General features: G+C 43.0%; 3 protein-coding genes across 12 annotated transcripts; 2 read left to right on the top strand and 1 right to left on the bottom strand.

Annotated features, from left to right (window-relative positions):
* Positions 1-9,458: 9,458 nt before the first annotated feature.
* On the top strand, positions 9,459-13,569 carry kcnj1a.1 (potassium inwardly rectifying channel subfamily J member 1a, tandem duplicate 1). Its single transcript, XM_034605517.1, has 4 exons — positions 9,459-9,532; positions 9,564-9,604; positions 11,951-13,217; positions 13,265-13,569. The coding sequence occupies exon 3, from the start codon at positions 11,969-11,971 to the stop codon at positions 13,088-13,090; it is 1,122 nt and encodes a 373-aa protein (XP_034461408.1). The 5' UTR covers positions 9,459-9,532; positions 9,564-9,604; positions 11,951-11,968; the 3' UTR covers positions 13,091-13,217; positions 13,265-13,569.
* Positions 13,570-16,094: 2,525 nt separating this feature from the next.
* On the bottom strand, positions 16,095-46,628 carry fli1 (Fli-1 proto-oncogene, ETS transcription factor). 8 transcript variants are annotated; one of them, XM_034605502.1, is made up of 10 exons: positions 46,407-46,628; positions 44,648-44,762; positions 35,470-35,681; positions 35,082-35,233; positions 34,377-34,580; positions 27,185-27,253; positions 20,389-20,448; positions 19,888-19,947; positions 19,708-19,755; positions 16,095-19,455 (listed from the first exon to the last, which is right to left on the bottom strand). In XM_034605502.1, the coding sequence occupies exons 2-10, from the start codon at positions 44,714-44,716 to the stop codon at positions 18,926-18,928; spliced, it is 1,404 nt and encodes a 467-aa protein (XP_034461393.1). In that variant the 5' UTR covers positions 44,717-44,762; positions 46,407-46,628; the 3' UTR covers positions 16,095-18,925. The 8 variants fall into 8 exon arrangements, with proteins under 8 accessions (XP_034461393.1, XP_034461392.1, XP_034461396.1 ...); XM_034605501.1 differs by having other exon boundaries at positions 35,082-35,236; positions 46,407-46,627; XM_034605505.1 differs by having other exon boundaries at positions 44,678-44,762; positions 46,407-46,627.
* A 13,205-nt stretch (positions 46,629-59,833) lies between these two features.
* ets1 (v-ets avian erythroblastosis virus E26 oncogene homolog 1) lies at positions 59,834-95,324 on the top strand. 3 transcript variants are annotated; one of them, XM_034605497.1, is made up of 10 exons: positions 59,834-59,928; positions 61,266-61,367; positions 65,843-65,990; positions 86,082-86,201; positions 86,974-87,174; positions 87,493-87,570; positions 87,984-88,229; positions 89,576-89,836; positions 94,617-94,735; positions 95,109-95,324. In XM_034605497.1, the coding sequence occupies exons 2-10, from the start codon at positions 61,299-61,301 to the stop codon at positions 95,322-95,324; spliced, it is 1,458 nt and encodes a 485-aa protein (XP_034461388.1). In that variant the 5' UTR covers positions 59,834-59,928; positions 61,266-61,298. The 3 variants fall into 3 exon arrangements, with proteins under 3 accessions (XP_034461388.1, XP_034461389.1, XP_034461390.1); XM_034605498.1 differs by having other exon boundaries at positions 59,857-59,932; XM_034605499.1 differs by lacking the exons at positions 59,834-59,928; positions 61,266-61,367; positions 65,843-65,990 and adding an exon at positions 74,333-74,691.
* Positions 95,325-123,898: the final 28,574 nt, after the last annotated feature.

The raw sequence follows: 123,898 nt of genomic DNA, 5'->3' as shown, positions 1-123,898 counted from the left end.
GAGGGGGGGGGGGGGGGCGATGCCGCAATAACGAGAAGCTTGGGATTTGGCTGAGGGATACGACCTCTGGGCCGCGCTCGCTCCAGGTGTACAGGTGCTAATCTCAGCAGCGCTGGTGAAGTGCCCGTTACTACATAGCCCCCAGTGGTTCAGATCCAGGCCATGTGTAATTATTTCCCCTTCTGGCGTTACCCTTTTATTGATCAGAGATCAGCCCCCCCTTCCACCTTATTGCCTCCACCGTTCACCCTGCCGAGAAATCCACTCAGATGACTGCACTGGCTCACATTAATCACGCATTAATAAAGCTTCTTGGCACATCCATTATTACCAGAGCTCGCTGGAAACTTGTGTATGTTGTGGAACCATTTGCATAAAGATAAAGGGATGCAGGTAACACAACAGAGCAGGCTTTTCATTGGCACTTTAATAGACGTTCCATTAGCCGTATCAAACTGTGGATTATGTCGCTAAAATGAACTGCAGGATGAAGAGACCCAACACAAATAACACAGTGTCATGCATGTCCGGAGTCTGATTTAATGTTCTTCAATGTAGGCATTTCCATATGAAATAAAGTGAGCTGTATCTCCTCCACGTTCAGTATGTGCTATTCCTGGTCTCCTTCCTGCAGACTGGTAAACAATCGACGTTGCACGCAGCATGTAAACGGAGGCTTAATTCTGCATGAAATTGTCGAGATTTTTAAAAGTCATCAACGTCATGTAAATATTTGATTTGCCCATTCTGCTGAGACAGCTCTGAAGGGATCGTGGCATATCGTGGGTCAGTGTGGTCTCTGGCCTGTCCACAGAAGCCCCACAGCCAGAAAGTGCGTCAGGCCATCGGGTGGAGAAACGATTATTTCAGAGGCCATAGCTGAGGGAAGAGGAATTAGTTCTTCCCCTGTGTGGAGTGAAGAGGCGTCGTCGTTTTTTCTTAATCCTCTCTCTGCTCCATTGGCTCTAGTATTCTTTGTCCTCCAGCAAACCCCTGCACCCCCCACCCCACCCCCCCCACACTCTCCCATTCACTGCCCTATGGCTCCATCCCTCCTCGATTTCTCTCACCTCCTCCCAGGCTTCATTAGCTCTGATTGATCCTCTTGTCGGGGTTTATGGCACCGCGATGAACTGCATTGTTATTAGTGTCCCTGAACAAAAAAAAAGGACTAACACAACAAACATATGACTGCAAGGGCATGAATGGACAGAGAATTGAGTCTGAGATATTCCTGCAAAGATTTGTCACGCGGGAGTAACATAGACTGTATATAAAGATGGCCGACATGGCAACCCCCCAAAAGTAAATTCAAAGCATCTCAATCACCATCTAGTGGCTGGTTGCAGTGTAGGTCATATATCCCACCTCCTCCATGTTAGTGGATGGGACATGGACCAAACAAAAAAGTCAAAGTATACATCAAATACATTTTAGCTACTTCTTATCACACTGATGTTTTGGTGAGTTTGGTTTTATTAGTTATTTGATGCTATTAAATCAGATGAAAAGTCATGATTGACACCTGAGACTGACTCATGATTGGTCGAACGCGTGTCTCGACAGGACCTCGCTGCTGCGGCTCCTTTCCCCAATCGCTACTCCGCAGACTCTGGCTCCAAATGTGCAAGATTGCGGCGTTCGTATCCAGAATATTTTTGTTTAAATGTCTGGATTGTACAGAAGGAGACGCAATGTCCATCTTTATAAAGACTCTATGGTTAGGACTGAGTAAATGAGAAGTTGTAGTTAAAGCTGCTCTTGCATATGGTAATATCTTAAATATTTAACTGTTCAACCAAATGCAAATGTTTTACACAAAGAGCAGAGATGAAGGCCAGACTTTAACAGAAGAACCGGGGAATGCATGAAGCGGCAAGGTATGTTTGCAATGGAAAATGTGTAAATTATTAAACAATCCATCTGAGCAAGCTGGTGTAGCTTTAACTGTAACAAATTCATCAGTGTCAATATGTTGGTACAATAAATCATTTTATATGTATATTTATAAAAACACTGTTTAGGAGCTTCCATACTCCTTATCTATACGGTACCTTTTAAATGGAAGCTTAACTTTAGGGAATGAGTACATCTAATAGTATTTAAATTATGAATAATGTGAGTGTGAAGATCTATAGCGCAGCACCATGCTTGTTATATGGGAATACATTATTTAGAGACACTGTAGCGTGTTTTTATCTTGTGCAGAGAATGCTCAAGTATCCACAGAGGAGGTCCTATGCAATTCTATATCCGATGACCACTACACTTTTGTCGGAAACAACAACATTCAGATTTTGCTTCATACTGAAATAGAAGGTCTAAACTGTTTCGCACAGGCTCATTGGAGTAGAGTGCCGAGAACCGAGGGTGATTATTTTATTACATGGATAGAAAGATGAGAGATCTTCACAGATGCATCTTTATATGTGTGTTAATACAATAGTCCTAATATGACACATGTGTATTTCCTTAGCTTTTCTTGATGAGGAAGATTTACCCTCAAATTGTAAACACTATAAATGAGTATTGTGCTATGCAGAGATCACTGTTCGCAATTAGCCATCAATGATCTGCAGCTCTTTTATGTTTAGCAATGAGTGAACAGAATGAGACTGATCCTGGTCTGAGCGCCACTATCCATGCACAGTGACACACTGTGGACGAAAGAGGTATAGAAGAGAGCAGCGGTTTGACTAGGACGGTGGGGGGGGGGGGGGGGGGGGGGTTGGGTTCCTTTAATCCTTGTATGGAATTAGGGCTAAACTCCTGTATATCCCATATCTGAGACATTTTAGAAGTTTTATCAAATTCATAAGAGCTGTAACAGATGAAACCGTGGATTGATATTGATTGCTTGTCATAATCCATCAGAGACGGACAGTCTGAAGCAGGGCGAAGCTGCAGCTCTGATGGGCACATTTGGGTGCATTCGGACTTGTACTTAGCGCTGAACACTTGTGGATGGATGATAATACCTGTTCTGAACAGGCTGCCTGTGTGCTCTTTTTCTGCAAGAGCGACATGAATTAAGAAGTTGATAGAAATGGTGGACAGATTTTCCGCTCGCAACCTTCCATGACATCAAGAGCGCAATTCAAACTAAACTACAGGTTTAAGTTCTTGTTAATGTCCCTCCAAATACCGCAAGGGGGACTTAAAGTATTTTCTATTTAAACTTTGTTATTATTATTATTATTATTATTAATATTTGGAGAATCATTCAAAGACCTGATAGATATAAGTCTTTAGAAGTGAATCCCAATTTATTTACCAAAATAGTCATTGTCCAATGTTTCAGACCGCTATTCAGTCCCTGTAGCCTTTGCCATATTTCAGTCCAAGGCCATCACTGACAGAAAGGTTTGGCATCCATGCTTTACAAAAGTCTACTCCTCTATTGGTTGTGTGTTGAAGAAGTACTTTATTCTTCTAGGAACTACTGTCATGCTGAGCTCTTACTGAGTGGCAAAGGCTCTTGAGCATTCCTGCAGGCGGGGGGGTTGTTGAGATCTCTGGCACCTTCCTGCTTCACAACATATACCTGGAGGGGTTAATAGACAAGTTATAGAGACACCTTCTCTTCCAACAGGGCTGTGTCTCAATACACAGGGAAGCGCTGGCAGACTGTCATTATAACCACTGCAAAGCAGAGATTAGTGTTTGTAACCACAGGCTCGTATTAGAGAATATCGAAAGAGCCTTTGAGATACCCAAAAAAGAATCATAATAAAATTAAAGTCACCATGAAAGAAGAATAAAGGACTGTGAAAATATATGACATGTAATACAGTGGCTGTGTAGTGGTATCCACAACTGAGAAAAGGTATAATCCTTCAAATGGAACAATAGGTCATTGTTCTCATGTGGATTTTGTCGCCAGGTGTCACATTACATCGTACAGTTGAATTGAATTCATGCTCTTTACCCACATGCCATGACTGGCCGTGCCTCCGATGAGAAGTGTGTGTGTGTGTGTGTGTGTGTGTGTGTGTGTGTGTGTGTGTGTGTGTGTGTGTGTGTGGTGGGGGCAGTGAATTTCCTATTTCCTTTCACTTTCGCTGACTTACTTGTTCAGGCTATGTGGCTTCCTAATCAGCCTTTGAGTGGTGGGCATACGACGGGAAGGCAGGGTTTTAATGAGGATATTGAGTGTTGGATGAAAATGATGTGAGCTCCCTGTGACCCCCCCCCCCCCATCCCCTGTGGCCCCTGTGGCCTCTGGGACCTCCAAACTGCTGTTTTATTCAGCAGGCGAAGAGGAACTCCCCAAAGACCCTTTACAATATTGTACAAACCAGAAAACTGCAGTAGCTATATCCCAACATAAGTGGGAATAATTAAAAGAACATACATCTATACAACTATGCACAATCTCTGTCCACTCGAGCGTTTTGGTTCTGTATCAGTTTTAATCCCTCTCCAATACTAACTTGTCTAAAAACTGATAGCTGGAATAACACCTCATCTCCTACACATGTAAGCAGTATTGTATAAACAGCTGTGAGCAAAGACAACACGGTCAGCAACGCTTGTGATTGATTATCCCTGTTGTGTTCGCTGGAAGTCGAGGCGGATGCCAGTTGTTTTCTTCTGGAAGGGGGTCAGTTGATAGGAGCCTGACGAATCAGCAAAGGCAACGTCATGACAGAAAAATAAGAGTGGTTGTGATTGTCTACAACATCGTTTCCAAATATCTCTGTTTCTGCTCGTTCAGACTAAAATGCAGCCCCGGAATTTTCAAACTAAAACCTGGCCGGCAGCTTTTACAAATTTTTAACGGCTCTGAAATTCTGGATGGCAGGTGTATCAGAGTTTATGTGAACCACAGAGCAATTCAGGAGATGATGTATTATAACAACATAGGTGATTCCATTAGTTTTTGATGAAGCCCAGTGGGTTTTTTTGTGTATTTGGTGGACAATCAATCAACATCTTACTCCTGTGGTGGAAAATCCCCAAAAGCCCTGTTGGCCAAGCTTCTCCTCTGTGTTGTCATTCAGCCTTGACAGTCAAAGCCCTCGTCTGCAGGCTCCTATTGATATGCACATTGCACCCAAAGGCAACAATTCTGTTTGCATAGATCCTAAGATCATTACAATCTCAACAGCTTGCTGTTTTACTGCATGCCTAAATCTCTGAATTCCACAAACAAGATGGACAGGCTTGTATGTTCACAAGCAGCAATTGCTTTTTAAGCAAAAAATTACACAGCTTGTGTCTGCAAAGCTTGGCATTTAACACTTTGCCATTTTTACTCTGAGAAAGATGGATGCGGAATAAGAATGCTCACTGACATGCTGACCCAGCAAAATGGCTGCCATACATGTACAGTCCCCCCCACCCCCCCACCCCTGGTATTGTTTCCATTCACACAAACACACTGACGCCCACACACACTCATGCACAACCTCAGTCAAATAGATCTTAAAATATGAAGCTACATAATGAATGCTTTAACTATTTGTGTGTGTTGCCAAAGCACGTCTGTATCACAAATCAAAAAGGAGAAAAGCACAAAGGCTTCATTTCTAGTCACAAGAACACTAATTAAAAGATTTTATTAATTATTTTCTGACTGCAATAGATTTTTTTCCCTGATTCCCAACTGAAAAGATTTATCAAAAATGTTAAAAGTATCATGAGCACTGGGTTGAAACCCAAGTCAAACCCTTAAAAGTCCAGTCAGCAGGATGTAGGGGGATCTATTGGTAGAATTGTAACATATCAATAGGATACAATTACCTGAAACTAACAATCGATGTTGTCTTGTTTACTTAAGCTGCTTTTAAACATGCACTGAACTCCGTAGTTCCTCCATATTTTCATCCTGGAGAACTTGCCTGTGTGACCACAAATTTCTGAGTGACACGCGTCGCAGTTTCTGCTGAATTTCTCCGCCTGGCCTCCTAGAAAAATGCCCGTAAAAAAATCCAGGAGTTCCGATGTGTGAACACAGCAGGGGATCCCCCGCTGGATTCACCACGAGCGAGTTGGGGGGTTGATGACGCTTGTGAACGTGCGACCGATGCAACAATGAAGAAAACAAATACCTCCGGTGTCATACAAAATTTGTGTCATACACAAAGAAGGCACCGACGAAGATGTTAAAAGAGTTTGTGGAGATAAGAGCTGACGTCCATGTGTTGTCAAGAAAATCACGTGATCTCCACAGCTGATTTAATACTTTACCTCCGGCCTCTGTCTGCTGCACCCGGCTGCTCCACCTCTCGCCTGAATAATGCGAAGGATTTGATGCTGTTGTGAACACGTTGGAAGGATTCTACACACAGGTCACGTCTGAAAAAGGTTTTAGAATCATCCCTTTATATTCAGCCACGCATTTCACATATAAAGAACGCTGCAGAATGTTGTACAGGTCAGACAACAACAGGAACATTAAGGCGAGGGGTGGCGTTTGGGTAAAGCATGCAGGAGACAGGACATGCCAAGTAAATTCCGCTGTGTCAAGCAGCCAAAAGCTCTTGAATCTCATCTCGTGTCTTTTCAAGTTGACATTTTTGGTTGTGGTCCTCTACATGTATGGCTCCTTTATCTTATCCAGAGATATTCGTTTTCTTCCAATTGCTTGACATTTAGCTCAGGTGCTCGCAGGAAAAGGTCGGGCAAATAGGTCGGAAACAATTGACTTGGATGTTTGCGTTCTCACAAACAGCCCCTTTGGTAAGTTTCAGGAAAATATCTCAACTTCAGGGCATGTCTGAAAACAGCTGTTATTATCGAAGCAGAAGGTACTTTCCCACAGAGCCTGTTTTGTGTTTACACTGACCTGGAACAGACACTCTGAATGCTGAGGGCCTTTTGCATTTTAACATCGTGTTTGTTGCCATATGCAACGTCACCACTAGAAGCCACTGAATCCTACAGACTGGTCCCTTAAAGGAGATGCCGCTCACTGTCAAATGCTTACTTCGTAACACATGCATTTACAACCCTGAACTTGATTGGAGGAGCTGTATATGTGAATGTAAATGTCTGAATGATTTAGATTGGACATTCAACAGACTTTACCCTGCCAGATCCCAAATATAACATCTGAGTAATGTCCGATTGAGCACATGTGTGAACAGAGCCAGTTATTGTCCAGAAAACTCAGCAGCAAGTGAATGGGCATTTTTAAATTCCTTAATTCTTAAACTGATTCTACAGACATTGGGAAAAAGAGCTCAGGTTAAGCAAAGTGATCCACACTGAAGATATTAACCTTACAGTTTCGGTAGGATGTCTCTTAATGACTTTTGAACCCACAGATACTGATCTGCTCAGTGTTGCCTTTGTATTTGTTTGTATTGAGTGGAGCGAGTTTTAAACATTTAATTGCAGATTAGTTTCACCAGCAATTACCATTATTTTAAACTTGGCAATTAATTGCACATGAGTGAGAAAGGTGTCACATACATATCCACAAGTCAGGAGCAACATCTACATGACAGATTTCCATTTGAACTTAATGTTACACTGCTTAGCACCTCATGAATAGTGAAGGCTTAGCAGGTAATTTGCTGCCACCCTCCTGTCCCTACAGTTGATTGACAGAAACTGACACAGAAACCAACACTATTCCTCTGAGTGCTCCAACTGATGTGGAGAGAAACTGCCATTGTTTACCCTCCCCACAAGACATCTAGTTATCAAAGGAACTTAAGTGCTGCAACAAGTATTTCTATTCAGTGTGGGCTCATGGTGGCGGTGTTGTGTTTGTGTACTAATCAGCTTATCATAAGTGCAACGGTAAACATGCATGTCTGTTTACATATACCACAGTGTGAGCCTGTCACCAGAGGTGGCAACATTGAATAGAAATATGAAATTAGTTTACTGTCTAATGCACGGTATGATATTAATGTATATTTGGAAATATTATCCCTGTACTCTTCATTTATGAATTTGTGCAGTAATCTCCTTAAATAATGCAATTATTGAACTGACAATGCTTATGAAATTGACAGTTTGATTTATTGCATTTAAGCCATTTCATAGGTTTTGACTTACAATAATTTAATTATTATTAAGAAATGCATTAAAAACCCGTAAAAATGTCAGAAATGTTATATATAGCATTCATTTATCTCAACAACAAACCAAACCCCTGTTTTGTGTTGTTCTTACAATCATTATAGTCACAGAGCCACTAGAACTCACCATCTGTAGTTTGGTACCTGTAAGATCTTGATGATCGGCTCCATTGATTGAACTATATTCCCGTAGTTTTCTTATCATGTATGGAAACAGCGTTGCCTTATCTGTTATTGATTTGTTTCTAACATTATTATTGAGTGGCAGTAACTGTCTCAGATTGCAATACTGTCAATCAAGCGTGGCCTCTGCAACTCTGAAGCTGCTGAACCAGTCCAACAAACAGTGCGCATACTGTGGTGGCTATTCGCCAGCCTATTGTCTGATACGAAAGGGATGAGAACAAGGGAGTTGATTAAACAAACAGGCACAACACCTCTTGAATAAAAGAAAATCCTTAAATACAAAAAGCTTTATTTTTTTTTAACAAAAGCAAGCCTTTAGAAAAAATAAAGCAGACAAGCCTAATCTAGTGGTGTGTCAACGGTTATGTATTGTGGTTGTCAAAAGTGTACACAATCTGCAGCATGTAAGGTAATACTGCAGCCTTTTCTGTCACTTTCATGGGGAACAATGGAGTTGAAAAATGACTCCCATCCCAATACACAACCATTCTCCTCTCGGCATTCCGAACATCTTGGGCTCATGAACTGATTCGGTTCCTGTCTGGCCCTGGAGAGCTATCTCTTTGGATCTGGAGCATCTCCTTTTTAATCACTCCAGTTTTGTTGTCTCACGCCATCACCTATTTATGTAGCATCGGTCCTGATACTTCATCAGTCTTGAGTTGTTGCTCGGAGCCGAAATGACGGTGCTGTTCCGAGCTGTGAAGTGCTGATGTTTGATAAAAAGCGACACTACTAAGCCTAACATGCCTTTATAAATTCAAAATCAGTTACATTCTCCTTTTTTCGATGAACACATTATTATTATTACAACATATTAATGTCATGTGAGAAGAAGCACACTCTGCACCCACTGAGAAGAATGCATCTCCCCCAAAACAGTGCCAATAAAAACGAGTGTTGTTTTTAGAGAGTACCAGAAACATAAACTTAACCTTGAATGAAAACAAACCAGAAACAACTGTAAAAGTCTGCAGCATGAAGTAAACTGGGAGTGTGGCTGATAGAGGTCAGCTTGGCCCTTGGTGTCAGGCATCTGTGGAGTAAACACAACTTAATGGAGCGGGGGAGGGGGGGGGGGGTATGCATGTGAGTGAGTGTGCATGTGCGTGTGTCTGTGTGGGGGGGGCACTCGATGTCTCTGTGGGCGTAAACATCACCTGGCTGATTCCAGCACAGAGGACCGAGGACAGTATAAATGCACACAGGTGCTGGTGAACAGGCAGGAGAGGTGGGAGGACACACCTATCACCTGTCTCAGTCAGTTGTTAAGGGAGGAGGAGAAGGACACAGACGGAGACGGGAGAAGGCAAAGCTGGAGAAAGGGCCGTTCATGACCCCTTGGAAGTGCATCAAATCGATTTTCACTCCCTATTGTAGAGGTGAGTTTGGCCTGACGGACCTTCAGCTTATTTTTTATAATCCGTCCATTATTGAAAGAATGTGGTGATTATATCTTGGCTTAATTTCATGTTATGTAGGATTGCCTCTGTGACTGAAAAAAACCATTAAGGATCTTTCCTTAATGTTTTATTTCTGCAAATACATGGACTGATTCATTTCCTTTCTATATATGATAAACCTCTATCAATCTTTTGAATTATTTGCTTTGGTAATTAATGTCTTGTGAACAAGGGGCAGATTAGATAAGATCATTCTTCTTGCTGCTTCTTTTCATTCAAGATTTGGGATTTTGTATTTGCATTTAAATTGTTTTGTTTGGTCGGTGAATGAATTAAACGTATAAAAAAAAGATATACATTTTAAATTAGCTAAAAAAGTTGGCTTGTGTTGAATTGACAAAATATTTTCTACAAACAAGGCCCAGAGGCTCACTGGAGACATGTAAAGTAGGTTGAATTAAAGTAATAGGGATCCTCATGGGAGTTCATGCAACAGAAGCAACACTGTTAACAAACTACAACCAAATTTTAGTTTTTTCCATTGTAATTATTTTTAGAAAGAGAAAAAACACATCAGTCTCCAATAATAAGAATAATAAGAATAATAGTCAAATAATAATAACAGTTAGTTTCTTGGGATACATTTTATAGATGTAAGGATAGAACAGTCTAAAACATTTAAACCTGAAACAGCATATTAGTACAGGACTCTGTATTTGGACCATAATGTACCACTGAAGAACATATTTGATCCAGCCAATCCATGACAAGCAGTGAAGACACATTGAAATGACCTGTGTAGTGATGGCAGTCCAAGGGAAAATACCAGAAAAATAAAGGAAAACAATTAAAAAGAATAGATATAAGTGATTTTTAGTCTTTGCTTGATTTATTACCTCCAAACCATTTTAACTCTGGTCAATCTTGAGGTCAGGAATGCTTTGAGTCTGAGTGATGAAAGTTAAATGAAAGACTCCTACATTTAAAGCTGTGTGGTAATGAGCTCTTCACACGGCTGTGTAATAGTTTAGAGTTACTTGTCATACATATAATTTAAATACCTATGAGCATATTTATTGTTACAGCATGAAAACATGCTGACCTAATGATAAGGTTTTACTTCCAAAATGATCAAAGCCTGCACACACGCTACATTGTGTGATTATCAGATTTAGTTTTTGGCAAAATGGCTGGATGTGAGCTTGGAGGGCCGAAAACAAAAACACAAAGTCACCGCACTCGTTTTGCCCTATTTCACACTCTCTAACAAGCACGCCACGATCCAAATGGCTAGTTTCGAGACTTGGCAAGAACAGAGGCCATACTTATTTGGAAACCTCTGTGCAGCCAGTACTGCCAACCATCCATCAAGCTCCAGACTTACGAGAGCCCAGAGCCTGACTTAAGTCGAAGATTACAATGTCTGCGAGTAGATGGACTTTTTTGCCCAAATTGTTTCAATGCAGCGCTAACATTTGCTGCGTCGAAATCCAACAAAGAAAGGTGATCCTTGTGTTGAGACACTTGCTCGGGGAAAAGAAATAATTAGCCTTACTTCGGGCTGTTATGTGCTATGCTAAACTTTTGTTTTCTCATTGAAGATTAAAGATGCAGTCAGAAACAGCAGGTTGGAGTAAATGAGACTGGACATGAACATAGAGAGACCAGAGAGGAGTAACAACGTTGGAGAAGGAGAGCAATATAAACAGTTTGAGAATTAGGACAGTTGTTCAATAGAAACTATAATGAGGTTTTAATATTTCATGCTTAAATACCACAAACAATATTTTTATTTAATAGCATTTAACAGTATCCCTTGCTTATTATATATAAACATTGCTACATATGTAGGAATTATATCATATTCATCCTTGGCACAGTATGAAATGGCATTTCATCTTTTTTTTCACCTCCCTTTCAGCGCCTGACCACCAGTGTCACTGTGGCATTTTTATTTGATTGCAGTGAATTATAGTATTTGTGGATGACTGACAGTTTAAGAAGGTCCGTGAATGCCTGACTGGTTAAATGATAGGTGGTGGCGGATCTCTTTCAAGTATATTTGTTAGCTGCATTTTTGAATGCTGAACTTTGTTACTTGCATTTAAGAGATTTCTCGTTGTCAACCAACATAGGGTGGTCGGGCTTCAGCTGCAGTGTCAAATCGGCTATCTGCAGATTGAGATTGCTTTTGATAAAGTGATGTTCATTTCACTCTACAAATGGAGATCAGGGTGTTTTTTCCTTCAGAAAACCTTTATGATGGCTTTTCTATTTTGCACTCATATGGTTTCTGCATATTTATTCTTCATTATTGTCTTATAGGTTGTGGTCTTTGAGAAAATGTTTGAAACCTTGAACAAACGTATCCAGGACAGTCTGGTGGAGCGAAAGAGCCGCAGGTGCAGACTAGTGACCAAAGATGGTCGCTGCAACATTGAATATGGAAACATAAACTACAGCAGACACTTTGCCTTCCTGGCTGACTTCTGGACCACCTTTGTGGAAATCCGGTGGCGTTTTGTTCTCTTCTTCTTCATTGCCTCTTTCACCCTCAGCTGGTTCATCTTTGGCCTGCTGTGGTACTGGATTTCCCGAAACAATGGAGACCTGACGTGGCAAAACCCCCCAGTGGACCACATTCCATGTGTTGACAATGTTGTAGGTCTCACCACAGCGTTCCTCTATTCCCTAGAAACCCAGACAACTATTGGGTATGGTGGACGCGCACTCACCCCTCTCTGTCCCGGTGCTGTGGCACTTCTCATCATCCAGTCCCTACTTGGAGCCATTATCAACTGCTTTATGTGTGGAATCATCCTGTCCAAAATCTCTTTGCCTAAAAAGAGAGCAAAGACCATCACCTTCAGCGACATGGCTGTAATCAGCCCCAAAAATGGTGCTCTCTGCCTGTCAATCAGAGTGGCCAACCTGCGCAAGACCCTGATGATAGGAAGCCATCTCTACGGCAAGCTGCTGAGAACGACATACACACCAGACGGGGAGACCATCATCATGGACCAGGTGAACATCGACTTCACTGTGGATGCTGGGAAGGACAACCTCTTCTTCATATGCCCCCTCACGCTCTACCATGTCATTGACAAGAGCAGCCCTTTCTTCGAGATGGCGGTGGACACACTCCACCAAAAAGATTTTGAGCTGGTCGTCTTCCTAGACGGCACAGCTGAGTCCACCAGCTCCTCCTGCCAAGTGCGGACCTCCTTTATTCCTACGGAAATCATGTGGGGCTACAACTTCTTGCCCATCATTTCCAGAAGCAAGAAGGGGCAGTACAGAGTAGATTTCTCCAACTTCTCCAAAGTGGTGCCCATAGCGACTGCACACTGTGCCTATTGTTTCCACAATATCAAGGGTCATCACCACCACTCCAGAGACGGATTTGACAACCTGGGCTTTGAGGTGATTGATATCAATGACCCCCCAAATGTCACTAAGTTGTAAAATGGTAGAGACAATGGCCATTGCAAATCTCAAGAGAAAGACTTAAATACTCTGAAACAAACAGGTGCTAAGGGCAGGTAGGGCAACCTAACGGCAGACAGTGCATTGTGTATCATTTAAATGTGACGTAAAGACAACCTACTTATTTGTCTTATATGTTTGTGTTTTACAGAGATAAGGAATCTGTAAGAACAGTTATTGTTGAGAATTTGTTTGTCTGTCTGCCTGACCAGAAACCTGTTTTCTAAAGGGAAACCAAGTCATGCAAGATGGTGAAGCTACAGTTCAAGAACAAAGAGAGAGGAAAGTTTTTTCCAAGTAAACATATGCTCTTTATCTTTGACCTTGTACATCTGGTTTACCAAGTATCTAGAGGCAGAAAAAACAAAGAAAATGTTTAATCCTGGATATACATCTCGTCATTACTTGAAAGACCAGTGTTGGTGGTCGTACTTATAAGACAACGATGATGTAGTTCAATAGTTCATGTAAATTTAGGCTGTCATGCACAAAGAGACACTTGCACTTGAACCATCAGAGTTTGCTTTAACTATTCAGACACGGTGGCACTAGCAAGGTGTTGGGGTATGGGGACAGTCTTTTTGAACAGTGTGTGATGTAGTTGTGCTTTTTTTTAAATAAAGACACTGGGAGAGAACAAAGCTCTCAGGAAATGTGTGAAAATATGGCTGCAAGCAGCACTGACTGTACTGTAAGAATCAATTTTGTCTTTTTTGTATTTGATACAAGGTGGAGAATGTATGGAGCCCCTCCGGTGACATTTGGGACAAAAATATTGTGTAGCCATGCGCTGGAATGAGATCAATATGGCGTGGCCACAAGTTATGAATCTGTTCCTCAATAACAAGACCTGGCGAAACACAACTGAAGAAGCAGCTTGGATGAGTGCGATGTGGCCTCTATAACGGGCTTCAGTTTGACACACACTGGCTGCACAGGCGTCACAATGTAAATCTGTAAACAATCTATCTATCTAAAATGTTTCATCTCTCATCCAAGAGGCTTCCAAGTTCCAAGTACGCCAGGTCTTGTAATTAAGGAACAGATTCATTCCCACGCGTTATGTTGTGGCCACGAGATATTTTCTTTTTCTCCCAAAAGTCACCAGAGGGGCTCCGTCAGAAAACACTGAAAATAAAGGCTTTTTTTGCATTCAAAAAATATGTCTCTGCTGTGTAATTATTATTTGCTGTCTAACGTGGCCCGAACTTTATATAAGGCCTGTGATCAAAAAGGTCAAAGCAACATAATGACAGGTGCCAACCTCTATCACGGCTTTCCATCTATAAACAAAGCAAAGTTGTGACAGCAAACAGGGATCCAAACACGACAGAGTGGTGGTGTATGTGAGATGAAAGCCGTTGCTTGCTGCCCATTATTTTGCCTGCATGTTCTGAACATGAAACCAGAACTCTCCATTTATGGCTAAATAACAGCACATACTGTCTGCTAGCATGGAGCTTTGACGGGTTTTGTTAAGGCCACTCACCTATGACCTCTCTAATTAACTGCATATGCTTAGAGTCATAGGTGTGTGTGTACCTGCGTGCCGGGAGGCCGCTGGTTCAAATTGCAGAGTAATAAGCAAGGTGAACAGATTCTGAATATTGATTAGTTAGCAAGCAGCTTAAAGATGATAATCTTTTGCAGGTATATTTCAATAATAAAATTAAAAAGTCCACATCTGTCTCTCGACAGCTATTCCCTGTGATCATGATAGGCTACATATTTCTACATGCAAACTAAAAGGGCATTTTGCAAGACTTAAGCTGTAATTTCATACAAAAACCAGGTATACACACTAATTGTAATATTACCAAACCTGTGATTGAGAACGAGGTGACACAATAAGTAGCCCATATAGCATGTTTGTATTAGGGTAAATAGTTAGCATTTACATAGTGCATCAGAACAGAAGCACCTATAGAGGTCGAGTATAAACTGTATGCATGGCGTGGATTCAGGATCTGTCGCATTGACGTTTTTATTATTTAGAGACAACACAATCAGTCCCTGAACATATCACAGTGGAGCCAGTTAACTGACCTTAGTGAAGGAACCTGTATTTCAAAAGACAGATAAGGGTGATGAGGGTTCAAATATGAACAATTAGCTCCAAGTAACATTGAATATATTGATGATCTATCAATATAAGAAAGTGCAGGTCTCTAATGGTTCAACTAATTTGTTTTATTATTTTTGTTCATTCTCGACAGAAGCTGCATATCTGGGTCTTTATCTTGTCACTTTTTAGAAACAAAGAATAGTACAATTCCCTTGCTCACATTTTGTGGCCTTGAGTTGTTGATTCAATACCTGATAGAACCGTAAAGAGTAAAAACACAATTTATCATTATTTTTGCAATGACAAAATGTTACTTGGGATTGTAATGGCAAAAAGCTGCATGCCATGTAGAAAAGAACGCCTATTAAAAGGATTGCAGTTTCCTTACTCCTTCTTTTCCAATTTAGTTTATCTTCATGAGCATATGTTAGATAGAGTGGACAAAATATTATATATATATATATGTATAATATATATATATATATACATATATATATACACATATATATAAAACATATGTAAATTGAGATGAAACGCCCTTCAGTATTAAATGTATATTTGTTGGAATACATGTATGCTCTTGTTTCTTAATGCAGATGCGATCTTACAATAAAACTCTCTCAACTAAAAGTTTCTTATCCCTCCAACCCTCTGCAGATGTAAAAACATACTATATATACTGCTAAATACAAGAATACATATGTTATGCACTATAGAGTGTGTAATAATTAAAATAAATGCTCACTTAAAGTCAATGAGTTGAAAGAAATGTCACAACGGCAAAGGAAGTTTCATCACAATCGACAAAAGTATCATCACTATCAAGATAGTTGTGCATTTTTCAAATGTCCTGGTGGAAAATACAGAGACGTTGTGTTCATCTCTGGTGAAGCCACAAACAAGCGATTGGAAAAGAAACGAGAGGTAAAATTTTATTTTGTCACATTTTCCTATACAAAAGACCTTTTCCAAAAGGCATTCATACATTTCAGGAATGACAATAATAATAATACATTGGTTAATTGTAAAATTACACAACACACACACAGACACGCTCGCACACGCGCACAGAAACATACGCACCAACACACATATATATATTTATATTTGATATCCAAAATACATTGCATATACGAAGTAGCACAGATCCCTTTTCGTTGATAATGCTTGTGAAACATTGAAGTTAAGGGTACATTACAATAATTTCTTTATGCTACAAATTACATGTTCCCTTTTTATTTCTTCTTTTAAAGCTATAAGTCTTCAGGAGAAGCTGGTGGTGGGTATTAATACTGAAGGTATTATTTTGCATAAAATACCTGAAATTCTTAAATGTACAGGAAAGGGCTACCTGGCAGAAAAAAAGTGATTCGAAATGGAAAGAAACCATCTTAATAATTACATGTTGCATATAGAGTAAAGAAATCCCGGGATATTGGATTAGGATTCAAGCAGGCATTTATGGTTTTGGGAATACAAGAAAATATCTTGTGCACTTAAAGGCATTAAGGATGTTACAACCGAATTTCAGAAACAATAACAATTACAAGAAAACAAAATTTTTTAAAATGTATTGCCCAAATGTACAGATATAAAAAACGCTTACATGCTTAACAAACTACTTAGCAGAAATGGACTTAAAAGGTTTTGCATTTTTGACCGAGGTCAACTCGTATTAATTCTCTTGACTTTTTTAATACTGTGTCACATATGAAAATAACTCTGCATAATTTATACAGTAAGTTGCTTTAATGCCTAGTTGACTGATGCTTATAAAATAATACAAAATAGGTCTGACAAACGCACAGCGTTTGCGAATCTGAGGATTTCTTTGTTTCATCTCGTCATACTTTATTGATTTTGTTCTCTGATAAACTACTCAGTCCCAAGTAATTTATTTTCAAGTGTCCACTCTCAGTTACTCTGAAGGAATACTTTTGCTATGAACAGCTTTGAACACCTAAAGACGGATATGTTTCGACGTGATACTGTCACAGGATGATGATGATGAAATCCAGACTTGAGATTCATGTGCATTTTGCTGGGCTCTAGATCAGTGAGAAACTAACATTCAAACACACATGCTGCTCTCGAACTAGGATCCAGCCCTGGTAAAAGAATACGACTTGATTGTCTTTGTAACATGACTTGCTGCAAAGCCACTACTCTGTGCTCACCTACACGGTCCTGACTGGCCTACACAGGAAAGAGGAAGGAGACACCGCGGCAGCCGTTATAGTCAGAGTGCACTTCAAAATCAAAAATTGTCAGATTTGTGGTCAGACATGGAAATGATTTATAAATGTCACGATACATTTAAACGCGTAATGCTGTTCCATCATTAATGAATAGAAAATATATGGCATAAAACAGCAGTTAAGGCATGGCACTCACTCTTTGACCGTGAGGGTTTTGGGTCTCATTAAGGCACATAGGAAACCACCTCAGAGTAAAAGTAAATGCACTCATGGCACCGTAAGGTACTTTGGATTAAAAAAAACAAGCAAACAAATAATGAAAAAAAGCCACTTATCAACATATAGTCTTGAGCTTTGGTATGTTGTCATAATCATCTCTCATGTTTTAGATTAGTCAGGTGCAGCAATCGTGGTCTATCATCGAAAAAGGAATTAATTTCTCCACTCCTCTTTTTACAAAAGAAAACATCTGACAAATTTTGATTTTGCTGCGGGGTATCCCTTTTTACGTGTTTCACAAACATTCACATTAATACTGACATGGTCGAGCAACAAAACATCTGGAAATGGCATGGCTGAAAGGCAACAACATGGCAAACATTTAGTAGCCTAGTGTGTGGGCCCCTGAAAACATCTGACCTGGGTTGAATTATTGTTGCAAATTACTTCAATTACATCTTGACTCGGCTTCCCCTGCACGAACGAGTCAACTGTACACATCGCCAACCTTGAACTCCACACACAACACGCAAAAAAGCATTTTAAGTAACTGAGTTGACCCAGGTCAGCAAAACATACAGCGCTTCCCTCTGCGACATTTAACTCTTCTCTAGCCTTCCAGTTTGGAGGATAAATTAAATTGTGAATGGCATATTCCAGTTGCCAAATTTCATTCAGTGCTGAGAAAAGTCCATCTCTTTGAGAGCTCCTCCTTATCCAGCAAATTCCAGGAGACTCTCCACACATAAAACGATGCAGATGGACAGATGAGCAGATAGAGCCAGTGGAAACAAAAGGGTAGTTGCGGTGGGAATAAGGAACCCCGACAAAGCTGTAGACGAGCGGAAATGGAAGATGCTTTAAAGCGTAATGTGCATAATGTACTGAGGAGGTTGTAGATTGAGACCCATAAATAATAGGCCCATGTCTGGTACTATAGCGGGGAGCGGAGGCAGACGGACTCAGGTTGTTTCTCCTGTCTTCTGGCTTTGGTTTGGGAAGGTTTTCGGGAAGGACAGCTGTCAGTGCAGCTTTCAGAAGGATGGGAAACAGAAAGGCACAGGAAACTAAAACAGACTAAATCAGTTGCTAGTCTTGTAAAGTTAAGTAGTATTCCATTTTGGAGCATAGCATCCAGTTGTTTATAAATTCTTACATATATATATAAAACTTCAATTGAATCATCCTTTATTTCCTTCAGAGGTCAAATGCCTCTATCAATTCAGTCTTCATCGGTTTGGCATCACTGGGAGTGCAGGTCAGCAATTGTGGACTCTGTTGTGGGGAAAGGGGAGGTTTTTAGAGGATGGTGGATGGACAGACAGGGGTCCTTTAATAGTAACTGCCCAGGTGGGAAGGCACATGGGTGTTAGGGTGGCGGGGGACATTTGGGTTGGGGTAGATGCCTGCAGTTGGTGAGCTCCAGTACGGAGCAGTGGGTCCAAAGAAGTTGGAGGAGGTGACGGGCATGGATGGAGGGTGTGGGGATACGAAGTTGACCTTCTGCTGGTGGGCATGGTAGGAAGGCACATAGGCCAGGTCCGAGGGGTACTTGTACATGGAGGACTCAGTTGGGTGTGGCTGCAGCGCTTGAGCAATACCATGGAAGTCGAACTTGTAGGCATAGCGCTTGCCGTGCACCTTGGTCATGATATTTTTGTCGTAGTAGTAGCGTAGAGCACGGCTCAGCTTGTCGTAGTTCATGTTGGGCTTGCTCTTGCGCTCGCCCCAGCGTCGTGCCACCTCATCGGGGTCCGTCATCTTGAACTCGCCATTGGTGCCCTCCCAGGTGATGCAGCCAGCGTTAGCACTGTCAGACAGGAGCTCCAGGAGGAATTGCCACAGTTGGATTTGACCTGAACCTGATGGTGGACACAAAAACAAACAGAGGTCAGAGGGAGATCCAGCCTTATTTATTGTCAATAAATGTAAATTTCCCTCGGGATGCAAGATGATGCATGCAACCAAAAAGCAGTTTGGCAATGCCATTCGAAGGGAATGAGCAGCATTTCAGTTAAAGCCTCCGACGCATGCATCAGAGTCCTGTATAAGCAACATCTGCCTTTATTTACAGCGGCTGCTTTATAAAGACTTGGACTTGCACAAACTCTTACCTGGATTTGCTAGGCGACTGCTGGTGGGACCCAGAATCTGGTAAGGATCTGTGTACAAAAGGAGAGATTTGTTGATAATATAAATTATTATGAAAACTGGCACTAAGTGAATCAAATAGGTGTAATAACAAATTGATGTAAAGTCTGTGCTTAAGACGAACAGAGTCGCAGGTTAGTTACCTGGCTGAGGTCTGGGCTGCTCAGTGGACTTGGTCACATTCTGAGTAACCACTGGTGAGCCTGCAGGGAGCGAAACAGTCAGGAAACACAGACAGAGAGAGACATAAAGAAACATCAGCGGGGGTCTACAGATAACCAAGCTACACGTTGTGATAGCAAGTCAGCAGAGGTCCAAATTAAATAAGGCAGTAACTGATGGCTGAGCTGACTTCTTCTGATTGTGTGCTCAAGTTCTGACAACACAGTTTGTAATCTCCAGGAGTCTGACCCACAGACTATGTGAATGCTGGAACTTCCACTGCCGTGACACAGACTTGGGTTAAACACTATCTGCAAACAACCTGGGTGTTTTGACCTGCACAACATATCACATGATAAAGTTCACCACATCGGGTGATCACTCCCTCTCTCAGAAGTTCGCCTCCACCCATAGCGACTGTACCCGTATCATCCAATCAAAAATGGGGATCTTTTCTGTTGATGATTTGTGTATGTCCTCACCTTTGCCGCTGTGCATGTTGTTTGACCATCCTGTCCGCCGTACAGCATCATATGAAGGGTCTGAAGAAGACAGAGGAAAAGAGGACAACGTTTTTGTGTATTTTAAAAAGGTAGAAGACGGTGAGAAATATGAAAAACTCATAAAAGATCAATGAATGCACTTAAGTAAGTGGCTATATCATGATGTGCTAGCCAGGAGGAGCCAAGAATGTACACTAGTGCCAAATGACCTAAATACATCTATTAAACATGGTTCAAGATGCTCTTCGAAGGATATCTGGACATGGTAATGTGGTTTTTAGTTTGGCATGTTGTGGTGGTGAAAATGTAGATGGCACAATCTTTGACAGAAAAGAGTTGGTTGAGCAGCTTGCAACACTCTGACCACGAATAAAAGCTCTGATGCCAATTAACGTACAACTGACACACACACACACCCACACCCACACTCACACACACACTCACAGCCCCCCCCCCCACACACACACACTCTCTTTCCCAAACACAAGCTAATTTCATGAAACCTTGACAAGCAGCCAAACTGGCCCAGTTCGCACAGGTTCTACCTGCCGTGTGTCTGCGGTTCAAACCTATGAAGCTGAGTTGTGTGAAGGTGGACGGCTTCCAGTAACAATCCGTCACTCCGACACAAGCAGATAAAACACAGGATGTATTGTTCCCTTGAGAATATCTCAAAAAACACCCTGGTATCCCCGCCGCACACCTGGCTACAGCACCCTGGATGGTTTGTATTGCTGGGGGCTGGAACTGTTGCCAACATAAAGGGAAATATGAAGCATACCGTGGCCAGATATGTGTTGTGTGCAACACGCAGCTCCACACTTTTATCATGATCTGTACATCTTTTATGTCAGCAGCATTTCACCTCCTAGAGGGCAACGGATAGAGTGAGTCTAATGGTGATGACAGATGTGTCTGACAGTAACAATTGACAGTTTGTATGCATTAATTCGAAAAGTTGAAAACACAGATGAAGAATGAGCAAGTGTTGATCGTGTTGCAAAAAAGTGCAGTGGAAATCCTGTCCACATATGGCACAGGTGAGAAGAAGAAGAAGAAGAAGAAGAAGAAGAAGAAGAAGAAGAAGAAGAAGAAGAAGAAGAAGAAATCATTCCATTAGGCTGCCCCTAGAAAAAGGGAGAATAAGGTATGATGAAATATATAGAATAAAAAAATGGTTATATTAACATATGTAGGCTACATTATTCAGAAGAAATATATATGAGGAAAAAATGTGGCTGGCAGCGTTGCGTTTATACACAATATGCATGATTAATCTTTAAACTTAATAGGTTTGATCATTAGAATAATATGGTTTGACATCTCAGATGTCATCCATTGTTCTGATGCCATTTGTGTGTTGTCGCTGTTTGCTTTATTTAGACATGAATATTTATCTATCTTCAGATTAGTCTCATCATGTTTTATCTTGTGCATTCACACAAGTCACAACATTATTCAGTCATTAATCATTTAATAAACTATAATATTATATTAACCATATTATAATTACCCATATTTATCTAAGTTTTTACATGGAAAGGCCCCTTGATTTAGTACACAAGACAAATGTAATGTAGAAAGCTTTTCATTATTAATATGTCTGAAACAAATTAATGTGGTCGTCTTCATAACAACAATACATTTGGGGTTTGCGTGTCATCTTGAACCATATTACCTCATACAGCCACACCAGAGAGACATCCAGTAGCATCAAATATATCATCAGTAGCCCCTGCATGTTTCTAAACACTGTACAATACTGCCCTCCTGTGGATCTCAACATATTGACGTCTTGGTTCCCCTAAATAAACACCAAATAATAAAGTAATCGGAGTCAAATTTATTTTTCCTTTCAGAACAGTTGAGCTCAAGATTCCATTCTCACTACAACTATGAGAACAAAGTTTGCCTGGTAAGAAACAGTAAGATAAGATTAGTCCCACAATGGGGAAACCCACCACACAAGTGTTTTATTGTTTAACTCCTTTCATAACATACCACTGAAAATGTAAAAAGACTTCAAATCCAACGTGTCTACTTTCAAAGGATGTTTTCCCTTTCCTCACTATATCAGAATATCCCCAAATGGCAAAAGTTCCTGTTGCTCAGGATCGTTTGATCTCTTCATTAGTTTCAAACTTTTCAACTTTTAACCCCTGATATTTCAGTAAATGATATTTCGGTAAACGATTCCCTCCTTTCTGCACAGACAACAAGAGGGTCTCAGAGCACTGTTACTGGGAAGAGAGGGGTTTTTTGACGGTGGAGGAAGATGTAAAGAGACGGTGGAGATATAAAGGACATGAACTAAAAAAAATGCATAAATGAGGATGCGATCAAACGAATTAAAGGAATGCAAGTGTAACAGATAGAAAAGACAAAAAGAAGGAGAGGAGGGACAAATAACAAGTGGGGCTGCCGCGGCTCAGCGGGGCTGTCAGGTTCAATCTGCTGTGGGCCGGCAGGATAGCCAAGGAGCAGTGACTGGGGGAGAGTCCTGGGAGACTTGCGTTTCCTGCCTGCCTCGCCTGCAGACAACCTCTCTTTGTTTTACTGGCCCTTTTTTCCCCTCTACACACCCCCACACAGCCCCCCACCCCTACTGGCTCACCACCACCACTATGAAAAAAAAAACCACACACAACGGGGGCCCCCTCCCTGTATGTATATCGAGAGGGGGTTACAAACAGAAGAGGAGTTGGTTGGGGAGAGGGTAAAAGGGAAAGAGGAGGAAAGTTATTGACAAGCAGACAGATGCAGATGGAGACAGAGCGAGTAAGTACACAAAAAAAATCACGGAGAAGGAAAAGAGGAGAAAACATTGAAGGGCGGGAGGAGGAAAATGATGAAAAAAAGTAGAGTCAGACGAAGCACAACCTTGGAATTTGCAAAGAAAACAATGGCAGCAAACTCAGCTACTGTCTGGTATTGGCTGGAGTAGATGCCCAGTAATGTGGGCTCATCCACATCTCTCAGATACCCTCGGTGTAGCTGTTGGCAGCAGATTACATTAACCTCCAAAACAATTTTGCAAGTCAGAATAGAGGCAGACAGTGCCACAAAAAAAGAGAGAAACCAACACACACGCAGCACGTTCAAGGTTTTCACCATTACTTCTGTTTCGGGGGGGTTCATTTGACGGAGAGAAACCTGGCGAAACATGTAAGTGAAAGTGCAGGAGGAGGATGAAGCAGCAGATGCAAAACGTACAAAGCCCAGAGTGGTGGGGGGTGTGCGGTTCGAGCTGGCCACGCAAAACACAGACATAGACCCCTGAATATGTGCACAAACACACACACACACACACACACAGACACACAGAGCCGCCTCAACCCCCCCACCTCTCCCGCCTTCATTTTTCCAGGCCTCGCTCTGACTGCGACTTGAGCCAGTTTCCACTCCGGTCTGGGGTGTGGTGCACGCTCCTGGGAGACTTTGACTGCAGGACCAGTTAGTCAAAACAAGGCCCGAGAGCTAGACAGAGAGAGGGAGAGAGAGAGAGAGAAAGAGAGAAAGAGGGGGGCAGAGAGACGGAGAGTAAAGGACAAAGACAGCGAGGAGATGGAGAGGGAGAAAAAGAAACTGCACATAGAGGGTGAGACAGACAGAGAGAGAGAGAGGAAAGAAGAAGATACAAGTTGTGGACTGTTTTTAACCCAGAGTCTGAGCCAAGGAGAGAGACCCAGACAGGATAAACTTTTTTAATACCCGTAATACAGGTGCTTTAAAAGCCATCTGTGTGAGGAAGGAGCCATGAGAGGAGGAGAATGATGGCAAAGTACAGGAGTTACACACAGCGAGGAGACAGTTGGTGCATGAGAGCAGAGAAGCATCACTTAAAGAAAACAAAACATTTCAGCAACGGCGCTGCACACACCAAACATAAACACAAAAGGGCAAAAAGTTACAGGCATCTTTCGCCCACCCCCTCATCATTGTTTCTATTTCAAAGAGAGAATTTCATCTCTCATTTATTTATTTATTAACTTGACAAAATGCAGCGAAGGGGAGCAATCGAAAGTCGTGGATTTATAACAGCTTGTGCACATAATGGCACACTTCAAATTGTATTGCCACTTTGACTTGGCAGCAAAATGAATACATTCGCAGAGGTGAATCATCATCTTCCCACATTCGCCGAGAAGCGGCGGAGAATATGAGTGTTCTCACTGCGAAAACACAAAATCCCAAAACGTCAGGGCAGCAACACAAACAGAACGGAAAACATTCAGAAAGGTGCAAAGGCTCAGCAACAAGCACTGTGTGGATATAAATGTAACACCCAGTAACTAACGGAACATATGCACCTAAACGTCATGTAAAAGCATACATGCTGTACTAAGACATACAGAAACTCACCCACTCACACACATGCCTGTCCACAGGCAAATCGCAGACACAGACTTTAGACACACACACGCACACACACAGCCGCACACAGCCGCACACACCCTTTCATAGCTGCCGCATTCCGTGTTTTATATGCTCTCTTTTATTCATAACATTGCATTTTACACCACAGAGTCTGGAGCAGATTAAGGGTTGTCTCCTGCTGTACGCTCGTGCTTACTCTACCCCAAAGAGCCTGTATGGTATTTGACTGTTCTCAAAAGGCAATATGAACTTGAACATCTGGCAATGCTGATCTGTGAAAATGTTAATAAAGGCTTCTCCTGAAGAAACACCGCTTTTTTATTGTCGAGTCACAATTTCTCCGCTCCGACTTTTGTATGTTTTGTCTGTCTCGTTTCACTTTTTCCACACAAATTTTGCATTAAAGTTGCGCTGTGGCACATTTCTGATCAAAGTGATTGATGCGCGGGGATCAATCGGATAATATGGTTGTATTTGGTAATTCATGAAAAAGTCTGTGTCACAACTAGAAGTACGGTCAGCGCTGCAGAGGCCTGTAATAGAAGGCACCTCTTGTGAAAAAGGAAATGCTGCTGAAGGGAGTGACACTCTTTTCCTGCCAGTCCAAATACCTGGCTCTGAGAACCAGGAAGGCCGGGGTCAGGGGGTGGCCGAGCAGAATCTTATCTGGCCTGCCCATAGGTCTATTGGTATTGATGCCGGGGCGTGAAAAAGTGCGCGGCCTGCTCACGCTCACCACTTGGGCAGACAGAGCGAGGCAGAGGGCATTCTTGGACACTTATCGGACCTAGTGTTTCCTCTCCTTCTGCCTTGATAGCGCGCCTCATCCTGTGAGCAAGGCTATCATTGTTATTGCAGTCCTTTCTCCCGTCTCTGGTGGTGACACCGTATAGCTGATTTAAAGGATGCTTTTTTTCTAACAGATAGGCAGTGCAGCCTTCGCATAGTTCACGTTGTGTCAGCACAAAATAATGTTTGTAGAGTGAGAAGGAATCGAGAGGAAAGAGACAATCATCCTGCTGCAGGGTATTGTTCTCAGACCGGCTTCTGCAAGACGTCTTTTACTATTCAACAGTAACAACAATTCACTGCAGGATTTCTATTTTATCATAAATTATAAGTTTAAACCAAGATTCAGTATTTAAGCTCAGCTCAGACACAGAGTGGACCCAGATTTAAATAGTGCAAAGTATCGGATAAATAAGTAGCTCTACTTAATTTGTCTTTTAGTCTCGGAATGAACATGACGGATCTCTAGATGAGGTGAGCTAATAGATGTTGTTACCTTTGAAAAGGAGGTTGTGTTTTCGTCTGCATTTTTTGGTTTGTTAGTTAACAGTATTACAGTAAGAGTTATGTTCAGATTACCACAAAACCTGGTTGGAGGATTATTTTTAGATGTTGTTTAAAAATGTCTTCACATTGAGGTATAAGTGGTATAACTGGTATAAGTGTGGGTAATTTGCTGCAGTTTGATTGAATTGAAGGGGACAGTTGGGCCTTGGCAGAGGAAAATGCTCGACTGATTGCCATTCTGGTTGCTTTTTGTTGTAAGCAATGTTAATGATAAGAAAGAAGTCTCAACACTTCAATTTAAAGACCTATAATGAACAATTATAAAACTTGCATTTGATTATTATGTATTTTATTAAAGTTGAATTGTGTAGTGAATAAAATTACCCTTCGTGTTAAAAAACTGAATAGAATAAGCAATGTATGAAACTGTGTATAAAAGTGAATACGTGTTAGGCTCCTTCACAGTTTAAATCGGGAGTGTGACTGATGTTGTGTTTAATAAACAGTGACAGTAATCTCATTAAAAATGGCGTAAATGCATTTTGACGCACTAAATGGGGTAAAAGTGCAAAGTGACACACGTCTTTCCACTTCAATCTGGCCTGAACCAGCAGTACAGCTTCTAACGTTTTCCATTCACATTGTTGCTTCAGCTCCTCTCTCTGACGCCTGTCTCTGCGACAAACATCCTCATTCACGTCTAACATCCTGCCTCTTTTCCGTCATGGCTGCATTCACAGTCCGCTCTTGCCCCCGATGCTGCAGACAGAGGTCATCAGCACGCTGCTTTTGTCTCAGAGCCGATGTGTTGTTACAGTGTTCGGGTACAAGGCCTGAATGCAACAGTCTGCTGGGGCAGCCTGGCTCATATTATGTTTTACAACACAAAAGGTGCACCTGCCCAGAGCTTTGTTACTGACCGCATGTGCTTTGGGTTTGTGTGCGTGGTGTGTGTTTGAATCTGGTTGGCACTGTGAAGCAGACATGACAGATAAGAATTCTCTGACTTCTGTATTACATAACTCCAGGTTATAAAATGATAAAAAAATAATAATATGGACAGATAGACACATAGAGAATAGAGAGAGAAATGTGTTCCTACCCTCTTTGGCAGCCAAGCGTGGGGATGGATCTGTGTGAGATGGTGTATTGTAGGATAATGATGAGCTACCTGTAATAACAGGAAATAATGCATCAAGAGAAATGAATGACACCACAAACATGCATATAAAAACCAGGGTAGAAAATGTGCTAATTTAATCAATTCCTAAGAGCATTCAGTTATTAACAGTTTATATTATACACCTAACTTTAACTTTAGAAGGGACAGTGTACATTAATTAATATGAGCACAATGGTTCATATTAATGTACCAGAGTTTCTTTTTTCGACAAATTTTCATCTGCAGTCCCACGCAGGTATATATATATATATATATATATATATATAAACGTAGGTTCAGTATTATCTGTATAAGAAGTCCTTTATTATTCCCGCAATGGGGAAATTTGTGTATGTAGTAAGACTTTTAACGTTTGGTTTATAGAATATGTGAAGAATAGTAATATTTGTAAAAATGTATTAATGAATCATGATGGAGGCATCACTTATCCTGAAACCTGGGTGACAATAAGTTCAAATGGTATGACAATAGCCAGTAGGTGGCAGTAATAGGTTCAGCTCAATTACTGTCAGGCAGCACCAAAGCACCCTTTTCATTTGTTGAATCGTGTTCCTGTTTTGTCCCTAAAAACCAACTCAGGAGGAAAATAGCTCGTGTCACATAAATCCTGTCCCAAATAAAGCACATCCAGCACACAGTCAGTCCTTTAAAGGTAGAGGGGAAAAAATGTTGCCTGTCAGCATTTTAACAGCAAACCCAACTCGAATAATAAAGTCAGGGAGGCAAGACTGTGCACATGGCTGCCTATTCATTTCACCTTATGGAGCAGAACTCTGCACTGCATTCCTCCACTTACACAGGCACCCTGGGCGGCACCAAAATGCTCCCTTAATTTTAGCTGCCCCCAGGCATAAATCAGCGAGTGGAAAAACAGACCCAAAAATGCACAGAGAAAACACAAGGGCAGCTACTACATAGGGAGTGTTACGATTTGGGGAGCTGCTGAGCCAGGATGATAACTTTTGTGAATGGGACGGGAAAAAAAGAAACGAAAAACTGCAGAGCAGAATTAAATTTGTGATGTGCTGTTTCTTGAGAGAAAACTACACCAAGTAGGTTTCTTACCCAGCTCGCTGTGCGGCTGATGGTGTAATTGGGGGTGGAGGGGCCCATGGTGGCAGACTAGGGGTCTGTTTTTTTAGGGGGTGGCCGAGGGGGAAAAGTGTGGGGTGCTCTGCAAATGTATTCTAACCTCCAAACACCCCTCCCCTGCTCTACCTACTCCACAGCACCCCCAAGGCTCTGGGTCTAGTTTAGAAACCTGGGGGCCTCAGAACAGGGGAGCCATTGTATGAGGCCGGGTCCCTGCTCAGCAATCAAATGCAGCTCCCCGTACAAAAATAATTCCACACGCTGAGTGTAAGCGCACGGGGGCAAGCAATCCGCCAAAAGCGCCATCTTTGGAATGAGGGAGAAAGTGTAAGAGTAAGATGCACAGACTGTCAGAAAAAAATCAAGTAAAAGGGGGAGAGAAGGGGGGAGGAGCAGGAAGGGGCTGTTAACCCTTTTCCTACTGTGTGCCACATATGTGGGCTGACCCAGACAGGCAAACAGGCAGCATTGCTGAGAAAACCTCAAACCATCCCACAGACAAATGTAGGACTGCTGTACGAGTGAGAGTGAGAGAGAGCATGGGGGAGAGTAAGGGAGAAAGAGAGAGAGAGAGACCACAGCTGACGGTTCGGTGGAGGGAGTCTTGGCTGCGCTGCCTATTTATTTGGACGGCCTCTTCCTCTCTCAGAAAACAAACATGTCCCGGTAATCTGACAGCACAGTGGGAGGACTGGCCAGTGTTCAGCCTCTGAGACCCTCGGCTTCCCTCTCCTTCCCTCTCCAGTCACATCTGCGCAGAGTCTGTTAGATTACATAACATCCACGACCAATTTTCATTTCTGTCCTTGACTGAATGGCGCTTTTCAAAAGGCCCTGTCCTCCTGTTTGGCACACCCATAAGATTGACAGAAATCTTTCAGGGCTCGCTCAGCAACGTGACGGACCTGCATCAGGCCTCTGCTGTTTATTCTGTAGCGCTATATGATACCATTGCCTCAAACATGTGGTCTGAGCTTTGTCAATAAACCCCGGGTCCCGGTCACCTAGTTTAAGGCATCTTGCCGCCAAGTGATCTCCAGCCAACAGTAAGTCATCCTTCAACTTTATAGCATGAAGCTGCACTGACATGCCCCAATGTCTCTTAAGGCAATCTTTAAGGATTGCAAAACCTGCAACAGGTCCTCCCGAACCACAAAGTAAACCCCTCCCATCAGATGACATAGTTGGCCACTAATTCAATGAATAACTCCAAACATGCCAATGATTGAAAAAAAGTGTTTACATTCATTTACTAATTTCTCAAGCCCCAAATAATACGTTATATTTATCGTTTCTTTGCTTTCGTTACTCAGCCATCGGCTCCGTCAAAAGTGCCTTCAAACAAAAAACGCTTGTACACCTGCACGTCTCATTTTCTGTCCTCCAACACAAAGACATAGATAATGATACATTCTGGTTTAACTAGCTGTCAGCCTGTGCTTTGGAGGTATTTGCTGACCATCAACAGCAAATTTGACATTTGCCCTGAATGCCGTCACCATAGTGAAGCTACGCTCAAGCACCCTCTTAACTAACCTTAATTGTTACCTCATTGTTCTGAACATTACTCCACAATTTATTCTTATTTTTAGATTAACATCGTGACATCACGATGATGCAGGAGACTCGGCCGGAGCCCTGACATGGCGTTTAGGAGCAGTGTGTTCTTTCTGGGAGAGGAGCTCCCTTTACTGCAGATTCTTTGGCTAGATAATGCGTTAGAGAAAAGAAAAACTGAAGAAAGCACAATATGTCTCCTTTAGTGACCCTTTACTTAACCTAACTGTTGCAATGCACATATATTGCAGTGAGAAAGAATAACAAATAATAAAATTCTTAACTGGCGATTGGGTTTCAGGTCCAATTATCATGTGCCTCCAAACAGCTAGCTTCAATTACAACTGTCAGTGTTTACAAGCAACTGCTTCTTATCCACCTCCACTTATGCTAATATGATGCATGTACAAAAAATCTTGGAGCGCTAAGTGTCTGAACCCCAGTAGTCAAGTGAGCAGCCACAGACTGCTCCGTAATGGTGGCTAACGGCAGACAGCTAACAGTAAAGGGCGCGGAGCCAGGTCGTTGAGCCCCTCTGCACCAGTGATAATCTGCCAATTGAAAGAACTAATGCAAGGGGAGCGCAATAAAAATGTTGTGAGAGGAGAAAGAGGAGAGAGTGTAAGTGAGAGAGAGAGCGAGGGAACGAGAACGAGAGAGCTCTCCAGACCTCCTTTTTCCCTACTCAGCCTTCGAGCCCAGATGTTTATGGTCTGTATAAACTATTGAGGGCTCGAGAATGTCCCCCACTCTGGAGCGAGCAGCAGCCGTGCAGAAGCCCAGACTTATCACTCTCCCTCTCTCTCTCTCTCTCCGTCTTGACTCCCTCACTGTAAATCCATCCAGACACACAAGCAATGGCGACAGCTGGGAAACAGAACTATTGCTATTCTCCAAAGGCACTCAATCATGACCACCTCGCACCGTTTCCACACAGTTCTAAAAAATAGTCCACCGGAGACTTTTTTCTTTTCTATCTCACACTCTTCTCGTTTTATAACTGCTTCTCCTCCTCACACCCTCCTGCCCTTGTCCTCAAATAACTACTGTAAAAGCTATCTGTCAAGGATATCTTTTTTTTTATCCAATTTTCTTCCATTATGTTTCTTTAGATTTACAGCAGATTTGCTCTCAATTCTCTGTCTCGTCACTTTCCCTCTTGACTCCCTCCTTTCACTGCTGCCTTCTTCTCTCTCTGTCTCCCCCTCTCTTCTTGCATCTCTGCGTGTTGGAGGATACAGCCTCTCGTTGTCTGAGGTTTTTTGCTCCGCTCCGTTTCCAGCACATGTGGTATCAAACCGACCTACATGGGTGCGATAAAGCAAACAGTCCACAGTCCCTCCCTGACAGACTAATTTGAACAAATTCTCAAATTGCACACAAAATTGAAAGCACATTGGGGTGTGGGCGGCCATCACTTATGAAAATCTGGATAAGTGACCAACAAGAAGGCCAAAATAATGCATGGGCAACTACCCTTGTTACTGTAAGCAGCTGGGTTTCCAGACAGATACCCGTGGTTTCACCAGCGTGGGCGTCTGAACAACATTTCTGCACATGACGTGGCAGGAATTTTCTTTTTGTTATGATATGGCCGTGTTGTGGAGAAGTGTGTCCCTGCCACATGCACAGTGTACATACAGGACTTAATGACCCTCAGGAATGTTCATCAGAGGTTCAAAAACCAGAACCCAACGCACGCATCATGCTCACAGATGTGTATGAAATGATTGCAGACCCCCTTGGACCATCCATCTTTTGGAAGAGGATCGGGCGTAATATAGTAAAGAGTGGGGAATGGGGTTGGTGGAAGCCATCACATGACCTGTAATCACTAATACTTCCAGGACTCAGCTTAGCCTTCCCCCTCCCTCTTTCTTTTTCTGTATTCTGGGAGCTCGGCCCGGCTCCAGCTCTCGTGAGTGAAGCCAGAGGTCTATTTTCTGGACGGGGTTACTCCTCGTCTATGATTGTGTTTGTTTGTGCTGCGGGGGGAGAAGAGAGAATGGCTTTAGTTTCCAAATCAGCCCTGCAGCGTCTGCATGAACCCTCCTCCTCCTCAGCCCTCCTCCTCCAAGTCCTTCTTAGTCTTCCTCAGACCTTCATTTACAAACATGGTTCCTCTTGCCCTTAGGCTCCCAGTGTCAATAATACATGCTGCTCACTTCTCAGAGAGCTTCCCCAAAACAGGTCAGTCAGTCCAGGCACGGAATGGGAGCATTCATCTTTTTTGATTTTCGGGAACGGATCCAAAGCAATTTCAACTGGCAAGTGGAGAGGATTCCCAAGACATCTCTTCTGTCTCCAAAACATACAAGGTCTAAATCAAAAAAGGACAGCAATGGGCAGAGTCGCGGTGCAGCACGCCTAATCCGTGGCTAAGTCCCGCAGCCAGTGGCCATAATGAAAACTGCTCTGCGGAGTGTTCCCAGTGGCGGTCAGACAGATCCACCCGCTGCAGCGCTACACAATGAGGCTGTTATACTCATGACAAGCATCTCTCTTTCTGCCCAGACGCTGTGCACAGAGAAAACTGTTGACACCCACAAAATATAGTTCCCATTACATCACACTGAGGCCCATCACAATTTTTTGGGAGTAATGTTAAATTTAGTCAAGCCATCAGTCTCTCCACCCAGCGTGGTATCGTTATATTGTGCAGAAGCAGCTCGCACTATTCAAAGGTGTAGAATGGAAAGAATTCAAAGATGGGATAAACGACTCTCTGTATGTCCACCAATCGCATTACACCTGATCTGCTTATTTTTATAGTAAACAGTGGGTCAAAGATATTGTCTGAACTAGATACATCACTGTGTATTCAAAGCAATACCCACACCAGATGTTACATCTTGTATTGAAATGCAATTTGCATACTGACTCAGAAGATTGGCTTTGTTTCCCCGCCGAAGCATATGAAGCAGGATTCCACAGAGGAACTCTTCAAAGGTAAGAGGCTCAAATTTAGTTGCCTCCGTTGCAAATTGCAGATCAACTTTCTTTGCCGTGCTGAACACACAGGCCTCGCGTGATTCCCGAGGCAATGCACCTGGCCTTCATCTTTCTGTGGACCATGTGGAATAAGGCACTGTAAAGTGTAGTGGGGGGATGCTGTTGATGGTTATCTGGGGAAGGGAAAGAAACCCTCTTGGTTTCCAGAGCTCTGCTTAATGCTGGGTAGACATTACGGAGAAATAAGTTTCCAGTAAAAGCAATTTCATTGTTTATTGACGGTAATATGAATATAGTGCGGTGACAAAAAAAAAAGTGTCATGTTGTTTGCTTGGGTTTGGCGTTTTTTCACCCTCTCGTCTCATCCAAAAGTAGAGAAAAGTATATGAGAGGAGGCTTGTGTTTTGAAAGTCAATGTTGACTTTGACTATTCTTTGGCAAAGATGGACGCTAGAACAGCGGAAATACGAGCACAGTGCGTCAACATTATTGTCTTAGTATCGCCCTTCTGCTGTCAAATAAGATCATCATTTGCTGATAATTTTTTACAATTGAAACAAAGATAACTGCCATCAATGCCTTGCCATCCAAAACACTGCAGTTCAAAGGACAACATTTGTCCATGAGGGGAAACAGGAAAGAGAGGGCCTCCTCCACTGACCACGAGTGGTCAGTTGGAGTAAACCCGCATATTGTCACTACCACCCTAAGACCTGACCTGGTACTCTGGTCCAACACCCTGCGTGTTGTCTACTTTGTAGAATTGACAGTACCCTGGGAGGATAGTGTTGATGAAGCGAATGAGAGGAAAAGGCTGCGGAAAAGGCAGACATGGCATTTGAGGCAAAGCAATAGTTTGCCCTGTTGAGGTTGGCTGCAGGGGTTTTATTGAAACATCCACCATCAGGTTGCTCAGAGATCTGGGGATCCAAGGACAAGCCCTGTGCCAGCCCATAAAATAAAGATCACACACCGCAGAATGGGTGTCTTGTGATTAAAAGGCTGAAACACCTGATGACGCAAAGGTATACAACTGAAGATATGTCCCCAACATCCACTGGTGGTCACTAACATCCGCTATCAACTGGTGGTAATGATGTCTGATCTAGTGAGCGGGCCACATGGCTTTCATAGTACTGCCATACAAACCAGTAGCCAGTCAGATTTATCTTTAGCCTCAGCCTACCCTCAAGTTCGGCCTGTATCATTGATTATCGGGCCACAACACTTGATGATGCTAAGGTGCACAACTGACGTTATGTGCCTAACATCCCCTGGTGGCCACTAACACCTACTAGCATCTACTGGTAATTCATAACTTAATTTGTGCAGAAGACCTTCAAACCTACAAGAGATACAATATATACCATATTGTCCTATATTTTAAAACTAACTTTTATTTGTCCAACAATTTTAGTTTGTAGTCAAACACTAGTCCCTGTATGTAATGAACTTATTATCTGAAAGTGTTCCTTTTGATTTGCCTCTTTTCTTAATTAAGTGTACTTACTTTCCCTGAGGTAATTGAGATGAGAGAGAAGCACTTCGGCGTTGTACATGGTGGTGAGCCGGAGGAAGTCCTCCTTGCTCATCTTGCAGAGGTCTTTGCCGTCTGTGTTCTGAAACATGGCCGTGTCGATCTCCAACAGGCCATACTCCTTAATGGCCCACTCTAGCCACTGGCGCACATGATCCTGGGACCACAACGACGGGTCTGCAGGAAGAAAGCAGAATGTTATTGACTTACTTACCAGTTGCATTTAAGGAGTGTCCTCCAAGTGGTTCTCCAATCCATCCAATCATTCTCTCTCTTTTACTCTGGTTTATGTGTAAAAACGTGATCAGCTTGTGCAATTTTTCTAAAGGCTTTGACCCCGAACCTGCACTTGTTGCTCCATGAGCTGTGTTATTTCACACTCTGAACCAGTGAAGAAATACAATAAAATATAGTTCTGGCAAACAAACTGACACCTCTACCTGCACGGACTCAGCCGTACTCATGGGTTATGTAAAACACTGGAACAATGCTTTGCACCTCGAAGTGGGTAAATAAAAATGGCACTCGTAAAACATTTACAGCATTGGCAACATGACATCAGTAGAGAGGAGCGGTTCTGTGTGTAATCACAGCTGCGGCGTGGGAGAAACACCTAGAACAATTTGCACCATTAGGAAAACGCAATCACCATTATTTCTCTCTCGTAGCTATCCTTACCTGCAGGTACAATGACTCTGCGCTCATTGGTGGTCATGTTGGGGGGAGGGGCGTTCTTCTCGTCCATGTAGTTTCCATAGTTCATCTGCGAGGTGTCATTACCCCCCACCAGCTTATTGCATTTACCCACGCTGCAGTCCACTGGAGACTCCCTGCTACACAAACACGCACGGTTGTAAAAGTATTGTCAACAGATAAATTGGGAGTTGTTCGTTTTCTTTTCCAGCCGTTTACTCTGGCATGACCCACACTTGCAGGGATGTAAGGTATAAAAGTATAAGGTCGTTATTGTAAAATATATGGATATTCAAGACGAGGTCATATTTCACAGGACAAAGAAGAATATATATGCGAAAACAAAAAACAGGAAGTGGTTGTTGTGCCATACCTGGATCCATTCATGTGCTCATATTCTCGCTTGACGTTGACCCGCACCGGCTGGTTGATCCACTCCTGCTGTGGGGGTAAGGGGTTGATTTTGTGGGTCTGGCCGTAGTCCTGTGTGCCAGATGCAGTCATGTCTGTCTTGGGGAGAGGGGCAGCAGCGGCGTACGGAGGCTCAAATAAGGACTGATCTTCACTCACCACTGATAGCGCCTCCTGGAGATGGAAAGAGCAAATACTTGGTATACATTTCTTGACTAACTTTGCAAATTATAAAGTATATGAGCAAAATCCACACAGGTAGCATATAGCCATCCTATCCCACACTTGTTTCACATTACGGAGAGCACTCACAATTATTTCCGTGCGGTAATTAGAGGTGCTTCTAGGCAGCTCATTTCAAATTAGTATAGAGAGCCAGTGCTGCTATTTTCACCTCCCTTCCTTGTGCTAAGCTATATTAACTATTGGAGGATACAGTCATCCTATAAGAACGGAAAATGTATACACTCAAAGTTATGAGCAGATACAGCAATAATCTGTCATTTGACAGTACCCAGAAACTTGTGATGTGATTTTTTTTCAGTCTCTTGTGTATTTTTGTTTACAGCAATTATGTGCAGTTATGGGTCATATCACAGTCTGGCATCCTAAGTAGTTTGTGTATACAACTCATGTAGCAACTGTCGTTTCCTGTTGATGTTAGGATGACTTCAATCATGCCCACAGTGGAGAGAGATATAAGATTGGGTGCATCCAACATACTGTTTCACTAACATTATGACCGAGTGCATATGGCTTCTCTACCAGTAATGGCCCATTGAAGATTTACACATGAAACAAATCCACAAAACTAACCCTAATAAAATTGGGACTCTCACATTCATCACACTCCTAAGGCCGACAGTACAAAACTATCCTAAACAAATTTCCCTGATTCCCCCAATCATTTACTCTCGCCCATTATCCTCTTAATGTCACTGAACCCCAAAATCCCCTGTCAGGCCCTGATGTGTCTTCTCTCTCGTCTGGGCCTTGGGCTTCCCTTCACAGCTGAAGACTCAACAGAAGCAGGGGGGATCACAGCTACACTGACCCCTCTGCTGTGGCTCAGCTGGAGCAATGTAAGTTTATTAAAGAAAACAAACGCAGAAAAGAAGGGCTGGCCAAGATATTACGTGTCTTCAACATGCTCCTCGTGCAGTGTCTTCGAAGCGAAGCCTGGATTATAATACTTGATGTGTCACTTTTTTAAACTAAGATCTCACCACTTAGTGTTTGACAATGTCAGTGTCACCATCTCAGGCCTGTGCCAGGCAATAACTCTTAGCTGGCTTAAAGTGCATAAACTGCTTAATAAGTAACTGATGAGTTTTTTATAAACAATAAAAGAAACAAAATGAAATAAACAATAAGTCAGAATATCGAGGGTAATCATTACCGTCATATGTCTCTGCTGAGGATTAGGCTCTAGTCTGATGCACATCTGGATCTGATAGGATCTGATGGCACAGCTTAGACCGAGACGTGTCTAATCCCCATGGACTGAATTATTTCATTCCAAAATGCCACATATCTGCTCCAGGGGGAAAAATGCTACTTGATATTCATTGATCAATATTTCCAACATGTCGTTTGCATTCTCCGAAATGTTGAGTTTATGAAAGTGAAATCCTCCTGATCTCACATGACTTCAGTACCATTCCTTTCTAGGACATGTCATGCGAGTAGAAAGTCTTCACTCGTGCCTATTTGAATGATAAACGTCTCTTTTTGGAGCAAACGGAGATCGTGACTGCATACGGCCCAGGCATACACACAATCTCCAGAGTGACTATAAATCATAGTGTCAAAAAGTTCTGTACAAACAAATACAACACTCTAAAATTTCCAGTCTTTTTATGACAGTTATAGTTGCTTTATACATTGTAAACACAAACAAAATGACTAGGTTTTTACCGTGAACTCTGAAATCTGAATTCTCTAACAGGAAACATCAGAGCACTAAATTATGAAGAACATTATTGTATTTGATTATGTTTGATATTGAACGGCACTATGCCAAGATTTGATCTAGATTTTGGAGCATTAATATTGATCGTCAGAAACTAAACTGGTCTTTTTCTAATTTGCTGCTGAGGAATCGTATTTGCACGTATGGATCCAGATTTACAGTGATAGTTAAGTTTGAACCATATTTTGTGAACACTTCGGAATAAAAGGCACCTTCACTCTGGTCTAACAATAAGATGAAGTGAAACCGACCAGTCAAACAAAATTGAGAGAAATCACGGGGAATTATATTTAATTATTCTTCACTCACTCAAGGGGTTTCACAAAGTCCTTCTCTTCAGGTAAATGGCTCGATAGTACAAACAACTAAAACCTCTCTAGAAGCATTTAACCATCTCGACAGAATTAGATTTTCCAGTGATTACATCAGTGGATCCATCATAGTCTGAGCACTGGCAGCGGGACCCACTATCTGAGCAGACCACAGAAGCCAGTCTGTGGATGATAAAGCGTAGAAGAGTGAGGGAATGTCTCATTACTGCGCGATAAGGACTCAGGCGACTATTACGACTGTTGCACGTTATATTTACAGTGACATATCAGCCTGCACAATTGAAGCCATGATTGGCAAGTGGTGTGTGCGCCCATCAAGATTGCAGAGGTTCTCTTCTTTTTTTTTAAACTGAAAGCACACCATGGGCGAGAAGCAGATGACAGAGCAGTGGCAATTTGATGCTCTTTACGGTATCTTTGAGCAACATACACACATATTGACAGTGAGTGCTACTGTTCTTCTTTATCTCCCAATGTCCACAGACAATTTGTGAAATGGTTAAGTGCCACTTTTAATCACTTCATCTGAAGACTTCACCTAAAATCTACAATCACGAAAAACTATTGAAACGTTCCATTTTCTGGAATATATGATATTTAAATGTGTAAATAAGATCTGAACTACAGTTTTCTACAGAGCCGCAGACAAAGGAAAGAAAGCACTACACCATAGCTCAGCTGGGAGGATGCGAGGCCCGTTATAAGTATTGTGTGAGTGTGACACCTGCTGGGAGCCACCTCTGCTCTGTTCACATCAGCCAAGTCTATCTCCCCAAGTGCGTCACGACGCGTCTGGAGCAGACTGGATATGCATGCAGTAGCCCCACATCCAGACTACACGTGTGTCTGTTTGGCGTTCACACACAGCCATCTAAGCAGGAGCCACCCGTTGAGAGAGACGGGGGGGTGGGGGGGCATTCCTGTCTTTTGTTTAAGGAGGAAGAGGAAACCTGTCAGGAAAAGATTGTGTAGGACGGGAAGCTCTCATGGTTAGAGAGCCCTTCCTCTCTTTTAGCGAGCATGAATGCGTCTAATAACCACTCATTTACACCCAAGGATTCAATCTTGATTGCATTAGTCCACACACGTTTTTGCTTTGTTGCACGCACCCCGGGTACATGATTGCACCCCCCTGCAGTGTGGCATCCATCCCCAGCGCGCAACAAACCACTCGCAGCGCTCTGAGCGGGGAATGACGGGATTTAAGTGACTATATAAGCAGCCTGGCATTTTTGTCTGGCCCAACGTTTACACTCCTCCAGGACTCACACCACACCCAGCCGCCACAAACCCGCTACTTTAAATTTCCAAAAAAGAAAACAAGTCCCTGCATCAGTTCGCTGCAGCAGTAACAGTACAAACGCAGATGCTGCATTCTTCTGAGCTTACTTACACTTGTTTTTAACCGGAGGACACAGACACACTGAAAGCATGCATGGCTCGGGTGAACTAATGGGGACTTGCCATTCAACATCTGGTGGCTGCAGCCATAATACATCTGGAATTTGACTGTCGGGGGGGGGGGGGGGGGGGGGCAGTAGCCTAGGTTAATGTGGACCAGCGCTCTCTGACTACCAAAGCACCATTTCAGAATAGTTGAGTAACCATATAAGCGGCAAGCCAAGGTATCATTGTGAAGCCCTGTGGTTAAAAGTGTTGCAAACTATGCAGTTACCGCACGAAGTTGCCAAATGACAGCTCTTCTTACACTTTGACTTAACTCGCTGCCCGACAGCGGAGTGAAAGCACTTTCCATAAACAACAGAAACAAATACAGAGCCATTATTATTTCTCCCTCTTTCTTTAAAAATCCTAACCATTACAGTTGATGACCCACGGATCTTCGGACTGCAGCCGGGCGATGTGCCACACCGCTGTTGCGCAGCTCGACACATCTTATCCAGCGGTACATCCAGTCATGGCTATTGCTCAATCCCCGCTTCCCGACTAAACCAAACGCTTGAACTCGTGGATAACGTATACCTATGTGAAGTTAAAGTCTACGGCTCGTTGTCTGAAACAAACAGCAACTCCTTTGTGCCTTTCCCAGACGTGCGTAATTGTGCGCCTGGTCCCCCAAATCCAAAGCGTGATTCGGATTCAGCCTTAAATCCACACGGTAAAGTATCCTCACAGCCAAACAGCTTTAGGGAAAAAAGGAAGACAAGGGGATACTCTCAAAGAAAAGAAGAAAAAAGGAGGAAATCTGGTTACCGCTTTCAGACCGAGAGAAAAAAGCCGCTCATCGTCGTCAGATTGGAGGTCCCAGCTCACAGACCGACACAGAGGGGCATTTCAAACCCATTGCTTAGAAAAAAGGAGGCGCAACTCCGAAAAAGCCAGTCTCCCACAAACCCATACACCCCGTTCTCCACCCTTACCTTAATAGTTCCGTCCATTTTGCGCAAATTTCAGCGGACCCCGACAATATCCCAAACATGACACGCTCCTGAATTAATTCCAGCCCCGGTATGTGGCGGAGAGACACAGACACTTTTACCGGATTGAGTTTTTTCTCTCCTCTAAATTTGGGAAGTGAAGTCACCGCTGTTGAGAAGGTTGAGAAGGAAGCTGTGTGTCACCGAAAGCCCTGCCTTCAAAAAAGCAGGATACTGTCCCAGAGAGATAAGCAGGGAAAACAATTGACTGTTCGCTCCGCTGTTATGTTTTTCTGCTCGGAAATATTTACAGGATGGCTGCCTGCGTTGCGCAGAGCCATTGCTGCGTATAGCGTGCTGTAGAATGGTGTTGTGTGTTTTGCTTCCCCAGTAGTGGCACAGATGGCGTGGACGGGTTTACTATTTGTCCGACTAATGAATTATATCTGCACATATTTGACTGAGGCTTTCTGGAAAGACACAGGGCACTCTTAACGTATGTGATGCTATGTTTTAGAGGTTCACGCCTACACATCAGACATGCATCTGGCCATGCCTCCATCCTAAATCATCATACTTTATGTTTTATTCTATATTTTACAGTGGAAACGATACATTGAATAAAGTTGATCTTTGACTGTACGCGGGCACATGTGTCTCTGCTGCTCTCCTTTAAATCAAAGGAGGGGAGAAAGGTATGGCAGGAGCTGTAGCAGCCTTGTCTTTTCTGTTACAGCTCTCTGTGAAGTTTCCCTGAGACACCATTAATAAAATCCAAGCATTCAGCTCCCAACCGCACAATAGTCTGTGGGTCTGCGCTACACGTGTGCGTCTGCGGCTCAGCGCAGGACTGAACGGATGAAACGCAGCCTGCGTCAACACTGGGCTCCCAATTCATCACTGTTATTGTTTTAATTCACATTATTGTTATTATTTCTACCACCGCATTGACTTTGCTTTTGTTATTCGATGGGATTTCTTTGACGCCTGACCCTAAAAAAGAAATCCTCTATACTCCCCACCCCCACACAGGTATTTTCTTTTTTTTTTTTTCGTCTACCCTGTGAAATTGCCCTCATCAATTCAAACATAACTTTAGTGCAGATGCTCGACATGGAGCCAGATCTGAACGTGAGCACACCGAAAACACGGAAAGAACCGTAAATCGGAGTTTTGTTCTCCAAGTATTTATTGCCACTTTCAGCATTTCAGTGTTGATGTTTTTACTGAGCAGAGATAAAACAAGTACATTTTATAAGTAAGTAACTTAGATATTAAAATACTTTAATACTATTGTATTTGTTTAAGGGACTTTAAACAAGCTTGAGCCCATCTTGGAAATAGAATCTAATCATTCCATTGTATTAGGAAAACCAAAAAAGTCTGTTTGGACTTTACTAAGGTCAAAGGTGCATGTAGCTCATGTAGCTGGTTTTAATGTTTTTAGAATTCATTTAGCCGAAGTGATGATGATGGCGGTGATATTTTTTGCAGTACCGGGCTTCTGCCTTGTTGAGTGGTCAAACAGAAACTACACCGCTGCCGCAACAACTGGCTGCAGGGCCGGCCTGTCTGCTTTCGACTTGGGGGTCTGGTGGGGCCATGCATGGGCCCCCACCCTTGGGACCACCACATCTGGATCCTGCTATGGGTCAAGGCTTCTCCTGCCTGAGGCCAGTTCAGCCTCGTGTAATTAAGGGAGACACCTTGTTTAACTCTTCAGCGACTGGTTCGGTTTCCTTTTTCTTCCATGTACACATTCCTGGGTTTTGTGGTTTTCATATAGTCGTTTTCACTGCAGGGAGTCGGTTGATAAAGTGACGAATGAAAGAGATGCTTCAGCTGTGACCTCCACTTGGTGATTCACCATACGAGACCTCTTGACCAATAACACAAACACAGAACTGAAACTAACAGATCCCTGATGCTGCTTTGAATTTATGTCATCAGTTTCCATAAAAAAAAAATTAAAGTTTAACCTCCACTCCACTGGAGAGTTCAATTAGTGAGTTAGTTTAGGCCTTTTGCGCTATACAGTACATGGATCACGCCTGCAAGACAAACACGATGCTTTTCACGTGACCACCGGACAACATTATACCTCATCCCTGTACTCAAATACCTGCAGCCATAAAGCTGATTAGGAAATACCGGGGGTCCAGGACCCACCAAGACCATAATGAATACAGTGGTAACAAACATTTTGGAAGGCCAATAAACAGATGCAAGTTGGTTTACACAGCGAACCACAGAACATCTGGCTCGACGCTGGAACTAGACAGCCAGACATTTCTTCCTCACACCAAGAGCCAGTAGCTCCTCTGTCTCTCCTCCGCTGAGGCAACACGCCAGAGGTGGGCGGACACTATGGTGCGTTTATGTACGGCAGCCTTTCAATTGTTATAGGCCCATCCTTTGCTCTTAAGCCTATATGAAGCTCTGCGAAGATTCACGGAGTTAAATGTCTTCAATGAGAAACACAAATACAGTAGAAACGATTTTATTCATCAGATGGGCTCAACATGTGAAAACCAAAGAAACAAGATTGTAATTAATTTCTCTTGACTGTGCCCTGGTAAGTCGTGCGTCATGACAAGGTACTGTTTGTTTCTGAAAAAAAAATATGACTTCTCAAAACAAGTCATTCACAAGTTCTCCTTTTGTCTTGCTTTACACTCTGTAACAAACCGTTTTCCTACAATATAGTCTATATTAATTTATTGTTTTGTATACAATAACACGGAAAACAAATTTTGATCATACCTGGAGGGGGAATTATATTTGCTCCTGAGAGTTTTGAGAGCAACTGTTCGGTGGGCGAAGAAACAGTCCCAGTGCATGTGAGCTGTTTTATTAGACTGCAGTCCTGTATTCAGATCATTCCTTCTCTCGGGCTAAAAAGGACAGGCCGACTCAAAAAAATACTGAGGGCAAAAAGAAAGTGGTGTCTGCAGCACATATACGCACGAACTGTCTGGCCCCTCGCTCCAGGCCATAATTAATTTGAGATTTATTTTTATTGGAGAGTTCCAGTCTCGCCTGGCCTTAACCAAACAAAACCAAATGCTGGGCCGCGGATTCGCTTGAATGGGGGATATTTCTTTTAATTTTTTTTTTGTGTGCCTATTGAGGCGTGCCACATTCTTACCAGTATCTCCCCGAGTGAGGAGGTGGGTGCAGCACTTGCACGCAAAAAAAAAAAAAAAAAGAAATAAAACTATTACCCCTGACTGCAGGAGGAATAATAATAATAAAAAAAACCTTATTGGAAACAGAACAAACAGAACCAGGCCTAATCTAGTCTGCATTTCCACAGCAAATCAAAGAGGCCATGAGATGCGAGCACTGTAAAATTGAAAGTTAGCTCTCCTTCCTCTCCTATAACCTCCATCTGCTCCTTCACTGGCCTCCTCTCTTCTTTTGAGGGAGCCGGGGAGAGAAAATAAAAACTCATTTGAAAGCATATTTTCTCCTAAAACATTCCTCACCATTCAACTCCCGCACAACAAATCAGGAATTGTTCTGCGCCCTAAACGCCAGAGTCCCTCTCTCTGCAGTGGCACAAACGCTGCGCCTGCATGAAATGAAAAGAGCCCTTTATTCAAAGGGGGAATAAGTCTTCAAAACATTAGCAAGTCGCCCTTGGAAAAATACCTTGATTATGGAGATATTACCATAGCTCGCCTCTGCATAATGGCTCATTTTAATGAGGCACAATCCGTGCAGTCACCTTATTATGATGGATGTGAGCAAGCGAGCGTCATATAGGCCTATGCAAACTCTCCCAAATTCACACATACAAGTGCACGTTGAACTTGGCATCATGGGCTCACATGCGGTTTTATACCACGGGGACATATTTAATGGTCGCAGTGCCTTTGGATAGGCGATGGGCAGTCGCAGGTATTCACGCTGCGCCATATGTGGCGGGCCCGATGCATTTTTCTTTTTTTTTTTTTTTATGTGGAAACCAGATGTGCGCTGTTTGCTTTATTTACATTCTCAGGACTGTGGAGGAGAGAGGGAGAGAGAGAGAGAGAGAGAGACTGGAGGAGAGAGAGAGATTCATGACGTGAAGCACGATAATGATCCATAACAGCAGCAGCAGCAGGTTTTGGATTGAAGACAAAGAAATCAGAGACCACAACATGCCGAGCAACATTTCAACAAACGACGGCAGCGTCAACATTTACGCAGTTCCAACCAGAGGGCAAAATAACAAGGCACCAATCAAACGCGTGATGCTCCGCAGAGCTACAGGTGTCTCAGTTACAATGTAACATACTTTTGTGTGTTATATTTGAAGTCGTCGGAGCAAAACACTTTATTTATAATACAAATGATTATTGGTGAACCGTTTGGGGGTTGTTTGTGTTGTTGGTTCTGTGGGCGTGCGCATTTTCTTCCCCACTGAGTTTTAACAATGAACATATCCCCACGTGGTCCCTCCAACATTACCTGATTGAAGAGACGGTGGTGGAGTCTTACCTTAACGTAAGACGACGTGTCAGGGACAGTTTGAAACATGTCTACTTGACAGACAGGCCCAGGGGTGCTTAGTGTCCAGTGGGCCCTAAAAAAAAAAGAGAAAACAATCATAATCATTTCATAACAAGTTCTTTATTATATGCTCATTCGTTGGTTTTATGAAAGTCCGCACACATGAGGGTCACCACTTCCACCAAAAATAAAGGCAAGGTTACATTTGCTCAATGCCCACCCCTTGCACGCGCAACTGAAAACATAATGCCTCGATTCATTCATAGTTTTTTTCTTTTTCTTTTAACAGTGGTCAGTGGTATTATGGCGCAGGTAGATTTTAGTTCCACTTGCTCGCATATAAATGGAAATTACACCGCTATCCTACTAATAACGTGAATGAATTACACTCCAAGGGGGGGAGCTGGGCAGCAAGGAGAAGGAGAAGTGGAAGGGCCCCATCCCCACCCCCATCCCGTTTTCCCCCTAAAGCTTACCACATATTGAAACACTTTTCGCTTTAATAAGTGCAGCTTACAAAGTCTAGGGTGAAAGGGCACTTAGAGGACGGTGTCTTTAGCCCTTCCCTCCCTGCGCAATTATTAGGAAGGCAGCAGCGGCATACACCATCACAAATGGCTGTTACATAGACTGTGATTAAGCAAATTAACATAAATGGAACAGTGTAATAGCATCCAGGACGCACCATCAGCTCAACGTATCCTAACGAGGCTTGTGCTCAGTATTGCGCTCTGACCTGTCGGCATTATAAATATACAACCACGAAGCTTGTTCCCGACCATGTGTTATAGCAGGATAAGTGGTGGACGCAGACCCTTGTGAACTGAAGCCAATACCTGGCAGGGAAATCCAACCAAAAAGAAACGGGAGAATTAAAAGAAAGAAGAAGAAAAAAAAACAACACAGGGAGACTTATTCCTCCTACTTATACCTTTTAATGGCGCCACAATTTCTCTTTTTTTACTGGACAATTTCGAATTTGTTCTGCACATTGGATTCCTGCCCGGTGATAAATGAACGTGGCACGGTTTAAATACTTGTAGGGGACCCTGTCTTTTTTTTTTTTTGTCTTCTCGGCTGCTGCAGGCAAAAAAAAAAGCAAGGGCTCGCCTCATAAAGTTCCCCCAAATGCATCCAATTTCTACGCGGTAAAAAAAAAAAAGAGCGCAGGACCCCGCATCTGTAGCCAATTAAGGCAGGAGGAGGACTGGTGAATAACGGCGTGAACCTTCCTCCGAGACAGCCCCGTGGGCCGGGACCCCTCTAGTGTTACATTTTAAGCATCTTACCTTTGCTGTTATCCATCACACACGGAGAGAGCCAACAGATTTTCGGGCTAATACGCATTCCATTTTTTCCCCCCCTCCTCAGACTCATCTAAAGTGAGGCTGCGACAAAGTACGCAATGAAAAGTTAGGTATTTTTCGATTGCAAAAAACTCAAGCCTGATGCAGCGGGACTCAAACATTAACGCGGAGGTGGAGGTGGAGGCTGCACGTTCAATTCACTTTCACTTCACTGTGCGTAATCGTTCCACAACGTCTGCACTGTTTTTTGGATCCATCGATGCGCTGTGATCTGCTCTTTTCTGGCGCATCGATAACAGCGGTTCAACAAGAGGTGGTTTTATTGTCCTGCGTGCACACCTACGCTGCATCCTCCGCAGAACTCTCGCCAAACGCAAATCATGTTTCCGTCGTTGTTTTCCTGCACTCACCTGTCGTTACTTTGTGTCGATCGCTCGGGCCGCTTGTACCTTCGTTGTAATCACTCCTCCTCCAATTTTAAAATAATTAGTTCCGTCCAGGCAAAGCCGCTTTCCCCCTCAAATGTTGATGATGGTGACAGTGAGTAATTTTTCGAGAAGGGGCTGAAAAGGAGAGCCGGGTGTATGAATGGAAATGTTGCTGAGACGAGGGAGAAAACGCCGCGACCAATGAGCAACGAGAGAAAAACCTCCCCTTGCCTGCCGTGTGAGGCCACTGAACCATGAAATAAGGGGGGAAAGTCGGGAGAGAGAGAGAGAGAGAAGGAGCGTCGTAAATCTGCTACAACAACTTCTTCTGGTGGAGACAAATGTCGATAATTAAACCTAAAATAGAAATGTAAACACAAAATACCGTTGTCGTCAGTTTTAATCCTGCACGTTGCATCCACCTGCGTGTGGGCGAACTGTTGTCGCGGATATTGAAACGCACCAAAAAACATCCCTGCAAAGACAAGGTGTGACGACGTGTCTTCTAACAAACTGCGACTCTACGTGATAAATAAATAAACAAATAAATAATCCTGAAGGGTAATCCTCAAAGGACCGCTTAACATCCAAGGATAAACAGTATCGATAATGGACGGATGGATGGGTGGATAGGTGGGGGATTTAAGGCGTACACAAACAAACAGAGGAATACATAAATACATAAACAAACAAATTAAAAAACAAACAAGTTATTTATCTCGTATAAATGATCCTCAAAGGTTAATTAAAGGATTTAGATTGATTAGAGCTCTATTGTAACTACAAAGTCATTTTATCAGACTATTTTTTTAACGAGCTATTATATACAATTATTTTAAATTAGCCTACATCTCCTTTTTTTTTGTGCAAAACTCCACCCCCTTCATTAAGCGGCATTATGTATAGACCAATTTATTATTAGGTCTTATTTCTGACACAATGTTGCTGTTGGTGACTGATTATTGAAACATATTCTAGTGATCGGTCCCCCAGCAGCATGTGGTCGGGGAGTATCGCTGTATACAATGCAGTCGAGTCTCTGATGTCCCTGTCCCTGTGCGTCCTCGTGGTCAAACAGCAACACGAGTTCCTCCTCTGCGGGGGGGGGGGGGGGGGGGGGGGGCTCTCTGTGTCTTTTCCTGCTCAGTTGACCCCGCTCAGTTCACTAACTTCATTTCCTTCACTTTGCTGCCGCTGCCCTCATCTTCGACCAACACATCAGTCCCACCACACACACAAAAAAAAAAAAAGGATGTGGGGGCAATTCACGGTGAGGAAAGTCGTCCAAGCGTGGCCTTTTACTGCCCCGTCAAGGTCGCTATTTCACTCAAAGCCACTAAAGTGAAACAGAGAAGTCGCCTGTGTAACCCTTTGGGGCTGTAAGACATGTTATAGATGAGCGTTGGATGCGGGATCTATTTTGGGGCTCTATTTAATGTGCGCACCGCAACAAGCATCCATCATCAAATTCGGATTTTTCTCGCTCGTTATTACTTTACAACATGGGACGTTTTCTGCCAAACTGTGAGCTCTGTAGGTCGATTTGTTTTGGCTAGTAAATCCACTAAAGACGCCCCCATTATGTTAAATAATCAACAATACAACCTGTAAGAGCAATTTTATTTTTTTCACAGTTGGGGGGTCATCTGGTAAAGAGGTCGCCTTTCATCACCGGCTGGACCCTCTGTTTGTTGCGCTGTTTCCTAATGCAATGATTAAGAACAACAACATTGATAATGGTGTTCCCAGCACGAAACAATGGACGGAAATCCCAACATCCGTTTGACGGGGGAAAAAAATGGCATTCACGCGCCTGCTGTGTTGCCTTCCTCTCAGGATAGCGGATAAGTTTTCTAACACATTTGAACACCAACTATTACATTTTCAAAAAAGGGCAAGGAGAATACAAGTTTTGTGTCAATGCGGATACAGATATTAATGAAGTCAGGACCCATCCAGCTGTCTAGAACCTTGATGTCCAAAATCATAAGGTTCCATCATATTAGGCATCATATTAAGTTAAATCTCATTTCAGTGGATTACACCTCCAGGACGATTTGTGATTCAGCACCAGCAAGTACAAAAAGGAGCCAAATATTTAGATATAGAGTTTTCAAATGACACCTGCTGTTCTATATAATACTTTATTACACTAAGTTGATATTTGCCGTTCAAATGTCAGATTTAGAGGTTTGTTGGATTGCCCTGCTGTATAACTTTTTGACCCTGATTGTTTGGTCCTATGTAGCAACACCCTCGTTTGTGTATTTTTAAGGAGGTGAAAAAAAGACCAGAATAGATTTGCAAACCCTTCAAGTACCCTGGTTGTTTCATCAAGTCTTGCACCACGTAGGACTTCTTGTTTTTGTGCTTTTCCTTGCGGTGCGGTGATCATGCCTCTTGTGGAGAGCTCGCACAAGGCCCTTGACAGTCTCGATTGTCTCTCATGTTTATTTATTGCATGAATTCTTTAATAGGGTTGAGAATAAAACCTTATCCCGCTCTGTAGTGAGGTCACACAATGTGCCACCAACAGTTTCCCATTTGCAGTCAGGGACCAGTCTTTCCTCACTGGTATGTTAACATTTCAGAGCTTCTTCTCTTGGGATTCCACCCAAAAGTTCTTGTATTTGAGACGATGTGGGCAACCTATTCAGACATTTGTGATTACATCGCCTCGAGTAAATGAAGCTCCTTACTCTGAACTGTAATGAGTTATTTATTTAGTTGAAGGGGCTACCGAGAGATGATCTGGAGATGGAGATCGGGCTCATTCCAGCCCCTTTTTCTGGGCTCCTCGGGGACGGAGAAAATGGCAGTGTGGCACCAGGGAATGGAAGGCAGGGCAGAATATCACATCTTTTCACGCAAGCTTCAAGGCACTCGCTGGCCAGGCAAAGAGCAGTGGGCAGCATGTAAGCTCAGATCTCACATTCAAACACATATTGAATTACAGTTTGAAAGATTCGGGAGTTGAATTCCATGGTGTTAGCCCTTAGCAGGAAGGTATGCGTGCTCCCTGAATACATATATACAACAAAGTGAAAATATATCAAATCCAAAGCTTGATTTTTTTTTTACAAGAAAAGTTTTAGAAAGTGTTGAGGAGCTTGGCTGGTCGTGCCAGTCTGATATCAAGGCATGGTTCCAAAACAACACAGTGTGCGGGACAGAACAATTCAAAGATACGCACTTTAACTCATGGTCTGTCTGTCCATTTAAAAATTGCTCCCACAGTGCAGACAGCAGGCCACTTGTGTGTGCCGTGATAATTAGCAGGGGGAAGTATTAAATTAAAGCAAGGCAGTCATTTTATGGGGCAAGCATTTATGAAGGTAATAGCATCCCTATAAATTAACGACCTCCCAGTGCCTCCTGATGTGTTGCCACTTATCAGGTCCAGAGCGAAACTGCTGATATGTCCACTGTATGACCTTATCCGCTCAGTCTTGGTATTCTTGCTCCCCTGGGGGTACAATGCTTAGATGAGGGCTTGAGAGACTTGATGTTTGGGGAGGGACATATGGCGTCGAGACACAATGCATGTTGTCGTTACATACAATATGTTCTGGTATGCAGTTAATCATAAAGAAAAGAGGGTGTGTGTGGGTCAGTGTCTGTCTGTGCTACTTTGCTGTATGGACCTACATTGTGTCTCCATATAATTACCATTCACAACACCACAAAATACTGCGAATTTCTCCTCTCTGTGGGTTTGTACAAGGATTTCCCACCACTTATCTTCTGTCAGTTCAGCTGTAAAGTGCGGACACACCCTGCAGTCTAGTTCCAGACTGGGCATGGGAAACCAAGGTGCTCACTTTACATTTTTAATCAATCTCTTTTGCCAAGGGGGAGAGTCATCCCTATACATGAACAACACGAGGCTGAAATAAAGCCCCCCGAAAATGACTGCTCTTGTGGAAAAAGCAGGGCGAGTGAGAGCAGGAGGAAAGCGTTGCTATTTCGAAGGTCTAAATCATCCCCTGAACTATAAATCCACTGACCGCTCATCATTCAGCAGCATTTTAAAAAGCCCTTAAAGAAAACACTGAGTGAAATGAATATGCTGTCACCTCTCATTTGAGTCTAGCCCACTGGCTCAATAAGAAAAGTGTTGTTCCCTGGAAGGCTGCTGGCCTGGGCTGAGCTCTCAGGTTTAGGGTTTACCCCTGTCCTGCATTCTCAAGGCTTTCACTTTGAGGCCCGCGTCTCTCACTTTCCTCCCCCACGTCCCCCCAGACGAGTCTGACAGGCTGAACTCAATGTGGGCTGTTCACCAGACTACAAAAATCATTCATCTGTGCCTTCAGACGGTCAAATCTGGATCTAATAAAGGGAGCTTGCCTATTGATCCTATTCATAGGAAGAGGCAGTGCCTACTCTTGCCACTGGAGGGCTCTCTGGCTCAAGCTAGAGGTGGCTCATTGAGGACTCAAGTACCCCTTTGTTCAGACTGTGAGACATATGAACAAGCAGTGATGATGTTTGGGTGCAAATTACCTCAGGTGATTTGAAGTCATCTTAAAGAAACGTTGTTCTTTTCCACCCATTATTTTAATGATCTTTACTTTAAAAAACAAAACTCACGTGTACCTGTGACATATCCAAGGACACTTCACTGTGTACATATACTATCTCGCAGGCTTTACATCTGCGACATAACATGTTTGTTTCCTATTTTGAATTCTCTGAAGCTTGAGAAAAAGGCTTATTGGGTCATTGAGGCCAAAGACAACCACCACACCCTCCCCTTTTTTCACCTGTGGCACAAACAAACACGTGCAAAACGGAAACTAACACTGCTGTGCCTTGAAACAGTGCCAGCCAGATGAGGGGGAGGCCATTGTTTTTCTTTATTTAACACTGGAGTGAAGCACAGAATGAAAGTACAACACCACAAAACAACACACAAGAAACATCCTGGACCGGGGAGGCCTGTACAGTACAGAATGAAAGATGACAGAGACAGCGGGAAGGAGAGTGAGTCACAGTCACTTTTAGGGTTGTATTTATGTGTGGATGAGGGCACTACCCCAAACGCCCAGGCAAACCACAGCATTCCACGCCAGGTCTTAAAGAGACAGAGCGACGCTGTCATCATGGGTATTTGGGGAGCAAAGTGTTAACATATGGTGAGGGCTATTTGAGACGGCTGCTAGAGACGCACAGAAGCCGGTAGGTGGCCGTGCCAGTTCTCTGCATTCCAGCAGCAGAGGGTACAGACTTATGTGTCAGGTATAGCGCGTGAAGAAGTGGCTCGCGAGATGTTGGTTTAAGTTGTCAAAACAAGAGAAACTGATCAAATATATCCAAAAATATCAAAGGTAAAAAATAAGTAATATTTCTATTCAGAGGCAAGTCGAATTTTAGTTGTGGTTTATGATATGAAACTGCTAGAAATGGCAGTTGAAGACAGTGTCCCTGCTTTTCAGAAAACCAGTGATAGAGGGCAGAGTTGAGCCGTGAAACAAGAGTGATTGCAGCAGTGTGTTCTATCAAGCTTGTGCTGAGGACCTCAAATATACCCTTGAGTACACCAATGCTACACAAACTACAAACATTTCAAAACTTACAATTTCAGTATTGTAATAAACACTCATTAAGCTTCTGTAAAATTTAACCATAACTAAAATTCCTATATTTGGTTAATCATTTTAAATTAAAATGTTCTTCGACTTGATAAAAATCAATACACACAAAGGCCTACACAAAACCAGAGTCAATCTGACCACTGGTGGTGGTGGTGGGGGGTTACGGAGAAGGGGCTTTTGAGGAGGAAAGAGAGGATGCAGAGAAGGAAATGAAATGGAAGCGAGGGGGGCTAAAAGAGAAACAGCCTGTTTCCTCGCTGAAAATCCATGGCACAAATGTGGACTTAACATCCTTAAACCATCAACTGAGCTCTAAAAATAACCCCCTTTTTTCTGCACAGTAAGAGGTAGGAGCGGGAGTGAGGGGCGAGCGAGGTGTGGTTGAGTGGGGATCGCCTGGCGGCTGGAAAAGGGACTTGAGACTGGAGGAGTGAGAAGTTGGAGGGAAACGAAGAAACACCACCCTGCCAGACAGTGGTGGTGAGAGATGGGCCTGAGTGCATGTGCATGTGAGAGGGAGACAAAGATGGAGAGAGATGGAGAGTGTGGGAGTCGGAGAGTGAAAGTGGAAGAGAGAGAGAGCCTCAATCACACCCCCACAAGCTCACTTATCACAGCACTTCTACTTGGTAAACAATCTTAGTTTTCGGGAAATAGTCTTTCTCTTCTCTTGAAAGCTGGATTAAATCCGGCAGTGGCAGAGCGTGATAGTCATTGTCACCTGCTGACAGGTTTGTGAATTACAAAGAATTTCCTGCAGTTACAGTATATTCACGACACTCGATGCTTTTATCTGAGATCTATAACAACTCCACATTTTTCATAGACAACAAATAATGAGGCCATTAAAGGTCACATGATTTGCTGTCTCCTTAAATGTGTAGGATATAGGGAGATCTGTTGACAGATATGGAATAGGATATTCATGATTATATTCAATCATCTCAAAACTAAGACTGGTTGTGTTTCTATTACCTTAGAATGAGCCCTTTATATGTAAAATCGTCCACAGAGTCCGCCAGAACTAAAAATGAAGCACATTCCCTTCTTAGTACAAACAAGCTTTTACCGCTTTTAAGACGGTTCAGGTTGCCATCCTTCTGAAGCAACAAGACTCGCAGATCATATGTGCCAACGATTATTGCAGTCTTGAACAAACCGTGAAACAAAAAATTACTGAATCTTGGTGTGTGAGGGTTATAACATGTAGAGCACTATCTATCTATCTATCTATCTATCTATCTATCTATCTATCTATCTATCTATCTATCTATCTATCTATCTATCTATCTATCCTCCTATCCTCCTATCTATCCTTCTATCTATCTATCTATCCTTTTATCTATCTATCTATCCTTCTATCCTTCTATCTATCCTTCTATCCTTCTATCTATCTATCTATCTATCCTTCTATCCTTCTATCTATCTATCTATCTATCTATCTATCTATCTATCTATCTATCTATCTATCTATCTATCTATCTATCCTCCTATCTATCCTTCTATCTATCTATCCTTTTATCTATCTATCTATCCTTCTATCTATCCTTCTATCCTTCTATCTATCTATCTATCTATCTATCTATCTATCTATCTATCTATCTATCTATCTATCTATCTATCTATCTATCTATCCTCCTATCTATCCTTCTATCTATCTATCTATCCTTTTATCTATCTATCTATCCTTCTATCTATCCTTCTATCTATCTATCTATCTATCTATCTATCTATCTATCTATCTATCTATCTATCTATCTATCTATCTATCTATCTATACCATGTTTCCACAGCAGCATGGAAAGGACATATCAAACACAAGAGAGGATCTTTCACATTTGATGTTACCTGAAGGCCACCATAGTTTCCCTGCATGCTTGGAAGGGGAGGGTGAGGTGTATTCAGTTGGTTGCAATCAGCAACTTCACCACTAGATGTCGCTAAATTCTACACACTGAACCTTTAAATATAATGCATTGATCACAGTCGGCTACAGGATAGTGAACAGTACGTTTGATAAAATTAGCTGCACTTCAACACACGACAACCTTAAAATGCTGCAGTGCATCAGGTGTTGAAATAAGCTGCTATCTCTCATGATGTTTAAATTATAACATGAATAACATGAATTGGATATTATATTGGTCATTTACAGTTACTGCAATGATATTAATATGCCCCCTTTGTGTCGTGCGGCGAGCTAACCTGCCTTGGCTATATCACTCATGAACTGACAAAGTGGAGTTAACTATTGAGAGGGGGCACACTTACCGCTACCAAACTTAAACTGGATTCATAGCAGGTGGAATCAAACCCCATACAGACAGCAGATACAGAGATCTATTTTTCAGTAGGTACATGATTATTAATACATGGCTGTAAAAGAGATAAGCTGCCAACACTTGTACAACATTTCTTTCCTCGTTGAAGCTCCAGATTAGTTGGGTTTATTGCATCAGTGCAGTCTTAAGAAAAAGCTATGCAATACGGAAATTATTTTCTCTAGTTTTATTCAAGCATATTGCTACCCACTTATCCCCTGTGTGGGTGATACAACAAAGCCTGAAACACATGACACTTTCAAATATTCTCTGTTCTACCAGTCTGGTGATAGATGAGAGAAGCAGGAGGTGAAATATATAAGACCGTCTCCAGGACACAGCGCAGACTCCTCTGAAAACCAGCCAGTGACAAGCGGCTCCTTCTTCCCTCTCATCACCCTGATAAGGCCTCCTCTGCAGCCTGAGCCACACCTCATCACCGACTGGGGAAAGGGAACGAAGCCGACAGGCACTGATGTTGTTATCAGTGAGAACACAACGGTGATGTAGTAGAGCTAATGATACCTCTTTCTCACAACAAGTACTCTGGTTAGGAGTCAGACTCACCTCAGCCCTTCGATACCTCCCACATGGGATGGAGCCAGATTAGCCAACTAGAAATCCCAGGTTGTGTGAGTTAACGGTGTATTGATGGGGGAAGAGACATATAATAGCATATCAGCTGTAACTCTCCAGAGAAGATAGGCCCTTCACTCAATTCAGAGAGTTGAGAAGGACGACAAATGTTTTCAGTTTGGCTGTCCTGAATGTCGCGTGTCATTAAAGAAGATCACATGGAAATCTGATGACTGCGGGGGAAACTGAGCAAAGGAAATAAAAGCTCTATATAAGTGTGCAGCAGGAATAAAATTCCTGCTCCCACTTTATCCTTATTAAGGAGAATACCAGCTGACTGAGGTAATTGTAATAATTTCATCCAGACCGAGTGACTGTCATCCACGGTCCCTAGTTGGTGCACTAAAGTCAGAAACCTCTCCCCTCATTTTGTAAGTTTCTGTTTTTCTTGTTGCCCTCAACACTTCCTTTATTTTTTTTCCTGGCACGTTCTCCCTGTCCCTCAGTCTTTCTCTCTCTACCCCATCGGTCTCACTGATTGCTCTCCCTCGCATGTGCCTCCCCGGCCTGCCTCTCCACCTCTCCCCTCTCTTTCCAGCCTTCCTCTCACTTCTCTAATGAGAGAGGTTTTTTTTTAGGTTTTTTTTTAACGCAGGCATTCAAAAACCTCCTCGGCTAATTACATGACAAGCATCTCGTTCTGGGACACTAATGAAGAGGAATAGTGAGCTGGAGACGCCACTTGAGTGGTGGCAGTTTGTGTGTGTGTGTGTTTGGTGGAGGGTAGGGGGGTCAAACCGGCCACTGGGTTGGGTGCGTGTATGTGTGTTTATATGCATGTGTGTATTGGGAGGAAGGGGGGTGTTTTGGCGCCAGGCCAGCACCTTATCAACTAGGGCATGTTAGACTCAGCATCTCATTCTCTCACTCTTGCCCTCCCTCCTTGCTTTTTCCTTTCATCCTACTACATTATTTCTTTTTTTCTTACAAAAGAGCAGTGTAAGGGCGTCATTATGCCAAATAACATTAACTTTATTTTTGATTAAATCTGGTATAAGCTTTGAAAAGGACGCTTGTTCTTTGGTCCTTTGAAGAAAATAAATGCAAATCCATGATCTGTTATTTGTGTTGTGCTGGCCCCTTTGCACATGAAATGTGCAGCATTGGTTTCGATTGCAGAATGGGTCATTTGTGGGGACATGGTCTAACAAACACAACACTGACGCTACAGTACATGCACACACTTACAGCTCAGAGATAAACCCACACACAAGAAGAGACAGAGAGAGAGAGTGCTAGGCAGAAATCCAGCGACTCAGCATGTGATGTGGAGGAACTCGTTCTGTCAAGGGGCACACTCGAACAGAAGATCGCTGTCCCGTACCATCCCTCGTGAAACGCTTGAGAAACACAAACCATCTGTAGGCTATAGAGCACACTCTCGACCCATCAAATATTCAGGATGTTTGTCTGATTTACAGAGCCTATTTAGGAGTGTTTGGACAACTTGGCTGAGGGATTGGTTCTTTAATTAAAGATAATATCGAGAGCTAATATTGCCCCCAAGACCTTTTTCTTCACAGTCAACAGTGCAACTAAGTCACGGTTCTGTGGGTGAGGGTGAGAGTCGTAACCACAAGCACTTCTAAATGAATCGAGTCAAGGCCTGACAAAAGGCTTTTCCATACTCCTTTAACTTACCTCATATTCACCCCACTTCCATTCCACTTGTGCCAACAGCAACGTAGGCCCTCTCAGGCCCGAACCCACCAGGGTGATGGCATATTGATACTGTCATAAAATATTACATCCTCACTTTATTCATTTAGAACTGGGCTTTAATCTAAAAATATCACGGGCAGGGAATAAAACAGAGTTTTCCGTGGCAGAAAGATTAGGCCTGCACTTCTCTCACTGAGCGCCACAGCTCGGAAACACAGAGGCCCAAAATAGATGTTCTCCTCATAAAGGGCTCCTTCTTTGTAGTCAGCATACAGCAACAACATCTGCAGGGCAGTTTCTATGGGGGGAACAGATTCGGGCAGGCTATCAAAGAGAGAGGCGATCTCCTGTGAGAAGCGGTGGGCGGAGGACTTCCATATTCTCTGTCTTTTTCTTCGTCCTCTCCCTTGCTCTTCCCCTCTTTCTCTTGCTTCCAAAAAGTCTCTAGCTATCAGGACGATGCTAATAAAAGACCATTAATAACACCTGTCAGTGCTATCTTTGGAAGATCCAAAATGAGAAAATGAGACCAAAGGATTCACAGTCTGGAAGCTGCTCATTGAGACTCAGGGTGCCGGCGGTGGACGGACAGCAGTATGGTTTGTTTGTCATGATTTAAAGAAAGAAAAGAAAGCCCTGGGACGACAGAGATCCATCAGAAGTCGCAAAGCAAAGACAACCGAGGAGCTGCAGAGCAGTCCCATATTTTATAACTTATGTTGCGTCTACAAGACATTTGGTTTTCTTAGCTGAAACATTAGGTTCGTGGCATTTACGTCTCCAAGCAGGGTTTGCTAGTTTTAGTCGGCCTTAAAGCAAACGGTTGCTTCGAGTTATATATCTGTTTTAGTGTTTTCTTGGAGATGTTCCAGTAAAATGATGAACTGGGGTTTGGATTCAGCAGGTTAAGGTGGGATTGTCACTTCGGAACAGATGGTAAATATAAGAATATGACCCCTGTGTGACTTCAGGTACTGTGTCTTTTAGGGCAGACAATGGACCTGCCATGTGAGCTCTGTTTCAGGGTTAAAATCATACGGCAAACATTTTAAACTCTTCATGGTTTAAGATGTGGAATGTGGCACTAAACAGTGTAAGCTATAAAAAAAACCCCAATGAAGTATGGAGGATTATGAATCAATCCATCCGTCCGTCCATCCATTGGATGTACAGCTTTTCCTTGTGTGGTACCATCATTGTGGTAGAAACGGACTCATATCAGTTTAATTCAGAGCTGATGTGGACGTAAGAACACTAAGACTTTACAAGGAGAGTGGTGGTGAGGGCCATAAACCCCTGCAGGTCTTTTGATGGATGGCTTTTACTGGTGGTGATGGCAAGGCGTTCACTATCTGTTTAATGTAAAACATGAGCACGGCCGTGCATAGAGAAGGGGGCTCTGAGCGGAAAAAGGTGGCACCATAATGGGGAGGTGAAAGGCAAAAGGGGGCAGCGTGATGATAGTGGCTTCATGCGGAGCAGGAGTGAATCAAGGGCCTCGCCTTTGAACTGCTGAGCCAGCTAATTGAAACAGCATTGCCGGGGCATCGGCTGAAGATCTGGATCGCATTCATCCTCGCTTTTATTCAATTTGGTCTCATCACAGGGGCGCGTCCCCGTGCTCTTTTCTTCCACATGGCAATAAGTCATACCTCTGCCTTTTGCCCTCGACGTGTTGCCCATCTGTGTCCCCCGGGGGCCCGGGGGGCGCGGAGGCCCACGGTACGCAGAGGGGATTCAGGCAAGGTCTTGAGAAAATACAGGCTGCCTGCCACTGAGCCCCTCATGGTACTTCTTCACGCCTCTCACCTTGGACTTGACCCACCTGCCCCCCCCCCATCCCCCCCATCCCCCAGCTCTTCACTTAAACACACACACGCACACACACCTCCTTACCCGGAGACTTTTAGGATTTACTGTTAAGAGCAGGGGCTGTCAGGAGGTTTGAACCGTGCACTTTCTAATTCAAACAAATGCTGCACTGGGGTCACAGAATTATCATGGAGCCACAAGGTGTTTCAGATGACTCGCAAGTGTTGAGTGTTAAGCTGATAGAGAGAGAGGGAGAGAGAGAGAGAGAGAGAGAGAGAGTGGGAGAGAGACACTGCTGGTAGGTGCAATGCAGCAGAGCGCTTGGCAGCTTTCAGCAAGGAAATAAATAAACAAATAAAGCGATAAATAAGCTAAACAGATAAACCTTGACACTGGAACCTGGTTATCGCTAACTCTTATCAGAGCGGGTGCATGTAGATCTTCCTGTTGTACTGTGGGATCCTCTCATTTCGCAGAAGACTGGTCAACGCCTCTGTCCCAGCCTTAATCAGCGGCCCACATGCATTGGCTGCTGGTTGGGGTTCAGGGGCAGGAGAGTTGGGGGGATGATGTGATAGTCAGTGATGTACAGCAAATAAATTCGCACATGCTTCTCAGGTGCAATCAGGCAACCCTTGAGACGAATTGGTTTGACGGCTCCAGCTCCTCAAATGGTTCGTTATAGCCTGGTTTGGTGCCAGGTTTCCGAGGTTCATCATCCAGGACAACACTATCGAGAAAGGAGATATTTAAAATAGGAATTGATTGAAATGGAACTGACACAAATGTTCAAAAATGGCATATCGGTGCATTAAAAAAACACAGGCACATGTTTTTTTCTTTCTTTTTTTAGATGATAGCATCAAAGGGAGATCAGCTATTGTCATTGTCATCACACCCGTCTCTATGTGATGTTTTCCTCCCTCTTTCCGGCTATTTTTCCCAGTAAGACTGAGACAAGAGGAAAACAGACTGACAGATAAACAAACTTAATTCAGATTTAGCATCAAAACAAGGAGAGAATAGTTCTGACTTATTTAAGGAATGAGTCTAATGATAAATGGCACATCAGTAGTTGCTTTATTTTTCTAGATACACAGCAAATGCATTGAAGAAACCTCCCAGACCTGACATTGGATGAAAATACACATCTCAAATGTAAAGAAAAGTTCCATGGCTAACCAAACCCACTGCTGACCACCACATGGTTTTTTCTACACCTGTACTGCGGCTGCATGCAAACCACAAGTGGTGCGTAAAAATCCCCAGGGAGACTACATGCCAAAGGAAAAACAGGATTCGGAGAGGATCACCGTGCGATTGGAGGGAGGGACTAAAAGTGTGCATAATATCTCTCCTCTGTGGGACTCCGCTGCTGCGAGCAGGTACAGCATCTCTCTGTGCAGTCCAACCGCTCAGCTGTCACACTCCGCTGCCCGGCGCGTCCGCTTCACAGGGAAACTTCTCACACCGCAGTCGGTAGGTGCGTAAAGTTTATTCTTACTACTATTGCTATTATTTGTACCAGAAATGAAGCATGAATCAATGATCTTTGAGAAGAAGGAGTGCTTGTCACCGGTGCTCCTCTGATGCACAGGGACGGGGAAAGTGTTGCCTTCAAAGTTTCTCCTCTTCCCGGCAGGAATGCGCGTTAAGAGCGCAAGGTCCTATTTTAAATTGAGACGCGCTGCTTTCGTTACCTGCTTCATCTTGCGACCTTATGGCATCATTCCAATGGTCTAAACCAGAGGAACTGACATGCACGGCTTTATCTCTTTATTAATAGGAACTTTACGTCAGGATTTGTATTTATTTATTACACTTTAGGAGCTTGGAAGTGCCTCCAAATGGAGCACTCCAAATATGTTATGCATATTTATACAGCCTATATGATGTATTAGAGAATTTAAATGCAAATACATGATTAGGGTTATTTGAATGCTTACTCTTTTTTTAATTTAGCAATCATTTATTGTTTATTACCCCCCAAAAAATGAATGATATGAAAGTAAAAGCCTAAAGGTAGTGCATGAATTTGGCTGATTTGCACATTATTCACGCTGTGTATGGGTATATTTCCTGAAACAAGAGCCCCTCACTCTCTTTGAGCGGCTGAACATCTGCAACCATTGAGCACTGGTGCATCCTCCCTCAGTCTGTCAGCAGCTGCTTGCCTCAAACTAAATATTCCACGTTGCTTAACATATGAATGTGAGGAAGAGGATGATGGGGACCTGCCACTGCCCATATACACTACCCCTCCTCTAATGTAATCCTTCAGCTCAGTTTCCAGGCTCTTTTGTTGACGCTGTCTCGAGTAAACAATGTTAAGTGATAAGTAAAGTGTGTAGGAGGGCAGGAACGAGGGGAAGAGGAAGCAGGAGGAGTGGGAGGAACATGTGAGGCAGCTCAAAGGAGGAGGCCGTTTTCTACATGATGAGGAGAAGGGAGGGAGACGGTGAGTGAGGAGTGATGGAAATGTTGGGTTGACAAGCCTTTGGATTGATGGCTTAGCTTCAGTTTAAATAATTTTTTTCACATAAATAATCTTAAATCACAAGAACATAACTCCTGTAAGCCCTAAAACTTTGCTGGGAGTTTTCACCCATCTTAACTCTGCAGCTGATGTTACAGGTTATTGAAACTCAAATTTCTCACACTCTCCCTCTCTTTCTCCTCGCTCAAAAAAACCTACATATACACAATCCCCCGCACCAGACACACATGCAGTATATACCACACACTTGCACACAAAGTGTAAACAGTGTGTGATAGATAGTTCGCTCCACCCTGACACTGTGTGTTGATTCCTTCAGCAGGCCCTGCTTCTCCTGTCCACGGCGTCCGTGATGAGTTACTACATGGATCCAGTTTCTTCCTACCCAGCCCTTCACCCCTGTGACCGTCTGGGCGCAATGGTAAGACCCCGCTCGTAAATTACCTCTGTGTTAAGGCTGCCTCAGCTACCTACCACACAGCTGGGCAGGAGTGTAAGGGAATGAGCGTATATGTGTAAGCGTGTAGGCTCTCAGGCACATGACAGTGCAGGAATGTGTGCAGGATCACATACGAGCGCTGTGCTCGTACGTGTGTTCCTAACTCTGGATTCCTTCAGCTCACAGAAGCACACGCTATCTCTCAACATTTCTCCTGCTGACTTGTGGTGTCTCTGTCTGTACACGGTGTTCCTTGTGATTTCGTCAAAAGTTAGGAAACAGAGCTGTTGAACAAGACGATTTTCTACAAGGCTGCGAAATCACCCTTGTGAACACCCCCCCTTGCTGTTGCACAACCGGCCACTGCCAAAATGCACTTCTCTTTGGCGAGTATTGTAAATATTGAGACCCGCAGGCCTCCAACCTCGCCACTAACCAATCATATCGGAGTCAGACCATAACTACTGAATAACACTTTTCTCAGCTAAGCCGCCCGCACAGTGCTTTGCAGCAGTCTGTTTGCAGGAACACCAAGGCTCTAAATGCTTTCCAAATGAGAGAGCAGAACACGGAGTCAGAGGCGGTGGTAGCTGGGAACATTGGGATTCCTGTCAGGAGAACATTTGAAGGGTGAAGGCCAAGGAGCGGGAAAATAAATGCCTCCATTTGTATGCAGAGCGCTGGCATATTAGGATAAGAGACTGAGGTTATATGCAAATGGCAACCCCTCCCTGGCCTGATAGACAACATAGAAGGATACGGCTCCCCGGGTCCTAATTGGCTCAGGTGGTGGGGCTTGCCTTTGAAATTGAGACTACCGTATACCACGACAGACTTGGTCAGAAAGGTGAACCTGGGTCACCTCGGTAGCTCTATTTACATGAATTATCAGCAAAAAACAGGGGGCCTGGTGTGTTTTATATTTTTATGTTTACAATTTAGCCTGTGTGTGTACATAGAGAGCACCTCAGGCTTTTTAGCTCCCTGCACCAGTGGAGAATAAAACCAGAAGCCACCTCACCGCAAAGGTGATCACCATTTCCATGGAGAGAATGTATAGAACCTTCTCACACATGTAAAGTCACAGCAGAGCACTCTTCCTCATGCAGCTTTGGTGTGGAATGAAATGCCATCAGCCCTCTGAATCGTTGCCATTCTGCGTCATCACTGACGCATAGAAATATATATGTAATTTTTGCATCCATAAAAAGTAATGCATTACATTGAGGGGTTGATAGCAGGCTTACTAAAGATCACTATATAGCAAATTATAGTGATTTTAGGTGCAGGCCTTTAAAGGGTACATTTGTCATTGCGTTGCAGGAAAAGAACAGGGGCAACGGTCAATTTAGTCTGAAATGTCTCAGTTTTCATGCACTACACAGGGGGCCCTGCTGCTTAGTTACCTCTTTGAACCACCAGGGGGATGAGGGACTAAACACCTGTGTAACTGTGTATAAAGATGGACGACTTGACTGCTCCCCAAAAGTGAAGCGGAAGCATTTGGATTGCCACTTGATGATTGGCTGCAGTATAGGTTCTTCATCCTGCCTCCTCCATGTTAGTTCTTAAAGATGGTTTCAGTCATTTTAGGTTGTTCTCATCACATTGATGTTTATTCCAAGTGCTTATTTTTCTGGTGAATTTGGTTTTAGTTTGTTGTTTTGTGGCTATAAAACTGAGGTGAGAGGGCACGATTTAGAGCTGAGACTGACTCGGTTGAACAAGTGTATCAACGGGACCTCAATGCCCCGGCTCTCTCCCCCGATTGCTACTGTGTAGACTCTGGCTCCAAATACACAAGACGGCGGCACTCATATCTGGGACATTTTGATTTGATAGTGGGAGAAAGTGGAGACGTATCGTGCATCTTTATACGCTGTCTCTGGTCACAACAGAAGAATGTGTGTTAATATGAGACACTTGACAATATCAAATTAAAGTGGGTCCTTAGTACATTTGGAAATTCAGTCTTTTTTTTTACGTGTGTGTTCCCATATTGCAAAATACATTGAGTGATTTAAGAACCCTGCTCCTTTCTATATATGGTATTGCACTTATTTTGTGGGTTGAACTGTCAGGTCCTGGAAATGTTAATACGTAATGTTCAAATCTTAATGCAGGCTGAAAACGTTTTGGGTAGGAGGCACAACATCAAATACACTAACCTATTTATAGTTTATATAGACAGTAGACGTGCTCTGTGGCCCAGTCCCTTCCCATATCCATCAGATCTTTTCACAGGAGGAGTGAGAATTTATGCCTCAGATCTCAGTGCCTGCTGGCCTCCTCCTATTTTAATGTACTGTATTGTAACAATGTCTTGGTACTTTCTATAAGTTTTTACCACGGTTTGATCATTGTTCGAATTGGGCCATTAACTCGTTCTGTCACAAATAAGTGGCTTGTAATACACTAATCCTTGTATATAGACAATATTACTTAAAGCTATAAACATTTCGCTTTTTTCTCTTTAGCACAAAAAACAATATGATTCATGTTGCGTAGTTGAACTTCGATAAAAGTTAATGGTGTTTTTGTTCTGAATTACATACTGACCTCTGCATTTAAAGTTACTCTACATTTGAGCAGATCAAAGAATATCACAGTGTCGATGTTATCTTTGCTGTTATCTATATCAGCCAAACTGTTTATTCCATAAATCATCCATGTGGCTCCCTCCATGCCTATCTAACTTCCCCCCCCCCCTTGCTGATCGGCCTGATACGAGGTGGCAGCGTTTGGAAAGATCCAAAGAGCCTCGTAAACTGACCTGATCCTGATCTGGTCATATTAGCCATCCATAAAGCTGCATGGCCGCGTGCTGATAAATGCTGCTGTGCTTAAACAGGGGCTGGTTATCAGATCGACAGTCACTCCGTCAGCCGGTATGTCAGTTGCTCACATGACATGTAACAAATGTCGGGCTAATGTGACTCTGTGTGGAGGCTACATTGGCAAGAATAAATATGGCTTTGCTCTTAAACTACTTTGACGTGTTAAAAAGTAAATAAAGGGGAAATTGTCACTGCTGTTTTTATAAGATTTTTTGGGGATTTCTCATCGACATCAAAAAAGAACCCACAATCATAGCATACAACACTAGGAGGGCTCTCTGAAAGTGTATACCTCCACCAAGGCTAATGCCCTATCTTGCCCTGACAAAGCAGTGTTTCCCATTAATTATCTAGACTGCTTTATTCTAATTTGGCCCACAATTAACAATGAACCCAAAAATGATTTTATACTCCTCATAATAACATAAGACATCTCTAACTTGGTGTTGTGCTCCGATGCTGCATTGCATATCTGCGTGCAGCGCTATTTGCTGCGTGCTAGCTCGAGCTATCATGTGCTCCCGCCACAAAGGTTTTACCAACCATGCAGACAGTCAGACCTCATAGATTCCGCTCCAGCTGTACGCAAACCAATGCAATGCAACTCTCTCTCTCTCTCTAATGTGCAACCTTGTCTTTCACTCTTTAGTCTGTGTATTAGTCACTAAGAATCTGTTGCTTGTGAGAGCGACCTTTGTGCTCTCCTGGCAAAGAAAGTGAAAAAAAAATTCCTTGGTCAGGGCATTTATTCAGATCTGCTCCAACAGGTCAATGGGTTCTTCCCATAGACTGTATATAAAAAAGGTTCTTGCTTGGGCCTTGTCTCAGCCCTCCACAAAATGTGACAGAAAGTTCAAAAGAGCACATTATGTTTAGTTAGGCACATGCCTGTGAGAAAAAGTCAATCTGCCGTTCACATCGGTTTCAAACTGAAACATCCAACAATATCTATTGAGCTTTTTGTTTGTTGTCAAATGAAGGTTCTGACATGCTATAAATGGCCAAGTGGCTATCTCCCCCCACCCCCCCGCTTACTATCTCTTGTATCCACATGGAATTTCATATCTCCTCTGGCTCCCCCTGTCAAGTGCTGACTTCAGACTTCCCCCCACAGCGCAACCTCTTACGTGAACAGCTCGGAGATAAGCAGGATAAAACAACACAGCAAAGATAAACTAAATGAGTCAAATTTAGCCGCATGGGTTATCTGTTAGGGAAAACAATGAAAAAAAAACGTTTTCAAAAATCCAAGGTTGCACTGTCGTCCAAAGCCACTCGTTAGTTTGATCAACTGTTTTGAGCCTAAGCTGTCACTACACCCCAAGACACAGAAATAACGTTTTTTTTAATTAGTTAACAAATACAACTCGTGGCTAAAAATAATTGTCACACTCTGATTTATTTTGAGAACAATAAAACTCTGGTAAATTGTGACCTTGTTAGACAAGTTCCAATGTAATTTTCCTCTTGGAACTCAAGCCTTTGAAATAATTAAATTCTTAGCTTGAATTACATCCATGATACAGGAATGTATCAGCTGTGTGACATAAACAACATGCATCTGTCCAAGGCCTCTCAGTTCAGTTTGGCTGAACCATAATGTGTGCTGTGTGTCTCCAGAGGCAGAACGGCGGGGTGGCAATGGGCCCTCAGACCCATCTACCAGGCGTGGTTCACCCTCAGCAGCAGTACTACCCCTCCCAGCCCCTTTACCCCCAGGACATCCCCCTGCAGGAGGTGCCCAACGGACACGATGTGTGCCCCACAGGTAAGAGACGCACACACGAAGCCCCACCTCAAACACGTGACAAGGTTTTAGAAGAAGAGCCTATTTGTTAGGATATTTTGGATCAAAATCCATAACTTCCTTTTACAGCTACTTCCATTAAACTCATCTTCTTTTCGATCATTGTTGCACACCTACATGCTTCAATGCATGATGTTCAAAATGCAATAGTCAATTGTTCATTGTGGATTTAACGGCCTAGAGCAAACAAAAGACTTTGAAATGGACAGTCATTCACACTCATGTGACATTCATGTCTGCAATCTTGACACACGCATTTAAACTCCCTAATCTAGTTTTCTAGAACAGAAACACACACACACACACACACACACACACACACACACACACACACGCACACACACACACACACACACACACACACACACACACACAGTCTCAACTTAGCCTGTTGTTCTGCGTCTGCTGCATGAGGGATGTTTGTGATGCTGACCCCGGGGGCAATGCCTTTACCAGATACCCCCTCTTGTTCTCTTTTTTCCCTCCGTGTCCTCTCTACTTCTGGGGACATTTAAATACCCTGCATATTTCTGCTTCCAATTCTGATCCTCCATTTTTCTTTTGTTTTTTTATAAATTAGTTTTATTTTAAACTGGAACATTCCTTCCAGTTCACTGCGCTTGACTCTGGCCTCTTCTCGTCCTCAAATGTGATTGATGCTGGCGGACTGGGACGCACGCCACAGGAGTTGGGTAGGGGTGCTGCAGGGGCACAAGCTTCCTTCCGTCATCTCCCTGAGCTGGATGCAGGGGGCAAGACACGGGGGCAAAGGGCGGCCATCTTTTTCCCAAGCCTCTGGTTTGGTCCCTGGAGAGGTGGAGGGGACTGAGTGTGCATGTGTGTGTGTGTGACTGTGTGTGTGAATGAGAGGGGAGATTTGATGGGATTTACTTATGTTTGTTGCCAGAGACACACTCCTTTCGGAGCCCTCTCTTCATTGCTCCCAATGCTAAACCGTTGACATAAACATTGCTGAGTGGAAAAAAATGACCGAGCGTTGACCTCCTTTTTTTTCCTCATCCTTCTCCTAAATCCTCCACAGCGCAGACCACAGGTCGAGGAGTGTTTGAGCCACCTGGAGATGTGGTTAGAGTCATTTAGTTCTCGTATATGAGGTTTTTGAGCTGACAGCATCTGGCGTTATGAATGTATTATAACATCAAATGCAGCTCAGTAACCTCTGACACAGTCTCGACACCCTGCAGCCGTTGCTTTGACTAATTTCTCTCACAGTCTCCTCTTGAATGTTTTGCACTTGGAATTTGATTTAAATTCAATTTGTGAGTGGAAAAAAATAAAACCACTATTAATCTAAGCATCGGAGTGATTTGGCACTTTGAAAATCTCTGCTTTGAAGTCACATGTGCATACCATTAATGCTTAACCATTGAAGTTGCAGCAGTTTTGAACAATTCGTTTTGGCTCATTAACTGCAAATTAAGGTTTTATTTAATCTCTGGCCATCAAAGGAAGATTTGCTGGGATTTAATAGATTATAATAACTTCACCAGTTGACTTACAATATGTATAAGGCCCCTTTTTAGGTTTATTCTGCTATAGTCACTAAAGTCAGATTTTCAGGGAAACTAGATTGAAAATGAAATTCTACCTAGATAAATCAGACCTTGCTAAATAATTTACAGGCGAAACAGTGGTTTCAAGAGGTTTCTAAAGCACAGCAGGTAAGTCCAACATTGACACCATTCCTAACAATGTCACAAGCTAAATCCAGTGTGCTTGACACGTGGGATCATATATTTTGTTTGAGTTTTAAAGTGGTTCCATAACGCAGGTTTGTACAACTGAACTCACTCTTGTTTTTCTTTAAGAGTGGATAGGTAGTTGTTAAACTGAAACGTACCAGTGTGAGAAAGCGAGAGTACGGAACAGATGTGAGGCGGGGATGTTCTATGTTGAAGGACCATCGCATGTTTGGCCCAGAGCCCAATGTCACACACACTGCTTCCTGACAACAGCCATGCCATGGTAATGTTTACACTAACCCGGCTCCGCTCCTCGCTATCCAACGCTCATACCACAGGAGCTGTTGTAAACGTCCATTGTGGAAATTCTCTGTGTGTGTGTGTGTGTGTGTGTGTGAAAAAAAAAGGAGTGAGCGTGTATTTCTGTGCGATCTCATTGAAATCCAGGCACAGATATCACACACACACACACACACACACACACACACACACACACACACACACACACCCCACCAACATCCTGCAGTGATGCACACTCCACATATTCATTCATTAAATTCACACCCTGCACTCTGGTGTGTATTGGTGGTGTGTATTGTATTACAGCATCCTCCCATTCAGTAAAACAGGCAAACACACACACTTGCACACACACACACACACACACACACTCCCAGGCACTCGTGGGTTCACTGTACATTTAAACATGCACTCCCATTCAGTACACACAGACGCAGCTGTGATCTGGCACTTGGGGACCATTGGCCTGTGTTTTATTTGATGTGATTTGACAGCTGGACAGTTGGAAGAGGAGGGGAACGGGTGGAAAGCAAAGGAGAGTGGGCGGAATACAGTTTTAGGAGAGAGGACGGATAAGCAGAGGGATAAGTCACAGGGCTCGCACTGGCGTTGATGGGAGGAGAGGAGCCGAGGGGAGGGTTTGCGGGGAGGAGGATCTTACAGAGAGAGGTGGGGGGGTTCGCCTCTGATGAGGGGCACGTCCTCACGGGCGCAGGCCCATTTTTTATTTCTAAAAGTAAACAGGCGGCCTGCGGGGGTCCAGGGGGTTATGGGAAAGAAGGAAGCAGTGATGCTAATCAGGCCGGCGCACACTTCCCCCTCCAACAATAAAACAAAACAAGAGTGGAAACACGGAAAAGCGACAGACAACTGCAGAGGAATGGGCTGCACTGCTGCCATGGGCCTGGATTTGAACTGTACAGTGTGATTAGAGTTCTGAGACATGTGGTGTTTGTCAATAAACAGAGGAAAGAGCTGAGGTGTAACTATGTGTTTTTTGTACATTTAAAAACTTAAAAGAAATTTAAAAGGATTTGAGTGAGTTAATGTGATATGTCTAAGAAGTGGTTGCTTTGGAATCAGTTTACAGTAGACTCCCTCTGGAATTTCCGTCCCATTGCTCAAATTACTGCTTTACTGAGCTAAAGGAAATCCATATTTTTTTGTTTTCATAGGACATTTATTTGAATATTTTTCTAAATAAATACCTCTGACCTTACAAAACTACTGGATTGAGGGATGACCCCATTGCTTCCTGTTAGCATTTTAAAGATTTTTGTAGGATCCCTTTAACAGGGCTCTACAAGTTTGATTTCTGGGAAGTGTGAGTGTAGTTAGTTCCTCTTGATGGCACGGTGACTAATTACAAACCCCTTCAGTTGGAGAACAAACAGTTCTGAAACAAATGCAATCACTGACGGGGGATGATGCAACAGATTACAGCTCATCAGGAAAGGTGGCGCTTTAATGAATCCTAAGAGAGACCTCCCATTGTTTTAATGTTTATATCGTGGGCTTAGTAATATTCACAGACTGTTAACTACAATGAGTGTACACTGGTAATAGGAAGAGTGACTCTCACTGTGTCTCATTTTACGCATTCGCAGTCTTATAAAATCCATTCTATAACAGTTAAGTGAAATTCTTCTATATAGTCCCTCGATATAAAGAGCATTTATTTAACATTTAACAAAATACAGCAGTCGGCCACTGTGTTTTCACAGGCAGAGCATTGTCTTTTCAGACTTACATTTATTCAGTGAGAAACAAATGAAAACCACAGAGCGATGTATTTTCCCTTCAGCTGAGAGAGGATGAGCGGAGCTTTATCTGAAAGTGTGGTGGTAACAGAGGGGAGGGAGGGCAAGACGAGGAGAGGGAGGATTGGGAGGCAAAGAGACCATGAGGGGGGTGGGGATAATTGAATTATCTTCACAATGGAGTGATGGGGGGCACGTGGTGCCACTAATGGAGGAAGAGATGTCCTTTTTAGCGGAGCTAATTGTTCAGAAAAGAGCTGAGCCTTGTTCAGGGAGGCCCTGCTACTTAGTAGCGCGTGCACATATGCACACACACGCACACACGCGCACACACTCAAACACACACATACTCTCAGAAGAGACTTTGGAATGTGAGGCACAGGAACAAGAGAGAGAGAGAGATGTACATAAGCACAGTACATTAGCACACACACACACACACACACACACACACACACACACACAGACACACACGCCGGGGGTACACCGCTCATGTCCCAGCTAGCCCTCTGATCTCAGCAGGGGTGCATCCAGCCTGTGGCACCTTCAGACAGCATCCACCACAGATAGAGCTGAGACTGAGCTACTAGACAGAGGCCACAAGGACCCCACTGTTTTACTGTTTCACTGTCTGCTCTCTGGCTCTCTCTCTCTCTCTCTCTCTCTCTCTCTCTCTCTCGCGCTCTCTGTTTGTGTGTGTGTGTGTGTGTGTGTGTGTGTCCCATCTGTGTGTCTGCTTGAGTGCCTGTAAATGAGTGACTGATTGATTACATGCTAAATGCTGTCCATTCACTCAACATACCAAACCTGTCGGGCCACATCCATTATTTGAGATGTTTTACACTTTGACAAATTTATATTAAATTTTTTGTAAATGTGGAAAAGAAAATGAAGTAGAGCTAAAAATTCAAATACTCTCAGCAACCAAGACTCTTGTGACTCGTTGCGAGGGAACCAAGACCAAAGACAAATATCTTTTGACAGCTGAATGGATTGCTCTAAATCGAATAACCTTTCAGTTAACTCTGTGAAAAGTAGCAGGTGCAGCGGTTACATCTGAGGATTATAGACAAGCACACAGCACAGATGTGCCAGCGAGAGACAGGCAGCAGGCAGGAGAGGTCGGTGAGCAGAGAGAGAAGGGGGAGAGAGAGAGAGCTGCTTTAGCTTGGGGTGGTAGACTGCAACGCAAATGAGTGTAGCCAGCTAACTGTCAAAACCATGGCAACAGCATTTACCAGGTGAAGAAAAGAGACAGTGAAACCAAAACTTGTTTGATCTGGGACACGTGTTTTCAAGCAAACTGGTTCATACTCCAGGTTGCTTGGTCGTTGTTTATGAGAGTGAGACGGTTAACAATCCGTCTTCTCAGAAGGAAATGGTGCAATTTGTTTCAACAATAGTTAGTTTTGGGGGTTTGAAAAACTTTGACAAAGGCAGCTGATACACACAGATCTCCATATAGATAAACTCAGTGTCAGTTTTTTTATGGAAACTGTTTTCGCCGTGTCAGTGTGCTGTTCATAAAAACATGTTTGTCTTCAGGGTCACACAGGGCTGTCTAAGGGCAAACAAGAATTGCTCCGAGAAAAAAAAAATCAGCTGAGAAACAGAAATGTATTCACATGTTTCCCGGCAGCAGGAATTTAAAGCAACAACGTTTTCTTGCGGTTACTTTGTTGCTGCCTATTTACAGGACTTGTTTCTACAATTTCAATACACCAACCCTGCATTCTGAACATTCATTTGTGAAAAAACTGCTAAATAGTTTCTGATTAAGCTGAGAAACAATCAGTGACAAGAAGTGGCGATGGGAAGAAGAGAAGAAAATTGAAACATTTTGCAGTGACGCCAGCCCAGATATTAGTCAGCAACACCATTAAACCTCTAATGGCCGCCCTGAGGCACAAAGGGACGCGGGCCGTCCTTTTAAGAACAGATATGAGGGAGTTCATTAACAGAAAACAAAGAGGTCCAGTCAGATAGAGTGAGAGACTGACTGACTAAAGTGACGTGAGAGGTACTGCTCCCCCCCCCCCCCCCCCCCCCACCACCTCTTATTCTTCTCTTCAATCACCCCCCACTACTTTGCCCCTGGTGAGGCAGCTCCTCTCACCGCAGAACCCACCAGCGCTCTTCCCAGACGAGGCTCCTATCAGGCCAATGAAACCTGATCCAGGGCTGCTAATGGAGCCAGTGAAGTACCACCGGTCTAAAAATCCATGTGTGATCAATATCCCTGGCTCCCCAGCCTCCATCCAGATCATCCCATTTAGAAATACATGAGTACAGTACACGCAGTATCATATTGATGTGCATCATAGGTTGCGCCCCTATGGTTGCGCCTCATGACTCACTCTAATAAGGTTGCTTATGATGAGGGTGGATCTATGGAAAATTTTCCAAAGAAAGGTTGCATTTTCGTTAACCTGAGTCCAAAGTACTTCTCCTTGCTGGAACCGGATTTGTCTTGCTGTTTTTATAAAAAGCATTTCGTTCCAGTGCAACTTGTGTGCGAGATTTACTGTTATAATCTCTTATTAATGTTTCTGCTGCCCTGGGAGGTGTTCCCTAATGGCCGCAGTTTGCTCAGAGTGGAGCCGTACTGTGTCTAAAATGCCCAGTCATTCGGTTGTCTTTGTCTATTTTTTTCCAGTGACAGCACAAACAATTGATTCAATTTCCAGCAAGGCATGGTCATTGTTCCTGATTATTTTAAGATAAGAAAGGACAAAAATCTGAGAGTATAATAAAGCAACGTGAGGTTTACAACAGGCACAAGGCCTTATTTTAGCTAGATTTTCATTGATGATGTTTGGATGAGACCAAGTTTGATTGACTTGTACTGCTGAACTTTAAACCTTGAACTTTTAACCCTCTGGCGTCTGCACTCACGTTGGCACGATCAAATCGCGTGATGTGTCTTGTGTGTTTTAGGATCCAATGTGTTGATATGCTATGTCGAAATTATAAAATGTATTGTCTGGTCACATATAGGCAATGTTTTGCTGAAGAAAAGTTTCCAAACATTGACAAGGAAAACATTTTTATTGTGGTGTGTAAAGGCTAAATTAACAACATCCTCAAATGGCCATTACAGCCTCAAAGTCTAAAAGGTTTAAATACATTATATCTACACGGGGATGATTTTACAGGTAATACTGTACATTTTCAAGATTTACTCTAATACGCGATGGAGACGTTTAAAGAAAGAAAAGGACATGGCTGTTTTTTATTGATCAGTACAAGGTGAGCAGGAAATACTCTGAGGTGTTTATGAGGGTGAGCTCCAAGTTACGAGGAAGCCTGGACTTGTAGAATATGGGACGCTGACAGTCCAGACTCTCCATTCAGCTTTTAGTTTGTGGTTCTTCTTCTTCCTAAATCTAAAGTCTTTTGTGCTCAGCAATTTTTTTAATCTAAAACCATCTCCAAAAGACATATTGTTTCTTACTCTCAGAGACAGTTCCTATAATGGACCAGTGTGTCTAATATGGCTGCAATATCTCTACTTTATGTTTTCTTTCCAAGTGAAACGATGTAGTTCTAGAATGAACAGCTTGCTGTTATCTTTGGATAGTAGATAGTAGGGGTTAGGAATCTCAGGGTAACTCACAATACCCAATACATTACCCACAATAACAATAATATCACGATACAGCGATACTGCGATATCTGCGTGTTATCTATCTAACTGAAGAATACAGAATGCCCTTAAAGAGATAAAGTGCAGGATTTGTGTATTTATTCACTGCACTTTGGTGTCAGTTTCACACAAACCGAGATAAAACAATGTAGAACAAAAGTCCATAAAGTGTTAGTGTCTCTTTATTCCACACACCGTGACTTGTCAATGTCCACACGTGCCATCATTCCAATGTAAATTAATTATAAACTGGCAAAATAAAGCAAAATAACAACATTTGGATATTCGGTGCCTGCATATTGGTAATCGTACATCTCATGAGTCTGGACGATGATATATTGCCTTATCAATATTTAATCCCACCCCGAGTAGACAGCACTATACATATACCCCCCTCCCAGTAAATGTGGTGAAGCATTACTACAGCTCTCTCTCTCTCTCTCTCTCTCTCTCTCTCTCTCTCTCTCTCTCTCTCTCTCTCTCTCTCTCTCTCTCTCTCTCTCTCAGACATCAGCAGCTCTCACATCTCCACAGTGATTAGCAACCCTGTAAAAAAGAAAAAGAAAAAACGAGTAATTTGCGGGAACTTGTAAACTCCTGATGACGTGAAGGGGGTCTTGGTCCAAGAAGGTTTCTCACAGAGGAGCAGGGGGTGGTAGTATGTGTGTGTGTGTGTGTGTGTGTTGTGTGTCTGTAGAAGAGTATGGTAGTGCTGGTGATGGTGTGTGTGTGTAAGGGGGGGGGGGGGAGCATCGTAATTGAATTGTGAATCAACCGGCAAGTCAGCCCCCCCCCCCCAACCTCTATACCACACCTCTCCAAACACCGCCCCCTTCAGCTGTCGTCGGCTCCCTGCAACGCAACGCCCATCAGCCGGGGAGAGGGAGGAAGGAGCGAGCGTGTGAGTGAGTGAGTGAGTTAGAAAGAACGAGGAAAAGAGGGAGTGTGTGTGTAGTGCGGCGTGTGTGTGTGTGTTTGTGTGTCTACATGTACCGGAGAGAAAGAGAAAGATCTGAAGTGTAAGAAACCGAGGCGGCTCACAGTGTGAGGGGACAAGAAGACACCGAGAAAGAGAGCAGAAAGAAGAAGAAGAAGCGGGGCACCACAGGGACAAGAAGAGCCCCACTCTTTATTTATAGTGTGTGGGGCTGTTAGAATAAACAGAGAGGGACGCGGCGCTGATCCGATGATCATGACGGCGGCTGTCGATATGAAACCGACGCTCACCATCATTAAGGCTGAGAAAATGGACGGTGAGTGACACAAGTCTTCTGTGAGAGCTTGACAGTTAGCGTGAGACCGTGGTGCCGGTGGTTGGCTCCCGGCGAACGGGTTGATCCGTGCGTCGGTGGTGGACACTGAGCGGGACACAGCGTCCTGATGTGTCAGGAGTGACAAGACGCTGTCGGTTGCTCAACATCGGACAACACGCAACACTTATGGAGAAATGCACGCCCGAGGCTCCCCAGTCATGCAATAGGCTATTTATGTGTGTGTGTGTGTTTCTCATTATTATTATTGAATGAATCAGGCTCCAAGCGGTCTCTGCTTTTGCAATTCACAATGTGATGCTGCGTGTGGGAAAAAGTTATCAGACTCCAGTTTTTTTTACATTTTCATTCATCGCAGAAGTCTTAATGACAACACAGCCACACGTTTAATTCATGATCCTGTGATTCATATTCTTTCATGTGGCTGGTAAACTCTGAAAGACTGCACGTTTTCAAGTCATCCCCCGGTTTATTCATATTGATTACGTGATCAGATTTGCTCTGATATATCTTCATTTAAGTCACGCTTTGTGGGTTTGTTGTCCAACATGCATATCCCTCTCCCTTTCATCCTGCTTTGATCTCACTGGGGGGTCCAGACCATCTGAGCACCCATCTCTGACCCATATATTCAGCGTCATACTTGGAGAGCCGGGGGTACTCTGCCCATGGAGCCGGCAAGGGAGTCAAACGGTGTTGCTCACTGCCTCCTCTACCTCCCTCAATCCTTTCTTCTCTGTCTCCCCCTCCTCCTCCTCCTCAGTGTTTGAGACTGGCTTTCCAGAGGGGAGGAGAGACAGACTGAGGTGATGAATCTGCAGTGCTGAGGCTTGCCTCTCTGACCCTGCTGCCTGGAAGACTTGGCTTGCTCCAGGGGTAGTCCAGGGCACAGACAGGGAAGCCCGCAACTGTGAGCTGTGTTTGTGTTGAGCTTTAAAAACTTTCTGAGGTTTCACTTGTCTTTTTTTTTTTTTTTTGTACACAGACAAATGCTACAAATGGTGGCATGTTTGGATGATTTGCATATAGCAGCCTTGTACATGAACCTATCCCCTGTGCTGGTGCAGCTCAGGTGGCACTGACTCTGCTAGTAAACTGGCAAACTGCACCGATGCATCATTGAAACTTGATACTAAATGCTAGCGTTGACCCACTAAGGGACTGTGACTCACCACATGTACCACCTTCTCCTCACTCTCAATACATGCAGAGCAAAGATTCTTATATACACATCTCACAAATGCACATAGAAGGTGCTGACAGCTGCAGTTCAGTTGCCAAAGCGTAGTGCTCTCTTGCAAAACCGTTTCGCAATGCGTGCTCCTGCTCACTTGGGTGCATTCGGGTCAAGTTGAGGCTGCCAAGGAGGAGTTCACAACTTCACACAAAAACATATTCTCTCCACCTCTCTCTTACTCACAAGCGCACGTTTGTGTCCACTCCTTGATATTACCAAGCTCAGCAGATAAATGCAAAGTCCAAGGCTGTTTGCCATCCCTATGAGACACAATATTGATATCCCTGTGCACTGCATGCATTTAACACGCATATGACTCGTTATTAGCTTACAACTTAGTGACAAAGATAAGCATCTCATACAGAGCCAGGACACAGCTGTTGATTTGTTGGATTGTGAAAGTAGCCACCCTCCCAGTGAACATGACTGCTTGGCTCTTCACAGCACAGATCAAGGGAATTTTAGGAACTTTATTTTTTCTTCCTTAACACCTGTGACCACATACGTAACATACATACATACATACATACATACATACATACAACACTAACCGCCATAAGTGGTCTCCAGGCCACCTTACTATATTGTTTGTTTTCCTTTGCGACGGAAGGACAGTCAGTGTCAGCTTACCTGAAGCCTGTCCTCCCTCTTTCCAGCAGAGGTAATTCCCTTTAAAGCACTCACACACTGCCAGGGTCAGAGGTGCAACCAAACAAGACTTCTCATGTTCCAGGAGGCTTTTATTCCTCTATTTAAAATTGTAGCAGTCAGTTCCTGACACAGCACACTCACTTCAGTGTGACCCATAACACGGTAGCTTATTATTGAAAGCATTGTGTAGCCATAACAAAACCGCCAGCTCAACAGAGACACATTTTAAAGATGGGGGACATCAGTACTTAACACGGGAGGGGTTGGATTTTGACATTATAGGCATGCAAGGAGAAAAGTGTTGTCTGTCTTCTACGTTTGTATAATTGAAATTCTTATTACACGTTATAGTATATCCAGCTATCGTTACTCTGTGGTTCAGTATAGATTTCATCAAAGAGCTGTCAATCATTTACAGGTAACATATTTGTCAGATTGAGTGAGTCGTCTCTGTTACTTTCCTTATATGTTCCTGAGATCAGGCTCCAGTGACTGACAGGAATGCTTCGAGGGCATGCCCTGCTGGGTGGCATGCATGGAGGCATAGGAGGAGCTTTCGTGGGAGGCTCACTTTTTTATCTGATCAAAATGCTGCTGTTTGTTATAACTGGCATGCCTGATGCTTCTGCCGAGAGCCCTTATCAGGCATCGCGTTCCACGCCCGCCACATACCCTATGCATACAGGCCATACCATCCAAATGATAGCCAGAGAGAGGCTTCACTGGTTGTCTCTCCCAAGGTGCCTCCCTTGTTGGTACAGTGTGAAGAGGGGCAGCTTATGCCAGGACAGAGTTACAAGCGTCAGGTTTTTTGCTCTGCTGTGTTTGTGTCAGCACTCCTCCAGTAGTGCAGGGTATATATGTCAATGTTTGAGTGTGCGTGGCTGGCTGGCAGCTGTGCAAACACTGTTTGGGTGATCCAGGCTTCTCTTGATGTGGTGTGTCAATGAATCGGGCCAAACGGAGCAAACAGGTCAGTTTTTCATGGGATGTCAAACTGAGGGTATTTCTTTGCCAAATCAAAACTTGATTAATCGGTCCAGTGTTCAGTGCATCATGCATATGTTACAGGGTAGGGTTTGACCAGACCATGTTTGTGAGGGCGCGACAGATACCAGCTTGCTCAATGGGCCTCCCTGTGATGGTCAGAGTGGTCCATTGACTGGGTGGATACTAGTGAATTGGATGTCTGTTAGTTTCCACAATGACCTTGTCTTTCTTTCTTTCTTGCCCTGCTCAGTGATGCCACTGTGCTACATCAGATAGGTATTCCCCCATTCAGCCAGTGTCATTCATTGCTCCTTCCGTTATCTGCTTTGTTGACCATATAAATATAAAACCATTATACTGCGCGGGTCATATCTAGACGCCTCCCTGGTGGATACACACCCTAATCTTTGCTTATAAAGCTTAGTCATACAGTGAGACATGTTAGCACCAGATATAGAAGTCTGCCAAATAGCAAACATATGGTGAGAAAAACGGCCTGTTTGAGGGACACCAAGAGACAGATCTTCTAAGGTGTAGTCACTATGATGGTAGTAAATATTCCTAGCTATTGTAAAAGAATAATTAGAGATCAAAATGATCACAATGCCTATCCCAGCAATCTGTCTTCAACAGCTTCTCATTTACTCACATTCCACAAAAAACCAACAACCAAAACAAAGGAAAACATGTTCCTTGGCCGAGGGAATAAAGCATTAACAAGCTTTTTTTGTAAAAGACAACTCTTTTCAATCATTCACCCACCCACTCACACAGTTCCTCCCCCAGTTTCCCTCCCCCTCCTTTCCCTTTCTTCCTCTGTTTCCATGTCTTTCTGCTGGCCACATGAGTTTCTATCAAGCCACCTTGATGTGGTGTTGAGTGCGTTCCTGGGGAGTGCACTTTGTCCCATCCCCAGTCATTCCTTGCTTGTAATCCCTGAGTCATGGCACAAGACGCCTGCTTCACCACACGCCACTACTGGCTGTCCGAATGCACGTCTGCTTGGTTTGCTGACTGGTTTCGTCTACCACAGGCCTCTCCCCTCTCTACATTACCAGTCTGACTGTGAACCCTAACTGGCCTGACTCTGCATCTGGCTTCACCACCGCCCACGCAACTCAGCGTAGCCCTGAGAGCTTTAGAACTTTATTTTGTACTCATGCTCTGTTGCTGTTTCCATCATATGGCTCTACATTTAGGACCTGTGTTTCCTATTGTGGAATGGAAACTGTGCAAGTTTGGCCTGTTTTGAGAATCTGTCCACTGTCCTGAAAGGCGCAAGGTTTGTTTCACCATGGATGTTTCAGTCGTCCACAACTAGGCCATGTCAGTCATTTTGTTCAGTTTATGTTCCAGATTTCCCTCACTTGTTTTTCTCTTCTGTTTGCTGCACACCACCTGTTTTTGGAGTCAGTATTGCGTGCTGGTTTTGTGATCAGACCAACAAATGGGACGCAGCCACAGATTTTATGTGGATCAGACACGCAGCATCGGTTTCTTACTCATTGTTGGCCTGTTGAAGCACAGGAGGGTAAAGAAGGGTGTGTTTGTGTGGGTGTCAGGCTCTGCTGAGTAGGCGTGAACCTGTGGTGCTCATGACGAGTTGGGCCTTGGTGATACAGTCAAATAGTTTTGAGCTGTAGTAGAAGCAGCTGGATTCCTTAGCTTTGACTGTCTACTGTGATCTCCCTAGTATCAGCATTTACACATATTAACATTAGTTGCCTTCAGGCCCGCATGTTCAGAAGACAATGGAAATTTGACTTTGGCAGTTTTCACTTAGAGAAATGTGGTTGTGTTTCTGGTATATTATTGTTTGGCTTCACCTAAATCCTCATTAGAGATGGTCTGTTTGCTATCTAAAATGTGTGATTGTTGCATGCATATTTAGAAGGTAACTGAGTCACGGGGCAGGAATTTTACAAGACATGGTCATTGCCTTCATCATGACCAGACGCATTGTCAAACGAATTAGCATGATATTCTCTGAAGTCCAGTCATTCTTCGATGGAATGAGTCACAGCCTGTCCCTGCTTGCGTATATCAGTGTGTGTGAAGGCAAGAGAGAGAGCGAGAGAAATAGGGAGATTGAGAAGACAAGGTAAGCAGAGTTTACACAACCACAATGACATGTGCATGTTTTCGAAAGTACTTCTATCTTTTATTGCAAAACACTCAGTTGTAACTTTCCAGCTATCAAGTCTGGGCTCAAATCTTAGAATCAGCATGGTCAGCCAGACCTGATACATTTGACCTGCCATGAAAAATAACATATCTTGAATAAGATAAAGGGAGAGACATGTGTTCAGATATTTGATGATTTGTGCCCCTGTTGGCAGTAGAGCCTACACTGAGTTTAAAATAGAAGGGCAAGTCATCCCTCTGAGCTGAGACCATTTTGCCACTTACACCACAAGTCATTTTTTGGTCACATTAGTGGAAAACAAGAAAGCAGTGTGAAGCACATTAGCGATTGTAAAACAGAGGTGGAATGCAAAGCACGCAACATGAAAACACTGTGGTCTGGTGGAGAATTTATTTTTCAAGCATCCATCTGTCGTCATTAGTTTGCCTTCAAACAAGTAACACGCTCTTATATATGGTATGGATGATGCATAATTGCATCCAGCCATTACAAGATGCGTGCATGCGTTCATATTGCACAAAAGGATGAGGGTCGAGGGGCAAACGGTCCTGTGAATGTGTGGCTGTGCACTGTCCCACGTAAGTCACACTTATATCAGCAACCTGGCTGTGGAATGTATCAGTTTGGACTAAAAATGTGGCAGGCACCATGTTTTGTGGAAAAAATGCAATACGGAGAGTAAACTGTTTGTCAGATATGTCGTGTGTTTGGTTTAACGCCTAAACAGTTCCCCCAGAGCATCCCCTTTTTGTTTACAACGGAGATGGAGCCTGGGAGGGCAGCTAGCTGGGATATAGCTACACTAGCACCACCTGCACTCACACAAGTACAGCGCTCGCATGTCAGTTCACTTTTCTCGTCACTATGTCTAGCAATGACGGATAAAAAAAAAGACAGTCAAAACCTTTGGACTAAGAAGTGCTTTCATTATAAATATTTAACATACAGTATGTGGAGGTCACGGAAAACCCTCAAGTTGAGTGAGATTCGTCATTGTGTTTGTGTAGTGCTTTAGCACAGATTTATCTTTAAATTTTTTTTTTACAGTATTGGAGAACCCGAAGGTTGTGCAATGGGTTTTTGTGAGGAATGCATTACTGTTGCTCAACATTAATACGTAGAACCCAGGCTGTTTCACACTGTTTAAGATCATAGCTGCAACAAAACTTGTACACAGTTAAATAAGCAACAAGGAGCCAAATCCTGTCTTATCTCTTTCACCCTCATTCTTCTGGAAAGACAAGAATGTTCATCTAGCTTCTAGCAAAAATATGTTAAGTGTCTATTGGCAATGATGAGGGATCATTTTAAAGTAATGTCACATCGAGCGCTGAGACTTTGGCATAAACAGTAGAGTTAATGCACTTTCACATCATAAGCTAATATGATTTCAGAGATGGAGGCAGTGGAAGGAAAAAAAAGCAGCAAGGCAGCAATGGGGTATTAGTCTCACTTATTGTCTCTGTCAGTAGCCGGTGTGTCTGTGGCAGTGATCATTCTGGACAACTCCAGTTTAATGACCAAAGACGATGTCTGCAGTTGTACAGCTGCTTTACATTATCCCAGGTTTGTGCTTCACAGGGGCAGCCAGAAGCCAGTGGTGAAGAATAAAGAATAAAACTAGTGTTAGAGCACTGTTGTCAGTGATGTCGGGAGGGTCCTGGTATGTGTGTGGCATTTCTTTAGGTTAACACTGTTCAGTTTGGAGCCGACTTGGGTCAAGGTCTGGACTGGCTTCGTCACATAGGCCTGGCTTGACCCAGGCCTACACATCTATTCCTGGTCCTTGGCATTGAGATGGAAATCTAAACAGCGGGGCAGCTGGCTGAACAAGCAGCCCTCTCAAAGCCAGACTGCCACCCTGTCCTCCTCCTCTTGCTCCACTGCAACCCTCAGCCACCACTTTATCACCCAGTGGCATTGAATGGGCTCCCTTCATGTTGGTTGGGTTTATGACCCCGTGTTCTCAGACCAAGGGTCCCAGACAGATCCACATCAAAGGCACTCTTAGATGCCAATGTCACCTTTGGTCTGCTGTGCGTGGACTGGTCTGACTTAAAGAGCTGATTATATGCCCTTGGCAAGTAACCAAGACCTGCACCTTGCTATGGCAATGCAGATATGTAAGCATGCAGAGATATTCTGGAAGGGTATGAGACCTCAGTGGTGCATCTAAAACATTTAACCCTCACCTGAACCCACACATCACCTCACATCCCACAGGAAGCGACAAATTAGCGACGGGAAATTGACTATTTGAAACAAGTCCGCCGTATACTCTGCTACAGAAAGGTATACATGAAAAAACCAGCTTTGTGTAGCCTTTTAGATCTCACCCTCACACACTCTCTGTAGGGCTATTTATAGCTCAATTGCATGATACAAAGTATATTGTCCCTTATTTGTTGGGTCTGGTTGCCTGCTCTACTTCTAGCATTGCATCATTCTGAGTGGAGGCAGAAGTCGAGGCTTTATGAATGAATCGAGTCTCCACCAAAGGCTGGGAGATGGCAATGATCCCACTGTGATGTCACTCCAGAGACAAGGAGAAGAGAGGGAGCTTTATGAGACCTCCCATTCATTCGTCTCTCTCTCTCTCTCTCTCTCTCTCTCTCTCTCTCTCTCTCTCTCTCTCTCTCTCTCTCTCTCTCTCTCTCCTTGCCCACCCCCAATTCTCTTGTCCTGTGATGGGCTCATATTACAGACTGGTGACTCACCCCCCTCCTCACCCCTCCTTCTTCCCTGCCTACATTATCACCTCTCACCCACCCAATCCCCCCCCCCCCCCCCCTGGCCCAGTCCTGCCCTGCCCAACCCTGCCTGTTTCATCCCCATACACATTGGACCCAGACGCAAAAATCCCAATTTCACACCCACGCTCTGGTGCACAGGACGAAAAAGACCACTAATTTAGTGTGTGTGTGTGTGTGTGTGTGTGTGTAATTATGTGTGTATCCGTTTTTAACAGCCAACGGTGCCAAACAGAACCTCCGTCTATGGTTGAGTGGGGGCTTGGTCACAGGGGCTTGGCAAAAAGGGTGCACAATCTGACAGTGAGAATCCCTGTGAGATACATCGCCGTCGCACTCAGCAGACTGTCCATTGATCAAATCACGGAAAAAGGGGGGAGTGGTTAATCAATACACTCTACTGTACGTTTACATCCAGACTAAACATCACTCTCACTCCATCAGTGATTCCTAGAATAGATGGATTCATAATTCTCTCTTCTTCATTATAAGAAATTGGGTTTATTTCAGCCTCTTTACTGTAGAAACTCTTTTTAGTCCGTCTTGTTAGTGAAATGTGAATGCAATAATGTTGCATTTGATTTACACCCACTCCCACATTTCGGGAGCTAAGTGGATGGGACTCATTTTTGCGGACAGACCAACACCGTCTAATGTGGAAAGTGATGACTTGTGGATGCTCTAACTCTCAGCCCATACTGACCATTCTGTATCTAATGGGACTCCCAGGCATAGAAATCCTATCAGGGCTTCATCATTTACTAGAGATTGTCTAGATCCAAGCTTGCCTCTCTTACTAATGGATGCGCAGTGAACATTAGCTCTGCCGCAGATAACTTTCATATGGGTCATTCACCATGGAGACTGCTGTATTACCAGTGCACATTTAAGTCTTGTGTTTGCCTCTCAGTGTTGCTGTGTCCTCTGCTTCACATTTTTTAAGATTTTATTGCAAATTCAAAAAACACAAACAAAGCAATTTACACATACATATACAATGAAACAAATTGTTGGAAGTGTAATTTCCCTGCACCTTACAGTCTAAACTTAGAAGATATTCATTGTGCTTTGAATTGATTTAAGGCCGTCAACAAAAATACCACTTCAAACACATTTTAAATGTATGAAACAACAAAAACAAAAGAAATCACTGAAATTACTCTATAATCATGGTTCCCATATTTCTCTCTTTCGAATGGCTAATGGTTCTCATGCAAGATGGTGCCGAGTGTCTTTGATGGAGGATTTAGTGCTAAAGTGGGTTCAAGTCTGTGTGGGCAAGTATAAGCTGGGGCTGGGTTGATAAAAGCGATGGGGAGGGAGCGGCATAAATGGTTCGAAAGTGCAAAGAAACTCCACTCGATCCAGCTTAAATAAACTGCCACATTTCGCCTTTGCCTTCACATCAAAGCGCAGACTGTCTGAGCCCCAGTCCCATCTCAGTTTGCAGCGGTTTGCAACATACACGTTTTTGCACCACCAACACTACTTAAAAGAAAAATGAGCTCGGTAGAGGCTTCGACAGCCTTGGTGTCAGGGGCACCTTTTGCTCAGCGACAACTCGCTCAGGTCTTATTTTCACTGTGAAACTGCACCGTTTATTTTGATGTGCCGTCTGCGTCTGACAGTAGTTTAACGGAGGTATTTTGTGAGACTGTAAAACAGCGTTTGCCCTCAGCTCTTCTACCTTCTGCTCTTACTTGTGACTAGAATGAATAACTTTCTGCTTGTTCACCCGTCTAGCAGGGAGCAATGTATTATTACAGGCCTAACTGAATCACATGAAGAAGCAAAGGGCTCCTGTCTCTCCTCTGTCTCCGTTTCTGCTGCGAGGTTTCTTTCTTTAGACAAAATAGAGGGGAAAAAGTCAGAAAAAAGAAAGTGGAAGACCTAATTTTACAAACGGCCAGACAGACATTGGTTACATGGGCAAAGGAGGGACAGCTGCTGTGCATTCCAGACGAGGTCGAGACGTCAGTGAGTGGTGAAAACAAGCATGAACTGTATGTTGCGCCAGTGATAAAACCACCAGCCAGCAGAACATCTGGGTTCGACGAGTTGTGTTGCTGTGCGAGGAGTGACACAACTTTTCCTCACTGTGTTTGTTAACAAGAATTTAGTGATCTGGTTTTTATCTATTTTAATTGACGGATAAGAAGGATGAGATGAAAGGAAAGACACAAAAGTCGAAGACAGATTCAACCTTTGATTTTGTGGGCGTCTTAACTTGCTGAAGACTCAACATGCCTGTTTTTGGTCTGTTAAAGTTGTGCCTCATGCACATTACCCGATCAGACTAGACATGGCTGTGTCTTCAGACTCAAACCGATCATGATATACTGTATGTCGCCTTTTGTTTTGTAAAGGCAAAAAGTGTGCATGCTTTTGCAGATTAAATGATAAAGACATGCTGGTTAATTGGAACTGTGTAAGGCCCTTTTGTGTCTATTTACAAGTAATTTCTTGAGTCTTGGCCTAGTTAGTTTTTAGCAGTCTATTCTAGTGTGAGTATCCCGAGGGTCTTTCCCCTGCTCTTCTCTCATCATCTCCCTTGTTTTGCCCCCTCGTCCCACACTTCTGGTCAATCTAATTAGATGAGTGCGAGTCATCAGGCTCTGTTTAAAGCCATCAAAGGGAGCTCTGTTCCCCATTGGGTGCCTACTGGCTGCGAGCAGAGAACAGTAAGCCCAGTGTGCGACTGGGACCCTCGAGACAGCCCACCCCCCATCTCTACTAGCCACCCGCCGGCAGCTAAAGTGACATCATCACCTCATCCCTCGACCCCTGACCTCTCAGAATGTTTGACCCCATGCTTGGTCTGGTGACAGTCGGCCCACTGTGCAGGGGAAACTTTGTTGGAGGGCTAGCAGGGGTCATGGTGTCACTGATGGGCACCAGGCGCTGCTCTCCCACCCAGGATTTGTGGGTAAGAGAGGGATCAGTGTTAGTAGTATTTGATAATATACTTGTGTGTTTATTTTAATGAGTGGGAGATGCCTCAGGTCCCTGTGTGAAATCCCACAAACTGCAGACATTTGGTATAAAAGAAAGAATAGTTGGAAAGCTGTTGCATGACGTAGTGACACCTCTTGTTTAAATAGCTTGTCTCTGATATGGAGACAGTGTCCGTCTGGAGGGGAGGTAATTGTCAAGCCATGTTGTTGATCACGGTCAGATGCAACATTGGTGTGTGTGTGTGTGTGTGTGTGTGTGTGTGTGTGTGTGTGTGTGTGTGTGTGTGTGTGTGTGTGTGTGTGTGTGTGTGTGTGTGTGTGTGTGTGTGTGTGTGTGTGTGTGTGTGTGTGTGTGTGTGTGTGTGTGTGTGTGTGTATAAATAGCTAACTGAACCACATTCGATAGTCTCTCTTTCCCACCCTCTTTTTTCCTCAATTCAATTTTCCATTCAGTGAGCTTTATTGGCGTGGAATATAACACAGGGTGCATTGCATTAGCTTGGGTTGTCAATAATAGTTAAAGCAGGGTACGATTTTAGCATGTTAATAATTGAAATCCCAAATTAAATTGATATTGTTATTGCTCAGAATAATATTATAATCAAATATCATATAATTGTTCCTTGTAATTTTGTGATTGGCAGATCCAGAGTGCGGAGATGTCCCCCTGCTGACACCAGGAAGTAAAGAGATGATGTCCCAGGCTCTGAAGGCCACCTTCAGTGGCTTTACAAAGGAACAGCAGCGGCTGGGTATTCCCAAAGGTAAGACTCTAAGCTGCCTGTATTCTCATTAGTCAGGTGTTGACATTTGCATTAGGGAGATGAAATGTTAGTAAAGCAGGAGCCATCATAACCACCTCGACATGCCACACACTAGGGATGAATGCATCCTCACATCATAGCCTGCTTTAGATCACTCAGTGACAGTGTCTCTCCCTGAAAAGCAGGAGACAGGAGCATCACGTTCAAACCCATGTCAGTCCAGGCAGACTGACAGACTGAGTGACTGACTGCAACATTCAAAGCATTTAGACACAGAGACGCACTGAGAAATGAATGAGTTGGCTTCCTGCATCCAGGCTGAGCCTCTTCACGCTGTTTGGAAACAGCAGTTCTTACAATATCTGTCTCTGCAATTGTGCTTTATTTACAAACTATGGGTTTGGCTTGTCTTTACCACTGCTGTTTACATCCACCACTGCCTCCCTGTATAGCTGCTGCTGATTGACTTGCAGAAGGTACATACTGTATATTTACCACCGAGGTAGTGTGAATGTCGGAAGCATAACCAAAGGTTGGAGTTCTTCTCACGGTGAAAACAGAACTTAATACAGGGATGTGCTGCAGTTTATAGTGTTGCAACCAGAAACGTGGAAATTCAGTCTACATTGTCATGCCACTTGTGGGTAGGGCTGACTGTCTGTATGAGTGCACCTTAATGCACTCATAATACTTGCATGGGTCACTTAAACAAAAAAAAGAAAGATATACAGTATCAGTGCATGTAACCATCTCATATTTGGTTCCTGTTCAGATCCCAGACTGTGGACAGAAAACCACGTGGCTGAGTGGTTAACATGGACCGTGAACGAGTTCAGCCTGAAGAACGTTGACTTTGAGAAATTCTGTATGAACGGAGCCAGCTTGTGTGCGATGGGGAAGGAGCGCTTCCTGGACTTAGCACCTGACTTTGTGGGGGACATCCTTTGGGAACATTTAGAAATGCTTCAAAAAGGTAAGGCCACATTAATCTAAAGACAAGTTTGATATTAGTGTGCATTATAGGATGCTTTTAATACAGAGGCAAGAGGCTAAAAGAGTTTCTAATTCACATATATATATATGCGTGAGAAAACATCACTCACGCAAAACAGTGTGATGTCACTGCCCGCACCAGTTTGGGACTCTGTCTGCGTTTGCTATACAAGAGCCAAAACAGGAAGATGCAGTTTAGCTCAGGTCATAAATTTTTAATCATAACGCTGGATGCAGTTACATGATACATGAAATCAATGAGGAGGTCACTGATGCTCTCTATCTATTTTTCATGAAGAGGATACAAAGCATTATCCCATCAATGGATTGACCTCCAACTTCCAGGAATCCCGTTATACCTCAGACTACTTTGTCAGTAAGTACTGCTCACACTCATTGTTAATCACTCAGCGTAACAGCTTGAGATACACGCCTGAAATATGAATGTGCATACTGCAAAGAGGTTAAAGGTTGCGAATGAGCGAAGACTTGGATTTAGTGTTTAGCATGGTGTAAAACTGGATTTTGAGCTCCATGATATGACCTGACCTTAAGTATTGCTGATGCAAGGTCTAATCAATAATGTTTTCTAAAATCAACACGATTCCTCTTGTGCACTGAGGCTGTTTTACGTTATGGACTATTCACACATTAAGCATTTGGGGGCAGGAGTTCAGCACAAGAAGGACAAGGACTCGTCTGAGTCTGATCTTTTCATCCCTTTTTTTTCTGCTCCTCGCTTCCTCTCTGTGCTTCTCTGTCTTCGCTCGTCGTCCTTCGTGTCTTCAGGCTACGGTGTTGAGCATGCTCAGTGTGTCCCTCCTTCTGAATACTCAGAGCCCGGCTTCATCACAGAGTCCTACCAGACGCTTCATCCCATCAGCTCGGAGGAACTGCTGACGCTCAAGTATGAGAGTGAATACCCTGCTGTCATCCTGCGGGACACGCCCCTCAACCCGCTGCAGGGGGACTACTTCTCCGTCAAGCAGGAGGTAGTGTCCCCCGACAACATGTGTGTGGGACGCCTCAGCAGAGGTGAGGGGTCATTTATGAAGAATACACTATAGTTGTGATTTAGGTATTTAACAGTATAGGATTAGTCTGCAGAAGCATTGCATTTGAGAATGTCACCTACTGAGGTCTGCATTGAGTGCTTGAGAAGCGTGTCCGTCTAAGTGTTAAGTGGTGCTGTGGGTGTATGTGTGCCTGTTACTGTGCTGAAGCTACCAGAATCGTGTCATACCACATCAGTGTGCACGTATTACTGGAGAAGAAAAGCAGGCCCTCTGGTTGATTTGTGGTCCAAGCAAACCCGCCTTGTACACTCTCGACTGGGTTAGGGAAAAAAATAGAAGAGCCTATTGTTTTTGTCAGAGCGATACATGAAGCAAAGCCACAGCGTGTTCTCTTCTTGCCGCTCATTCTTTATGTAAAACAGCTGAAGTGCTGTAACCTTCAAGAATTTTTTTTTTCTTTTTCTTGTTTTCGTTGGCCTCTTTTCCTTGACTCAACGTTTGGGTTCTGGGTAAGGAGACAGAGGTGTCATCCTCGGTTAGCGACGGTGTAGTTTTCTCATGAAGCTGTTTGCTTTTCTGAATGCACACGGCTTGCCTTCCCTCCCACTGATAGTTTACAGAGGAATTAGGAGCATGGTTTACATTTATAGTCACAAAGCTAGGATTTTCTTCTCACACATCCCCAGCTGTATAAATGAATAGCATGTGCCAAACGCATTATACAAGCCCCCTTATGGTGCTTTAAGCATTTGCCTGCAATGTATGAGGTCCGGCCCTCATGCATCACACATACCAAGCTTCTGAGCGTGGCGTTGGGCTCTCCCAACGTGGGAAAGTATTTGCGTAGCCCAACTGATATCCACATGTGGCTTCAATTTCAGCAGTTGGAAGATTCCGGCATCAATCGAGGCGCTGCATTATCTGTCATTTGTTAATGACTCACCATTGAAAGACTCCTCTTATCTTTTCCAAGGCCAAAAATAGCAAGGCAATTTGTGTGACTGTCTTCCATTTAAAATCAAACTCAAGTGGTGGTGAAATGAGGTGTTAAATGGAGAGAGCTGTGGCACCGTATAGAAAAATCCAGCTTAGTGAGTAAGAGTGTAATTTAGTGCTAAGCTTTTGTTTGTCGTTTTCATACATAGTGCTCCTTTGTCAATTATTAGAACAAATTGTGGAAAAAATGTCCTTATTATGCACTTAAGTATCACGTTGAAAAAAAGTCATGTTGTACAAATGACCAATTTTCGCTTTATTAGAGAGATTCTAAAATGTGATATGCTATTACATTTACAGTTTAAAGTTTGCTCCTTTTTTTTAAAACCTACAACTCTGTTTCCCTCTCCGCTCGTCCTTTGTTCTCAGGTAAGCTCGGCGGCCAGGACTCCTTCGAGAGCATCGAGAGCTTCGAGAGCTGCGACCGACTCACCCAGTCGTGGAGCAGCCAGTCCTCGTTCAGCAGCCTGCAGCGGGTGCCCTCTTACGACAGCTTCGACTCAGAAGACTACCCCACTGCCTTGCACGGTCACAAGCCCAAGGGCACCTTCAAAGACTACGTGAGGGAGCGCACAGACCTCAGCAAGGATAAACCCGTCATCCCTGCAGCGGCGCTGGCAGGATACACAGGTAAGATGTCTCGAGGTCATAGTTTATACATTATCATACTGTCCTGCCGAGAAAAGTGCCGTGGCTTTTTTCACAGGAGACACTTTCAAAATGTCACAGGAGGAAAAGCACATGGTAAATAATAACATTAATCATAGCTCTGTTCCATTTAGGTGGAACTATATGGCAGCCAGCATGCACAATCCCTGGAGCCTAATGGGGGGGGAAAGGAAAATGCATTCATTACACATTTTGATAGTCATAGAATATAACAAAAAATGTAGAACTATATTATTTAATTATGTACAATTGTAATTATCATTAACTCTAAATAAGCAAGTGAAATTGAATATGGTGGTTTACATTGAAAGAATAATTCTGGTAGTGTCTGCAGGCTGTCAGAAGACTTTTTAGATATCATATTCCTATTTGTTGACACTCGTTCTTGTGTGCAAAGAAAAAAAAAGATTCCACAGCCTTGAACATTGCATTGTAGATCCATCATCTATGCAAACATAGACACAACAGCTCAATTCAAAGATTAATATGTTTTGAGTCTCTGAATGCAGTGCAATCAGGGCAAACGCTAATCTAGTATCTGCATGGTTATTCTTGTTGTGGGAGAAGTATTCCCTCATAGTGCAGAATTCCTTCCACCAGTTCCATGATATTCAGCTGTAACACAGTTGTTGATTCTCCGCAAAAGCCTCTGATGTGAGGGGGCCTTAATGCACTGCTTTTAGACCAAATGAAAACACCCCCTCTATCCAGGCAGCCCAGCTCACGCACATTACAGGAAATAAAACAACATTTCCTCCTTCTTCCCCTTCACCTTCTTACACTTCTCCTTCCTCTTCTTCTTACTATTCTTACTCCTTTGTTCTGTCTTCACTTATCATCTGCCTCCCTTGTTATCTGCAGCCTGCATCTCAGCCTACTTATTGTAGGTCGTCCTAGCAACGCCGGTGAAACTGAACAGAAATCGTGCCTGCCCCTGCGCATAACACCGGAGTAAAATTATCTCTTCATCTCATGAAACATCTTCATACTCGTACACGCTCAAAGAGCTGGTTTTTATGCATTCTCCAAGATGTGGAGATATTTGCAAGCTCCTTTCAAGCAAATGCACTACTTTGGCATCTGTAATGGGTTTTGGTCGAAAAGTTGCATGAAAAAAGCTGCTCATGTAACTACTTGTTACACTTCATAATTATATTAATAGCTGTATTTACATAGCACCTTTCAAAGCAGACATTACAAAAGTGCTCCACAGAGATGAGACTGAAAAACAAAATTTGAAGAGAAGTAAAGTAAAGAAGCAAATAAATAATTTAAATCAAAGACAAAAGCAAATTATATAATACAAAAAACTTAATTGAATAACAACTACTCTTAACTTACTCCTGGCTGTTCTTATAATTATATGTACGATGTAAATTTTAACCCTAAGGCTTTTCTGGTATGTTTGTAACCTGACTCTTCATGTTACTCCCCAAATCAAGTATTATAACCTAAATCAAACAATTTCATTCAAGGTCAGTTTTCATGACACACATTCCTATTTAAAATCTGGATCGTAAAGTGAGTAGCGTGGTCACACGTGTCGACACTGAATTCGCCTCTTAACGCCAAAGTGTTTGGGACTTTTTCAGACGTCTTTAAATTAGTCACAAGGCTGCAAGGTTGCCAGCGTTGGAAAAAAAAGGGGGAAATCCAATGCGAAATTCCAGTGTCACTAACGATCCGTACATCAGGTCACAATAGAGTGTCCCGAAGTTGGTATGCACGAGTTAATCGGTAATCTGTACGGTTAGAAACGGTCAAAAGCCGCTAACAGAACAATGAGTCATAAATGTGTAATAATGTAGGAAATGTGTCATCATGTGCACTTAGAGTCAAATAATGAAGAGGAAGACATGGACTAAAATCCCTTCTAGTCACGGCATGTGGTTGTGTTGTGTTGGACTCAAACAAGGAACTAATAACGTGATGCATAAGCAGCTTTATTTAGATGTACAAGATATGACCAAATCTTTTCCGTAATGACAGTTGATTTGATGGAAACCTGTGTCATCTCCAAACATCAGCATGAGGTAATATCCTACTCCACCACTTTTACATCTAAAAAATGTCTGACTCCATTTTGCTGCGATGTCTGTCATGTATCACTTATTAACAAACGTACAACTCCAAAGGGTGCATGGGTCTCCAGCCTAATACAAAGCAATGTGTTCTCAGTGAGGAGGATGTGCTTCCTCTGAGCTTTAATACAAGAAGACAATATCACGCTAAAACAGCCAAAATCCAAACGCCGAGCAGCCCGGTTTGGTTCCAGCTGTTGTTAAGAGCAGAGTGAGGAAGGTGTCTTTAAAAGATGTGGCGTACATGTGTGTGCGAGCCCATGTGCATAGGCGGCGGGTGTGGGTGGATGAACACATGGAGGTAGAAAGGCACAGCAAGAAAGAGAAACCTCAACCCCCCCCCAACAAATCAGACCTTAAAGTAGAAAAAAAAACAGGCATTTGTAAAATTCCAAATTGATGTTTATGACAGCTTGACAGCTCGCTGTGCTCGGCTTCCTGTCTCAGTCGCGAGTGGCAGGTGACACTTGTAGCGAGGACGAGGAGCCCGATAAGGCTCTGGAGAGATAAGTGAAGCTCCGCTTGTCTTCTCCGTGGTTTCCTGTGACAATTCGCCATACACACCTCAGCCTGCAGTAACATCACGGTGAACTCTGTATCATGATACTGTGCTGCCTCTCCCCTCTCTCGTCCTGTCTCACACTGTACAAACGCACAAACACACACACACAGGTCGCATTGGAGCCAGATTTAGTCAAGTGGTTCAAAATTGGTAACGATATTGATGATTCATAGTTTAGGTCATTTTTAAAATTCAAACTTATGACCTTGTTCCATTGCCTCTAACATGCTGATCATAACTTGAATTCTTTTGCGATGTCCATTGTTGTTTTTTACATTGACACGAAATGATAAGCCCCAGTCATGACCCTGCTGTCTGTAGTTCTCAGGGCCTGACTGGCCCTTGACGTGCCCCTGTCCCCTGTAGTTTTTAATGTCTCTAATAATTTTTATTTTCTAATCGTTTTCGGAAAACACAATGTGCTTGAACGAGGAACGATTTTCAAAGTCTATTCAATGATGTGTGGCTTTGCTGTTGGACATCTAATTGGCTGTGTAAATTGTGGCCCCTTTATGGCCCCTGATTTAAAAAAAAAAAATCCCAGATCCGCCACTGTTGCATATATGCTCAAGACTCACTATTGTACCATGGGTCAAACACTCAACACTGCTGTGAATGTGAACCCCACCCTACCCACCCCCTTTTGCCACACTGTATGCTTTTTCAATGAGGCCCATTGTGCATGGAGACTTGAAACATATTTTTGGAAACCTCTTTCTTTTTCTTTTTTTTTTTTTGTCAAAGGGTCGCCTGCATTCTGTCGTGAGAGGGCAGGGGCCTGGTAGACGGGCAATGTATTACCCTTATGTGGGCTCGCTGTTACAGTAGCAGACTTTTGGAATGCAAGTCAACTCTGAAAGAGACTCAGTGTTGCAGAGCCACTTATTTTCCAAAGTCGGAGTGGCTGTTGTCATGCACCTTCTCCGGCTTCGCAGGAGGAGAGAGAGCTCTGAAACGCCATTTCAAGTGTTCAGCCCACGCGCCCGTTTCCCTGAAAGCTTGTGTTTGTGTTGTATATCGGGTTTTTCCTCAAGCGAGAGAGAGAGAGAGAGAGAGAGCTAACTTTTGCCTCTAGCCTCAGTTTTGCTGAGGCGGTGTGCTGCATAGGCAGGTGTGATATCAACATGCGGGCCTCAGAAGTGGGTGGATGTATGTGCTGAAAAACCACAAGATCAGAGTGCAATCTAGTTCAGAGACAAAACCAAGCCTTTGCTCTTGGTTGTTTTTGTTCTGCTTTCCCTCCTTTTCCTCGAGATGCAATAACACCGAAGTTTGTTTTTTTACCAGGTAATTATATTGGTCTCAATTCACGGTAAATAGATTCCAGTGAAACATTACCGATGACTTAACAACTGCTCCTTTTCTCACACACTCCCCGACTCTTCAAGTCCCCAAGACGTGTTGCTGAAGGCGGCCTTATTTTAAACTAGTGATTTCATCAGTCGGGAACTCAGACTCTAGATTCACATACTGCACAGGGCAACTGGCAGACAAGGGAATACATGATGAATGGGACTGTTGTATTTAGGAGGACATTTGGTTCCATTGGTCTACTTCAGTCCGACCCATATTAGAAGGTTTACTTTATCCCTCCTCATACATGAGTGATGAATATTAAACACTGACACAAGGCAAAAGTATGTAAATATATATATACATACATATATAGACACACACACACACACACACACACACACACACACGCACACACGCACGCACGCACACACACACATAAAAGTACATTCCAACTTTAAATCCTTTTTTTCAATGAGATATATGTTGTATCTTTGCTTTGCAGCAACAGTAGATAGATTTTGTACGATTTTACTTTGTTTCACATTTGTAACCTGATGGAAATGTTCCTCTTCCTAAATATGCTTACAACAGATGCAATGTGCCTTGGCTTAATGTATAATACAGTACTTTGGACATGAATGCCTCCTCAATCTGGATTTTGACATCTTTGCCCTGAGCTCACACTTTGCTAATTCTAAACTCCCACATCCAGCCAGTGTACACAGTAACAACGTGTCTGCTTCGTGTAGACAGCTTCACTAAAAAACACACACCTTCTCCCCCTCTCCCATCTGTTCTGCAGGCAGCGGCCCCATCCAGCTGTGGCAGTTCCTTCTAGAGCTGCTGACCGACAAGTCTTGCCAGTCCTTCATCAGCTGGACAGGCGACGGCTGGGAGTTCAAGCTCTCTGACCCAGATGAGGTGAGAGGTCTTGACACCGCTGGTCACGAGCCCACGTGCTGGGAGGTCCTGAGCAGATAACCAGATGAACAAGATGTCTTCTTAGTTTTCAAGAACATTTACAGGCCGTGTTTGGCTCTATTCATATTTTCGAGGGTCATAACTGTACAGGTTGCATATCAGTAGTTGTTTAATTGCAGAATGACTCAATAATACCAAAAGCAGAAGAACTGCGCTTGCATGTGAATGTAAAAGATAGTATTTCCTGATGAATGTGATGCTTTTTTTCCCCTTTTTATCAATGCAGCAATAATTTGTTGCAATGTGTACTGTGTGATTTCGTAATTTCGGTTTTGGTCACATCTTGAGCAGTTTATTTCCTGTGTTGTTTTAGGTTGCTCGGAGGTGGGGCAAGAGGAAAAACAAGCCCAAAATGAACTATGAGAAGCTGAGCCGTGGCCTGCGCTACTACTACGACAAGAACATCATCCATAAGACATCGGGGAAGCGCTACGTCTACCGCTTTGTCTGTGACTTAAAAAGCCTGCTGGGGTACACTCCCGAGGAGCTGCACGCAATGTTGGACGTAAAGCCCGATACGGACGAGTGAAAGCAAATTTGAAAACTGAAGCGGAGACGGACGTTTAAAGAGCCGCATGGACTGGGGCTCATAAAGTGGTCTTAACTGTTTGATAGTATTGGTAAACCATTTTTTTGGGGGGACCAAAATGTTTTTAATGACTAACTGTGGTCTTTGTCAACTTCGAGCTCTTGCCTCTCAGACCATGATTTAACAGGAAGGCACAACCCTAAAGCCTGTATTCATACCCTGTTGCATTTGAAATGTGTGTGTGCGAATGTGTTACCGGTATTATTTTGCAGCTGGTGGCAGACGGAATGCTATCGGGTAGAGTTGAGGTTCCGCGCTGCCGAGGTAGCACAGTGACAAGAGGACCAAGACAGGAAGTGTTAGAGAAGAAAATAAAATGATTCATTTCATTCTTGGGGTAAACGGAGAGCGGGGCAGACAGCTCCAGCTAAGAAAACGGTTGCCAAAATGTAAAAACCCAAGTGAGGAAGGTATAATGTCATATTTAGATATATACGGTATGTTCACTGTTTCTGAGAGTTTTCAGCTTGGACCAAAAAGTATTGTTCATAGTTTTGTTTTGTTTAAGGAGCTTATGCTTGTGCCAGTATCGTATTACTGATTCTTGAGAACACCCAATGTAAACCTACCTAGCAGGCATATATTGGAAAGATCTCATGTTGTCAATGAAGGTATCACAGTTGGAACCAAATAATGGGCTGCCGTCAGAACTGTTCTCTTTCTCTTGGAGCCTTAGATTAAAATGTGCTGATCCGTTATCAGACAACCTCACAGACACCGGCCCTGTGGTTTCATAGGGTGCGAGGACCTGGCGAGATTACTCATAACTCGAGTCTCTGATAGACAGACAACTGAAAGCAGCCGTTGCTTTTGAAACTGACGCGTTCACCTTAATGTACATGTTTGCCACTTTGTTAGAGACACATATTGTGACTGAAACTTGTGCGTTTTGCATATACCACCAGTATTAGCAAACTGTAGACAATCAGGAGTCCTCGGTGAGAAGAGTTGTTTCACGTGCAGATAAGATGCATAGTTTCTCGCTTCACTGTCCGTGTTTGTTGCTTTAGAAGTGTTGGAATAATCTATATGTCCGTCTGTACAATAAAATCGCAAGTGAAGTAGTTGAGGGGCTGGTTCAGCAAATTCCTAAGAATGTCAGGTTATTCTTTCTTTTGTTATGCAGAGTGTTTTGGCCACAAGGAAGTGGCTGCAGTATAGTGTGGAGGTGCAGTAAAGGATCAAGGGACAGGCAATAGAAAAGTGTTGATGAAAGCGAATCGGAAGCTGTGTGGGACCAAAGTGACTGAAAGGAATCTGTGGTTCCGGTGAAGTCTGATAGGAATTGACAGACAGAAATGAGAAAGTTTGGATTTTTGGGATTACACAACCTGTTTATTTAATCAGCAAGTTTAGACACTGCTTATAGCTGAAGCCTGAATGCAAACAGACGTGTAGGACTAGTGACAGACATTTGTGTTTCATTTGTATGTTGTGTGTTACTTGTCTATGATCAAAATAACATTCAGTTCGTATTGAGTAACTCTCTCATATGATTTGTATAGTTTGCGCAAAAAAAACCACATGCAGAGATTAACTGTTAACTTTGAGCGAATTGGCAGCAGTTCCTATCCGACAGTGGGAACCGTGGCTGTACACTGGCCTTATGGGAAATGCCAAAGTCAAAAAAAATCATCTTAGAAGACAATGTTATTGTTTACAGTGGCTGAATGTTACCCATATGGATGAAAATAGCTTTTGAGATGTCTGTTTGTACAGATTGTATTTCATAATGCTTTATTGAGACCCAGATTACACAAATAAGCAAGAGACAAAGCAGTAATAATAACCAAAACCCATGTGAGGTCTTTTGGCCACGGTGCCTCGGGTTTCGTCCACAACTGTTGAAGACAGGGACCAGAAATCTTTCACATTCACAAGTGTTGACTCGTCTTTTATGTGTTAATATGTTGGAAAGCACACAGCTTTAGGACAAAGAGAAATCCCCGTCACTGTTCTGGGTTTCCCACTGAAAGGAGATGCTGTATGTGATGTTTAAGTGGTAACAAGCTTGTGCGCGCCATCACCGAGCGCTGACTCACAAACCTCCAGCTATGCTCGTCATCCGGCACAAGGAAATGAATTAGTAGCTGTACTTTCATCCTTTTCTGCACGTTGGTGTCAAGGTTTCAAAACACTGTTTTTTTTTTTGTTCAGGTTGTTTTTTTCTGATGTCGATGTTTTATGTTAAAGAGAGCTTTACAGATTTTTAAATATATTTGTAACAGTTGCCAGTGCCCTTTTTTTTCTTCTTTCCATACATGGTCATGATGTTAGTATGGTTGACTCCATAAGATCAATGTGCTAAAAGAAAACGTTACTTCAAATGTTAATATTATTTTGTCAGGAAAATATACTGTTGTTAACTGTCAGCAAATACTGCAGGTCTTATGTATTAATGAATCGTAGTCAGGCAAGTGTATACACACCAATAGATTGTGGCATATGCATATCTCAGAGTGGATTCAGAAGGAAAAAAAAATCTTTTTTTTGTTTTTGGATGTTGTTTTTTTGTACATTTTATAGTGTCTCTGTATTTTTTTTATGAGATCATTTTTATTGTATTTAGTTCACAAACATTTGAATATTTTTCAATAATTTATATTTTATAAAAAGACAAGAGATGCAGACAGCTGGTGCTTTCATGGGAATATAAAGGTAGCGCAGGACAAAATAATGTAGCGACTTTTTCTGTTTGTTTGTTTTTGTTTGTTTTTTTTTAATTCTTTTTTTGTATAGAAAATCGAGCTGTCTGCTAGAGGAAAAAAAAGGCTGATGCTGGCCCATCAATGATTTCTGCTGGAAAGGTTTTATAAACTGTAGCTTCTATTTCTAAAATGTACTTAATGTACTTCAAAATGTTATAAAATATATGTGAACAAAGATTTCATAACTGTGTCTGGTGTTACTGTATTGAGTCATGAACATACACCATTATGATGCTAAAATGTTAGTGGTAATTTTATAGCATGTTATTGGCACATGTATTAATATGCTATTATACTTGATTTGGTTTGTTTTAGTAGATAGATAGATAGATAGATAGATAGATGGATTGGGTGTGTCTCACATGCACTAATGAGGTGACGTCAAATCAGAAACAGCACACTAGGGCCCATTCATGTGCTTGTAACCCCAGGCTCATATAAATTCCACTGTAGATAGAAAACATACAGGACCGTGGCCCTATGCCCTGAGCTGCACAGCTGTTTGGCCCTGCTGCAGCAGTGTAGCGCTAAAGCCAAACTCCAATAGATCAGGTCCAATGGATCAGGCTGTTTTTCAGTTTAAGAAAATAGCATAGTAAAGATGAAACATGAAACCTTTTTTAAACATAGACACAATAAAAAAAAAACTGGATTTAGTTTGCGACAGATTTCCATAAATGCACCATGTGCAAAAGCAATGTAAAAAGTGACAGACGCAAATCACATGGAAAATAATTCACATGCATGACTGATTTCACATACTTCACATGCAGCCCTCAAGAAAACATGATAGAGCTGTCTTCTGCTAAAAATCAAAGCCACATTCTCCTGGGGGACCTGTTGGTAGTGTTGTTGGCAGAGGGCAGGCTGAGGTTACCCAGGTGGCTCTTCTCCTATTCCACCTCCCTCCATCTGACTGGGCTGATGATCCAGACCAGACGGAGTTGGCTTGCCAAGTTTCTTTGTTTTTTTTCAAACACTTGCCCATGCAGTGCGTGTTCCAACAGACATGGAGCAAACTCCAAACCATTATGATACCACTCATAATCTGCTTATTCCACATCCAAACCCAGACACAAAGCTGGCTCACGCAGGTACGCTTTGCCCAACCTTTTACCCCCCCCCCCCACCCCCCCCCCACCCCGCTTTGCGCTTCATTCAGAAAAAAAATCCACTTCCACTGATTTAAAGCAGAGTTCAAAATTGAACGACAGCTGAGAAAGACATGTAGAGAGGAGGAAGTGTGTGCAGAAAGTGAGAACTGTCACACCTGGCAGCCGCCAAAAAGATGTTAGATGATTTTTACCTCTCCAGACAAAAAAGTATCACCCCCTGTCGTCAGCAGCTTACAGCTCTCTTGACACTGGAGTGCGGCTCGTTTGTCAGATTTCAAACCTAAATATTTATCTAAAGGGTCTTACCGAGCTACATCTGTCTCCTGCATGTAGTCTTAACATGACTGAGGAAGACAGGCAGGGAGATTAAATGATGAACTAGTGTAACCACTGAGTTGGGAAATATTGGCCATGTTAGGGACACTGTTGCAATAAAAACCTGAGCCTATGGAGTGAATTTATTAGATGTAATTTACAAGACACCATTGCTTCTGCCTGGATCATTGGACCAGTGTATCACATGGAAGATGTATGTTTCTCAGGGTCAGCATTTCGTCTGGTTCTCCTACTGGAGATAAATTCTAGGAGGCCAAAAACATCACGGCTCTCCTGTACTATGAAATATAATGGGTTAAATAGTGCTTGTCTGCACCTTTTTATGGGGCCAAGTGGCAACCAAATGAGTTTAGAGTTGAAGCGATATGTATTTCCGGACATACCTGTGTGGGAGTAGAAAATATGAGACGGGGAAGGGAAACTGACTCATAAATGATGACTGACCACTGCAGCCAAGCCCACTGTGTCTGGGACTGAAGGTCTAGGAGCCCATTATTAGATTATTGTTTTTTTTATTAAATTACTAACCCTTTAATCAAGCTGACAGCATGATTATACAACACTGTTTAAATATTTTGGGCTCAGTAGCAGAGCTTTCTGTAGCGCTCTGTTGCCATCCAACACATCCTTTGCCTGGGATCAAGTCTTAATTAGCAGCATAACATTCAAATGAAATAATAGAATGTGCTGTGGCTGGGCCAAATTACAGAATCCGACTTAGCAAATACTAAATAATAAATTGAAAACATGTGGCAGCTCGCAGCACAAGGTTTTGTGGTCCTCGGTGTAATTTGTAATAGATTAAGTAAATCTATCCTTGTATCTCTTAAACCAATCACACTCGTCAGGGTTGGTGAATACCAGAGGAAACTGCTTATGCGGTGGAACTGAAGTGTGTGCACGTTATAAATCTCCAAAGCTAGTTCCATAAATCTTCCTATGAGAATGTTACAGTACGAAGGCATGTCAACTGAATGAATTGTGAAAATCCCTGCAGCAGCTGGTAACTGAATGGAAGCCTGAAATGTTGTTTAACATATCTTTAGGATTTCAAAGTTGTGCCGAATATCACACTTTCCAAATGTCATCATTGCAAAAACTTTTGTCAGATTGAAACCTCAGTGGTGGACAGTATTTACATTTAGATTCCTGCTATGATAAAGACCAAGTACAAAAATATCTATCTCCCACTGCCTTGAATTAATGTCCTCTTCATAGAAAGAGAACCCTGTGACGCACAAGAGACCCACTCAGTGGTTCCATTACGCAGAGGAGTTGTGAAACATGACTGATGTGTCCCTGGGGGCTCTTATGGTCTAAGCTAAGAATCAGTGCCATAGGGATGTTTTCATGTCCCATTGTACTTCATGGTTAAGCTGACCGGGGCCAGTATGGACTCCAGTGGTATCCAGGGACTACCCTGAAGAGAGTAAGAAACACAATGTCTTCTCAAATATGACCCTTCTCATGGAATTGTCTTCTGCTGATCTGGTCTGGGTTTTGAACACCAGTGCACATGGGCTTGAATGGACAATGTTTAGATTAGTCATTTGGACTCTTTTCATAGTCCTGCTTGACTAATGTACTGGCTAATGTACATCTTTTTATTATTATCGAAATGGGAAAGTGATCGTCGTGGCCTTTAAATTTGATTGATGTAGATGGGGAATGAAGAATGATGAATCATCAATGAATCTGCGCAGATGACACCCAGCTGTAATGTATCCATGAAGCCAGATGAAAGTAATCAGGTAGTCAAACTTCAGGAATGCCTTAAAAACATGGAGACCTGGATAACCTGTCACTTTGTTACTTAGTAATTCAGCCAAATCAGAAGTTATTGTAGTTGGCCCTATAATCCTCAGTACAATATTGATCATGCAATAGGATTGCATTACCTTAGTATTAGGTTATACTATAGGGAACAATACGCTGCCATAGACCTACACTGCAAGGGGAACTCCCATGGTGCACTATAGGCACTTCTCTCCCTCTGTGGTAAATGGTCTGTATTTATGGAGCACTTTTCTAGACTTGACTAGTTTTGTCATGAATCCGTTTTCACACATTTGTTCTGCAGTTTCTTTATCACACATCACTCACACATTGCCTGTCAGGGGTTCATTCATTCTTTTTGCACATAATTAACTTTTTGTCTTCTTCTGTGGTTGGTACTTTCCTGTCCTCACTCTGCAGGAATCTCTGACTGCAGGTCTGCCATTACTCAAGTGTTAGAATTGTTAATATGAATAGTATTGTTATCCTAATAATTATGATTTTCTCATTATTTATTTACTATAATAATTATTACTATTATTAATTGGTGTTACTACCTTTGCTGCTGCTAACATGAATAACATTATTACATCTACAAGTATCACTACTATTATTGTCATTATAACAACCAGTCTGACAGTTCTAAAATAGTAACCTAACTGTCCCTGGTCCATTTTACTCCTCTTTCTCTTCCCCTCTCTCTTCTCTGTCCTCCCTCTCTCTCGTCTCAACCCGACCAGTCGAGGCAGATAGCGTCTGCTCCTGCTGGACGTTTCTTTCTATTAATTCGTTTTTTTCTGTTTCCACTGTTGCAAATACGTTGATCATTGTGGGAACTGTTGAGTTTCTCTTTATAATATTGTATGGTCTCAAACTTTCTATGTACAGTGTCTTGAAATAATGTACGTTGTGATTTGGCACGATACAAATAAAGTTGAACTGAAAAATTATATTGAATCCATTTGTACTCACAAAGGCAAAGAAAGTATATAAAACCACCTTGCACTTTAGAAGGTACCCCCTCCACTTCTGCTTATTCATGCAATCCTCTGATAAACCAACCATGTGGCGACAATACTGGTTAGGGGCCTAAGATAATGTTCACATCAAATGGGGCAAAAATATGATAAACCTGACAGATGTTTGGCTGCTTGACACCAAGCGATCGTGGTTTAAAAGTCACTAACCTCCAGAGTATTGTCATGACTCTGAGCTCTTAGCTGAAGAGCTTTGGGATTTTGTTGAACACTTTTCGTCGTGTTTAGATTTGTGTTCATTCTGAGTTCTGTGTTGCCTGTTTTATGTAAATGTTGCTCCTTGTGTTTCTGTAGCTTTATTTCCTGCCTTTGTCCCGTGTCCTGCCCTTGGGATCTCCTGCACCTGTTCCTCATGTGTTTCACCTGAGTTCGATCATCCCTGCCTCCCCTGTGTATGAAAGTCTCTGTGCTTCCCTTTGTCTTTGTCAGTTCGTTGTCGTCCGCTCGTCACTGTCTGTCGCTGTCATCGTTTCCAGTGTCATCTTGTTCCTAATGTGTCTTATGTTTTTTTATTCAGTTTTATTTTGTTTTTTTCGACCTAGTTTTTTGGATCTTGCTTGCTTTTGTGTCATGTTCTCTTTGCCTTATTAAAGGACACCTTTAGTTATTTTACTGGCTCCTGCTCTTTCCCAATTCCTTGACATATTGTTGCTGAGCTTGTGCATCCCTTTATGTCCACAATTACCAATCTTCTAATAGCTACTTCAACGCACCATGTTAAAAAGTCAGCACATCCAAATCTAGTAGCTCACCTCTTGGATGTGATGGAACAGGAGATAAGGAGCCTGGACCTGCAGCTGAGCTACAGAGTTCGTGCAGGGGTGAGATCGGGATGGATGCAATTTAACACAGGACACCGCTGTTTGTTTCCCATTACAAACTAAAAGTCACATTTGTTTTCTGTAACCTTAACCAATAACATCCATAAGCTGGATAAAATAGGCTGACTTGTTTTAACCCAAACCATGATGCTTTGGATCTAACCAGGTTGTTTTTGTGACTAAAATCGAACCAAACATTATGCATAGCATTGTCGTATAGTTTGAATTATAGGTTAGGGACAAATGACCTATAGTCTTGGACACCACAGTTTGACTTTTTAACAGATAACACTGTCTGTTGTTGGAGTGAACATTTTAGTAAAAAACTGAAGAGTGTGCACATAGAGACAGAGAGGGCACGTGAAGCATTCCAACCTACAATGTCAGGCAATGGTGGTTTGCCCACCATTGAGGTTCATTGGTCAAATTGTTGTTATAGCCAATCTTATCAAATATCTGATATGCAAATAAGTAAAAAAGAAGTCATTTAAAATAAAATACCAGCCAAGGTTTCTGGGGAAGTTTGCTTTCTAACTTAAGCGTTGTGTGGTGCCAACAGACTCATAATTAGCTTCTTTACTTCCATAAATATCGGATGCTTGACATCAAGAAACAGCAGCACGAGTGGCCCACAGAGCACTATCGATCTGGCCCAGATCTGGCCCGCACTCTCACACTGCCACGATGTCATCCAAGCCACATAATGCGTGGAATGATGGCACTTGGGTGGTCTGCTACTGTTGCCAGATCTGGGCCACAAGTTCGACATAGCAATACTGCATCTGAACCGAAGTTGCCAAAGGTGGCCCATTTTAGTTTTATGCTATTTGGGCCATATTCACTATTTACCACATGGGTTAACATCCAGATTATATATAGCCCTTTTTTAATTCAACATGAATAACTGACAAATGGTATGTATGAACTAGTATCTTCAATAGCATAAATTAACTTTCTTATTAAAATCATACAATAATGGAAGCTATTTGACAAAACCCAACCAGACTGACAAAGATAAAAATATTCACTTTCTTAGCTAAAGCACCTTTGGTATGAAGGTTTGTCACAGACTCTAACCCTCGGCTGTTCCTCCCCTCCCCTCATTCATTGTATTGTTGTGTCTGAGATTTGTTGAACCACGCGGCTTGGCAGGTGTGGTGACTGTATTATCCAGGCTCGCGAAGGGCAGATCCAGGCCATCCCCTGCATTGGCTGGTAATTTGCATTTTTATTGCCATTGTCGCATCCTCAGTTAATACACCATTGACTCCCAGAGCCACCCCTGGACCTGACGGCATCACCTTGCTATCCCACCTGAAATGAGAGCGCCTGCTGGCCGCCGGATCCTCGCAGGCTGAGGCTCGCGTACCAGTCGACCTGGCATTCTGGGACGGAAATGGGGCGTCCTCTCATGTTAATGTGGACTTTCCATTAGGAAAGATGATTGATTTGCTCTGTGCTGTTGCTGTGAATAGGCAATAGAGTGGTACAATAAAAGAGTAAGATGGGGCTTTGTGTGCAGGTGAGGCTGTGTGTGAACTAGAGTGTGACTGAATCAGGGTGCTGATGAAGGCGGAGAGGAGAGGTGAAAGGAGAGGGGGGGGGGAGTTTGCGGACGGATACGAGGAGAGATGACGGATGGAATGGAAGCTTGAATATCGGGGGTGAAGGTTAGGGGGTGAAAAGGAGGAGTGGAGGGATGAGGAGATGAGTAGTGGGAGACGGAAAAGGTGTGGAAGCTCTCAACCGCATTGATTTCAGACAATGTTTCAAAGATGAAAGAAGTCAGCTTTCTTTACCTACAAAAGATTATTCTTCGGCCTCTTTTTGTGAAGCAATTTAGAGCCCTTGTATTGGAGCTGATACATATTCAGTGCAGGGGCATTCAGAAATATTGCTGAAGTGTTTGTATAAGCTCTACGAGAGAGAGAGAGAGAGAGAGAGAGGGAGGGGGCGGGAGAGTTTGGCTGGATTAAAACAAGTTTTGGTCAATGTCCAGTTAAACAAGCAAATGTTTTCGCTTTTCTTTTACAGTGGGTCGACTGGGATTCAGCAACTTTCCCAGGACATCTGCTCCCGACGCCCACGTTTGAATATCCACCCAATAGGAGGGCTTCTTTCACCCCTAGGACGAGTGGGTGCTGTGTGGCGATTGGCTGCCCGGGCCAGGGCCCAGAAAGGGAAGCCTGAGCCCTGAGAATTTTCCGAAACATTTTCTTCTCTGTCTTGGCTTTTGCCAACATCTGCTTCCAATCAATGTTAGTGAAAAGACTGCTTCTCTTTCTCCCCGCTGTCTGGGTTACACACACAGACCTACACAAACGCACACATACACACACACACACTCGTACTCGCACCAGGCATCCCTTCTTCCTGCAGCTTTCTTGGTTTGTCATATAGTTTATAATTGACACAAACCATGCATCATGTGAGTTATCTCACAGACCCTTATACCTTACATGCAGGAAGTGATTAACATTTCACTGCAAAGAATGAAACGTCATTATTCACTATCCATAATGAATCAGATCTGACTGATTGGGAGTACAAAGAAACTAGTGAAGAGAGAGCTGTTTTAATGTACTCAAATATACACGTACCACAGGTCAACTCTCTCGACCACGAGCGTCGGTTTTTGCTTTTCTTTCTTTCTCACTCACTTACGTCTTTTCATTCACAGCTCAGCCCTCCTGCATGTGTGGTCATTCCCGTTGCTCCTGTTGCGTGACTTCCAACTGCAACAAGTCAACAAACTGCAGAAGACCTTGCTTATTATAGCAGGTACTTTCCACAGATATTCCGAAATAAGCATGGTGATTCACTGTAGCCGAAGAGAAACACACACTCAGTGTAAGCAGGCGTGTATTCCACTTCTTAGCAATAGCTTGCTATTATCAGTAAGGCTGACTGTGTTGTTTCTGCCAGCACACTGCTTAATGGGCTTTGGCCCCCATGGCTAAACAATCATGGGAGAAATAACTTGGAGGTTATGAGGTTGGTCAAGTGAAATTTGGGAGTTATTATTAACGGCTCTGTGCAACAGCTGGACCAAAGTGTAGAGGCCAGGCCTGTAAAACGTAAACATGTTTCACACGTAATGAAAGATAGTAATGAAAGATAATGAGCCAGATGTTTGATTATGATGTATGATTTAATACGACTGAGCCTCTAGGAAATGTATAATTGGTCAGACCCCATTACTGCTATTCTGGTACTATATGTGCATTGGTGGTGTCGAAAACCACACTGTGAAACTGTGGTTGATGACAGAACTGTGGCTTCCAGGATAAATAAAGATATTACAAGTAGCTGCCCCCCCCCTGCACACACATCCCCTTTTTTCCGTTGACCTTTGACCTTTAACACCACTGTCTTCGTAGTCCTGCTCCTGCTGGGCAAAGCTTGATTCATAGTGCAGTAGTTCTGACTGGTCTTCATGAGTAATCCTGGGTCAGACTGAGCTAATAAATCTATAGTGTGACACTGGAGGAGAGACCCGGACCCACCTAAACTTTGATGCAGTTACAATTTATGGAAAGTTTTTCTTTCCTTCTTTCTTTTTCTCTCAATATACTAGATCTACTTCTTTACTGACATTTTTTCACTACTGCTCCAATGATGTTTACCTTGGTTTCTAATATAATATTATATGTATATTTCTTTTTACATATTACAGAGCATAGTCTGATTATTTTCATACTACCTGTTCACGACTGTGACAAACTGTCCTATGTCAATGTCGCAGAAGTCTGTGATAACTCCAGCTGGATGTTATTATGCATTTAAGATATGCATGTCTACATAAGGTCGAGTAATCCACATGTTTTAATTTGATTATTTCTGATATAACTATGACATTATTTGTGTTAAGGTAATCAGAAAAATGCTGTTTACATTGCATTGTCTTATTCAGACTACTAGCTTAGTCGGGTGGATATTGGAATATTTATTTCCACGGAAACGTGTCTATTGCAAGAATTTAAATATGTGTAAAATCAAGACTGCATTTAAAGAGAATAAAAGCCAATCAAAGTTAGGAATACATTTGTACAAGAGAAGATTACATATAAGACTGCTTGCTGCGTAGAATCAAATATACAACCATGCACATCATACATCATAATTTCACTCGGTCTCTCTCCATCACAGAAACTTACATTTATTATCAGAAATGTTGTAAGTTAGAACAGAGAAACTTCAGGGGATGCAGATGGAGGAAAAATAGATTAAAAACGAATAAATGGGTTTGGGAAAACTGTAGATGATGAGCGATTGCAAAGATGAACAATTTAAGTTAAAGAAAGATAGTGAAAGTCATCTTCTGCAAATAAACAACCCAGACGTCACCGTTCACATGTTTTGTTCAAGTAAAGACACATAATATAATTCATTAAGTATTTGTCCCGCTAGTACTGTTTCAATTCCCCTCACAGACCCTCTTTTCCCATCAGTCTCTGCATGCTCTTCACTGCAGACTGGATGCTCCCCAGACCTGCACAGCAAACACAAAATACAGAGAAAAAAATAAACATAAAAAATGGTCAGTGCAAATATGGTTTGGTTTCATCTACAGTGAAGGGGGAGGCTGTGAAAAGCCAAATCTGAGCACCTGCTGTCCCACTGTTTGCAGTGAGTCATGAGAACTGGCTTGACGATGTGCTTCGTGACATGTTGCATGCTCTGTTTTGGCCTACCTTGTGGAGGAGGTGCCTGGGTAATTGCTCCACACAGATGAGCTCAGACTCAGAGGTTTTTACAAGATGAATTTGAAAGGTCATACAGGTTGTAACCACGGGGAATAATGGTCCAAGTTGTAACTGAGCGCTTTGGAAAACATTGTGTAAATCTTTTTCCGATTACAGAAATTAGAGAGCTACTAAATGTCTTGTCCCCATGAGGAATTTAAGCACAGCCCCTTGGGCAAAGACCACAGTGAGTGAAGTAAGCTGTTGCAACCTTTGGCACTTCAGAGGTTAAAGTTTTGTGGGAAAGCACGGAGAGGAACAAGTTTGTGTGAAGGCACATGTATACAACAAGAATGAACTATTTTTGTTCCAATAACAGTAAGTACATTCGCTTGGTCTTGAGCTATGAGTTATGAAAGCAGGGAGAGAGAAATAGTGAGAAGAGAGAAGCGCAGCTTCCCTGGCTCGGACAGTGACGGCCAGAGGAATGACCATAGAAGTGGACAGATGAAGAGAGATGACTAACAACAGGAATATGTGACACAGATCCAACACTTCTGACTAACTATTCAAATAAATTGTGCAATTTATATGTATTTCATGTAATGTGACACCGCTTTGGTCCGAAAATATCTTAGCAGCTACTGGATGGATGAACATTTAATACAGAAATTCATGATCCCCAGGGGCTAGATCCTAATAAGTTTGGCGAACCCGTTGACTCTTCCTCTGGAGCCAGTGATGAGATGGATTGCAATGAGCTTTGATACAGAATGGAGTTCCCTACTGTCATGACTGTGACTCAGAGACTTCTTTGCATTTTCCCTTGTTGAGTCACAATCCAGATACTTCCAGGCTAGCACTTGCTATTTAGGGCATACGTGCGTTCACACTGACAGTATGGCAGCGTAAAATGTTGGAGGGGGTAGCACTAACATATTTTCAAGTGAAAGTCGCAGCTAAGGACAGAGGACACATTGGCACAGCTGGCAGATTCTATGGCGGGTGAGAATCACAAAGATCCATGTTGTGATCGTCATTTTCAATGAGTGCGCCACAGCCGTGTTTGATTTGGAGCGACAGAGCAGTGTTGGAATTTACATACTATGCCAGTGAGAATACTGTGCACACGGATCTCCTGACACCTTGTATTGGGTTTACCTGTGATTTTAATTGTGCTGTTTGTTAAACCTGTTTTTCTAGCACCTAGTGAACAAACCAGCTCCTAGAGCCAGTATCCCATCATTCACTCAACTGGTCAGCCTGTCTGTTCCCTGCCATCCCCTTCTAAACCTTCTACCATCCACGTCCATATTACAATTATTACCAACCACATTTAAGTCTCTGTGTCTGTTTCTGGTTTTGGGTCCAAAAAGAACATTGGCTGTAACTGTAACACCCACAAGATGAAATGTAATAACTTTGCCCTTTACACTGGCATTTTACTTGGTCCAATACTTTGGTTTATGAGAAAGTACTTGGCATTGACATCAGTTCTAGCCAATTTCAAACATTAGCTTGATAAGATGGCAAATATGGTGAATAATAAACTTGCTTGACAACAACATGTTATCATTGGCACTACTAGGATGTTATGGTAGCATTAGGCTAATCTCTATAAACAGATTCTGGATGTGAATATGTAGAATTTTTTAGGCGAGGGACAAGATTTGGGGCCAGATGTCTTCTGGTTTCTATTTTGAGTTTGACCAACCAAGTTGAGCAGGCTTTGGTTGCATAACCAACTGGTAAATAGTCCGTGTGAAAAGCAAAAGAAGAGGAACTCATTGACTGAAATGCATCGGCTATCAGCTTTTTATTTCTGCATTCATGTGCAGATAGCCGTTAATAGAGGTTAGCTAAAATGTTGTCTGAACAGCTACAAAAATGATCACTGCATGTGTTTTGTCTGGAGAAACATTTGAGTGATGTGATGAAAGAATCTAGATGCACTGTAAACAGAGCACCTCGGAGGGAAGACAGCATCTTGACCTGAATATCCGCTGTCAACACTGGAAGCCCCCAAATACTGGCTGTTGCCCCTGGAAGCTCATTCGTTGTCAGACGACCTTGGAGTTTAGCTTATAGCACTACTGTGCCACACAGCCGTAGAGAAGTGAACTGAATTCTTGCTTTTCATTGTTGTTAAGCTTTTTATTGACATTAATGTAGTTTCATTTACAACCATAGAGACATTAAGTCATTCTGGACCTTTGTTGAACCATAAAAAGACACTTTCCTAAGCTGATAATGCCTATTATAAATTATTTGTATCAAGCCAATCCAGGATTTCTGATCATGTTCTTGTAGATGATCTGTTACCATAACGTCAACAATTTTCACTCAAACTTAATGCATAGCCCCTTGACTAAACCATAGTGCGTGTGGCTGTGTGAGTTCTGTGCTTATAGAAGCTGACAGGTGTGTGGTGGACCTGTGCAGCACCATGGTCAGCTCCAGCCCTCTCTCTCCCACCATAAACACTAACCCCTGAGAATAACTACAGGCCTGAGCTGTATCAGATGTGGTTCAGTGATATCACATGCGTCTCCAGCACTAATGCTGTTTGTGTCTGTGCTCGGCAGCGGAAAGAGTCAGGAGGACAAAAGAAGTTGTTTTGTGATTTTAGCGGAAACAAGAGAGCTCCTTGGAAACTGGGGTAGAGGATATTTTTAACTTGAGTGTAGTAATCATCGATGTGTTTTGTTCTCATTTGGAAGTATATCAACAATAGTTGGTCTTTACATTTAATTGCATGGACATTCAACATTTTATGAACTTCCTGTATTAGCATGACCTTGACTCAAGTGATCCATCCACCTATTTAATTGAAGACAATATTGACACTATTCTTATATAATATATTCATACTTTGTCCAATTTTATTCAAAACATTTTGTCTCCATTGTGTCTGATTATCTTCTGTATTTGACAGCTTGAATCAAAACCAATGCTCCAAGAGGATTCTATGCCTCTACATTTGGTTTAATTACCTCTGGTTTTGTCTCCGTTTGTTTGTTTGTGTATTAGTTTGCAGGATTACACAAAAACTATTCAACAGAGTACAACAAAACTTGGCAGAGGGAGGTGGTATGAGTCAGAGAAGAACCAATTAGATCAGGACATCAGGTAGGCACTCTTTTTAGTGCCATTCTAGTTTTATTTTGTTACCCCTTCCTGCCTTGTAAGTGCCATTCACACATGCTGTCAGTGATATCAGCAGAGTATTTCTCTCTACATCCCAACCACAGGGCAATCACATTGCTATGTTTTCAAATGAGCTGCAAATATCCTGGAAACCCCCAGAGTAAATAGAATCTCACCTACATTTACACAAACCGGCTTAAAAACTCTCTGTGGTTGCCATGCAATCATATGTTTACTGTGACTCTGCAGCCGTGATCATTTTCCACAATAAAACAACCTGTGTGCTCACCCCTCTTCTCTCACTGTTTGCGTTAGAGAGAGAGAGAGAGAGAGAGAGAAAAAAGTCATATGATGATGTGCCAAGAATCTCTTGCTCACGCAACCACAAAACATCCCCCCATGACCTACCCCACAATCTCACTCACACACTCACACACACACACTGTGGCAATCCTTGCTTACGCTGCCCCCCCCCCCTCAGTCTCTGACAGAGCATGTATCTCACAAGATCCAGGATGAAACTTTGAGGGGAAAAAATGAGGGCAAGTTCTCCCCTGGCTGTTTTCTCAAGTGCTCTTGTCTCAGTCAGTGTAAACAGGGCTCTCCCGGTGACTCGCAGCTAATGTAAAGCAGACACAGGATGCCAACTGGTCACCGCTTTTTTCTGAGACAATTAAATCTAAAGATGACAGTAGAGAAAAAAAAAATAATGCCTTGTTTAGCATGAAGGGGTGGAAGGCCGGGGAGCGTGGGGAAACAAGAGGGAGGAGGGTGGCTGTTCACACGCTGAGGAGCAGAAAAGCTCTTCTCAGGTCACACAGTTTCCCATACAGAGATCTGCCCCCTCACATATGGACACTGAATCAGTGCAATGGGTTGGCTCAGCTGAGAGAAGGGTGTGCATGCGAACATATACCAGTGTGATTTATGCTTCTTTGTGTATTTTGCTCTGCTTGATCTCCTCTCACATGAAAACATTGTGACAGAGGAGGTGTAAGCTGTGGAACAATATCCCCATTCCCATGGCGAGGACTTCTACTGGAGACATGCAAGGATCTTAATGATAATAATGCTTTCTAAATCCAGATGAAGGTCGATGATCTGTCTTTTCTCCTCAATTCTCCCATATTTTGGTGCTCTCACCCTCCGTGCTGATGCAAAGTTGTTTTATGTGGACACTGTGTGTGTGTTTGGCTTGTTAAAGATTTTGACACTCTCGTTCCACGGTTGTGACCCGGAGTAAGTCTCAGATTATAGCCGCTGCAGCTGGAGTCTTTACAATTCAGTCGTTTTTTTCAGACATGATCTCCAGCCAATGTCACGTCCAGACTTTCTCCGGACCCTTGTCACCAAAATAAAAATGTAAGGAGTCGAAAGTACAGATATTTGTGTTAAAATGTGGGGAGTAGAAGTAAAAAGATGTCAAAAAGAAATACTCAAGCAAAGTACAGATATCTGAAAAATCTTCGCCACTTCCCACCTCTGCATTCAGCCCCTCCAGTGAATGGCAGGATATTATCCTTAGTTTAGTGCACGTCTTAAAGCAGCTTTACAGTGGCTGTTACTAATAATTTTAATCTAACTGATGCTTGAAAAACCAAACAACAAAATCGTTTACTGTAACATTTGAACTCTAAAGGTGGAAAACATCTCTTCCAGCCATGTCAATCACTGCTCTTCTCGTGACTACTGCGGGCCAGCCAAACAGATGTTTACACAGATCTTTGAAAGTGGTAACAAGAAGTCACGACTCACTGGTGCGACTCAACCTCACTGACTCCAACTGCAACTTGTGTGGCTCTTTCTGTTTGGTCTGAGGTAAGGTGGAACAACACGGCAAAGAAAAACACTCGTGAAGCAAGCTGTCTTTAACAAGCTCGGCCCGGGATGATGGGTGCTGCAGCCTGCAGGGATATAGGTTTGGATCCTGGAAACCACTGCCTGAGCACGGAGCACACTCAGTGGGACACCCTCCCAGGCTTTTCCCACATCACTGGTGGCCAGGGGGTGGGGGCTGAGGCGAGAGGTGGGCTCCTCGCTCCACAGCAATCTTCTGGGCTGTGGCTGGGAAAGGCTACGGCCCACTGTTCTCATCATCTCCCCCTGTAGTCACTAACCCAGCAGAGAGCGAGAGACACGGTGACAGAGGCAGAGAGAGATGGACAGAAAAAGGAAGTAGTACTGAGTTACTGAGTACAGCTGATGTGGGGGAAGAGGGGACGTGCTGCCAGGTGATACCAGGTTGAAACAAAGCTGAACAGATTGACCGGCAATAGTTACACTTCTCCTGACTTTGGATTCAAAAATCATGTTTGTTGTGATCTTGTCGAGATAGCAACTGAATTAGATTAACATCAATGTTTGTAAAAGTCTTGTTTATGTCTATTCCCATATCCAAAGATAAACTGTAGTCATCCTTTTCAAATGACTCATCAGACAACTGCACAACATTAACAACTCAGCGTGCCTACGCAACATGTGCACAGATTTACATACGTTCTGTGCTCTGGGAGAAGAGAAGTGCACTTTTGTAATTTCATAATTTGATTATGTTTCACCTGCTTTTTTATTAGTTTTTCTGTTGCAACACACACACACACACACACACACACACAGCCTGGAGGTTCAAACACATCTTGCCACATATACAAGCTCAAACACACATGCACATGGATACACACACACACACACACACACACACACACACACACACACACACACACACACACAGTGACACACAGTGTCTCCACAACTTCAGGGGACATTACTTTAACTTCCACTCACTTCCTGGAGACTTATTCTAAACTTACCATAACCATAACTACTTGTGGCGTATCTAAATTGTTTCAAAATCAGGGGCCATTACGGGGCCAGAGTTTACACAGAGGGGCCAATAATATGTCCAACATCCATGCACAGTTCCCGATTCAGTAAAGTGCACATTAAATTGTCATTCCTTGTTTACTGTTGGCTCTATAGCTTTGAGGAAAGCCACACATTACTGAATATATTTTTGAAAATTGTTCCTTGTTCAGGCACATCGTGTTTATTCAAAATCACTTATTGTCACTAGTGTATTAAAAAAAGACTATACTGACAGGACAGGGGCACTACAGGGGCCAATCCGAATGTAGTGGGGCCCAGTGCCTCCCTGGTACGCCTTAATGACACATCAGCATTCTCTCAGCAGTTTAACTTATACCTGATTATCATGAGCAGCTCTCATTCTGACTGCTGCATTCAAACTGATTGCAGGTACTGCACATGTGTCATGTCAATATTGAAAGATCAAGTGCAGCAGCTACATTACTTTAATAAAGTTAATTCACTTCTAGTTTTTTTCTGTTTTCCTTAAAAGCCCAACAAGATGTGAAAAAGCGATGCTCGATGGTGCAACAGCCACGACTCAGTTTTAAAAAAAGAAATACTGTGAATCTCAATTTAAAGTAATAAATACTTGAGAAAATCCACAAATCCACAGAGAGGACTGCCGTCTTACTCTTGAAATCCTTTAAGTAGAAATCAATGTGTGAGCAAAGTAACTAAAGCTGCTACAGTGCTTTCAGTTTCTGCACACGCAGTCACCCCTCCCTGTTAGCAGAGGAGAGCGAGTGGGCGGCAGTGGTGGCACAGATAAGGGCTGCTGAGCAGGAGGAGACAGGGCGGAGGCAGTCTGTTCTTGAGGGTCATTGACCAGGCAACCATTAGCAACTTTACTCTACAGCTGTAAACACAGTGCATTAGAACTGGAGTGGTCGCGCATGCATGTCAGCACGCACACGTACCTCCAGTCCCACACACGCACGCACTGAGACTATGGAACGGCCGAGAGGATGCACTCTGCTGATTTGACAGTCCTCTACACTTTCTGTTTAGCTGGAACTGCTTTCCTCTCGCTCTCTGTTTCTCTCTTTCTCTATCATTCAAACACACACACGCACACGCACACGCACACACACACACACACACACACAGAGTCTCTCACTAAAAGAAGCAAATACAGGAAACCACCTTTATCAGAAACTCCACCCAAGAAATAATTTTTTGCTGCATCCGCAAAGCTGAGCGGCTTCATATCACCTCTGCGACGGGCCCTGCACCACAGTCCTCCAAACAAATGCTCTGCACACACGCACACACACAAACCAGGACTGATAGAAACTTACTACCACTGCCTGTCATACACTGTCAGCTAGAAGGAGAATTAAAAACCTGACTTGGCCCACTTTGATCGTGCTTCTTTTTCTGTTTGTACTAATTTGGTCAGAAGTGAAGCAAAACAGTTTCTATTTTCCCCCATAAAAAGTTCAAAGAGCAGCATATTTATTAACTGTAAGCTCAACAACATGGTACAGTGCTTGTATAAACACAACGTTCCAACACAATCATCTCCTCGCTGCCAAAATGGGTTGGTTCATACCGACGGGCGCCTCAACAGCAACAATGGCAGCTGCTTTGAAAGTGAACTTTTCAGCTGAAGGAATCTTAATGATGGTAGACAAACACTGCTGGGAAAGCTGCTTTAAAATGTTATAATTTATTACTCATTACACAAACAAAAGTACAGCGACATTACTTGTTACATTACACTTTACATTTCCCAGCACTGTTAACAGTGGCTTATTACGAGTCTCCACACCCATATGTCACATTTTCCCTATTTACAGCCCAGTCTATTAGACATTATGTTCATTTATTACCAACTTGAGCTGCTACATTTATTTTGGAAGAAACTGGATTATCTCTAATGGGAGAGGAATGTTTTCTTTTTCCACAAATCATTTTGTCCGTGGTCAGAGTGTTCGGACAAAGAGCAGGAGTGAACATGGGTCTTACGCCCTCCATCCAACAAGTGGTTAGGTTGTATACGACCCAAAATACTTAGGCTATGATTCGGTAAAGATGTTGGTTCTTGTTGAATTAAGAAGTTTTATGTCATGACAGTTTTCCACTAACTACTACCATAACATAATTTAAGATTAGATAAGATAATCCTTTATTAGTCTCACAATAGGGCAATTTGCCGTGTTGCAGCAGCAAAGAGGACAGTCAAACAAGAGACATCAGCAAAGTAATAATAAGTAATTGTGTAGTACTTATGAGATAATATTAGGTACATTTAAACCCACTAGATTCAGATTTTCATTTGGATCTAGTGGATTTAAATGTGGTTTCACAAAGGGACTGTTGGGCCTTGGTTGAGATATGTGCTTTTTACTCAGTGCCAACCTAAACTGACGCCAACATCGAGGTCTGTGTATTGATGATGGATTGTTGAAGACCGGATAACCGGGGCAGACCTGAGCAGTTGAGTCTGTGACGAGATGGTGTAAAGTTAGTCGAGCTCATCTGGGTAAGGTCTGCATCCTTTCTTGTGTTGACATCGAGGGCATTCAGTGCACATGATGGCTTATTAATAGTGGCTGCTGCGTAGCCGTAAGCTGTTTGTATAGCTCAGAGGAAGTTAAAACCCACGGGCCCAGGAGCAATTTGTGTAAGCAGTACTAGTACCTGTACTATCTTAGGCCCATCTGCAAGCAGGACTCCAGACTTTTGTCGTTTACACACATTTTAAATGATGGTGTTTCTCATATGCAGCTTAGCTCGCCAGTTAAGACCCAAGACACCTTCACAGTATTCCTCTTATACCCGCGTCCCCGCCACCCTCCTGTCCCTCGACCCAACTAACACGCCCAGACACCACAGGAATGAAATTTGCGTAAATCTCTCATCCAATGTCTGGTGAGACAGTAAACAAGTACCCCAAAACGGCAAAGTAACAACGGGATTTCATTACTTGTTACTGCATGAAAATAATCACATTACTGTCTTGAAATCAAAACAAGAGCACAGCAGCTTGCTTCCACATTCTGTCAAACTGGATCCAGCTCAATTGTATGGATGTGCATATGTACATGTATTCAGAGAGATGGTGATGAGAATGAATAGAAACCGTTGCTCGAAAGGGGAATTCTAAACCCTCTTGGGTTAAATGACATAAGGCAATTCTCACAGTGTTGCATTTTTCATATCTCGTTAAATATATTTATAAAACCATTTACAGCATGACAAAACGCATTCATTACTGCCATGAGTTCATATACATATAAAAGATTGACGAATAATGATCACAGTGTTGTGGAGACTGTGCAGCTGCTGGGTCTGAACCTGTGTGGGCAAGTGTGAATACTTAGAGCAGTTTGTTTTTAATCACGATTAAATGTCATCAGATGGGCTTTGTCACATATGAATGTCAATACAATGATAGTGCTGACATAGAAGTTGGCTGCACAGGGAGGATGTAAATGAAAGACAAATGGGACGGTCTCATCTAATGTGCAGTGCAGACAATAACCGAGGACACCCTGGGTGTGCAGCATTCCTCCACATGGTTAGTTCTGGAGAAGTAAGAAAACAGATTGTGAGACTTTGAAAAATGTGGGTGACGGTACAAAAGCATCAGCACATTAACTCAGCAAAAGCCAAAACACACATGATGGACACACGGTGAGAAACATAAAGGTGAGAATATTCAGCAATACAGACCCACATACTAGACTCAACTTTGCTGCTGCTGGTACAAGTTTTCTGACCTCTTGTGTTTGCAGCTCTGATTGACTGAAGAAGAATCGTCAAGAGACCACTTGGGAGCTTCAGGGTTGTCAGATTCATTTATGTATCAGAAGTTTCAATCACCACCTCTCTGAAACTTACCAGATCTGATCAATGTGCATCGGGCCAGGTCCTGGTCCTCTGTCAGTGAGGTCAAACCGAGCCGAGCTGAAGACTGCACTGTGATCAGCTCATTGAAGATCTCCTCCAGCACCGGGTGAAACTCTGTTCAAGGCCGGCCTGAGTCAAGTCTGTGAGTAGCCGGCCACCCTCGGCTGTGGTGGAGCTCCGGTGTCTGATGTCCTGACCTTTCTCTGTCCTCCCTTTTGGAGTTAAAGGAAGCACCATACTACCAACAATGGAAGGCACAGTGACTGTGCTCAAAAACCTATGCCCTGCTTTTTGGCATGAGTTTTGAACGACTGATGAGCCAAAGTGAAGGACATGCAAAAAAGAAAAAAACACTGCCTGATGAATAGACCACATTCTTTGGTCTGAAAAAAACTCAATACATTTATCTGGATTAGTTGGGGTCCTGCATTTTTCACGTGAACTAGGCCCAGATGGCCGCTGTGACTGAACGTTGCCAAAAACTTTGAGGTGGTACAGACACAATATATGAAAGGGGTTACCATCCGTTCTCAGGAATCCTGGCAGCAGAGTAATTTGCCAACATGACAATGATCCCTAACACACAGCAAAAATCCCATAAAAAAGAAAATGATGAACCCGAATCCAGAAGAACACCTCTGGATCCAGCGACGGGCAGCTGAAAACAATCATCTGTAAAGATTGACGGAGCATCTCTCCAAAGATTTGTGCCAGACTGGTTGTTATCCATGCCCATGAGGATCCAATCAGTCTTCAAAACTAAAGGCAGGATTATAAAATTGGGTAAATTACAACAATACAATCTAATTCATGAAGGCAATATTGTCTATTGACTTTTGTTGCATTTGGTACTTTCATTATAGTTTAATTCGTGACAGATTTCTGTTTTTTAAATGAATTGATTTGGACATTAGCTAAATGCAAATCCAATCAAATTAAATGGACAGGGTTTGTAATTACTAAGCATGTTATTGATACTGTATACCTCTGCTATTCTACATCAATCACAGCCAAACAAATTAAGAAAACTATAGACTATATTTTCAGTGGCCATGTAAAATTATACTTGTAAAGGTGCGTTAGATTATTCTCTGAACACATTACGTTTACAATCTCTCTCGCAGCAACTAGACACATATGCATGTGAGTGCAGCAGAGATAAGATTCATCCCTGGGGTGTGCATGTAAAAGCACTTTATAAATTATCGTCTTAGAGTGAAGCCAGAAGACATTAATGCAGAGCATCTGTGGGTGTCGGGGGGGGAGATCTATGTATTTCTGAGCACTGCCATGTTTTTTTTATTTACCTGTGATGAATAAAGAGATGATTTATCAATTCACCTCTTGTGTTCCCCCACTCTCTCTCATTCCACCTCTCTCCTCTGGGGAATTAATCAGCTGTCTGACACATGCACCGAGGGAGACAGGGAGGGAGATAGGAAGAAAGATGATGGGGGGGGAGGGGGCGGCGAGGGATAAGGGTGGCACGAGTCAAATTGGAAACATATCCTTTCAACATGTCCTATCTGAGCATTTTATCTGTGAAAAGAGGCACAGGGGGGACAACTCCCATGGTTCAAAGGCCTAACTCAATTCAGTGATGAGACCGTGGCCGTGTCCTCGCCAGGCGAACCGACTGCAGCAGCTGTTGAGAAATGGGATTGCAGCGCAGAACTCCTCTCGCCAACACCTGCAACCCATCCAGGACAGAGAGCAAACCGCGGGGGAAAGGCCTCCTACAGCATCGCTCTCTTTTAGTTCAGCTGTCATGTAAAAGAAACCTAACGTAAGAATTGATCGTTTTGAAATTTAGCGGAAGATTGTGAGTCAGTCTCAAGGCCTCTACACACCTCCTCTGACTAACCCCTTTGAAGAATAAGGAATGGTGAGCCTATGGTGCATCATCGCAGCCTCTATTTTAATCTTGGCCCAGGTGGGATTGGATCCAGATGGGCACCTGATCACCTCTCTTTTTCTCTCTGTGCTCTCAGCTGGGGTTTCCTGTGCTCTAACCTTTTCAATGGCAGCCGCACTTCATCCCCCGGAGACTGAGCAAAGAGCTGGGAATCGAATCAAACGACGAAAAAGTGTGAGTGCATCTGAATGAGTGTGATTCCTGAAATCCCTAATCTGGGTGACAAGTGTAATTTCCTGGCTATATTTGACCACACAAACAGTATGTGAACAGTAGGGGCCCACTCACACATTTGTGAACACGAAGGAAATGTTGCAGGTCAAAGTTAACAAAAGTTGAACTCTATGCGAAGCCAAGCTGCGATTTTTTCCTTTTCACACTCTGCAAAGGTTTTATCCGCCTCCTCACTTGCACAGAGTCAAGTGAACAAAGGACCACCACTGCTCCATGTGACCAATGCCCACTGTGACTTGTTTGGAATGAGATCCTCCACAAATCACCTCACAGATCAACAATAGTGACCGCTGCAGTAAAATAGCTTTGGCTTGGTGGGTCATGTTACTGTCAAAAGCACAGTACAAAATTACAACACAATACAGTAAGAAAAAACGTGTTCAGTGGTGACTTTGCAGCTTGACTGAATTATGGGCCCATTCATTGCAAGTGTGAGGGCAAGAGGGGGTCGTGTCTTATGATCCAACAGCAAGGTAGAACACTCCAGACCAAGTGGGTTAACCTAACAGGAAACCTGGAGGATACACCCTATTAGGCCTGTACTTCCTGCTACTTTGAGGCATGTACAATTTATGAGCCCAGAGGTACAGTGCACCACTGCAGATCTGATGGATTTCCTCTGTCTTTTTTCCAAAAAAAGGACTGAGCCGGAGCATTTTATGAAAGAAAAATGAGGGGGAAAAAGGCAGATAAGGTGAATAAAAGAACCATCTGCAGGGCACTCCGCACAGCCCCGTGCCAAACGGTCTGGGAAGAATCACACGTCTTGGCAGTACATGCTATAAATATGCTCTGATCCTTATAATTCAAATGAAACGTAGGAGGATATTAAATAGATCCCGTTGCCTGAAAGCCAGTGTATATCAGTGCCAGTGGAGTGAGCACTGTAACTCACCAGGAATAGACCCTTTCTAGAAATAACTCAAAATTGATAACATGTTTAAATAGCGAGCTTAAAACAGGCTGCAGTTTCCTTTGCTACAACCATACAGTGTGTCGCACATCTTTGTCACACTGAAAGACACTTGTAAAGGTTATTTCTGTCAGCGTTTGTCAGTACATTTCCAGGTGATTTAACTGTGCTGCTAGTTTCTCTTCTCTGGAAATGAACAAGCAGCAGTGACGCGATGGTGAAAAACCACACTGGCAGCAACGTCAAAACAATGCAACACTTTGGCTCCATCGCCAACTTGTTTATCAGCTGTGGTCTTTCATGGCAAATCAACTTATCTTCTGAGTCCTGCTCATAAAAATCATTTTCTCTAGGTTCTAGATAAACGGTGGGGATGAAAAAAAGAATCATAACGATCATCGGTCTGGTGGTGTAGGGTTCGGGGTTTTGTTTGTGTGTGTGGGCGAAGAGAAGTGGCACTTACGCATTCGTGAAACCATCAAACAATGTCTCTGCGATCTATCTGCAGGCTTCAGACACTCTCGTTCATGATGTAATATGTCCTACGACTTCTGCCGCCCAGTGTGACGCAAACTTCGTGCCTTACATCACAGCAGATGCTACTTTCTGAACGCAGAGGTTTGGGGTATGACGCATCTTACTTATAGGAATGTGTCAAGAGAGTTGTGTGCCTTTGTTCTCTGAGGAAACAAAAGGAACTTCGAATGAAATGAAAAAATGGTCAATTATCGTAAATAAGATTGTTCTGTTGCTACACACCAGCGTTGATTCAGACAGAGACACAAAGCAGCGATGAGATTTGATAGGAAGAACAGGATGCATGAGGTTTGGATGAGTTGGAGGGTGTTTTAGCAGGGAAGAGAGTTGGGAGAGGAAGTATATCAGGAAGAGGAGGATGAGACAGAAGATAGGCAAGCAGTCTCCACTGCTGTCAGCCATGATAGAGTAACTCAGCATCTTGTAAGAGACTGTCTCTGACTATTATCACGCTGTGGTAAAACCCTGAGCCCTGCACTGCTCAGATACAGACCCTGTTGATCTCAGTTTTTGCCACTGAAGCAGAAGATCAAAGCTTGGACACGCCCACAGGCAGACGTTACTAGTTTATATCAATAGCAACTGGGGGTGGAGATACATAGAGCTTCTAAGTTCATGACCCAAACCATAATGCTGGTCTTGAGATAATGGTAAAGGAATGTAAATGTAATAGTTGACGACCAAGTGAGCCACCAATAAAGTCTGAAGAAACCTAACATTCAGGGTAAAGTGTCTTTATTAGGATTCAATTTAGTTTTCTTTCTAAATATAATGTAGATTCTTGGCATATGATATAAAAAGGAAAAATTACAACATATGTCAACCAACAAATGAACCACTCACCCAACCAACCAGAGCAGAGGTACTGAGTTCAAAGTGCTATTAAATCTAATTGTCATGTCATTCACTGTCGACAAACATATTGATCTTAGCCGCTTAGACGAAATTCCTTTAAGTTCGTTATGATTGATAATTAAAATTCTCACAGTGGTTCTTGAAGTCATTCTTTCACCACATGGTCACGTGACATTCGGTAACTTCAACAACGCCTAGTTTCCATCAGCACAGCAAATAAAACTTCTAGTTTGAGCAGCCCACTTCAAAACAAGCTGTAACACAGAAAGGAACCTGCAACGTTTTATGTTTTTACCACACAGCCACCGTGCCACTTCGAGCACAAACACCCTGCGTGCATATTGACCTACACACGCACAAATGTACCTCACTCTTGCTGCTCTATTCACACATCCAAGGCATTCAGAATTAACACAAATTCCACACGGCAGGATTGAGTCATGATAAGAGGGTTGTGTACGTGTCTAGACTCTGCTATTGTTCATCAAATAGTACAGCAGATATACAGTGGACGTATTGTTCATATTTCAGTCTGGAATTCTACTTAGTGGAAAGGTGACTTTGGCTGCCATCCAACTATCTCTCAAACAAAACAAAGGACATTATTAGATACTAAAATAAGCAGTGACATAAGTCACGTAGGCCTGAGTGACTAATCTGCAGTTGTCTGCTAATCATATTTGATTGACTATTTTAACCGTGTGTTAGTGCAGCAGACACAAAGAGTACAGTTGCATAATGTCCCTTGGATAAGGATGTACTCAGTGAAAAATCCTCCCATTAAACCTCTCTATGGCCAAAGCACTTGCCTTGTATAAAAAATAACTTGCCTCTCCCACTAACAGATGATGACATTTGGAATATGATTTAGCCTTGTCGCCAAGTTACTATCAGCTTGGGGCCTTAGGTAAACACAGTTGATGGGACCCAAAGGTCTAGCACCAGCGCTGGGCTGGGAGGACAGGCAAGTGAGCAGGCCCTTGGCCCTGCTAAGAATCAGCAGAAGCCGAGCAGGAAACATCTGGAAGACCCAGTGCAAACAGATGTCGGAATGAGATAAGAGCCCATGAGTTGGAGTTCAGCCTCCCATCTCAGTATGATGAGGCTTTGTAACATCCAGGTGGGCCGCAGCCTTGGCTGCAACAGCTCAAAGGTCCAAATAATCAAACTGCAGTGCTTTTTTCCCCTCTTTTTTCTCACACCAGCATCTGGTCGAGGCTGTGAATGTTGTCAGTAACTTGTGTTCTATTGTTCCTGGTCTCATTTTGATCCATTGTCAGCCAGACTCTCATGAGACCCCCTTCATACAATGTTTTCGCCTCTCCAGGTCACCATTTACATCATTTCCTGCCATAGTTTTTAACATCGACCGGGCAACAAAGTCAAGTTTGAATCAGTGCTAGCCATTCATGCGTATTTGCCCACACTTCAGCTCATTGTTGTGCTGCAGATTGTTTGATATTGAATTGCAGTGTCAACTTTATTGTTTATTTTCAATTTCTCATCTAAATACTTGAGGCCATAGTCTCTGAAAAACAAAAGACTGGCAAACAACTGTCAGAACTGTGCATACACATGATTGTAATGTGGAGTGTAAGCTACAACATATTGTGCTCCAGTTTTTAACCCTTCACCTCACATTACCACAACAAAAAACATATATATTCACCCCTCCCTTATGACTGCTGATTACTTTATGTGAGGAACTTAAA

This window comes from Hippoglossus hippoglossus, chromosome 13, assembly GCF_009819705.1.
Source record: "Hippoglossus hippoglossus isolate fHipHip1 chromosome 13, fHipHip1.pri, whole genome shotgun sequence".
Taxonomy (NCBI): Eukaryota; Metazoa; Chordata; class Actinopteri; order Pleuronectiformes; family Pleuronectidae; genus Hippoglossus; species Hippoglossus hippoglossus.
This window is presented reverse-complemented; position numbering and strand designations above follow the sequence as displayed.

Coding starts and splice junctions, on each gene's coding strand:
- ets1 (XM_034605497.1), top strand. CDS start 61,299: ATGAGTTACTACATGGATCCAGTTTCTTCCTACCCAGCCCTTCACCCC. Junction 61,368..65,842: donor GTGACCGTCTGGGCGCAATG/GTAAGACCCCGC, acceptor GTGTGTCTCCAG/AGGCAGAACGGCGGGGTGGC. Junction 87,175..87,492: donor TTTAGAAATGCTTCAAAAAG/GTAAGGCCACAT, acceptor TTTTTCATGAAG/AGGATACAAAGCATTATCCC.
- fli1 (XM_034605501.1), bottom strand. CDS start 44,716: ATGTTTCAAACTGTCCCTGACACGTCGTCTTACGTTAAGGTAAGACTC. Junction 20,449..27,184: donor ACGCTTGGCTGCCAAAGAGG/GTAGGAACACAT, acceptor TGTCTTCTTCAG/ACCCTTCATATGATGCTGTA. Junction 19,756..19,887: donor GCAGCCCAGACCTCAGCCAG/GTAACTAACCTG, acceptor TTTTGTACACAG/ATCCTTACCAGATTCTGGGT.
- kcnj1a.1 (XM_034605517.1), top strand. CDS start 11,969: ATGTTTGAAACCTTGAACAAACGTATCCAGGACAGTCTGGTGGAGCGA.